We start from the raw sequence: 143,067 nt of genomic DNA, 5'->3' as shown, positions 1-143,067 counted from the left end.
GGGTCAAGCATTCAGGCCTGTACTGGTTTTTCCTTTAATTTGTCACCCGTCTGTATTTTGCTTATTATTCCTGCACTTCACTGTGCAGAATGACGTATGTTCAGAGTCTGACACTAGAAAGCTATTTGCACATTCATCTGTTGAAGGGGGAAAGTTTCTTGCACATTGAGAATGGACTTTTCAGTGAAGCATTTTCACATATCTAAAATCATGTCTAGCTTCACTTCCCTATAAAGAGTGGGAAAATGAGAGTATAAGCAAAACTTTCATAATAAAATTTGTTTGGGAAATTATTACATCTTTTTACTAGAAATGCCTGAGTGATTCATTTTCACATTAATTTTTTTAACTTAAAAGTGATAGACCTTAAACTCCCACCCTCGTTGTAAAGAGTTGGCTGTGGCCACCCGTGAAGAGGAATTACCATCAGTCACCAACATTTTCAGATGAGCCACTGAAAGATGTGTCATCACCCACCTGAATGCACCAACATCAGACTGTGAAATTGCAGCATTCGACATTCAGAGGTATCTGCCCTGCAATGCTGCCCTGTTAATTTAATAATTCATTTTATTTAGTTGGAGTATGCAGCAAAGGTAAAATGCACAAAGCACTGACACCTCCCACTCATTGGTTTTGGTTAAGAGAAAAAATGTCAGAATGCACTTTGACACATAGATGGTCTACCTCTGCGTCAGCAAAGCTATTTCTATCTGTAAGATGGGAACACTGATGATGTTTGAAATTATGTCATAGAGTGTATGTGTGTATAAGGTTTGTGTGTGTGGGTAATACTTTAACATTTTGTGTTACCGTGGGGTTGAAACATGGCGGTCTAAATGAGGCTGTAGTGGTTAACAGCTGCAGAACAAATAGTTCACCTGCAGAGAACATGTGTAACATTTTTCATCGGGTCCACTTGCAAATCAGTTGATATGTTGCAAACAATCATTTAGATGAAGAACAGTTTTTTTCCCCCAGTAACCTGTCAGGAAATGTATAATAACAATGCTGTATTTTTCAGTCCACTCCTTTAGTGTACATTTAGGATTTGTAGACATTGCATGTATGTTTAATCTGTTGCCTAGGAGACATTTTAAAGTTGTGTGTTACATCACCTGAAACTACATGACATTGCGAGCCCCACGTTTACTTCACTCTCATTATGAGTGTGTCAGGATCAAAATGACTTGCATGACATGTCATTCATCACAACGTAGGGCCATAAATTAAGGATTAGTTTTGGTTTCTGAACTTTGTGAGTGATTAATTTCAACCAAGAGGGTCCAGTGTCGAGTATAGTGAGTACAGAGTGAGTACAGGTACAGTGTCAGCTGCCACATTGGGGAGGTTGCAAAAGAGTCGAAGAGAAGTTGCCCAAGTATAAAGTGTAAGTGTTGTATCTGTGTTTGGATATGGAAATAAAGACAGTATCCCATCATGATTAGATTCATTATCTTCTTTCAAGGTCAAAAATGCTGGACCTTTATATTGGCTCTTCGAAAAAACTTGTTATTATTGAAAAAATGTTTTATTATAGCATTTTTATTTCTCATTTGCATTAGTCTCATTGCCAGCTTGTCAGTCATCGTGTAAAGCACTTTGAATTGCACTTATCTGTGCAAAAGGTGCTATACAAATTAAGTTTGATTGATTGATTCAACTCTGCATGCATGCTCTATAATGCAAAGTGTAGGGTGTGATAATTAGTATTAGTGCTGGTCATTGATTTTACATTTTTATTCAATTTCATTTTAGAAGCCAGCATTTTCACTGAAAAGTTACCTAATACCTACAGTAAGAGGACAATTCAAGGAAGCGGTGGAAGGTGGCAGCCCAGAGATGAGTCTGACTTACTGACATGCATCTGTGCTCACCTATTTCAGTTTTTTTTCAACGGGGACGACACTGGATCAGTGCCATGGCTTCACACTGTAAATCTGCTAAATAAGGAACACGATGCCAAGTGGTTATTGCTCAGGGCAATGTAGCCCTCAGGGAGTCTGTCTGAATGGACCTTTTTCACAGCAGACATGTTGACCTGTCAAAGCAGGAAAAGCACAGGTGTAAATAATAACACTAACAATGGCTCCATTCCATTAATTGTCCCAGTGAGTCATGTCAGTGAGCAAGTCCAAAACCAGAGCGCTGGAACTGGCTTCACCTAAATGCAATGCAGCCATCATTGATGTTATTAATTCCGCCTGTGCTTGTCCTGCTCTGACAGGCCAGAAAGTCAAAATGTGATTTTATTATTACATACAGTAGCAAAACAAGACAAGTTGGGGTCAAACTCACATGTTGTCTTGGGTTTAGTGTGTCTATGAAAACAGGTTAGTCTGTGTCTAAGCAAACACTTTAAGATCCCCTCTGGAAATGTTTAAAGATATATATGAAATACTCTATTTTGAATAATAATTTGTGTCTGACATGTTTTTTTCCACAAAAAATAGTTCAGTTATCTTGTTAAAATCCTTTAAATTAAATCTACACCTTTTTCCTTCATTAATTCCCAGAATCTATAAATATGAAAATATATTTAATTTCAGAAGTTTAACTGTTGAACACAAGACGTCTCCTACTTACTGAAAAGTCAATTCTCACTGTTTGTGTACCGGAGGCTTCAAGTTTCAACATCACACTTGCGTAAGTTGAATATTGGACCAGCATTGGCTTCCAAACTATTTATGATGTCACAAATCATGCTCGTAGGCCCGCCCCTTAAAACTGGATTTTCAGTGATCACAGAGAAACTTTCCACTTTCAGCAGATGAATGTGAAAACAACTTTCTGGTGTCAAACAACTCTGTATATATCATCCTGCACAGTGAAGCTCAAATATTCAATTGTCAGAACAAGAAGAAAATCAAATATTTGAGTGGAGGGGGACTTTAAGTACTGGATATGGGATTGGCATGTTATTTTATGGTTTCATATTGTATTTATTATAGGACAATATGTAGCAGGGTGATTCTCTGAGACGGGGCCTTTTGGGTCATACCATTTTTGAAAAAAATTGGATTAGGTAAACCTTTGAGAAAATACATTTTCCCACCTCAGGCATGAAATCTCAATCTTTATAGGTATTTCTTTCCCACTAAAAGCTTGGACCCTGTGTGAATGTTATTTGAAAAGATATTCTTGTAGAAACTTAATAATCAGATGTCCCTTGTTTAAGATGACTTATTCTAAGTACAATTTTAATTTTACTGGTAATCTTAATTTTTAATGGTAATCTTACCATTTGACCGCCAAAGCGGGTCATGAGAACTTCATCTAACATTGGCCTTCATATTTTATCAAAAATATCTATTAACATTAGGATTAAATTAGACTTTCATATGTTTTTGATTATCCTGTAAATTGTATGCACAGTTCAGCGAACATTAACCTCATATTTCTTATCATCAAAACATTAATAAAGTCAGCATGACAGGGTTGAAAATGATAACAGGGTTGAAGGGACGATCAATACTTCAATATGGTATGGATTTATTTACCTGAAAATTAAAAATTAATTCTGTGACATTCAGTAAAATAGAAATTGAGTTTAATTAAAGTTGACAGAGGGCAACAATCAGATTTTTCAACTGCCATATGAAAAACACATGAAACAAAAAAACATTTTATGTATTTTAATTAAAATTCAACATTAAATCAAAAACATCAAGCATAAATTCATCACAGACATCAATGGAATAGATCTGTCCATATGGTCAGCAGTAAAAAAAAATCCCTATAAAATGTACAACATAGGCTACTGTGAAGAAAGCTACATACTATTGTTTAGTACATAACATGGAACTCTAAAAACGTGACTGTAAAGTGTTGATTTACACATCCTTTATTCAGAAAGCCTGGCCCACACTTCTTTTTGAATTTCCATATGTCAAGATGTCACAGGCTTAGAGGCAAGATGAGCTCAAGCACATCATCAGACAGATACCATAACGCATCCTCACAAATAGGCCAAAGTAACCTATTTGGTCCGACTCGGTGCATGCATTTAACTTGAACATGGGTTTCATCCATGGCAAGGATTATTCCTGGATACAAATCTTTATCATATATGAGCACAAACCACTGTCCTAGCAGCTCTGGGTCTTCTTAATGGATTTATGTCTGCCTGTGTGACACAGCAGCTGGCTTCTCATGGTTGCTGGAACTGCTGGTAGGTTTGATGGCATCCTCTCAAGTGCCCGCTCAACAGCTTCACCTTCAACAAAGAGCAACTTGATAGATGTATTGGTCTCAAAAAGGGCCTTGAAGAGACCCTTCAAGACTGCTCCAACACCATCTGGTGCTCTCTTACGATGGCTGACCTCAAAAAAATTTAAATTCCCTGCCTTGATGCCTCTTTTCTCCAGCTCAGTGCTAAAAAGTATCACAGAAACCTCTGTGTATGTTGCCTGCACATAATCCAATACAGGGTTCAGATGCTCCCATATAGCTGCTGGGCTTTTGTGCTTTGATAGGGATATCGTGCCGAAGCAGGTCGGTTCCTGGTTACCACCCACATAAACAACCCCTGTGTGTAGTGTTGCCTGCTGGTGAGGTGATCCAAAGTGCACTGCTTGGATTTCAGAACTCTATTTGCAGGTAAAGTTCTCAGAAAAATCTATGTGAATCAAGCATTCATCAGTGGCTATGCTCTTCCTCAGCTCATGGTAGCAGCCTAATATTGAAGAAATGCATCTTGAACTTGCTCAGGAGTGTGTGGAACTGCTCAGCAAGTTGCTCCTGGGTGCCCTCAACTATTTGTTTAACAAATATCTTTACTCTTGGCCCCTCCTGATCATTCATTTTTTTCCTTTCTCTCTTTTCTTCTTTGCAGTTTTTACACGGTATCACAGCCCACAATTTTAGTAAGTCTCTCAAGATTTGACGTCTCAATAAGTTTCAGCTGACTCAGCTCAGATGTCTCACCATCAGACAGGGAGGGGTTCGCAACCCAAAAGGGACGTAGGCGGCAAAATGCAGGGTATGAGATCATCAGATTGTTCTCTGCTAGAAATTCGGTGTGAAAGTTTCTCAATATGTCTACAAGGAACTATTTATGCATCTCTACTTCGTTTCCTGTAATGATTGTTATGACATAATCTCTTGTAAAGAGGGTATTTACGTTGTTTTTAAATAGATGTATCTGCACACTTGTTGACAGTCTGTTAAAGTTGCTCAGGGTTTTGCTCTTCAAAAAGTTCCTGCGTTTCTTTGAATACCCCAATGCACTTTCTGATCATCTCTGCAGCTTATACTTTTTGACAGTCTTTAACTCTTTCATTTCTGATATTCTGGTATTTTCTCTTGATGTAATAAGGGCTTCATGGAGTAGTAAAGTTTTTTTCTTTCACAGTACCATTCTTGATTCAGTTCACAGGCCTTGGATCTTGGAGATTCATTATGTTTTGCTGATTGTTGGAGCCTCTTTTTTGTACTTTTCTTTAAATCTCTCCTTTCTGTGTGCATGTTGAGTTGTGCTATTTCTTTGTACAGTTTATATCCTGCTCTTTGGGATTCTTTCTTTCCCTACAAATGTTGCCTAAAACAAAACCAGGCAATAAATAATTACAAAAACTGCAGCCAAGCATAAGCATATTGATTATCAGGACTTTGTGGAGGGGTGTTGATAGTGCTCAATGCTTACTTTTTCTTCTGTCGTTTTAAGCATTCTTCCACATCTTGCGCTTATGTTGTTTAGCTCTGTCATTCAGATCCCTGATGTTCTTTTCCCCTGCAACATTTAAGGTTTTTAAATGATTTATGAACACATAGTTATATCACAGTTTTTGTGTGCAACATGCCTATACAGGCAATACTGTATAAGAAGATATAATAATCTAGCTTGATGAAACATTTGAGATAAATTGGTATTGGTAGAGGGGTACAGTAGGCAGTATTTTTTTCCCTAGGATGGCGAAGTCAGGTCATGCCTCTGATTGGCTCTGACCCTAACAAACGACGACAACGAGTAGGCTACCAGCCAATCGGAGGCAGAGTGAGGGAGAGTAGGGCGGGTCATTCTGTCGCCATCCTCACAAAAAAAAAAATACAATAAAATCTACCACCTGTAGACAGGCGCGACAGTTCCCGTACCTGCCGCCCCCCGCCCTCGAGAACCCTACCGGCAGGTTGGGGCACCTTAGTAACCTACAAGTGCAGCTCTTTGTTGAGAAGAGAAAAGAAGACATTAAAACGTTTCTCTTCATCAAAGATGTTAACGAAGGTAAGTCAGCAGCACCTCAGCTACCGGGGTTTCCAGGAAAAAAAAACACAAAACAGTAGAAAACATCTTTTCAAACGTTCATGCTCCAACATGACAACACTAGTTTGGAAACTTTGTCCCCTTCACACTTTGAAGTTCAGTATATCTTACTGTGACATAATTACAACAACACTATGTTTTTACACCAGCAACCTAATGGAGTTAGTACTGTGAAGTACTTGATGTTAAGCAGTTAAACTTTCAAAACTATGAAGATTTATTGTCATTACACTGAAAACTGGGTAAAAAAAAAAAAGAGTGTCAAGGGGGAAAAGACAAATGTACTGAATGTATCATCTTAGCAGAAATTATTTGAGGGAATTAAACCAGTAATTTATAGGCACCTGTAGACTACAACACAGGTGACAGCTGGATGTCTGAACTGTGGTAATGTAGCTAGATGTTAACAGACAAGAGCAACATCAGCAACCTGTAAACTTAAGTCTCACTGCTGCAATAATTAAACTCCTTTGGCCTAATTCTAGAAAATTAATTAAAGAATTTTAGGGCACAGTTTTCTATTTCAAGGGCACAAATGCATTGCAAATACATTCATAGACTCACATAACTCATTCTTGTGAACAAATAATAGCACCTGTCAGACTCTGTGCACTCCCATTGATGAAATGAAAATGAAGGAATGGGAATTTATTGGAATATTTATGTGCAAATGTGTCCGTCATGGAAAAAAATGTAATTTTTTCTCATATTAGCCCTGTGTCTTAATTATAAAGGATCAGCTAATGTGCACTTTTTATTACCTGTGTTTAATATTCATAATCACAGCAACTGGTAAATTATGGCATTCCTGGCCATAAACAAAAACAGTGTTATATCAGAAAAACACCTACTCAGAAGTCAACTCCTGTCTTGTTCCTGTTGGCACCAGTTATTTCTTTGAGTTTGTCTTTGAGCCAGCAGCAGTGCCACCATCAGCAGTGCCAGGCTTCAAGCCAGCAACCTGCTGAGCCTGAGGTGCTGCTGACTAAAAAATACACTGAAGGAAAGAACAGATGTCAACTGGTAGAAGAGCATTAGCTACTGTTTCTGTAACCTCATCCAATAGTTTTACTTTTGGTATCTTTGAGGTTATACTGTCACATCCTTTGAATTGCTCAAGCGTACAAGCCTTTAGGCTGTCAGAGGCTACACAGCTGTAGGTATTGGCCTGTTCTTCTTCTGTTTTCTTGGTTTTATGGCGGGTGGCAACCAGCGTTAAGGTGCATTACTGCCACCCACTATGTTGGAGTGTGAACTGAAGTTATCTGCCCCCTTAAACCATCAAACACAAGGAACTTTATACAAAAAAAACTAAATTTGACTGAATGCTAAATTATTTTGATCCGCCCAGTTTCTCTCAGATATTGGAATAGACTCTCTAACCTGGTGGTAAATACATTTTTCAGATTCAGTTCTCCCACTCCAGGCCTCCTGATTTCCTTCTTTAATGTTTCTCATTCTCAAGAGTATTTTTGGCAGTGAAAACTGACATGCTCCACTGATTCCTCTGTTTGACAGTGCTCACATGATCCTGAGGGGGAATGTTTGCCTATTAAGTGCAGTGTTTTATTTAGTCTGGTGTGTCTTACCCTCAGCCTTGTTAAGATGTTCTCCTCCTTGGTGCTCCTTTTAGCTGACCTCACTCGCTGTTCTGCATAAAACTGTTGTCCTGTGTTTGCTTTGCTGTATCACAACTGTGCTGCCACTCTTTAGTGATCCTTCTTTTAATTATTTGCTTCATTTTTACTGAGTGAAATGTCCATGACCTCCTTGTGTTTCAGTGCCTGTTTTGCTAATGCGTCCACAATTAAATTCCCCTCTGTGAATTGTTATCCACATAAATATGATCACAATATTCATATTTTTAAATCTGCACAGAGTTTCATATATCTCATTAACTATATCCTGCCTGCTGTGAGATGTAAATGACTGCAGTGACATTAATGCAGAACACCAATCTGTACACAGAATAACCTCTTTAACTTGTAACTCTTCTGTCCACTATAATGCTGTTGCAATTGCAACTGTGTAATCTGAAAAATGATCTTATTTTCTTCTTTTAACAGAAGCTTGTGAGGCTGGTAAACTAAATGCAAATCATGTGTTCCCTGTATTAGGATCCTTGGATCCATCTGCATATACTAGTACTGGCCTTTGAATTGGGGCACAGCTTTTATCTTTTCTGTTTGGAGAGCAAACAACATGATTTTATCATCAGTTCTCTGTTATGTAGAAAGAGAGGAGTGATTATTAGATCTTTGTGAGTCATGCAGGTTTTCAGGTCTATAAGAAAAAAAACCCATAAAATCTTGTTCATAATGCTTTGATTACATTTTTTATTTTTCATTTTTCTTGATATTAAATATATTCAACACAATATCACCCCCAAGCTGATTGCTAATAGTGATAGATTCAAACACTGTGGCCACAGCATGGGGGACGATGACTGCTTCCGCCCACACAGGAAAACCAAAGAAATGCATCATCCAACTTCATTGTTTCCATTTGGACGGAGGCCGTAACCTACAGCTTGTTTAAGCAAATTAAACTCAGTCATAGGTGGTCACATAATATCTTTCTTTTCATCCACAAGCTTCTTTTTTAATCTTTTATCCTGAGCAACCTATTTTTCAACTGAATTTTACTCAAGACTACAACTGCTGGTTTACAGATGTACGACAGCACCGAATAACGTTTATTCATCAACAACATACAAACTGACATTTGACACTTATAATTCATACAGCACAGTCATACAGTATATGTTAAATGACATGTTTTTGCTGCTTGGAGTGATTAGATGATTAGTATATCTCGAAAGAAGCCACAGTTGCAACTTTGACATGCTCAAGAAAGTACACACCGAAGAGCTGACGCAGCGTCAGGGTTCAGTCTTTGTGGCATGCTGTGAACTTCTCTCTACGTGGTCACTCATGATCAAGCAGTGCTGTGTAAGTTTGGTGTCAAGGGTTAGAGGGCTCTACACCCGTGTTGCCTGCTTGTTCAGACCACATCCTTAGCTCATGCTGCATTCACGTTCTGTATTTTTCTTTTTTCAAAATTACATGCATATATGGATTCTACTCTATTATTAATTCAACTTTTTATGGACGATATGTTTACCAATTTTACTTCGACAGGTGATGTGGCTGTAGTGTGAATGATCCTCCAACAAAGAGCTGTCAATGTGTGTTGTGACACAAAAAGTGGAAATTGTGGAGGTAACCACGCACTTGAATGGTGCTTTTCTAACTGCAATATGCACCATGTGCCATTGATTCACAAAAGTAGAGCTCTTAAAGTTACATGATCATCAGGAATATTTCAGCAGTAAAGAGCAATGAAGAATTTGTTTCTCTGTCTACCTATTTGTCAACCAAACAACTGTGCAGTGGACACACGTTTCTATATAAGACAGTCAGTCAGACATGTATTGTCTTGGTGGGGTATAGGTTTTGTCTCCTCTTGAGGTGATTTTGTGAGGCGGAGCGGAGCAAGACAGGGACAATATCCCTGGGACCTGCTGCTCCTCTTCCTCATCTGATACAGCTCTCGTAGCAATGGGCTTCAGAAGCGGAGCTCCAGGATGGGATGAATGCATTGGCAGGAAATTTTGGGGAAGGACAAGGGGAGTGAGGAGACCAGAACTTGTGCTACTGGATGAGTTTGGAAATGAATAGCCTCTCATGGTATGGAGAGCATATGCAGGTATGAAAACAGGGTGATGCAGGTGGTGGCCAGATGCAACAGATGGGTCTCTACCCCTCCAGTAGTAGTCCCTTTGCAGGGACGGGTGGTGGGCGCTAATGCCTGTGATGGGCTGTGTGCTGCTGGGGACATGGGGTTGCAGTTGGTTGCTCTGGTGAGCAGTGTAGGCTGCAGGGTTGAGCAGGCCAAAGTGAACCTTGATGGCCATTAATTCAGCATTAAGCCTGGTATTTTCTTCTTTCAGGGTCATGAGATGGGTCTCCAACATGTAGTCATTCATCCTCCTCTTTTCCCGTGACCGCTTGGCTGCCTCATTGTTCTTACGACGTTTCTCCCAGTAGAGGCCATCCTTCTTCTCTTCAGGTATGAACTCCCTTTTACGTCGGGGTCCCTTCTGTATCAGTACATTTTCCACATGTAAAACATGGCTGTCTTGGCCTCCGTGACAAGGCAAGGACTGGGACTCCATGGTAGATTAAAAACCTGGTAAAAAACCAACAGAGACCTGAAATCAAGACAAAAAAAGAGTTTAGTCATGTGCGGGAGGTTGAGTGATACTGGTACTTCCTTGTATGGAAGGAATTTTTTTCACTGAAAGAACTGTAGTATTTCTGAAGTGTCTTTTACATGTATCAGTGTGCTCCAAAGTCCACAGCTGTGGACCTATTGGGGAAATATGAAAAGTTAACAATAGGTGATTTTCATAACAAGAGGTTGTTTCATTATAAGAACCGCAAAGAACTGAGTGGGTGTTGAATGTCAATTTTAAATGTAATTGTGTTTGCTCAGATTATTAAAAACTCTATTAAACTGCACATTATGGAAGTATATTAAACAGTATTTACCTTGACTTGTGCCATGTTCTCTAGTAAATATACTTTGATCCACTTATAGGTTAGTTGTAGCCCTGTAAAGTCTGTCCATCTCTTGTCATTCTAGCACATAAGCAGCGGCAAGTAAGGCTACTCATATATTGTTTTTTTTTCCTATGAGAAGCTGCAGAGACTAATACAGCACACTCAGTTGCTCCTAACTCTGTCTAGCACCTACAGTACCCAAACCCCCTCTTCATGACCTAATCTCACCACCTACCTGTTGGTTCGACCACATGAGAAAATGTGATGGGAAAGATTAAATAGACAATAAAGAACGTGGACTTGTGTGTTTGCTGATAAATATGTGGCCATATGCATTTACATAAAACAAAAGCTGCAATAGCTACTTCACTGATCTGCACCATGGCTTGGTTAATCTAAGGTTAGTCAGGCTGTAGGTTTACTGTTGACATTTGAAATATAAAGTTAACTCCAAATGATAGAGATACCTCTCTGTTACTGTTTTTACAAAGTAAACAAAAAGTAAAAATGAAAGACATCTCTTGGTATTGCAGAATTGCATTTGGCACATGTTTTTCTGTGGCCAGAAAGTTTCTCTTTTAAACAGCATTTAGTTCAGTTGGGTGGGGGAGGTGATTAACTGAGCTTTTCATGTTGAAATCACCATCTTTTCAACATCAGCGCGGATTTAAAGAAAGCATTCATTCTTTAGTTCAGTTTGATTTGTGTTTCTCACTTTATCTCCCCCATCTGCATCTTTGATTGACTTGTCCACCTAGTCACCACTTCCCCTTCTCCATCTCTTTCATCTGCTTGCCTCACTTCATTCTTGCTCACTGTGGGGAAGGAGAGGCAAGCCAGCGAGAGTTTGTCCGTTTCTTTGTATAAGGCAGAGGTCAAAGAACAAACAGGAAGATATGTTGAATAAACAATTGTGACGGGAATGCTGGCAGCTTTTATTAAATTATCTTTCACTCGCGTGGGTTTGTGGGTGGTTTCAATGAAAGCTGTGCAAGTAGGATGAACATTGTGTTGAAACCACAGCCAGCCCCCTCTACGTGCAATCATACGCAGGAACACACACAGGTTTACACACACACTGAGCTTACACACGCGCCTTTTAACTCAATGATGTTTCCCTCACACCTTATTCTTGCAAACAAGATAGTAACGGATAAGTTCATTTCTAATTAGATGTCACAAGTGTTTTATTCTAGCAGTTGCATTTGACACTTTGAGCTTTGAGCTGCAAAATAAGCTCAGAATTTCACACATGACACTTAGGGAACTTGACTCTCAGCACAAACCATAACTTCACAGTTGATTACCTCAAAGATTATCATGCAGTGTCCTGTTTAGTTGTGAGTTCTCATTTTTATTTCTGTCATTCACACTAAGAGCAACTTCTCTGTATATTCACTGACCTTACAGTCATATTTTGATGTGCCAGTCACAGTGAGCCAGGAGCATCAAAAGTAAAGTTTCAAAGAGGCCATGCATCCTCTGTGTGGTGGTGAGAACACACACCAGGTTAAAAATATTCAAGCCTGTGCCCAGCAAGAATGTAAACCCTAAAGCCCATATTGTGTTGGTAAATGTGTGTGAGAACATGCACACCTGCATACTTGTGTGTAACACAAAGACAGGGCGTTGTGTACTCTGTGCAAACAAACCCCAAAAAAGCAACAGCAGGAAGAGAGAACACAATAATCATACAGGGAGACACTGAGAAAGAGAAAATAAAAAAAGAGATGGTTCCTGAGTGAAATCTCTCATGAGGCCAAGCTTGCTCACTACTCTGCTGCACATTTGCACCTGTTTCTTATTGACTAATTATAGCCAGCCTGCTTTTTAGTAAGGAACTATCAAACTTCTTCTTTTGGTGTCTATCCGTTTTCTCATACTCCAACATCTGTTGTTGTGTCGCTGGGCGTCATGCCAGTCATTTTCAAAATATCTACCCATAGGAGGAAAAAAATTGGCTAGTCTTTATTCTGTGGTTTTCCACCTCGGTGTTCATGTCTCTTGTAAACTGCCATCAGGGAAATTAGAGTGAATGAATGCTCTCTTAAGGGAATAAAGTATTTGCCACAGTTCTTAGCTTGAATTGCCCGTTAACGCATAAATTCCTTGAAGGGCAGTGCTAAAAACTCATAGGATCAGGCCCTCACTTACTCCTTGTATATTGTAAACGGAAAGCAACATAAGAAACATAACATTCACCTTTTTTAAATTACTGACTCTACACGGAAATGTAAGTATTTCAAATATTCTCAAACTCTATACAGAGTATAAGCAATCAGTGTTATGGTGTAATAAGGGATAAATAGTCAATATCTTTGTTTACACACAGAATAGATATGAGGCTTTACTTGAATTCCAAGTAGGTCTAATTCTCAGGTCAAATGAGGTTTATTTACACTAGTGTAGAACAAGAGCTTAAGTTTCTTTCAGTTTGACACATATGAGTGACTGTTGCACCCAACACAATGATAGTTATTTCTCATGTGGTGTTTGTAGCTCATCACAGTCTCAGACTTCCTACATGTTTGTTGTGCAATCTGGACCAAATAAATGATGCAAAAATATTTCCCTTTGACAATTCACACTGGGTGACCAAAAGAATAGAAACACCAGTACGATGCAGGGTAATATGAAAGCCTGGAAATAAAATACCACCTTATTTAAAATGTTCTTATATCTCTTAATATGTTGATTCAACTCTACTTTTGTGTGGGACGCTGATATATCGAAAGGTGTTTCTGTTCACCTCACAGACGTATATGCAGGACAGAAAGAAACAGCTCACAATACACCACAATCCAAAACAACACCACAATCAAAAGCTCTGACAGTGACAGAAGCTCAACGTATAAACTTTACAAAGGATTTATTGCAGCACAGTTACATTACAGTGATCAAGTGTACTTTTATTATCACACACTAAAAATGTATACTAATCAATTTTAATTCTACAATTTAAATGACAAACTTTTGTCTCTAGGCCATAAAAAATATCCAATTACTATCTTATTTTTGGATAATCAAGATATACATTAATTTCCATATGATTTAGATAATCTGAGCTCATGTGCCATATGTAATTCAGAACAATCAATGATTTAAAGGCCATTAGAATCACACTTTCTCATCTTAATTCCTCTCACATCACAAATATTTACAACTTTAGTAAAATGACCAGATAACAAAATAACCTTTCAGGCTTCCATACTGCAAATAAATATGAGATAAATTTGATTATATGTATATAAAACACAAACCACTGAAGATTGTAGTAAATTTAGTTACCTCTTTGGCAAATTTATAAAAATAATTATGATTATTTTACTGCAAGAAGACTTAAACTCTATTGTTTAAGTCAACTGTTTTGACTTAAAAAATAGAAACACATCGTGTGCAAAACTGTCTACGTTATCTTGCAGATAAGATACAATGCAGTAACACTTCCTCTTCCTCAAACAATCCTTACAAGATAATTTACATTTTTAGGTATGTCTGACTAGAATGATATTTTTAATCACATATATAAAATACGAACATTTAAAAAGCACGGTTACTTATTCCTGTATTTTGGCAAAATAAGTTAATTAGAATTCCAAAGTTTACTGAGTTTACGATCTATATCAAAGCATGCAGCACTATGTTATGACTTGATGAGCACGAGTTAATAGTAGCGTATGTGTAAAACCATCTCTTCTTTGGTCACTAACACTTTAACCATTTCCTCCCCTGTGTCCATTTTCTGTTAGCATGCATAGTCCAAACCACTTTAGATGTGAAAATTAGCTCATGGCCTTACCTTCGACTGTTGTGTGTGCAAAAGTCCACTGCTGCTGAGGTGCCAACGATCTAATTCACAGATATCTCATCCTCATCCGGTACTTAAACAACTTGGTGGCAATGTACTGAACCCTCCTTTGAGTCTGAGTCATGTGATTGACTGCTTACTACATAAGCAGAGGGGGGTCCATAATGTCTTGCTGCTTTGAGCCCTACCCTCTCACCTTTGTGTATCTTTGCTTTCGTCTAACTCTTTGTGTTGCTTTCCTGTCTTTAATTCTGACTGTCCACCTCTACTGTCATATGAAAACTGTTTGACTGCTCCCCCTTGATCTTGATGGTGTTGTGGTGTTGGTGGCTTGCCCAGACAGTGGTCTCCCCTGTATGAAGCTGCTAGCAAGATATATCTGGTGTATTGTATACTGAAATTACACTGGAATTTGCATTTAAGTCCTTACACAGCATTATTTAATTCTTCAAGCAAATCCCTGCAATGTGTTATTGTCTTTGCATCGTTTTTCTGTGTTGTTTGCTGCACTTTAGCTGCATTATTGAACTACATGTTTCATCCAAAGAGATATTTTACATTTTAGGCACTTGAAGTTTTTTTCTGTATGAGTGTTAAATAAATCTTTGGCACCTCAGATTCTCAGAAAAAAGAGAAGTGTCTGGTTTTTGAAGTTGAGACTATGTGTCTGCCCATTTAATATCCTCACACTGATCTGCTTTTTGCAGGTAAATATTGGACCACTTGTGATATTGTACATTATATTAGGACACATTTGTAATTGCAATTATAACACCTGCTTTTGTCATGACTGGAAATTCTTTGTCAACCCACATTTCTATGTATAGACTTTGTCACATGTAGACAAGTTTTTTGTTTCCTGTTGTGATGTGCTTAAAGACGTTATTGTTAAAAAAAAAAAAAATCCACCAGAGGACCACAAAAATGCTCTACTGTTTGTCATATGAGAGAGGACACAGTCGAACTTGTAGATGTCTTCCAAAGTTGAATTTGAGGGTATTCAGACGAGACATCTATATGTGTTCAGACATCGTCTCAATCTAAATGTCAGTTGTTTCCATCAGATGGATAAAACTGTGACAAAGTCCTCATATAAAAAACAGCAGAGTGCACAAACATTTAAATTGAACATCATATTACATGAACCTGTTTTAAACAAAGTGTGGAAAAAATTTGACTGTATGACTCAGAGTTGACAAATTAGTGGACTGACATTTTGCAACCATGACACAATTATTTTTGTTTTGATGTTGGTTTTTAAAAGTGAGCCATGAAATCAGACAAAATCTTCCAGACATTTTTTATGCTTTATTGCAAAACTCCCAGAGTAGCAGAAAACATGAAGTAAATATTTCTGTTTTAATCAGTGAAAACACACTGACAACATGTTCTTTTACGAATGTTTGTGCGTATAATATAAAATGTTTAGCTCCTTATTCATACACATTACATTACATGACGTCATATTAATGCACCAGATGATGTTAAAAACAAATTTATATTCCAGCACATATATTTCCTTTACTTTGACATCAGTGTAAATCTTATATGAATGTAATTAATGGTGTTTAGTTGATTGAATGTACAGTAGTTGTTTTACCCTACAAGAAAAAATACATAGAGGCAACATGCTAAAGAGGCTGAATTGATTTTATTATTTTTATTTAGGAAACATAAGCCTGCTGGTTTGAGTTGAACATCACCATTTACAGCATCCTGACACCAATGTTGGGTTGTAGCTCCCTCTGCTGGTCGCTTGGGGAACATGTGCTGAAAGACTGTGTGGGACCACCTGTCACTGCACATTAAGTCAAAGATGAAATGATGACCAGCAGCAATAAATCAGTTTTTTAAACAATTCTTTGTATCAACAGCAATAATTGGAAAAAAATTAAACGTGACCAACTCAGGAAACTGAACTTGGAAATTGTTTTGCAAAAACTCTAATAAGGCCTGCAGAGCGGATAAATGTAGTTGGCTTGCAATAATTCATTAGCCTGGACTTTTTTTTTTATTTTAATAACAATGCAAGGGAATAGAGAAGGGATATTTAAGATGGATATTTCCTCCGGTGCATGCAGAAAACTGAAAGCTTTTAGATGGTTAAACCACGATGGTGTTGCTGCTGCAGCTTCATGTCTCATGAACCGGCTTTAATTAAAATACAAGCATGAACAAACTTGTTTTGGATCATCATGGCGCTTCTTAAGGAAGAAAAAAAAGTTGTATTTTTTGTATGTGAACCACCATGTCATTTGGGTTACTGTGGTTGTAAACGATTTTCTATGAGTCAGCCTCAGATTTCCCAACTTTTGCAGGAATTTCTTTGCAGACAGTTGAGACGTAAGCTGTTGACATTTTCTTTGAGGGAGGGACATCCCACAGGTTTTCCTTAAACGCATTCAAACATTGAGTTTTTGGTTCTGATGTTAAACAAAACAAAATGAGTACAGAAGTTGCAGATCTGTGTACGCAGACGCAGTTGGAAGATGACAGAGCTGCAAGCCGACAAATAAATGGTTCAACGTTTGGTTTTCCATTGAATCAAAGTGTGCAGGGAAATCACGCAGTGGGGATAGAGGGGGAATACCAGGTCGAAATGCACCCAGTTTCGTTGCCTCAGTCGCCGCTGCTTCACACCGCAGATAAACGGTCACAATCCACAATTTCAATTCAACACAATTCATCTTCAACCTGCTATACGTTCAAACTGAACCCCTCGTTTGATTACAGTCCCAAATCATGGCAAACAAAGACCTGAAATGACTTTTTGCATATTCAGCTGCTATTTTAATGTCATAATATAATTTAACAAACATATAAAAACAGGCTATATTGTTATTGTTATAACGTTTTAGTGGATCCCAGACAGCAACGTAACTGCTGTTTTCTTTCATTTGAAGCCACAGAAAATCAGACAGTAATACCACAGTAAAGGCTGCATTCAGATACCTCCTCTACATCATCTATACATACTATCTTTCATTTAATTTCAAATATACAAATATAGTCTGCTGTTAAAATACTGTTCTGAAAATAATATTGGCATTATGATCAAATAGCACTTTAGGCTTGTTTACGTGTTATCAAATTAATAAGTCTTGTTTGTAGGCAATAGGCAAAAAGCAAACATTTAAAATAATCAGCAGCAGTAATTTTTTCCCATAACATCAGTGCAGCATCAACAGTGGGCTCTGCTTTGTTTTTTCGGTTTATAATAAACGTGACAGTCAAACTGTCCTGTTAGCGTCCATCAGGACTGAGGTGCATCCTGAGTGGAGACAGCCCTGCTGGTGCGCTGCCAAATGGGCTCTTAAATGCCCTTTGAATGTCTGCCTCCATACCAAGACCCTGACCCTGTCTCTCCTGTACGTAGAGAGGCAGGCCGGGGTAGACGGCCGGAGGGGCCAGGTAGGAGGACCGCCAGGGCAGCAGAAGATTGTTACACAGTGCCGTGTGATTCAGATGTGGCACCAGCCAATTCTGAGGTGGGTATGAGAGGGCGGAGGCCTGGTGGAGTGAGCCAGGTGAGGGCAGAAATGCTTGGATGTAAGGGGTGGGATGGGAAGGTGAATCGATGGAGTTGGGAATGTCATCGCTGGAGGAGACCTGCCTCTGGGTATCCATCTCTGCCTCCGCTGACCTCCCGCCCTCCAAACCTGCCCGGGGAGAGAGGACGCGGCCTGGCACAGACAGGGGAAAGACACCTTGCTGTGTGGCACACTTACCAGGAAGAAGACCACCGTGAGGACTTTGTGGATCAAAACCATTACCAACACCTCTAAAACAAGAGACCTTGCTCTCAAAAGGGTGGCTACCTGTTTCTTGTTGCCTCACATGGGCTGGGTTGCTCCTGCTGTTGCCCCAGAGCCCTGCCTGGAGGGAGGCAGCCGGTCTAGGTGACAAGGACAAAGTAGAGGCTGCAGGTTTGCTCTTTTCTGCACTCAGGCTGCTGTGATACTGAAGGCTGAGCACCTGAGCCCGCAGCTGTGTGTTCTCCTCACTCAGAGCCAGCAGCTGACTCTCCAGCATCAGGTCGTTCAGTCTCCTCTTCTCCCTGGACCTTTTAGCTGCCTCGTTGTTCTTGCGTCGCTTGTCCCAATAGATGTTATCTTTCTTGTCGGCTGGGACCATCTCCCTCCTGCGGCGCGTTACGGTGCTTACGTGGCTGCTGCACGTCCGTAGACGCAGGAGACGTCGACTCAACAGGGGGGACCGTGACACGGGTAAGAGGAGTCCAGGGTCTGGATCAAGCTCCACGTAGGCACTGCTCTCCACTGAGGAGGAGGGCTGGCAGGGAGTGGTAGCCCCAGGACCGTCAGGGCTTCTCGGGGTTGACATGGCACTAGACTGGGGGGGATTACAATTAAAATATATCACTTTTTTCTGTGATGTTTAATACTATATATAATACTAAAGCCCTAATGTTCAATATAAGTAAACTGTTGCGTGTATAGGTTACTTTTAAATAAAGGTGCTTGATGGAAACATTGAACTTTCAATTCCGCATTATTTGACAGCAGTAGTTACTTATTCAGATGTTACACGTAATTGTCTACATCACAACATCAATCATTCTTTTATGCAACAGTGAATACATCATTAATAATAATTCAACATTGCTACATGAAAGATGTTTGTTACCGCACAACAAGCTTGTTTTGTTTTTACTTCCTCACATTGTGCTTATAATACTTTTATATTTTTACTGGAATAAAAATCTCGATGCAGGATTTACTTGTAATGGAATTGTTTGCATTGTGGTTTGGTATTGGATCTGAAAACGCCTTCCACCAATTAAAATCATGCTTTTGGTTTACAGCAAAAAAAACCAGCGAAGTGTTCGCTTTGGTCTTTCCTGTAGCCGGCGTTTTTGTAGGCTGTATGGTCTTAAGATGTACTTAAACAAATTATTAAAAATCAAACTTAGTAGCCTTTAAGTACTGGATAACACTGATGCTTCGTCTCCCATTAACAAAGGTCAACATAGCGTTTAGACAATGTTATAATGTAAAACTCGCCGCACTGACCTTACTGAAATGATGACACCTGTGTGATGACCTGGAAGACGCGATCAGCTGAGAGAGAGTTTGTTGTAATTCTGCAACACGCACAGAAACGTACAGCGTTAGACACTCAGACACACTCTTTAATGGTATTTATCAGTGTGTGAATGCTAAACGTTTTCCCGGAGACGTCTGCGCTTACCTGTCATTCACAATCAGCGGTGCTGAAGAGAGCCGAGCTGCTGAGTGGCGCAAACATATACTGTACGCACGCAGCCAATAGCGTTGTGTCATCGCACTGTCTGTTGAAAGCTGTGGAAACAGATCAGGCACCTTCACTTGGAGAGAAATGTGGTCGCGTTCAAACCAACAGGTGCTACTGCAATGAGTCACATTGGATCAGCTGCCCTACTTAATGTGCTTGTTAAGTTACTGCACATCGATTATCAGCACATTGCGTGCAGAACACTGAACCTATACATAGTCATGTTCAATAAGAATAATTTTTATATAGATATAGCTGACTTTACACAGGTGTGTGTATTAAAACGTCAAGATGAAAATGTATCGATCGGTAATTATTAAAAATATCAAATTTAATAGCTTGTAAACAAAATTAGAATAAAATCATAAAAATAAAGTAGAAAATACAAAAATACAAACTCAGAACATAAATAGAAAAATCACGTAAAAGCTGCATTAACCCATGACATCCTCCACAGTTAGTTTCAGTAAATCTACTATGTTTATTGCTCAGCATGGAAACTCAATATATATTTCCTCTCTTCAGATGGAATAAGTGGAAACAAAAAATATTGTGCCACCTTTCTTTTCCATGCACTTTTTCCAACTGGCTGGGGAACATGTTGCTGGATATGAAGGCCCTCTGCCCATCTGGTAGTTTTGTTTCTCTAACTCATTCCTCCCTGAAGCATACAGCACTTATTACTGTATATGTCCCCTGTAAATAATAAACTTTATGGAGGGATTATGAATTGGTCCGCCCATCTGTTTGTCCATCCCCATGTCAAGGTTTATAAGATGCTACCAATGCTTGACGGTTATGTGTTGCATTATTGCTTTTTTTACACATTTTCTAAATTAGACATAGAAGTAGTCACTGTTGGTCAAACATAATGCACACATCTTTGACTAATTTGATTAAATTTGTATTTAATTATCTTTATTGTTTCAAAGCTTTTAGAATTTTAAACAATAACAAGGATTTTTTTTTTTATTTCATCGGTTCATTGCCTATTTTGTGAGGGGACTTAATAGGGCTCACTGGGAAAAACTCCTGGTTTGCTACTTCCATGTCGGCTGTTATCTATACACCACATGGTCTGTCCCACAACGCTCTGGTTGGTCGAATCAAAACTTCAGAGAGACTATATGTTGGCAATAATAATACTGTCAGCCTCACCTATATATGGACATTAATGCTAACATGTTATGCTAAATGTTATCATGTTAACATGTGCTCGTGTTAACAAGCTGCTAAAGCCATGCACTCAGAAACAAACATCACATTTTCTCCACTTAATGCTAAAAATCTCTAAATTTTTTATAAATTCAGCAATTTTTGCTGAGTAATACAGTGTAATGAGCAATACAGTGTCACAAGGGTGCTAGTTTGGTCATATTTATTTACTCTTGTTAAAATATTGACAGGTCTAATGGCTCTGTATGCCGATTGTGTTCACATCTTAAAAAAATGGCAATAAGGGTGCCAATTTCAAATTGAAACCAGGCTAGTTGTGTGGTTCACTTTACACATAGTCATATCTGAGACTGGCAGTTAATTTCTTGCAATAAACCTTAAAAAATTGCATTCATACCCACCAAACCAATTACCATTGAGTGCACCCTTGGATGGCAAATAAGCTTCTGGGATCTTTATGTGTCGTCCATCATTTAATTCTTTAATTTGAGTTCATGCAGTAATTCCACTGATGCACTATGACGATGAATTATCATAGCAGCAATGATTCTGGCCTTAAGGCATGGCCCTCCAAACGCCTCTCTACTTCGTCTGAAGTTGTTCTCAAAGACACAATGGAGTCACCAACAATACTTCCTGCTATAGCTGAAGAAATTCAACTAGTGTCTGGGCTGTGTCACAATCCTTACATGTCTAAGATGCAACACGTTATCTGGTAATTGGAGAATATCAATAGCTGCATCCTGCCCATCCTTCAAGAGCTTAGCAAGACCAGATAAAATTCATTAAGCACAATAGGAAGATCTCCCATTGTTGTCCCTTCATATTCTAAGCTCTATCATTTAGAACAGCTTCTCACCCCAAGAGGTGAAGACATGTGATCTGAGTAGCACGACCGCACTAAACGACACCACCAAAATGGAAAACCACACTACAGTGTACAAGATCACTCTTCTGCTGTTTGTGCTGAAGATTTTATTATGGTCTGCCAAGTGTGGGGGCTGTCCAGATGAGGAGGGGGGGATGCCCTCTCAGCTATCAGCTTTGTGTTTGTCGAAAAATCCAGCAGACTTTTCTGTCTGACTCACTGTAACCACAGAGGCCACAACCTGCCATGTTGCAACAGTCAGGTTAGTCTCAGTATGTAGTTAATCTACAGATTTTTAAAGAGGTGGTAATTTATCTGATTTTACTGTTGGTTGATGATCAAACTGTTGGCTTTGATGAGAATTTAACATATAAACATGGACACACACACATACACACAAGCACACACACACACATACAGGAAGAGTACTGACTTACACTACCTTATAGCTGTAACAGGAAGGTGTTTATACATGAATGCAATGGCAGCCAGTATAAATCTGAAATCATACAGCTTTGGGTAAAATAATAAATTCAGGACTGATGACTTTGTGGGAACAAGTTCTTCAGCTTTGATTGACTGTATTGCACACACCTCTGACTGAATACTTTTAGGATGACTCAGTGTCACCATTCAAATGAATTTGCTCAGAAAGCAGTGTGGTATATCATGATGGGCCTGCATAATTTTTACCACTTGCACTTTCTCATTGTGTGGCAACACCCACATCCTGACTGCATGTTGCAGATGATTTCACTTTATTTTGTTTAAGCTGAACAATATATGTCCAGCTGTTTTTATTATTACTGTTACTATTATTATCATTATTATTATTATTTGGTCTTTTAATGGTCCACTTTAGTAAACACATCTGTCTGAGAAGGAATTACATAGCTCATTTAAAAACGTGACCAGTTGTTTTAATGTTTCTCTTAAAATAACAATTGTCTGACAATCAGCTTGCTGGTTGTAACTTTGTTACCCGCAAATATGGGCGCAGTCAGCATTTCCTTGCACTCCCTTGTTAACGGGTAAGGCAAGTTCTTGTTATCGGCAACAAATATGGTGAAAAGACAATAACAATGTGTTAGTTCCTCTTAATACTTTCCGACTATATGCTTGTTTGTGGCTTCATCCTCCAGCCCATTAATTCCTACTGGAGACGTAAATCTTTAAAAACAGCTCACAAATATTTAGTTTTATTTTTAAAAAAGGCAAACTAAGTTCCTGTCAGTTAGTAAATAAAACTCCTATACAAACATGTTTTAAGACGCATAAAAATACTCTGCTTCGAATAATAATTTGTTTTACCTCTCTGAATTTAAAAAACATACATCTACTCCTTCTCCCTTATTGACAAATATAGAATCTATTAATATGCAAATATTTTTCAATTTAAAATTTACTTACGAGACACAAGATGACTCCTGCTTCTCCGGAAAGTCTATTCGCAGTGTATGCTTCACACCCCACCTTAGTAAGTTGCATGCTGGACCACAATTGGCCTCCAAACAAGTTGTGATTTCACAAAAACTTGGTGGTACGTGCGTGTCTTAAACTCATGTAATGTAAGCGCAGAGTGCTGTTTGTGTGACTGACTCAAAACAAGCTAAAGTACCCATGTTTATTGTAATGAAGGAATATGTTACGCATATAGTTTTAGTCGATTTTTGTGAAAAAAAATTGAGACACATAAAAATAGACAAGTGGTACAGGCTTTGGTACACTTGTCAGCAGAATAAATTAATTGTTTGTTTTCATGAGATTTGTAGGCATCGACATCCTGGCAGCAGTTCACAGTTCTTAGAAATGTATTACTTTAATATTTAAATATAAATCAGATTCAGTTTTGGCACCATACAAGCTACATCCTCCATTTTATGACTGAGAACATGGTGTCAACAGTGAATGAAAATTTCAAAGTTATACAGAAGCTGACTAAAGTAGAACACTATTCACTTTGATTCTCCAAAAAACAGTCGAGTCTCAAGAGTGATTTATGCTCTCGAAGCAAAGTCAATAACAAGCCGACAGTGAAAGTTATAAAAAAAAAAACTGTCATGACATTATTTGATTGTCTTCCAGATATGTTCTCCACGGGACCACACTGTCTTACCAATACCGTCTAAACCGCAGTTTTGTCATTACTGACATGTTTTAGTGCACCCACACAATTCACTGAACAAAGTACTACCACCAGGTGACTCATGGTTGGGGGTTACTCTAATCAGTTTGTTCCTGTAAACTTTGATGTTGTTATGTCACACCCTCTCCTCACACACATACATCTCCCACCATGTTCTACTTTCAACAAGCCACTGTCCCCCTGTGCACTAGGAGTCCACTTCAGTGGAAATACCGTTGCTTTGTTTTGGCATTTTCTTAACCTATTTAACATCTTTTTGTATGTCACGTTAAAACCAGTATCTTTTACAACCCTGTTAAGGAGGCCATTTGTGTGATTGTTCGGGTTGTCGTCTGCTGGCCTGATTCCTGCTCTTTAACTCACGGCTGAGCTGTTAACCACTTTTTACAGGAAGTAGAGCCTCAGCAAGCACGGAGGGTATCAACTCTTCATAGTCAACTGCAGTGTTACTTTCTACAGTGCCACATAAAAACCTGTAATGTAGGCCGCTGAGAAATAAGAACATTGAGTAGCTTCCCGCAGCCCAGGACTTTCTCATACTCACTGTACTGAGAAGAGGAGTGGTCTGAGGGTCACGCATTAATGAGATCCTGTGAGATACAGAAGTACAATATGTAGTGGAAACTTGGCCTGTATGTTTTAACAGGGTGACAATTTGCAGAGTGATAAAGAGCATGTCTATTTTGGAATGATTTTGTGAATTGTGGTTTTCGTTGTCAGTGTAAGGCTTGTATAAAGTGATTATGTTATTGTTCAAGTAGTTAGACACTAACTGAAAATGACATTTAACTGTACTCAATAATCATTGAAATGAGTTACTAAATACATCAAAGCACCTTAGTATAACCCTCAAAATGTCAGCACATTTCTGACATGTAGTATCTAATAGTATTTAAGTTACTGCAGAGGGTATTGTGGGTTTTTCAGCTCATCAGTTTGTTCATAGCGGATTTCCATTTTTGTAGTGAACAAAAGATGAGGAAGTTAAACTTTGTTATCTCTCTTTATCTCTTGTGTTTCTTCTCACTGGCTGCTGATGCTGTGATAAGAAATGTGAATCTTAGCTATTTATGACTTTTATGTTAATTGTAAATGACATCTTTGTCAACAGGTCAGTTCCAAGAATTTAAAAGGTGCAGAAGTAAATTGAGAAGTTTCACTCACGTTCTCAGTGCTTGGTTTCAATTGGCAGTCATAAACCCGTAAACTGCAATGAGTAATGTAAAATCATTTGAAGCCTCTCACATTTTGACTTTAACAGTGTTGTTTGCTTATTTTACCCCTCTTGAAGTGACAAATGGTTTATATATTTGCATAATCTCTCCATTGTAGTGCCTAAGACCTAATCTATATGTAACTGATTTCATTTATATTGTGTGATGACACCTTTCACTGTTTTACTTATCTTCCAGCTAGTATGTTTCTGTTTTCAACATCCAGATGTAATACCCCATTTAATTTCTCTACTGGATTTATTATCACTTAATTTAGGTTCATTGGAAATACTGGCTATAATTTGTGATATGCCAACATATTAATACAGCTTGATCCTCTCTTTTTTCAAATTTGCAAAGTAGAAATTTGACAAAAAAAAAACCCCACAGGCACAGAGAGACAATTCGCTTGAGTGTTTATGGTTGTGAGATCTGGCAGCCATGATGGGCAACAGTTAAATTGTGGTGGGAAAGCCTGGCCTATTGACTGTCATCGTTTGTGGAGGCCTAAGAGGACGCATGCAACACCACCGGCACATCACCCTAACCACTCTGCTGCACAGCCCAGCTGTTAAAATAGATAGGAAAGATCCTCCTAGATATACACACACACTCACTTACACGCACATAGACGCAAGATATGCACACCTGAATGGTGTTGATATGTGGCCTTTGTGGGGACGGCCTCGCTAACATAGGGGGGAGAAATGAGACAGAGATATGAAACCACAAATAGTACATTTAACTGACATAAATTCAGTGAACTGCCTTTTGTTCTGTGGTGCCATTGTTTACATATTCACCCCCCTTGACCCACATCTGATGGTTATACTGTAATGGGTGCTTACCTCCACCAGGTGGCATTAGATTCATAAAGAAGGCAGAATATTTGAGTTTTATCTAAAGGTGAGTAATGGTTTGAATGAAATCACCTATATGAAAAACACTTATTTAAAGTCTACTATCATACACACTTTCTGAACTAAGTCACTGAATAAGTACTTAGAAAATTTAAATACCTGTTACTTAAGTAACAACTGCTGAAATTAAAAAGAATTTGGTTTAATCTTTCACTTTAATTTGAACCATAGAACTGATTGAGTGAACAATTTATTCTTATTCTTGTTTTTTGGAAGCACATTAGGGCAGAAACACTTTGCTTATTCAAACAACAACTTCTAATTCAGGCACTGTAGACACTTAGCAAACTTTAACAAGATTGTAGGCAAGGCTTACATTTTCTTTCTATATCAAATAATCATAATCCATTAAATATAGAGATTGATTCTGTGAGAAACAAACACAAAAAGGTAGTAAATGAGAACTGGTTTTACTGCTTTCACATGCTTGTAAACCAATACTCCCACTGATGCATGTTGCTATGGTGCAAAACAACATTACCATACTGTAACATAGACTTGCTGGGACACTGGAGTAATTTAGGTTAGTTAAAGTACTGATATGTTGATATGTTTGGAATCTTTCAGGCCATAGTTTCTGGTACTTCAACTCCAGAAAAGGTTTCTGCTGCAAAAAATGAGATAAACAGAAACTGTGATTTGATGTTTATTCTCTGCTGGCCCCTTGTTGCCCCTCCTCCATTCCTCTTCCTCTCCTCAGGTAAGGGGCATGGGGAGTGCAGTCTGTGTTCCTGGAGCTGCCACCTGAGAGCAAGGCAAAGGCGGGGCTGGGACATGTTGCACCATAATAGGGAGAGAGAAAGGAGGGGGGAGGATGAAACAGGTGCACATTATGAAAAGCAGCTAAAGAATGGTTAAGAAAACAACCATGTTCATCTCTCGCTGTGGTCAGTGGAGCTTTGTGATTGATGGCGCTGCTGTGTCACCTGGTTGCGAGTGTTATACAATGCTTAAGTACATCACTGGCAATCACTGCAGGTAAATGGATGACTACTTTTTTGGATTGTAAGCATTTTTTATGTGTTGCTGCTTTTGTTTCTTAACAACAAAGATAATATGTACGATTTCACAAACAACATTCATGAATGGTCAAGAGTAGTTTCCTGCACCCAGGCTTTAAAGTGGTTCATCTACTTATTAGATAGCAACCTATAAGATATTGCGTAAAAGTCCATTTTTGTGCTGATTAATCTCTTTTGATTTTGCTCATGCAGCTTCAAGCAGAGATTTAACCAGAAGAGTTGGTACATTTCTCAGTATTTCATCATATGAAAATAATGGGTTGCCTTCATTTTACCATAGTAACAGTTTGTTTATGTAATCAAAAGGTTAATTTAGACCAGGTAAGGTTTGTACAGGACTATAGAGGCTTACTGAGGACTTGAAAGTCTGTTTAGATCAGCATCAGTGATTTATAAACTTTTGTCTGTTATGCTGTATAGGTAGGCATGGTAATGCAGTGTAATGAGTTACAAGCCTGATGAGCATATCTTAGAGGGGGACATAAGCAGCAGCTATGTCACTGTTGTCTTCTTCATTTAGCACAATCTGAGTCTTCGCCAAACGTCTGAGACTCTTCTGCATCATGGCCAAGGAAAGTGTTGAATCTGGTACGTCTCTTTGAAACCTCTGTCCTGTCTTTCCTTTTTCTTCACCTGCTGCCCACTGTCTGTTTATCTTCCTGTGTTTACTGAGATGCAACAGTGTTTTTGAAATGAAACACTATTCATATCCATTAACACAAACTCACGGTCATATTTAGCAGCCTGCATGTGATCGCTGAACTAGATTGAAACGTTCTCTTTAAAGGGATCATGTTTCTTCAGCAGATGCTGTTTTAGTCATTTTTTGCTTCCTGACTGGGAGGTTAAAGAATCCCTGTGAGATATGGTTAACAGCAGTTGCTATATATGCTGGCATATTAACACACATTCACCAAAACACACACACACGCATACATCCATCTGTTGTCTGCTGATGAAAATGATACATTAAATCACTTTGTGCAAATGGTCTCTGAGCGCAGGACTGAGAGTCTGACTAACGTGTGTCTGACAGGCCTCACATGGGAGGTGAGGGCAAACAGCCGACTCTACCACAAACACCATCAGAAGAAATCCTTTCTGTGCTTCCGCTGGGGCCGATACGCGGTGAGTGAGTCACGCGTGTGCTTCCTTCCCTCCACATGGTAACCTCACTCCAGTGGGCATGCAGATACATTTAGAAACGGATTAATCTGTTGATATGTTCAGCATGTCTCCCTTGTGCGTCTGTCTCACTCTCTGTTGCTCTTCATGTTGGTTGCCAGGACAATGTGGTACGCAGCTATAAGTACTCCCCCCTGACTTTCCTGCCCCTGACACTGTTTGAACAGTTCCAGCGAGCAGCCAATCTCTTCTTCCTCCTCATGATGGTGTTGCAGGTCAGATGAAGGCTCTGTTGGTCTCTCCCCTATCGTCTCTCATGTTTTCACTTTTAAAAATATCTAAATCTAGAAAAGATGTCTGGAAGTGCAAACAAATATAATACATAATACAGGATGGAGATGCCTCTTTTTACACTCTGACATCATTAATTCCTCTGCTGAGGTATCACATCAGCCTATCCAATCCCTTGGTTTAGTTTGTTTAGCAGTTTTTCTTATATAGGCCTACTTGTGGAAGCATTTTGTGTGTGGTTTATAAAGTAGGTGTGACTGTTTCCTTTCCTTCTGTGCGTATCCTACGCTTGCATCTTCATTCCAGTGCGTCCCTGCCATCTCGTCCATTCCCTGGTACATAACCATCATCCCGCTGCTCCTTGTGCTCTCTGTGAGAGGGCTGAAAGACCTCATGAACGACATGGTGAGACCACCAGTCACTCTCTCACGCTCCTTCACTCAGCCTGGGGGTGGGGTGGGGGGGCGGGAGTCCGGGAAAGGCAATCTCAATCCCTGACATGGCTGGTAGCTGAATGCACATGCACAAATGTATGCACTTTAAACACAAATATACGACCGACCTTACGCATGCATTTATACACCTGGCACTTAAGCATGTATGCACTCTTTTCTCTCCTTCATTGTCCTCATTGACTCCTTGTCCTCTCCTCATTGACAAAACCAGTCATCCCAGTAGCATTAATTTTCTCTCCTATCATTAAAGCTTTTCCTTTTTAAATGCAGGTGTGATGTTTTGCATGGAGAATTCACTGGTTAAGTGCATCACTGAGTTACGGTCGTTAACAGCTCTGGGTGAAACGCTTGCTTGACCCCTCTCTATTGACTAATCATTTAGTGGAGGGTGTAAATCTCCCAGCTGGTGTCACTGTAGAGCCCCGTAATGGCGTTTCTCCTTTCTCCTCTCTCCCGTTCCACCTTTCATGGCCACCCTCACTCCCTCTCACACGCTCCCTGTCCATCACTCTTTTTCTCCATCCTTGTCACGCTTCTCAATCTCTTTCTCTCCCTCTTTTTCTTTTCTTCATTGGTCTGTCTTTCTCTCTCCATTTCTGTTCAAGGCAAGGAGACGCAGTGACTCCGCGATCAACTCCCGACCCTGTGACGTACTCATCTCCCGGAGGTGAGGACAAAGACAGTGGGTTATTCTCTCAAGACTCAGAGCAGCCCCAGTTTGAAACAGCCCTCTAATGAAGCTCTAATGAAGTGTGAATGAGTGAATCCTTAGACGTCCCTTTGTGCATTAGAGCAGGGTAAAAACACAGAGCCTTTTACAGAAGACATGAACTATGACCGACCTCTTGATGACTTCTTCTGACTTCTGCCTCCGTCTGTTTCTGAGAATGTTACATTCCAGGTGTTATGCTTTCCCTTGTGGACTAATAGACAACTTCAGAGAATTATTTGCATACAATATTTGTCATCACAAAGAGTGATGACTGCATGAGAAACATGACAATGAAAATAGTGCATTGTTTTTAGCATTACAGATATAAGTTTAGTTAAAGGCCCCATCAGAGATTTTTATTGTATGTTATCACAGGGTTTACTTGTGGATAAAAAGTAAGTATTTCTGTGTTTCCAAATTGAAAATACCTTATAGCCCTCATAGGCTCATATGTTTACATTCCTGGGGAACCCAATTTTTGTCTTTCGAGTCCTATGTTTAAAATTATGGTCATGGAGCTATTTTGATTACTGATTTGTGTCTCTAATATTAAATCTAGTAAAACATTACTGTTGATCTATGAAAAGCACCATAAATGCTTGTCCTCATGTTGCAAATTTAAGAGATTTGTGAAATAATATGAAAGTCAGTGACTATTTTTCCATATGTTCACTCCTCATCTGTCTTCTGTCTCAGTTTCAGCACAGCACAGTGGAAGGATCTGTGTGTGGGAGATGTTCTGCGGATCCACAAAGACCAAGTCATCCCTGTGAGCCTCTCAATGAATAAAAATTGGAAATTAACAGCAATCTGAAAAACAAAGTTTCTGATTAATCCTTGTTACTGTGGTAGAAGCATAAATCACTCGTCATTAAACCTCCATAGCTCTATTTCTAATTTTATAGTTCTGTAACCTGTGTAATTAGTTCTTTACCTGCTGTCTGTTTTATTTTTCTATTTTCTCTCTTCTCAGGCGGATCTTCTCCTCCTGTGCAGTTCAGAGCCTCACAGTCTGTGTTATTTGGAGACAGCAGACATCGATGGGTATGAAACACCATCAACCTAATACATCTGTGCATTAATTCTTTGAGTTCAGTCTTTGAAAATGATAATATAATTAAAGCTGCAAGCAGCGATGAACAGGCCCTTGCGCCCCATGCACGTTAGGCTGTGACATGGTCGGTCGGTCTGCACGTGGACTTCTTCATACGCAGGCGTTTTTTGGAAAGTGCATGAAGTGGTGAAGCTATTTGGAGCTAGAAAACATCCACAAAGTAACAAACACACCTGCAAAATAAAGGCATGTTGTAGTTTATGTTGTTGAGAACATACTATGTAATATCATGCAAACCTGATGGTGTGTGTTGTAAGGTAGACTTCCTGTACACAGTAGGTAACACTATGAGAAACAGACAATATGGAAGCATAGTAAGATTGTGTCTAAAACAAATTAATTTCCTAATTTTCATCAAGTCTATTTGTAGAAAAGGAAAGACTTTTAACCCACATGACCTGGTCAAAGTTTGATTTAAACGTGTACTGTCAGGTTTGTAGAGACAATAAGTAACTGCTGCTGGACACAGAAAAATACTCATATATTTGAATGGAGAGTTTGAGCAACCCACACTTTGTTGAACATTAACTGCTTCCACATAGTTTTAGATACAGACTTCATTTGAACTTTAAATGAATCAAATCTTGAATTTACATGTCGGACATGTAGATGTCTTCAGACCCAGGCTGTGTTCAGACAGTGCAAGAAGGAGATAAACGTCACTTCTTTTGTCCACTATTTTGCCTGCTGCTGGGGCTGCTTCACTGAAATTTCGTTGGGGGCGCTAATCAGCCAGTTTGCATCATTGATGGTATATTGTCATGTAGACGTGTTCAGGCCAGGAGTCTTATCAAACATGTAAAGTTTGGTGCAGACTGGAGCATTTACAATAAAGTTATAGCAACTTCCTCTGTCATGGCGAAACATCAAATCTCAACGGTGTGAGGATGAGAATTTTCTGCAGGGTGAGACATGTCTGTCTTGCTCACACCTGTGGCATCAACATTAAGCAAGTTTTTGGCCCTTTCACTTGATGAGTTTGGTTGTAAAAGAAATTAATTTCCTAATTTTCATCAAGTCTATTTTTGGAAAAGTACAGACTTTTAACCCACATCAGGTGTGGAGAGACAATAAGTAACTGCAGCAAAAAAACACAGAAAAATACTCATACATTTGAATGGAGAGTGTGAGCAAACCCACACTGTTTTGAACATTTACTGCTTCCACATAGTTTTAGATACAAACTTCATTTGAACTTTAAATGAGTCACAAGACGTTGACCTACAAATTTTGAATTTACATGTGTTTTCTATCTTTAACTGTTTTGGAGATATAAACTGAGTGAGTTTTAAAGTCTTTTCTTGTTCCTCCTGTGATTTTATTAGGGCCTGAGCCCCAAAGGGACGAAGACCCTATTGTATTTCTTGTGTTTTCTTCTTCTTCTTCTTCTTCTTCTTCTTCTTCTTCTTCTTCTTCTTCTTCTTCTTCTTCTTCTTCCCTTATTATTACGCCACTTCAACCCTTAATTTGTCCCCCTAAACATGCTCAAAATCTCACCAAATTTGGCACGCACATCAGGTTTGGTGAAAAATTTGATAAAATGTAAAAATCATCCCCCAAAGTGCCAAAATGTGTTCTATAGCGCCACCTATGTCACTAAAATGGCCGCCATGGCCCGTAGGAATGTCGTAGAGAGAACCAACCAAAACTTCCGCAATATGCCCATCAAAGTACGACTTTGCGCCAATTTTCGACCCCCAAGAAACGCTATCTCCTCCTAGGGCGTTAATGGTATCGGCTTCAAACTTGAATACATGACTTATGACACTGTGCTGAACAAAAGCTGTTAAAAAGTTTGTAATAACTCGAACAGTTTAGATATTGTAAGCCCTGAAAGTTGTAGTGCCACATCACACCTTACAATGTAAACCCTTGGGGAGGCAATCTCTAGGCATGGACTTTGTGTCAAACAAATGGTTCTGATGTCTTAACTATAAGTCTGACCACTTTGAAACCTGAAAAAAATGTGATTTATAATGTAGGATTTGGCCAAAGTCATGGGATTTATGAGGAGATTTCACAAGCAGATTGACATTCTCTCCAACTGAGAGGGAGAGAGAGAGAATAGGAGGGGGGGGGGGTTGAATGGAGCTCATTGAGTGAGAGTGACAGTTTAGTGATAAAGTGCTTCAGAAAAATAAAATCAAAATTAAAATTTGTAGCTCTGTACTGCAGTTTTTCCTTTATTAGGGCCCAAGCACCTAGCAGTTCGCTCACACTCTCCATTCAAATATATGAGTATTTTTCTGTGTCCAGCTGCAGTTACTTATTGTCTCTACACACCTGACAGTACACATGTCAATCAAACTTTGACCAGGTCATGTGGGTTTAAAGTCTTTATTTTTCTAAAAATAAACTTGATGAAAATTAGGAAATTAATTTGTTTTACACACAAACTCATCAAGAGTTTTCAATTTAATAATTGAAATTCAAGTGAATGGGCCCAAAACTTGCATAATTTTGATGCCACAGGTGTGAGCAAGGCAGCCATGTCTCACCCTGCAGAAGATTCTCATCCTCACACCGTTGAGATTTGATGCTTCGCCATGACAGAGGAAGTTGCTATAACTTTATTGTAAATGCTCCAGTCTGCACCAAACTTTACATGTTTGATAAGAGTCCTGGCCTGAACACATACATGACAATATTTTATCAGTGATGCAAACTGGCTGAATAGCGCCCCCTACGAAAAGCAGCCCCAGCAGCAGTGAAGTGGTGGAATAATAAAGAAAGAAAGAAAGAAAGAAAGAAACAGAACAGATACAAGAGGGTCTTCGCCCCTTTGGGGCTCAGGCCCTAAAAATTACTTAAACTGACTTTTTCCAGAAATCTAGAACTGATTGTGCATGTTTAGGGGGTCAAATTTAGGGTTGAAGTGGCGTAACAATAAAGAAAGAATAAGAAAGAAACAAACACACGAAATACAATAGGGTCTTCGCCCCTTTGGGGCTCAGGCCCTAAAAAATAGTTACTACCGCATTAGTGTGTCATCAGAAATAAGTAGGTTGACAAAAAGTTTTAATATGTTCATTCTAAAGGTGATGTTGATCTTAGAGGCTCAAGCTTTTCAGGCAGTTTTGAGGTCTTGAGGCCTTTAAAGGTCTAAAATCAAATTTAGACTCTGGAACAACCAGATGGGCCTCATACCGTACAGATACAGTACAGGTGTAGTATGGCTGGAATATAGCACCGTGGAGATTTGATGTTTCACCATGACAGAGGAAATTGCTATAACTTTATTGTACATGCTCCAGTCGCACCAAACTTTACATGTTTGTAAAGTCAGACCTGTCAGCCCAGGTCTGGAGACATCTACATGCCCGTGACAGAAGCGTTTGGACTGCACCGCACCCCGACGTGCACAAGGGTGCGAGGGCCTGTTCAACACTGCTTGCAGCTTTAATTTCTTTTTGTTACTGGTTTAATCTTGCTCTCAATTGAGAACAAGTTAGAATTGTGAAAGAGCCTTTTTGTTAATTGCAGAGTAAAGACAGTTAGTTATACGAGTCGACATTTTAGGAAATAAAAGCTATGATTAAATTCTTCAGATTACTGTGAACAATGTGGAAATCTGAAATTTCATTTTGATTCTCAACCAAGTAAATTAAGACTCTATATGATTATGTACCTGCTTTGACTTTGTAACTACTGTTTCTGGATCAGCTGTTTGACTCTAAAGTCTTTTTTTCATACAGAGAGACTAACCTCAAGTACCGACAGGCGCTCGCTGCTACACACAATGAACTGACCTCTCACCCCTCAGAGGAGACGCTTGCTACCTTTGATGGTGAATAAAGGTTTTTTATGGGAAATACAAACTCCAAATAAGCTAATTTTAAAGTAGAGATAAATCAGAGCAAATGTAACTGTTCATTTTACAGGTGTTGTGCTCTGTGAGGAACCCAACAATCGCCTGTACACCTTCAGAGGCCAGCTCCACTGGCGAGGAGAGTGTTTTCTGCTGGACAACGAGCACATCCTCCTGAGGGGAACAGTCCTACGCAACACAGAGTTTGCCTACGGCTTGGCCATATACACCGGTACAGCTAGAAGACTTTATTCAGTTTAAAAAAGGGGACATACAGTTGTTTTTTTTTCATAAAATAGGTGCTACCACACCCAAACTGTCCACTTAGGTCAGACACTGAGGCAGGCAGGATAAATAGAAGACCTGCTACTGTAAGTGGCAAAATTGGTAACAGTGATATTAGACCAGATGTTTTTGTTTCCAGACCACCTATCCTCATTTCACCTTCTACTGTGGCCTCCACTCGCTTCAATGACAAATTTTATTATGCTGAATGCATTATACTGCTAATTATGGTCAGTGCTTAACTCTTGCAGCTGTGTCTTAAATGTGGGTCTCTTAACGTCTCACAGATTACAGGCTCCTCCTGTCTTTTAAGTGATCATTGATCGGATATTACTGGACCAGGCGGAGGTGTCATGGATCTCACCGCTATGACCCTTTCAGTTCTGGTAAAGCAGATCAATAGATCAAATTCTGCCAGAGATGGGTTTTATACCATTCATCAGACTGTCCTTGTGACCCCAGTTTAGCCTGATTATAACTCTAATCCTCCTCGTGCAAAATTGATGTAGTCTACTTTGAATTAAGCGCGATCAAGGTTGAAATACACTTGTCACAATACTACTAAGTTGGAATCAGTTTTCTGTCCCTGAACAGTTTAAAGATATGGCACACATTCTCAGTGTTGTCATTTTTGCACATTCAGCTGAGTGTCTTCCAGCAGTCTGTGTGAAACTGAGACAACATCACTGGAAAACATAATGTGTTACTTTATTGATCCCCACAAGGGAAATTCTCTCTTACCCCTGACCTCTCCGCAGAGGGGTCAGACACTCCCGGAGCTGGTAGGGATTCAGCATCTTGCTCAAGGGCACATCAGCAGATGCTTACTGACACAAGGGCTTAAACTCTCACCCCCCGGCTGCAGGATGGTCTCCCATCTCGCTCGGCCAGCCCGCTGTAACAATAGCATCTAATAGCGGTCTGTTCTGTATCAGGCACTGACACTAAGATCCTGAGGAACTGTGGGAAACTCAGAGTGAAGACGACCCAAACGGAGAAAGTTCTCAACAAAGTGGTGATCGGGGTGAGTGGGTTAAAGGGCAGGGGGATGACAAGCATGAGACATTTTGTTGAGTTATTAAGAAGTGTTTTTGTCTACTTTTTGGATCCTCAGATAGTCCTGTCTGTGCTGCAGGCAGCACTGCTCCTCGCCATCGGCAGCGGCGTGTTTGCGCATCAGGTCATGAGCCAGACGGAGGCTCTGTCTGCTCTGGTGGTTAACGGCAATTCAGTCTACACTGGGTTCCTTGTTTACTGGAGCTACGTCATCCTGCTCAGCCCGGCCATGCCCATAGCTCTCTACATCTCGTTAGTTCCATCTACGATACAATATTCTGGAAATACACCTGTGTTTGTGTGCATGTTGTGTTACTGTCTATGTGTGCTCCATGCATGTGTGTGTGTCTGCAGGTTTGAGGTGATCCACACGGTCCACAGCCTGTTTATTGGCTGGGATATGGAGATGTATTGGCAGCAGGCAGACAAACCTGCCCAGGCCAGGAATACCTCCCTGAGTGAGGAGCTTGGTCAAGTGAGATACCTGCTGAGTGACAAAACTGGGACATTAACCCAGAACTGTCTACTCTTCAGACAGTGCTGCATAGCCGGGGAGATCTATGGTAACAATTTAAAAACCACTTTAGTTGTCATAACTTAACAGTCTTATGACTTTCAATTTGGTAAAATGATTTTCTATATAAAAATTGCATTTAATGTGTTTACATTTTCCTCCTTAAGAAAAACTAAAGCACAATAGTTGGTGGGAATAAAATGTCTCTAAATGCCACTTTTGAACAACCTCACGCTTTGCCCTACACAAATAAAATCACATTTTTCCCTGCTTCTTCATACTTCATCATCTAGTTTCAAGTGGATGTACTTCAAATTGTGGACATAATATACTCATAAAAAGCCTCTTTAACGGACTTTTATAGGATGTTTAAAGTTTAATTGCCATCTGTGTGTACATGTCAGGAAAATACTACCATAAAGTAGTTACCTGTAAAGAGAAGACAAATATATTTTCCTATTTTGAGAAAAAAATCAAATTATAAACTCATTAACAGGCCAATATCAGTCAGTTCAGGAGAAAGAAGTATGTCAAGATATAAGCAGTAACTGTGCAATTCTGTACATATGTGTCTAAACCTATTCATAATAACAAAGTTGTGTCCTTTCTAAACAACACAGTGATTTGCTTCCTTAATTATTCATTTAACAACAGAGGTTGATTTAAAAAAAAGTTTCCTCCTCGGTTTACAGTGGAACAAAGATCCCTTTTGGGAGGCGACTTCACATAAACCATGGATGAAACTCATTCCTCGAGAGAGATGGTTGATGAGACAACAGGAGACACTTAACATGCTCATATCCAACAGCCACGAGTCTGTCTACTAAATATTTAACACAGGCTCTGCCCACAGAAGTCAAACTGTAATTGAAACCTTGTTGGACTCCCATCAACCATATGTCACATGTCTGAGCCACTTCCTGGTTCAGGCCATATGTTGTAACATGCACAGTAACAAAAAATAAAATTTCTTTATTTCTTTCTTGTACTTGTGCCTTTCAAATAATCTATTTCAACTATTTGTCGAATGCTTTCTGCAGCTCATTGAATTAAGTGATTTTTCTATTTTTTTACAGGTGATGCATCAGTCAGGGCAGAAGACGTGGAGGTACCATATGAATGCACTCTGCTGGGTTTTTCCATGACCTCTTCCTGATTCATTTCCTTAAGGAATTCTTCGCTCTTTTGTCTACAGCTCTACACTCTAGTCATTATTTCTGCTGCCATCAACATCCAACTCTGTTCGCATTAGAGTAGTAGTATACAGTACTGTGTAATTTCAGTGTACAGTAGTGATACTTTCCCTTTGTGTGTGCAGCCCATGGACCTAAGCTGGAATCCTTTCTCCTGCGGTGGTCTGTTCATGTCGGCTCCGAGCCTGGTGGAGAGACTCAGAGGACAGCAGTGTCCACTCAGTAGACAGTTCCTTACTGCACTGACTTTATGTCACACTGTCATGGCAGATTGGAAGGAAGGTGAGGTGTTGGAAGGTGAGGTGTTGTGTATGTGTGTGTGTGAGAGAGAGAGATGATATTGATAGAGGACCCTGTGTACATTTCCTGTTTCCTCTGTATTTTTGTATTACACCTATTAACCTGATGGGGGTGCTACAATGAAAGGTCAAGATTATTTTGATCCAAGCAGGTAGCTCCTGGTCTGAAAAGTGAGGCCAATGCGGAAGTGCTTTAAATCTGCATTCTTTCTAATGGCCAGCAGGGGGCGACTCCACTGGTTGCAAAAAGAGGTCCGATTATATGGAAGTCTATGAGAAAATGACTCTACTTCTCACTTGATTTATTACCTCAGTAAACTGTTTCCTAATGAGTTAATGGTCTCAATCGCTAGTTTAAAGTCCTGTTCAGTACTATATCACGTTCAATTTGTAAATTATGTTCCCATTTAGAATAAAATAGACGATAAAGCAGGATATGCTTTAGGGCGTGGCTACCTTGATATTCACTACCACGACGTCAACGTTGGTAACCTAACGTAAACATGGCGTAATCCCAAATCATGGATGTATAATAAGATTCACAGCCGTAGCTGCTGCTATGTAACAGTTTGTTTTCAGTTTCTCAAAGTTAAATGTAACATTTTGGTAATCTAAAAATGGCTTTAAGGGCTTGGTTGTCCTGAAAAACCTTCTCAGGAGTCAGCCGTTCCGTTTTTCTGGTAAGTTCATTTAGTTTTAATGGTTTTAGGCCTGTTTCTTGCTAACGGTAAATAGCATTAGCATTAGCACGGTTAACCAAAGACTGTAAATGACCGTGCTAATCAAGCTAAAGTTAGCAGCTAGCGCTAGAGTCAGCCTCTCGTCCAAATATGGTCACTTCTTATCACTTCTGGCTCCAAAAATCAAAGATGGCGACGGTCAAATCGCTAAACTTGAGGCTTCAAAACGGCAGTCTACAAACCAATGAGTGATCTCACGATGAGCACGTCATACATTTTTACAGTCTACGGTCTGAATCAGATATAATAACATGTATGGATAAAGTTACTGACCGGCACAATGGATCATTCCTGTAAGACAACAAGCTTACTTGTGTGTTGACCGCATTCCTCCAGAGGCTCCAGTTTACCAGGCTGCGTCCCCAGATGAGAGGGCTCTTGTTGGTGCTGCCAGGGAGCTGGGCTGGGTCTTCCTCTCCAGGACAAGGGACTTCATCGTTGTCTCTGAGCTGGGTGTCACTCGGCAGTATCAGCTGCTGACACTGATAGACTTTACCAGCAAGAGAAGACGCATGTCTGTACTGGGTGAGAGTAGCCCTCTTAACACACACTAAAAGCATGTCTCCTATTTTCTGTTCTAATCACAGGTTTATTTTAACAACACATTGTCTCAACTGATATAAAATCTTTTATAATTCCACTTATGCTAAGTCCTCCCTTGTCAACTTCTCCACTGGTTTTATGTTCTTTTCTTCTAGTACGGGAGCCTGAGGGTGGGTTGAAGCTATACTGTAAGGGAGCTGACTTAGTGATCCTGGAGAGACTGCAAAAAGACTGTCCACATCAGGAAAGGACTGAAACAGCCCTGGAGGTGAACTAGATTTTCTTCTGAACTAGCAGTGCCTAGCCTAGCCTACAATTTATATGACATTTATGACTTTGTCAGTATCTTCTTGTTTCCATATCAGAATTGAGTAGTTCAAAATCACACACAACCACAGTCTTGGTGATTTTTCGCGCTTTAACTTCATAAATTCCTTTGCTGTCCTTCGGGCTGTGAAACAAACCTGGTCATATATACTTTAAGTGCAGAAAAACACAGAGGAGCATTAAAGGGTTTTTTGCCCCGTTAATAGGGTAAATATTGTACATTGAGTCCTGTTGCAGTGGATTAATTGTACAATATTTTCCACTGTTATCAATTGTTTGATAATCAAAGCTCATACATACTCTATGATCAATAATCAAGAGGATCAAGGACTGAAGCAGTGATCTCCTGCTTACGTTTTACTGAGATAGTTGAGGTGTGTCTGTCGGGACTGAACTGTTTATCTCATGTGGTCTTTGTCAATTCTTCAGTTCTGCCTGAAAGAATCACTCGGTAAATAATGTGTAGCCTGTCAAATAATGTGTTAACTTATGTTCTGCTAGCTGTTTGCCCAGGCCTGTCTGAGGACTTTGTGTATTGCGGTTCGATCTGTTCCTGAGGCATCGTGGGAGCAGTGGAGTAAGACTCTGGCCCAGTCTGCTGCCATGGCGACCTGTGACCGTGAGGCACTACTGGAAAAGCTTTATGATCAGATGGAGAGAGAGCTGCAGGTGGGCTCTTCCTCCATTTGATTTTATGTTTGTTTTGTTACAGCTGAGCAATGACATTGGATGAGAAATACAGTTTACTCTTTTAAATCAGGCTTTGGTCTCTTCCCATTAAGTTTCTCTTCATTTGCTTCCCCAAATTAAGTTTCACATGTGTAGAGCAAGAAGTAGTTCTTTAAGACAATATAACTTTACAAGAAGGAAATCTAGTTTCTCAGTGACTTTGGCAGGACCTATGTGTTTTATCATGTTATGTGGTTTAATGTCACTCATATCTTTCACTTGTCTCCTTGTTGCAGTCATCCCTTATAAGATAAAGCAGAATTTCTGTATAAATACTAAAAAACAAATTCAAACTTCTATGTTTTGTAGCTTCTAGGGGTGACAGCAATAGAAGACCGGCTTCAGGAGGGCGTTCCTGAAACTATTGCTCTGCTTCAAAAGGCTGGGATTAAAGTATGGGTACTAACGGGGGACAAAAAAGGTATTGTGACACCGAATAGTTGGAGGGGGGCAATACCACCCTTTTGTATTCTGTGCTGGAGATATTTGAAAACAGGGTCTTACTGTGATTTCTCTTTCTTTTCTGCTCCCTCCTTCTTTGTCCTCGTAGAGACTGCAGTTAATATTGGATATTCATGCAAACTACTGGATCCTGGTACCAGATTACTGGAATGGCAGGAGCTGAGGTTAGCAATGATAAAAATACACAAATGGACACAGGCACACGCACACACCCATATATCATCTCATTGATCTTTGTGTGTTCTGGCCCTGCAGACAGATACTCCAGTCCCCAGACCCAGGGGTTAGTTTCTTCAAGGCCAGACAGACGGAGCTGTGGGCTGTAGACAAGGAGACAGCTGGAGCAAAGACTGCTGTGGTCCTCACTGGACCTGAGCTGGTAAACACTGCACTATGCAGTAATTGGGTTACTCATATAATATTCAAACATCAGAATATCTGTTGTCATGCAGTTTGCAAATGACTCTATCATGAAAAGCCACGTTGTTTACGTCAGAGAGTGGAAGAAGACAGTGGAAAACAGAAATACAAGCCTTTCCTACTGTTTACATTGTAATATGGTATAGAGCAGTAAGCATAATTGTTTTAGCATGTATCAGTTTTTCCCTAAAAATATGTATTGGCAGAAGATGCCTGTCAATCATTTCCTGACTATGAGTAATAGGGTCCTGCATGAACACAAAACTTTCTGCCAGAGTTGAAACAAGTTTGGTTATTTCACAAGTGAGATTTCTGTCTACGCTGTTTACTCTCTACTTTTCTCACTGGTTTGAAGTCGGCGAGGCTCTGCTGAAAAAGGTGATGTCACATATTTCTGTGCACTAACTGGGTTTTAGCAATGTTTGAATCAAAATGTGATGACAGTTGTGGGGTTGTTTGCCAGGCCAATGTCAATCAAATCTGATCAAACCGCATAAACCCTATTAATTAATAATACCTAAGGACGTTTTTTTTCCAACCTTTAACGTCTTTTCTTGCATTTTAGTCTTGGATATTTAAGGTTGTAGAGAAATACAACAGAGATGTCAACAGAGACCTTGTCAAACAAATACAACCTAAAGTGAGCTGTTTGATGCTGTTGTGCCCCAGGCAGAGTTTGACCAGAGACCAGAATGGGGGGCCACATTCATGAGCCTGGCAGAACAGTGTCAGTCGGTGTTATGCTGCCGTGTAACGCCTGGACAGAAGGCTGACATTGTGACATTGGTCAGGAAACACACCAGCTCGGTCACCATGTCCATCGGGGACGGTGCCAATGATGTGAACATGATCAAAAGTAAGTCAGGTGACATGAAAATATGAGGAAAAATGTGGACTTTTAGCTCTGAAGTGTAGACAAAACCTGAAATTAACCAGCATTTTCTGCTTTCTCTTTATGTTTTTACATTTCCCCTGTTTTGCTGGTGTTTTTCCTTAATGTTGTCCTTCCCCTGTTGACCATTAGCGGCTCACGTTGGTGTGGGACTGACAGGAGTGGAGGGAGGACAGGCAGTGCAGAATGCAGACTTTTCATTGTCCCAGTTCAGATTTCTGCAGAGGCTGCTGCTGGTCCACGGTCGCTGGTCCTACCGGCGTATTTCCCTCTTCATGCGCTACTTCCTGTTTAAGACCTGTAGCTTTGCTCTTGTGCACATATGGTTTGGTTTCTTCAATGGCTTCAGTGCTCAGGTTAGACACATGAAATTAAATAATGTAGAGCCTTAAAGTGAAGTGAATTTAAACAGTTTATCCACCATCTGCACCTCTCTTGCAGTCTCTCTATGAGACATGGTTCATCGCTCTCTACACCGTCTTGTACACAGCGTCCCCAATTATGTGCGTGGCCTTCTTTCAACAGGTGAGAGCGTTTAAGCGATGGGTGTTTTTATTAACTAATCAATCAGATAAAGATTTCTGCCATAATACTGCAGTTTGCCTCTTTGTGTTGTAGGATGTGAGTGCAGAAGGCAGTCTGAAATGGCCGGAACTATACAAGTCTGGACAGAAACAGGAGCTCACCAGTCCTCTGGTCCTGACAGCGTCACTGCTGTATTCTGTCTACTCATCGCTCGTTTTCTTCTTCATCCCGTGTGGTGTCTTCTACAACTCAGCCTTCGACTACCAGACCATGGCAGTCACTGTCGCCATGGCAGCCACATTTACTGCCACCATTGAGGTTAGGTTAACTGACACCTTAATAATAATAATTCTGACTTGTGATGTGAAAACAGAGGGAATGTTAACAATTACTATTATTGCATAATTAAAAAGTATTGCACACTGTATGAAATGAGAACTATTAACACAACTTCACATCCTCACAAGATATTACACCAATGAAAAACACTGAATTATTATGTGTAATTATATGCATGCTGCACAATATTATCTGTTAAAAACATGTTCTTGGAACAATAAACTTTATCATATTTAGAATAAAGAGCTTCAGTCCAGAATTTGATCATTTTTAAATCAAGGAATATACTTGTACAAACTGCAGATGGAGTTGACAAAGTATGACTATTAAAATGAGTCCGTTATTCAGAATGATAATAATTTGTTCAGCTCTATGGTTGAACAAATCATCTGTATTAAAAAGATATTGGGTGGTGAGCAACCAAAACAGATCTAGAACATTTTAAAACAAAAACATTTACATGAATTATTCAATGTCCAGTAAAAAACAAATATCTCCAAATTTGGTTATTTTGAATTTTTTTGATAAACTAAAAAAAAATCAAGTGTTAATTTATGGCTTAAGAAAATTCACCTACTCCTGAAGCTAAATAAACAATTGTCGGAAAATGCACTGTCCAATGACGTCTTATTTATAAATCAAATGTATTCATTGCCATTGCCTCATTGATAGCTACCAATATATCTATATCTCTATATCTAGATGTACTATTGTCCTCTGATGACAGTGTTTCTGTTTGTCTGTCAGATTACGCTGCTGACCAGGAACTGGACGAAGTTCAATATAGCAGCTGTGTGTGTTTCTGTGGTGTTGTTCTTCATCTGTACCAGGATCACCCACAACCCCCGCCTGTTTCAGAGATCACCCAGCGACTATCTCTTCCTCGGTACACTGATGCTCAACTCAGTACATGTCTATTCTCCTGGCTATGGCGATTTAACGTTTCTATTATCACAGTAACTGCTGGATTTAATTGAGATTAAGACAAAACTATATCAACATAAATATAGACAAACATGCAGCAAGCGATGTCCATGTTAATTATTGTTTAATGTTATTTTCTGTTGATCCGATAAAGTGAAGGATCTGTCAACATCCCCATTGGTTGCTCTGTGTGTTATTTCATCAGGTGTGTCTGATCAGGCCTTCATCAATCCAGTTGTGTGGCTCACAGCTCTGCTCACTGCCTGGACGGCTGTTTTGCCCTCAGTGACCGCCCAGGCCATCAATGTCATCCTCACCAGCCATGACAAACACAAGGTGAGACGTGTGTGTTTGCGTTTGAGAGAGAGAAAAAGATGCACCCTGTAAATAGAGACTGTAAGAAAAAGAGTTGGGGGATCAATTTGCAAAGGAATAGTTCACAAACTGAAAACACAGATGCTTTCTACTGACCCAGGCTTTACCAAAGAAAATATCCATTGAAACATCCATCTCAGCTTCTTCCAAACAACTGAATACAACAGAACTGACTTTTACGGTTTCATAAAATGTCTCTGAAGAAACTGCAGCAGCCTCATTCAGGTGTTTTGGGCCCAATCAAAAGCAATATGGATTATAAAGTCCACCAGTTACATAAAAGTTTTTTGTATTGTTCTCAGTGACAATACTCCAGCTACTAGGTGTGCTCTAACAGGAGAATGTACTTGCTGCTGTCAACATGTTCAAAAACTTAAGTGTTGGAGATTTTAATAAAACAGTGAGTTGTAGTTAATTGTAGTAATGGTAAATGGTCACTGATGTCAGTCTTATCTGGATGTGATGCAGGTCCACAGCACCTCCTATAAGTCAGTGGAACTAAAGTCAAATTTCAGGAGAGGGTCGTCTCGCCGCCGTTCCTCATACGCTGTCTCTCAGGGGGCGGGGCCCGGACATCTCATCACGTCAGGGACCGGCATCCACAGCACAGTGCCGACGGTGGATGAGAAGGTGACTGCAAGTTATAACCCTCAGGTAGTGATGGACCATGTTGTGAGAAACCAAATGGCATATCAAATTGATGCATAATGACTGACTGACTAAGCCTCTGATATGGCAAAATATGTGATCCTAAATTGCTTCTGCAACATAGAATTGAATCAATGATTTTTTTATATTTCTGTACTTCAAACATGTATTTGTGGGCACTTCTTAATCTTTTCTAGGGCTACTATTTTCCAATAAAGTAAATTGTATAATATACAAAATACATTATGTACCGTTAATCTTGTTTATTGTCTTTACGTAGACAGTTTACCACCGTATGAATATCTCTGATCTTTCTTGTGTGAGGCTGTTGTGGTAAAAATCTAATTTCCATCTGCTGGGGTCACAAGGGATTTCCTTTGAAGATCAAACCAAACACAATAAACCGACAGCACCGCTTTGTTTTACAATTGTTTTATTTGTTAATTTATTTCAAAACACGCAATTTACCCATATTATCCTTTTAAGTTTTTATTTTTCTGTAACAGTTATTACTCAGATTTTTTTCCTTCTCAAAAGTCTCAACTAGAGTGAAACTAAAAGTCCTCCACAGGCTCTCCGGCTTCTGCAGTGGGAGGAGGGAAAAGAGGCTTTCTGACCAGACGTCGTGAGTGGGTTTATCCCTTGTTTCTGTGTCTGTGTGGGTTGAGGTGTGTGTGTGTGTGTGTGTGTGTGTGTGTAAGTATACACCAGGACATGTACCTTTTATATGTGTGTGTTACATGTGTTAAGTGCAATAGGTGGAATGTCCACATGGCCGGTAAATCACAGGACCCGTAGAGCAGCCCAGAGAGCTGAACATTGTCTTCTAGGTTTGGTAGCCAGATTGTCATACCTCTGATTTCATCTTTGGTTTCAGCAAACACTCTCAAAAGGCAGACTCACCCTCTCCAGCATGTGCCTGTGTCTGTTTGTGTGTCTGTCTGTCTGTCCGAGTGCAAAATAAGCCACCATCTCCAGACGACTTTGTAAACTTAAGGGTACAATGTAAGTGTCTTTGCATTGATTGTGGCCCTTCCTTGGCGCTGGGGACAAAGACAGTCGAACATTGTAGAAGAATGGAGCCATGAGCGGGGAGGATCAGCTTGCAAACATCAACATGGACTCCATTTTGATGTCAATGGCAGTTTGGGGCATTCATGTAAAGCTGTACGACATCAGCGGTCTAGTCTGGTGCATCATGAAGCGCTGTAGTGCTCTTCTCTTCCCAGCCACTCTCTACTGTACCCTGAGTGACTGGGGTTGCTCAGCCCACCCTGGGCCCATGGGAGGTGGGGGGTAGGGGGGAAGGGGTCATGGAGGTCAAAGTATGAGCAGGAGTGTCTAGATGTCAAGGGGAGGGGAGGTGAGGTGAGGGGAGGGGAGGGGAGGGGGTTGAGGGTTGTACACTCTGACCCAGCAGCAACGATTAAGATTGGGGGGGTCAGGTGTTTGCATAGTTCTCTGTGCAAAAGCCACCAACCGGAGCCATTTTTATTCCTCGCGGCTGGTTACATCATCATTAGATTAGCAGGAAATCGTGGTGGGTGATGGGCAATATGGTCTTTGCACCACAGCTCTTTTTTTTTTGTACTCCTGCGGTGCGCCACACTGTGGCAGTGGGAGTGTAGGAGAGTGAAAAGTGACAGGGGGGATGAGGTGGGAATATCGGGTGGGAATTTAAAATGTCTATGATGAGTTTTAGGTCGAGTGTTGTGTATCCAGGTCATGTGGAGCGAACACTGCAGTCAGATTTGGCTGCGATGGGATGGAATATGGATCTATTGGAGAGTGAGGGGTGGTCGTTTGGCAGTCGAGCACTACAGCTCTTCACGATTCAGAGAGCCTTTTTTCCCTTGATTTTATTCTTCCATCCTCCCCTTCCTCCTCCCCACTGGCCTGCCCTCTCTCTACCTTTTTTCTTGTTTTGAAACTGATTGTCTTCTACCATCACAAAGACACTTGGTTCTGATTGATTAACAGGTAACAGAAGAGGGAGAGCACAGTGTGACTGGGGGTGTCTACATCAGTCCCATTGGCAACCTTCTATCCCACAGGGAAATGACACACACATATGCTGTTTGACAGTAAATGCTGACGACATCTCGGGTTGGACGATGAGTTGCCACATGGTACTGCGGTTGGTTGGTCGGTCAGTCAGTAAGAAGTGGTTTCAAATTTTCGCATGACAAATATTGCAACCCATAGTAAAGGAACATAAGAAAGAAACACTTTGTCTTCCACAAAGGTACAAATGAACACACATACACAGATTGAAGAAAAGCATGTAGACAGACATACAGGTATATTCAAGGCCGCTCGCGCCTGTGTGTGTCCCTCTGATTAACTCCAAGTAAACAGCCCGTCTTTGGAAAAGCAAGACACACATTTCAGGACCCGAGTGAGGACCACAAGCTGAGGAATGAAGATTGAATGCTATTGATTGGGAGGAGAGGAGTTTGACCTCCCCCAGCACACACTGCCCCCTACTGTCTGGATTTATATACATCAAAGAAACATGGGGAAAGGGGAAGGGTTGCAACAACACATGCACACAACCAGTGAATCCAACAGTGACGGAAATTCTAAAAACAAGGACCCCTCCAACGCCTAAAACCCAAATCCTCCCACCCTTTCTTTTTTTGGTAACCAAAAATATCCCCCACCCCTCCTCCACCCACTCCCAAGTCTTTCCTTCCTCCTCCTCTCCCCACAAAATCACAGGTCATTCCTGTTGGTTTCTATACAGTTATACAATATCCATGCACAAAAGAAAAAAGCGCACCTTCCTTTCAATAAAAGGTGCTGGTCTTTAATATTCTAAGAACATCAGGAGCACTTGAACACACCCAGGAACCTTCAAAAGTAACTGTGAAATTTTTTTTTCAGAGAAAAGACAACTTAAAGGCAGAAGAACGCTAACAATGAGTAAAAGGTTATTCCTCCTTTGGTTTATCATCAAATATTTGGTGTAAAATTCAGCCCAAATCATATTTTTGTCATTTCTTCCTTTCTTTTTTTGTTTTTTGTTTTTTTTTTCTTTTGAACGTACCCGCCTTGGAGAGAGCTTTTGAACTAAACATCTGAAGTGAGTAGCTCTTGCCCCTCTCTTTCTATTCTAGCCTTCTCTTCTGTCTCTTCTTTTCTCGTGTAACCCTCCACAGAAACATTCACAATGTCTTTTCCTTTATGAAAACAGTAAGTACATGCCGTAGCAAAACAAAGAGAACGTACGAGAAAAATGAGCAAACAAAAGGAATTTAACAGTATAAAGCTTCAAGTCACAAGTTCCAAAACTAACTATCATAGTATCATAGTTTCATAATCATTGTTATCATTAGCAGTATTATTTTCAGTTTAAATTACATAAAGTTTACATGAAAGGTTTTGAGGTATTTCAGAATTAATTGTCAACACACGCCTACCGAGTCTTAGCACTAGCCAGGGGGAGAGGTCGACTGGACAGATGAGGTGGAGGGAGGAGAGATTTTGTGTCTATAAACTGTCAGTGAGTCTTCCACACTGTGCTTGCACGCAGTGGAGAGAGAGAGAGAGACATTTAGTGGTAAGATATTACAACTACAGCCCTCTGAGTGCTTACAGCCTCTGCCTTTTTACCCCCCTCTTTCTCTGTTACACAAAAATATCTCTGATGCGAGAGAGGTAAAGCGGCTGAAGAGTATAAGCACACCGGGCAGGCAGAAAAGAAAAAAACACAAAGGCTGTGAGCTACTAGAAGATACAGTAACAAAGACTCTGACAGATTAAGGAGTAACATATAATTTTGTTTCAAATAAATAGTGTATAGAAAATGTTTTATAGACTTTCTACATGATAAAGTGCTTGTATTCTAGTGTATCAAGATGGAAAGTCAATATGGGAGAAAATGCTGACACAGCCCCCACTCTGTGTCCCTCTCTTTGGCCCCCCTTTCTGTCCATCCAATTATGGGTGCATTGTCTGTATGTGAGTGCATGTTTGTAAATGGGTGTGCAGCTATATGCTGTGTGCGTATGTGTGTGTGTGTGTGTGTGTGTTTCCAGTGCAGTCCCACCCGTGGTTGAAGGGAAAAGGCACTCAACTCTGTCTGCAAGGCAGCCACCTCCTCCTATGTGGCACGATGCAGTCTGACTGCGCTGTTAGTACAAACGTGTGTGTGTGTGTGTTGTTGTCAGTGTGTCTGTCTGTAACAGTATTGGGCAAAGAGGGGGGGCTCTTTTTTTTTGGTTTTTGTCCCCCTAGGCAGTTTCAGACTGGTAGGCTGCAGTATCTTTGGTATTAGTGGCGGTTTCACAAACCACTCAGCTTAGTGAGGTAGCCACATTGGTTCTCACTACAAACAAATGTCATTTTGTCAGCCTAATACCTAGAGCTGAATCTAGCCATTTACCTATGCTCACTGAACTGTATACCACAAATCAATTTTTAGCTCATCTTCCTTTGGCGACTTTAACTCACTGCTTACAGCAACGTGAAGTTAGTCAGTACCTCCCGATCAACTCCTCGACAATGACCATCTCTTATCTAATCTGCACCGCTAATCTGACTACATTGTTGGAAATGCTACAGTTGCATCTTAAGACCATACAGATAACTATTGAGTCCCGAGCTTTACCCCCCGACACTCCTCCCTCCCCCCCACCCCCACACACCCTCCAATAAAACACACTGAATCAGCTAGGACATTTGGAGGTCATGTTTTGTCCCCCTCCATTTTACCCCATTCTTGGGGCTCAGCTTAAAGGGGGCTGAGAGTACCACAGTTCTGACATGAAATGCCAAAAGAGAGAAAGCATCCGCTGTTTATTCTTCTCTTGAGCAGCTCCCTGTTTTTCTTTTTTTTTTCTCCTTTCTCACGGTAAATGTCTCATCCGAGTTTATATTCACATAGAATGCAAAAAAAAAAAAAAAAAAAAAGTCCTTCATTGGCCTCGGTCCTTGCATCCCACTTGTTTTTCCTTTTAAAAAGTCCTTCCTTTTTTGTTTTTGATTTATCAACAAGGTGCCTTACTTATGCACAACAGAGCACAATAGTAACAAGAAATAGAAACTTTGTGTCTATGGTACTAATTAAATACCCGCATCAATATAGAGAGGAAGAGAGAAAGAGAGGGGGGCAATGGGGTTAGAGGGACAGAGGAGGTAGAGAACCAAAGATAGAATGAGAGATTTTCTTCTGCTTCAGAATGTGTCCAGTTATGTGTTGGAGACTTGTTTTTGTATTTGTAACACATACTGTATATGTGGTATCTTTGTCATTTGAGGTTTGGTTATTGTATGCCTTAAAATCTGATTCTTTTTTTTATTTTTTTACTAAAAAAGTATATTTTAATTCAGTTAAAAGCTGATTGTTGGTTGCTATGGCACACACTTGCCCGTCATCAGTGGGGCGCACTGTATCTGTGTGTGAACCTATACCATATTCTCTGATTAGCATTAAGGCAGTAAGCATTGGCACTAATTATTGTAGCATTTTGACAGCTGAGTGTGGTGGTTAGCTTTGGGTTAGCTACTGATAACCCTTGTGTGGGAATAACCAGGAGATTTGGTTTGAATCACATCTGCTGGGAGATGAGATGAGTGAATGGAAAAATGGCGGCTCTACGTTATGAGACTGTTGATTTGACAAAATATGAAGCCTCCCAAAATAAGGGAAATGAAACCTCCGCTGCACCTCAGATGTGTCTGTCTCTGTATGCCTTTCTGTTACATTTGACTCTGTTGTACTTCTCTGTCCCCTCTGTGTAATTTCTCTGTTTTGTGGATTCTTTAAGATTTTAAGTTGGCTAAACAAATCCCTGTCTTTGCTAAATCCCTGCGTTTTCAGCGTTCGGTTTAACCATCCCCCTCCTCGGGCTTCACCAGTGCTGGTTGGATGAGGAACAACAATAGGATAATGGTTAGCTATTGATCTGCCTTCAAAGAGCTGTGAGGGCCTGAATGTGTTGTGCCATGACTTCTCCTCAGCATCTAGTGGCTCTTCCCTCCCTCTCCTCCCGCTCTGAACCCCCTTGCTCTGCTGGATGCAGGTCTCTGCTGTCGACAGCAGGGGGCACTGTTGCTCTGCCAGCACAGACAGAACCTGGGAGGGAGAGGTGTGCTGCTGCTGCTGCTGCTGCTGCTGTTATGAGGCCTTTGTGTCCCCATCTCCACTGGGTTCCATGTGCTCCTCTTACATTCTGCTTTTCTTATGCAGCTGTAATGTAGTTGGCTGGTTGCCCGTGCGTGTTGTTGTCGCTTGGTTCTCAGTTATTGATCAGAGGAAAAGCTCCCAGCAGAACAAAGAGCATGTCCAGACATCTCACCCACCTCTCCTGTTGGTCAGAGAAACACAGACTTGAGGCTCAGACTAAGAGTAACAATGACATGTCTCCCTACAGGCCTCCAACATCTGTGCAAAAAATATAGACCTGGGCCTGGAAGACCTGAGAATCTACTGCTGAGCGTCTTGAGTTTCACCTTCAGGAGGGGTCAAGGCCCTGCTCTCTCTGTCTGCATCGATTCATTTTTCAATTCATTAGTTTTCCGTATGATCAGGCTGAGCTGCTCTCTGAAATGGCCGGCCATCAGGGAATACCTTTGGCCGAGGAATGAAGGAGACTACAGGAGGAGGGGGGAGGTAGAGGCGGAGAATTGGAAAGCCTTGTTGTTTTTTTCATAGGCTGCGTTGTTTTCTTTATGACGGCCTTGTGTGTGCAGAATGGGGCTCGGATAATAAGGCTATGTGCTGTTCTGTCAGATTTATTGCCGTTCTTTTTCCCCTTGTTGCTTCCGTGTGCCGGCGTAGAGGGGATGTGAAAGAGAGTAAAGAGGCAGACACAAAGAGGTGAGTTGGGAGAAAAAGCAGAGTCAGTGGCTACTTGGGTGGTGAAGGAGGCCAGTGTTATGTCTGATACCGTCCAACAAAAACGTCAAATCTTTGGTGTCTCTTTACTTTGTCTGGAACAAAGATGCCATAAAAATGATTTTCTTTCAAAAAAGACAGAATCAATGATTGTCCTTATGTTGAGTAATGCAGAGTGGACCTGACTTCACTATTCACCTTTAGATTATGCTTGTTTCAGGTGAGAGCTTGAAATATTTTGACTGACAAAAAAGATGATTGCATGGCACAAAGGATTTTCGGGCAGAGGACACATTCAGACGGTCCAGGCCAGGGTTGTTGTAGACAGGTTTCACCACCAATTACCCATGCCTGTTGTTCCAACCTGGGTCCCCAGCCCTCTGAAGGCCCTCTCCTCCTCTCAGGCCTTAGAGAAGGTGGTGGCGGATGTGCCCGGTTGCCCGGGGCTGGTACCATGGTCATCATGCCAGCGGTCCACACAGCGGCGGCGCGCGTTCATGAAGAAGTTGCTGACGGTGCTGAGCTCCAGGCCGAGCTGCTGGGAGATGGTGATCTGCATTTCCTTTGATGGACGCTTGTTCTCCTTGAAGATGGCGATGAGTGTGCGGCGCTGCAGGTCAGTGAAGACCAGACGCTGTTTCTTGGGTGCCGTGTTGCGGTCCTTGTGTTGTTCCTGTTCTTTGCGCTTGCAGGCTTGGTGTGGATGGCAGCGGTTGGAGGGATAGGGATGAGAGTGGGAGGCAAAGAGGGGAAAGAGAACACAAAGCAAGGTAAATATACAAAAGTGATTATTTTTATTACTAAATAACAAGACAGGAGGTGGAGGGAAGTAAAGTAACTAAATGTATCATTAGCCAATACTTAAACACATAAAAACTAGTTTATACACCAGGAGAGATTCTACAGCTCCATCTCTATTGCCATATTAAAGTTGATTTAAAGCTAATCCATGCCTCCTGCCCAGTGGGAATATTCCTTCCATCCTGCAGAGTGCAGACAGGGAGCCAGCCTGCGGTGAGAGAAAGATGGGGTGAGCGAGGAGGGGGGGTGTGGGACTGGCTGTTGCCTGCTAGCTGGAGACACTGCTGTTTGATTCAATATTAATGCAGTTTGAGTCGCAATGGGGGACTGAGTGACTGTTGCACAAAAGTAAGCATTGTGTGTTTGTGTGTGTGTGTGTGTGTAAATGATAGAGGCGGGGCAGACACGGGGAAAGAAAAAGTTGGAGAGAAAGCGGGAAGGAAAAAAAAACAGAAAAAAGGTGGAGGAGTAAGACAAAGTGTGTGCATTTGTGTGTGTATAAGAACCAAAGAGAGGAGCTGAGAGGAGAAGGGAGGGGTGGCGAGTGAAGGAGAAAGAGAAATATTGACCGACTTTGCTGTAGGAATTGGGGGGTTCTCTGTAGGGACTGAGGTCAGAATCCCCCCCAGCAGGTCTACAGTCTGCTACTTCAAACAGAGCCCACTGGAGCCCACTCTATTGAGCTCTGAGAGGGTATTTATAACCCACTCCCCCCCCACCACCACCAAACACTCGAGAGGTGCTTGCACCGGCTGCTATGAGCCCCTTCCCATACACAGAGCAATTTTCAAAAGAAAACACACCGAGTGTACTCTTTTACGTTTGGGAGGGGGGGGCAGAGAGGGTGGTGGTGGGGTTGTAGGTAGCGAACATAGAAATTAATAGTTAATAGAGTGTTGTATTGTGGGTAAGTGTGCTGTAACTCAAAGTATTTGTAGGAGACGGGTGGAGAGAAGCAGACGGGTGTGAGAGTAAAAGGCAGAAACGGCGCCCAGAGATGGTGTGGGAGTTGCGTGGAAGTTGTGTGGAAGGTTAAGGCACCACCTCTGCAGCCACACGCTCCCCTGCTGGCTGAGGATCGAATCCTGCCAGAACGGACTGTGTGTCCCTCTCAGCCTCCCTACTGTCTCAATAAAACGAGAGCAAATTGGAGAGAGAAAGAGAGAGAAAGATGCCATCCCTGTGGGGTCTCCACCTGCTGCCATTTGGTATTGTCTGATACTTTCATACCCGCCTTCAATAATGTCTCACTCTCATGCTGTGTGTGTGTGTGTGTGTGTGTGTGTGTGTGTGTGTGTCTTGATGCATTTAAGGACAGATTTTTTTATGTTCCTGCATGAGCTTGTGTTCTACTTGTGTGTGTGTGTGTGTGTGTGTGTGTGTGTGTGTTCGGGGGGAGGTTGTGATTATGCTGAAGTGGCTGGAGCCAAGCAGTGGCGCTGTGTGTCTAATTACAGTGGAACAGAGCCCATTGATCAGCCATTGCAGTCCAATCTGTTTACTACAGATGTCTAACCTGCACACAAGCCCATCCATCATATTCATATTTCACATCAACACTGCAGCTATATATTTATTTATATCACGCAAATGCACACATGCTAATATGCCACATACAAATTTGTCCGAATGCATGCTTGTATGTACAGTATGTATATCATTATCATCGCCGTATATAATAATTTGATTTATTGATGGTAGTAAGGGTAGTCATGGTGATGGGAGGGAGGAGGAGGAAGATGATGGTGATGTCATTTTATGGTTTTGGATTTTAGCAGAAATGATTCACAGCGTCCCGGTGAGTTAAGTCGCAGCAGGTCAGATTTTTCAGGACAAGAAGAACAGATTATGAAAGCCGGTGAGACGTCACAATAACATCCTGCATCTGTTCTCGTCCTTTTTATTGAATTAAATTCCTCCAAATATAATGACAGCAAAACCCCGAACATTCGTGTCTTCTGGTGACACCAACCTACAACCACATACAAAACCAGATAATTGCAGGGACAAAACACTGGCAGAACGGCTCATTATGGTGGATTTATTGGCAAATTGATTTATTTATTGTCATTCATCAATATGACAACATCTTTAAAAAAAACCCATTGTAGTCCACTACCAAGAAATGTTTATAATTAGTTTTTTAAAATGCACTCAGTTTGCTCATTTCATGCTTCTTATTCAAGCATACATCAGTTGTAACTGATAGACATTAAACCTTTAAGTTGTTTTTATACAACATGAATATATGCATTATCCTCGGATATATTGTGTGAATTATTTAAGCAGATTCTGACTAAATGAATACAGTTGTTGATGCTTTAGTGTCACCTGTTCTGTGATTAATGAATCCTTTGGGGGTCAAATTATTCCCTTGAGAGGTGAAAAGCTACACCAGCACCAATTCTGTACTTGGTTTTAAGACATGAGGCATAACATACAATAAAGAAACCATACTAAGATATCAAGCTAGTATCTATATGAAAAGAGGAAAATGTATGCATCTGAGACAAAAAAAACAGCTGAGGAAATAAGACCATACTCAAGCTGCAAGTACAGTCAAAAGATGTTAGGAAATGTGCAGCCTTGATGGGGAGGAAGCAGCTTCTAAACCATGTCTCAAGAATTTTTCATCTACAAAACAATACCAAAATTTCACTGTTAAAGGCCGAAGAACAGAGAGCTTATGTGAGGATTCATGATTTTAGAAATGTCCAGGCTTATTCCACATTTGCACTGGGTCAGCTCCACTGACTCCACTCTCCTCAGCAAAGGCCTGCCATCCCCTCTGGCTTGTACATGTGTGGAGAAGGATTCGTTTCCCAGCAGGACAGTGAGCCTAAACATGCAGCGAAGCTCTATACCAGGCCTGTTTGATGTCCAAGGAGGACCAGAAAGGAGTGCTGACATGCACAGCTTTCCCTCCACAATTGCCAGACCTCGACATCACTGAGCATCTTTCTGAACATAGGAAAAAGGCGATTGATGCCGTCTCTAAGACATTGCTGGAATAATGTAAAAAATCTAATTTTACAAACATGTGAGGCATCAATGCCAAGAAGAGAGAGGTGAAATATTTTACATATTACTTTTTGACACATTTTGACTTACATTATGTACCTGATGTGTGATATCTGAATCGTATTTTAAAAATGTGAATTATTTCATGGGAACTGATTATATAATATTTTTGTATTAGACCCTGCATTCTTTAAGATCAATTTTTCTGTTTTTCTTGGCAGAGCAATACTATCAATATTATTATCATATAGATTTATAACTATCTCAATATTTAAGTCCAGACTCATTTTCCATTTATTTTATGTAGCTTCAAGTTGACCTGAAGACCTCACCTACCTCTGGTTTTTCCTGACGTGTGGCTGCACACAGGTACAATCACACACACACACACACACACACTGTCCCTTTTCATGAAATGTAATTTTTAAAATACTGCGTAAACAATAAACTTTTTTCTTTTTCTCTGGAAAGCAAAATGCATCGAATTAGCTTTATAAACACATTTGGACTTATTTTGCCTTTTGTGTCTAATTTCTTATAAGTAAAAAATACTTTTCCTTTTCATAAATAGTCTTTAAAAAGCGTAAAATCAACATGGATTTATCTAGCTACTAAAAGATGATTCCACGAAAAATGTACAGATGGGTTTGTTTTTCATGTAGGTACAAATCTTAGCTGAGGAAACACACAGCATGTCACTATTATTAATTACAGTTTTTAGGACTTTGCTCTCTTTAAACTCCTAAAAATGTGACTGAAAAAACAGCATAAATGTATTTTAGGCGATAAGCACATAAAGTGTTGATGTGTCTCAGACAATCTCAGCCTCTCTCTCTACATCTTTCCAGTCACGTCCTTCCTCACCGTCGACAATGTGCTTTGTGCCGTTTCGGTCGGCAGGTGTCGCTCTCGCCGTGGCCCGGCTGCACGGGGCGCCATAGTGCGCTGCCTTTGCTACAGGCGCTGGATTTAGTAATCAATATCGATCGATCGGTGAGGAAGGGGGCCCTGATTACTGAACCAAGCTCGGCGTAGAAAAGAGAAAAAAAAATCGATCATTGCAGCTTTTAGAGCTACAGTAGGCAACGAGCAGAGAGACGGACATAAACTCATGCACAAAGAGCGACCGGACAGGAGCAGAGATGTTTGGTGCTGAGTGTTTCCTGAGGTGTACACCCCGCTGCTGCACGGCCAGACAGAAATGTAATTTCTATAACTCGCAATGTGGAGCTGCTGAACAGGAGCTGACCTACTTTAAATGGATCCCTCAGGCTCCTCACAAACACAGAGAGACTGATTAACAAAGCCATGTTTACCTCATGTTCACTGTTCAACCACTCTTATACATTATTATTCAGTAGCCTGTATTATTAGTGTAATATTATTGTTTTTTTTTGTTGTTTCCATGAATACAAAGTAGAAGATCAGTTAATCCTCGTGAATGTCAGTTCAAGGGCCTTTATGGTCAAGCAACCTATCTGATAAACTATCAATTTCTTTAAGGAGTGATTCTTCAACTTATCCTTTATGCCCTTTATGCCCCCCCCAACCTAACGTCCCCCCACCCCAACTGATGACATTAATATTCTTTGCTTCACGACAAACCAAGCGAGGTTAAGAGAAAGGCCCTGGGTGTTCAATATCGATCGATAGATTCGTGAATAATTCGTGTGTGAAATTCAGTTCGTCCAATTAATTATGCCTCGGAGGGGGAGTGGGCCTAGAGAGAGGAGATTCATGAAGGGAAGGAGACGCAGAGAACACGGCAGGAAGGAAGCACGATGATCCAAATCAGAGAGAGAGAGGGAAATAACTAAATTACGGCGTCAAACATGACGCTGAGACTCACCTGTCCCACCTGTGTTTACTGTGCGTACTAGCAGCTGTCTTCAGTTATCTGTCCCTGAAGATGTGAGTCCACCATGAGCATTAATCACTTATTGATCATCGCTGCCCTTCCTGCTCATAATGAGAAAGTCAAACCGCCTAATATTGTGCCTTTAGTGTTTTATGAAACCATGATTACGCATCAGAAATGACTCCCGCTCTTCCAAACTCTCCTCACGGTTTGCAAATTCAATCCTTAAGCCCCCTTTTCTGTTCGTGATCCCTGTAAAACAGACAGGGTCAACGTCTGCTGATTTAATTAATTTACCAATAAACATGTTTACCGGTTACGGTTCGGTGCCTTTATACACACACACAAACACACACACACACACACTGCAGCCCGTTTATTGTTGGGAGGCAGCCCCTGTCCTCACTGCAGGGCCAGTTTGCTTGTAGTTGCACTCTTCTCCGTGTATTGTAAGAAGCATGATTGGGCAATTTGATGTTTAGCCTTCAATCCATTTATTAAGTAACGTCGCTGCTGTTTCGCATGGGCTGTTGCCCAAGATTGATGGCAGCGCGCATGTCTGTGCTGTGGCATTTATTCCATTCAAGGCTGTAGGGCAGTGCCAAGCTCTCTCACTCTCGCCAGACCAGAACACTTCCAGCTCAATACTCCTTAATGTAATGAGTGAGAATTGGTGTTAATATACTTATAAAGCGACACAATTTGCTTGTTTGCTTTCTCCCGCGACTCAGCTGCGAGGCATTTCTCCACCACTTCAATAAAACTCAACCTGAACTCAGTTACACCTTCGCCCACATCCCACCTTATAGTCAGATTCAGCTGCAACATTTGCTGTATCATCTATCAGGTTTTGTTTTTTTTTACATTTAGACATAATATTAATATACTGTATCAGCCAATTTTATGTTTTCTGTGTCAGTTTGGTTTCCTGTGCGCACCTGAGGAATATAATTTTATTCACTAGTCTGTTTTCTAAACCTCAATGTGTTATTAGCAGCACAGTGGTAAACCCTCAGAAATTATATAGTGCCAAAAAAACTCAATAATCAGTAACGACTGCTGCTGCGATGATCACGCTCCTTATGAGGTTTTAGATAATTAAACGCACTCAGCCATTTAAGCGCATGATTGAGAGAAGCGTACGACTGGATTTGAACCCGCATTATTATTAATATTTTATTTTTTTTCTGCTAGTTTAATAGCAGCCTTGTCTGCATGTGCCAGTTATTTGTATGAATGGGTCCGTGGTTGGAGTGATACTCTTAACTGCGATTATCATTGATTCCGTTCATAATTGCTTTGACCAGTTATGCGTGATAGCGGTAATGATTTCGAAGAGACACTCAGGCCTGCACGCTTTCATTTCCCACCCGGTGAAGCCACAGACAACAGGTGTGTGTGTGTGCCCGCTGTGACGTTTTTCTGTAATTCATTCAGCTTCTTTACTTTGAGATATTTGGACAGAAAATGATGAATCCGGATTGTAATGGACAAATTAGGCGAGTGTGACTGAAATCTTATTGGCTTATCAATATTAAAAATAAATATTTGCTCACAAAACATGATAAAATATTAATTAATATACTATTTAATTCTTTTTTTTTTTTTTTTAAATCGTCTCATGAACAGGGGATATAATTAATTAACATTTAAACACATAGCATGTTAAAGCTGCCTCTGTGGGACTCAGTAGACCTACATGCAGGGCTGTGTGTCTCGGGTCCATGCGGATCTGAAAACCCAAATTTCCTTTAACCGCCTTTTCATTTGCTGTAAAGAGTTTACATACTTTTTAAAGCTGCGTAAATCTATCAGAAGCTCTTTCATGGTCTAAACTCAATGACTTTTTTTCACATATGATCACCAAAGTCTCGCGGGACCAGTCGGATATTCAGAGGTCAAAGTTGAACTCTTCTATATTCTATATTTACATTCTATTTTTATTTAATGAGGAGGTGTACACGTTGAGGAAAAAGTTGCACCACAATTCAGAAATGTGTTCATTTCCTTTAAATGTCAGCTGTCACTTCTCTGCTCATTTCTGATTTGTCGCAGGAGAAGCAGCAGACATGATGACACTGTTTTCTCTCCACAGAGGAACACAGACAGATTTTCAATATGCGACGAGAGGCAACAGAAATATTATAACTCAATCCTTTAACTCAGTGACCTAAATGCATTTATGTGATCTATTTTCCCCCAATGCAAAAAAACAAAAACCGAAAAACACACATATTAGATTGCAGTAAATAAAAATGTTATGTCTTTCTGTAGCAAATTGCAAGAATTTGTCAATTTTATGGTTGATTTTTTTTTTTATTTTGGTTTATTCAGATTTATTTTCTCGAAGCTTGATTTATTACATTTTGTAAAGCAAATAGGTTAAAAAAAATGCTGATGCTAAAATGATTAGCCTATTTATTTATTACAAGACAGTCCCAAATCATCTTAATAATTAATTATATGAGCATAATCACCAGTAGCAACAGCAACAACAACAACAATAATAATAATAATAACATAATAATAATCATAATAATAATAAACTGAATTGTATTTGTTTATGGGTGCAAAACACATGACTACAATTTGTTATCCTGTAATAAATGTTTTGCTTTACACACACACACACACACACACACACACACACACACACACACACACTTTGCAATAAATTAAAGACTGAAGAAACAATAAGTCAGTTTGTTTGTTTTTTTCACATCGGCTCAGTAAAGCAACAAATTAAACAAATGAATAATTTCAGAATAAGCCCGCAGCCTGTTCGTTATATTTAATAACATGTAATACAAAGGCTATATGGGCTGACATCGATTCATTCATCAATTGATTTCACAGTCGTTTTGTTCCTTTGTTGATCTGTGTGGGGTTGCCCAACCGGAGTTTCGGGTTGCAACTGTGGGTACGATAAGCGTGTGTGTGTGTGTGTGTGTGTGTGTGTGTGTGTGTGTGTGTGTGTGTGTGTGTGTGTGTGTGTGTGTGTGTGTGTGTTTGCGGTTTTGTTGTGATCGACCCTGCAGAAAGACTTACAGAGCTTCCTTACAAACCATCTGTAGACTCTCCTTTGAAAAAAGGCCCGGCGAGGTCCAGACAGGATTTGTGAGGAGGAGAATTTAAATATTCCTGTTTTAACTTACTGATTTATTTCTAGAGGTCTCATGCAGAGATAAACGACTCTGCAAAACGAGGCTAATGTACAGACTTCACTGCAAAAATGTCAATTTTAACAGATGTATCTAAAAAAAAAATCTTTTAACGAGCGAAGTAATTTGACAGATCATTTCATTTTATTTCTGGAAGATATATTTTTAATTTTCATTTGTAATACCTTCTTTTCTTATTATTTTTCCTCCAAAATATTACCACTTCTTCTATGAAAATTAAAGAGGATCCACGTGCGAAATAAGTGGAATAAACTGTCTCTACATGCATGAATCTTTCTCTCGATTTAAGGATAAGATTTCAACCTCTGCGTGATTAAACGGCTCCTTGCTTTTATAGAAACAGTCTTCAATTGGATTCTCTTCTCTTTAATTGCGTGGACAGTGTCCTTGCCTTGTGTTCTTAGCCTGCGTATTAAACAAGCCATTATCGGGCCTTTAATAACCGATGGCCTGTCAGTGCGTCAGATAAGCAGCCAGTGTGCTCACACACACTCACCGCTGCTACTGCTTCTGCACACAGATTTCCACCCAGCGGAGGCTTTCCTCACCCACCCCAAAAAAGTAATCCGTTACTTATCTCCTCACTGTGTGGGAACAGGAACATCTGCTTCATTTTAATGTGCGAAGGTCAAACAGTCACAGTTATCTGAGTGTTGACATCCAGCGTGAATAAAATAATGAATCAGTGGGAAGTAGGTGAGGTAGGGGTTTAAGGCAAAATTCACCGCTTCAGTCTATGTTTTGGTGTTTTTTGTAACTGTCAAATAATAACTAAAAAAGGGTCATTATAATGCATTACAGGAGAAGGACTCGTGTATATGAGTGCAGACCTAGTTTTTTGGGGGCATCCCGGCGTTACATAACAGCGGGGCTGAGCTCCGTAGACACAATGAGCCTGCTGATGTGCTCTGGTCAACATGTTTAATTGCACAACAGCCTGCTCTTTGGAACCGTCACCTGCTTTGAATCTTATGTAAACCAATGCAGATTGTGGCAGGTCAAAAGCCACACACGCACGCACACGCGCGCGCGCACACACGCACACATACACACACATACAGTAGGCTATGATTTGTTTTCTTCACACACACACACACACACACACACTGTTCATCCTACATTTTAAAATCCTTCTGTGAAGCCATTTGACTCCACAGCACAAGGACGCACAATAAGATTTAATTATGATTATCTTAAGTTTTGGGGCCCTTTGTACTTTTCAGGGGGGGGGGGTTGTGGGTAGGAGGGGGGTGGGTGGGCATGCATTAACCCTTTGATGCTAGCCGCGTGCATTCAGTCGACTCTGCCAGCAATTTGATTTAAAGGTCATTCTCTCCTATCGATCCGGTTTGGCGAGGGGGCGACGGAGTAGCGTAGAAATTGATCATCTAAAATAGAAGAGACGGTATTCGAGACTGTACTGAGTCCAGACCTCTACTGCATGTATAATTGCAAAGCAGCCCTCCCTCCCCCCACCCCCCACCCCGTGTGAATTGGACCGAGGTGTGTGTATGTGTGTGTTTGGTGTGTTTGTGCAGAGAGGAATGGGTGAAAATGTGGTAGACAGCGCAGGCTCTTGCTTCAGCCGCCGCTGTGTAGACAAATCTGACTTCTATTAAAATTACATTATTCTTGAATAATAAGGTCGACGCGGTCAGAGCTGTGTGTGCAGGACGGAACAGTGTGGGTGGGATGTATAATGAGCGAGAAAGAGGTTAAACGATTGTGAACTTTAAGTTGTCTCACGCTGCTAATCCTTCTGTATGGCAGAATTAAAAGAGGACCACTAAAAACCTCTCCGTTTTTTAAAAAGTCAGCATCTCTTTAGGCAGCGAGGTGCGCAACAAGGCAGCGTGAGAGCACGCGTTTATTAGTCATTCTGTTGTGTGTTATGAAGGGTGAGCTGTTAATGGGAGAAATGGGGTTGCACGCTGGAGATGGAGGGGGTTGCATGGCTGCATGGCGCAGCTCCAGAGATGGAAAAGGAGAGGTCGGGGAATGGAAATCGATACAGATTCAGGGCTCGCCAGATCGGCCTTAACAATGTGGCGCAGACGCACTCTACATCCCGATCACATACACACAGGAGAGAAGAAACGGGGAGGCGACACGTACGCAGGCTGTAGCTGCTGCTATGATATTATCCCATCTTATGCAGCCATGCAGCGTTAAATAAGAATAAGAAAAAAAAAAAAAGAAAATAGAAATGGAGAGCTGTGGCTTCTCAAACAGCCAAGATAAACAAAATCAATCATTTTTAGGGCGCATGTGATGTTTCTCTCAAAAGTCCTCATTCCCCTATATCCTCCATGATGCATCCAATAATGAATATTCATATCAGGCTACAAAATGAAGATTTATGCTAATTTAAAGTTGGATTAATTGCACACACAGCCAGTCTCTTCGTGGCGGGTTACAGATAATGATGCAAGGAGTGAGATGTCATTTCATCTGGTATGTGCTGCACTGAACCCGGGATTTAAGCAAAATAGCCTCGAGGTATAACCTCGAGAAAATGACTGTTGCTCTCCCACCAGAGGATTTCAAAGGCGATGGTTGTACATGCGTGTCTCAGTACTTAGCTACAGCACACGCTGCTGTGCTTAACGAGGAACGAGGCTCTGAAACCGCAGCTGCACTGTTTACTCCCCTATCTTCCCCTCACACATCAATTATTAAAGTACCAATCGATCATTTCGCAAGGTAACATCAAGCCATCTCTTCATGAGAAAAAAAAAAATCCTGTTTTAAATTATCCCGCATCAATCACATCTTAATGCCCTATCCAATTAAACCCATTATCCTGCCTTACATGACCAAAAAAAGAACACCACTCCTGACTATTTTTGTTGCTCTTGGATATTTTTGTTGAACATCCTAAAATACATCCCAGATTGTGTTCCTCAGCTTCCCCCTTAAAAAAAAAAAAAAGGAAAAAGCTTGGGATGTGATTTAAATGGAAACCCCGGTTTGCTTCGTGTTGGACTGGAAAGTAGGAGAGTGTGATTGACGCGATTGTAGATTGTAATATTGATCGATGGTTGGAAGCTGTTGGATGAAATAATGGTGTTTAGGGCCTACAAGAATGCTATTAACTATGTACTGGTAAAAGTCCAGTTCACCACCTTGAACTGTCCTCAAAACAGAGAGAAGACCCCGCAGTTCAGTGTGGATGGACGGATAGTTCAGCACTCTGGACAGCGCCTGAAACAAGAACACTGACCTGCAGGAGGAGAGGAAGTATGTGCTGCCTCATTCTGAATGCTTTGTAATGGGCCATAAAAGGCTATAACCAGCCTGTAACCTTCTTAATATAACGCACAAACACTAAGATGAATCTGTATTTGTACAAAAGCAATAATTTACACCTACTTTCCTCTGGAGTATTCACATTTTTATCAGTTTGTTGCAACCAAAGAGGATAAAAGTGGCTTTAACTCAAAAATTTTAACAGTCTAAAAAGTGGTTACAATTAAGAGCACAGCCTGTAAGAAAGGCCCAATAAAAATATATTTACCAAGGAAAATGAAGATGGGCCTGGCAGTGGTGCGGGCGCAGAGGGGAAAGGGGACGGGGGATGTGGGGGATGGGGGATGATATTGCTCCAGGATTAGGCCTGTGTAAACTGCGTGTAGTCCATTGAAACATGAAAGGAGGCCTCCCACCCTCATTCCCAACAATGTTTTTCCTCTGTGTCCTGTGGGTCTTGACCTGCACACCCTGGCACGTGCCCCGGCCATTCAAATGGAAATGAACCAACTGCGCTTTTTTTTTTGTGCGTGTGGAAAGGGGACCTCGGCATGCCATGGCACCTCATCACTGTCACAGGAAAGAATTAGGATGTAGGATGGGAGCCTGTGTCACAGTAACTGAATATTTTCAGTGTTTTCCAGCATATTTCTGGAAAAACTCGGATGATTGTATGACTCAAACCCCAAAAGCCACATTGAGAGTTCACTATACACACAAGAAATGGAGCATCACAGCAGAGAGAGAGAGAAAAGGTGAGGTGTGCAACAGCGTTTTTTTTTTTTTTTTTTTAACAGCTGTCCTCTTTCTCCCCTTTTCCGGCTCCCGCCTCCCCCCTCATGCTCCGGGGGAGAGACCAATGGGAGAGAGTGCTGAGGCGGGATAATTGATAGATGCACTGGCTATCCTTATCGATCAGGGCTGTATTGACCCGACCAAATACATTGAGATGGAGTGTGGAATTCAACACAGATGCAAAGACGAATTGTTTTCATCGTTAATGCGATCTTTAAATGCTTTCCAAACCTCACTTCGCCCGCGTCTTTCTTACTCGTGTAGCTTTACAATGAAGCTGCCTATTTATTTCTACAAAAAGTCGACTGATACATGTACTTTAAGGTGCCTGGAAAATGTATGTCTGTGTTGTGGGTTTGCATATGAGGAGCACAATAGGTAGGAGAGCCTGTGGGTCTTTGCCCTCGTTGCATTAGGAGATGTTAAGCGTGAAGGACACATTCCCCCCTAAACTGGCCTATCTCTGCTATGTTTTTCGTTTCAGGAGTGGATTGTCCTGTGTGTGTGTGTGTATGTGTGTTTATGTGTGTGTGTGTGTGTGTGTGTGTGTGTGTGTGTGTGTGTGTGTGTGTGTGTGTGTGTGTGTGTGTGTGTGTGTGTGCAGACAGTGGCATTTTCACATTAGCTAAGCAGGGCAGCTGCATTGATTTGTGTGACTGTGATGAATTTGGAATAGTAATTTGAATTTATTGATTGATGTGGCCGAGCGAGTATGGCCCAGCCTCACTTTCAGCATCACAACCCCCCCAGCCCAACCACCCCCCACCCCCAACTCCCACTCCCAACCCACATGCGCACTGAGGATAATGGTGATTTTAAATGCAATAAGTAAAATGTTGCTCCGCGCATTTACATACAAGTCATTTGTCATTTAGCCCAACTGGATTTTTACCCCCAAGAACTATTGTGACACCAGGATGCTCACAAAGCACAATGTGCGCTTTAAATCTGCCTTTTCAGGAAAGAAAAATATTTATTTAAAAAAATAGGAGAGTTGATAACATCTATCGCCACAGAATGAAATTAAGATCAGATTTAATTCAATTCCACATCTCTATAGAGAATAAATATCCACATACGCACACACCTTGCCTGCTTGGCGCTGTCCTGGGCCTGACCACGTTAAAATATGCAGGAGGTGTGCATTGCACAGGACTGTGCCACTCCAACATGTCAATTGAATCGGGGGGGTTTTATCCTGATGCGGGGTGTGGAAGATATAAAACCCCACAGCCCAATTAGCTTTAACAGCAGTGGCACTTAAAGAGACAATTGTGGAGTGTTTAAATCTTTATTTACCAGAACCCCACTAAATGCGCAAAGGAACAATTTACATGCCATTAAGTGCTTTTCAATAGGGCATTGACCGGAACTAAAATATGCCACTATATCTGCTTAATTGAACTGTTCGCTGAAATACGACACAGAAGAGCTGATTGACGTTTGGGAGCGCACGTCTAAACAGTGCCTTTACACAAACATCAATGAGAAGGGACCATTCACTCACATCTCTGTTTTAACCTCACTGCGACGTTCCTCTTTTTCCATTTACGTCCTGTTAATCAGGTTGTAAGTGTTAAAGGGTTTAAAGGGGGCGGGTATGTTGGATCAAATCACAATCTGTGCGTAATAAAAATCAAAACCATGGATGAAAGAGATGAACCATGCAGAAAGACAAAATGGAGAGAAGGGAGGTTTGTGTCAAACAATTTGTCTCCTCCTGAACAGAAAGGATGTCCAGTCCTTTCTGTCTTCACATCCCAACGAGCCCATAATCTCACAAGCCACAATAAACACCATTTCTCAGTCTCAGAGAGAAGAAACAGGCCCTAAACCAAGTTTGGAGAGACCCAGAGTGCAGGAGACAACACAGACCAGAGAAAGACGCATCTGCTTGTGTCTCTGTCTTTCAGATCCAAATCGATAATTTATCAGTGCGATCCTCTGAAAGGGGACGCCTGGACCTGAAATATTGATCCATAAGAGGTCATGCTCCCCCGACTCTTTGGCCAGGCCTCAGACGATCCTTGTTTGCAACGACGCGCTTATTTGACAGCGGAAGTGCCAAAGTACTGCATAAAGTTTGTTTGATTCATGAGTCCAAAGTAAAAAAGCTGAGCGTTTGAGTTGAAGTCATTTCAAAGTGTAGATTTGGTTTTCCTTTAAAGTAATAGCTGTGAGATGTAATCAGTTTTGCTCACATCCTGCTTTGATTTCCTTTGTTTGGTCTGTTTCTCTTGTGTGTGTGTGTGTGTGTGTGTGTGTGTGTGTGTGTGTGTGTGTGTGTGTGTGTGTGTGTGTGTGTGTGTGTGTGTGTGTGTGTGTGTGAAAGAGAGAGAGAGAGAGAGTGAAAAATAGGGAGACAGAAGGAGAGGGATGTGTGTATCCGTGCTTTATGTCCGTGCGTAAAACTGCTATATGTCTGCGTAAAAACACACACACATGTCAGGCCCAGTTTGCACCAGGTCTACTTTTAAGAGGTGCCTCCTGTCTTTTGTTTATAACACTTCCAGTGTTGCACAGCGTCTGTTTATACTATCATGGATTGTAGCATCAATCAAAATATAGATTTCCCTCAACATTTAACACCCCAACTGTCATGATGAAGTTTTACTCGATACAATCGACTAATAACTTCTAGTAATGTCGGTTTGAGCAGCTATTGACAGTCTCGCCACATTGACTTCTAATTGATCCCTCCACATCACTCAGGTTGGGAGCTGTCTCCTCACTCACCTGCAAGCCTGAGCGCCGACATCCGCTGGAACTCGGGCTCCTGGAGCCACTTCCACATCCTCCTGAACGTCTCCCGGCCAGACTTGAGTTTACTCCACGGTTTAGGATTCCTCAGCAGGTCAGACAGAGTTCCCTGGGACCGGCACAAGATCCTCTGAGCAAAGATGGCCTGGGGGATGCTGTAGCGCTTGAGCTCTGCTGTTATTCGCTGTGCCACCTCCTTGGTGTTTATCTCCTCCACCTGCCCTGACCCAGCTCCCTGCCCGCCTCCCACCACCGTCTGCCTGTCCCGGTCTGATAGCATGGACCCGTTTGCCTGAGAGTGCGGATGGCTGTGATGGTGTATGCCGTTCAAGGATGTCATGAGCCCGGCCCCGTGGCCCCCTAGACCCCGGGCCAGGTGCTCCTCGCCCCGGGACAGCATGGCTGCGTGGGACTCGAAGCCCCCCGAGGAGAGCATCTTGTCGTTGGAGAGGTGAGCTCCAGGACCGTAGGCGCTGAGAGTCTGCTGGGAGCTGTGCAAAGACCCCAGACCGTTGGACAGAGGGGACAGAGGCTGCCCCATGCCGGACATGTCTTTGGGGTAGTGGCCATAGAGGTTACTCATGGATGCGAGGCTTCGGTCGTCCCTCATCAGGGTGAAGCTGCCGCTGACGTTCCCGGCCGCAAGTCGCTGGTGCGCCGGATGATGGTGAGCATGCGGGTGTGGATGGTGAAATTTCTCCGAAACGGTGGATATGGGGGGCAGGTGCTGCAGCGGCGTCAGCGTGGTGTAGGTGCTGCTCAGGCTCATCCCGGAGTCGCACGACATGGTCATTGCCGGATGCAAGGGGCCAGACAAAGCGTGGTCTGTGCGGTAGTCCCCTGCTCCCTCCAGTATCGAGGCCATGCTGGACACCATGGCTGACCGTCCGTGCGACACCAAGTTCCGATGCGACGCCGACGACTGGCGCGCGTGTGGGGAGTTCATTAAGTCGCTCGTTTGATGGGAGTGAGATACACCGTGCAGATTTCCAATGTTTTCCATTGTAAGCTCCATCGTTGCAAAAGGATCTTTATTTCCACCCCTCTCGCCACTCTCTCGCTCTCTCCCTCGCTTCTCTCCCCCTCTCTCTCCCTCTCTCACTGTCGCTCTGTCTCACACTCCTTTCCAATAAATTTTGAACGATTTCAAAGCCAAGCCATTGATTGTAGTTGCCTCTCTGCAGTCAATCCAGCATGGTTTTAAAAGATCGGGTCCCGGCCGCCACACAACTGTGCCGCAAACCTCTGCTCAGTGTGTGAAGGTGTCTGCGCCTGCCTGGATTTCTTCCGCTGTAGAGCACCTTCTACTATACCCAAAGCGCTGCTCTGCTCTCTGTGTGTATATTGACGTGCCCGCGCTCATGTCAAGATGAGACCGAGCCTGTGCGCACGTGCGCGCCCCCGTTGCGTATCCTCGCACTCGCGTATACTCTTGTCTGGGGCCAATCTGACGTCACTGGCCCCCCATGTCATGGGTTGCGCTTTATGTTGCAAACTGTGAACCTCAAATTCCTGAAAAAGATTGCATTAGACACTTATGAAGATAAAACAACAGGCGGCCTATCATGAGCGCCGCTGCAATCCTGAGCAGTGTGTGCAACGTTTACACTGAGGCGGATAAGCAGGACCCGCTCCTTGTTTTCTCTGATAAAAAGCGTTTGACACGGCGCCAACACATGTGATGCCTCTCTTGAAGGTTAAATATTAATGTGTCACATCAGGCCACGAGTGTGCTGAGAAAACCACAACTTATCTTGCAGATGAAGCTTACAACATCCGGCATTTTTTTTGATAGGTTTTCAGTCTTTTTTCATAAATTGAAATATGCATCATTTATTGATGCTGATAGACTCATTGCATTTGTAGTTCCATGAGAATACGTGTAATCGCACAATCAGTTTATTTAAGCTTCTCTTTTTGAAATCTGGAAAATAAACTGTAAGCTTTCATTCACAACTTTTCCTTACAAATGATATTTTTGTTTTCCTTCAGCAAAATGTTACTGAATAAATCTGTCCAGTGTAATTTCATCATAGCCTCCAGGCTTTGACCCCCTTTCGCATCTTTGCTCCTCCGGATTCAGGCCATGAAAATCAAACTCTCTCCCATACGACTCTCACATAATGTTTCACGCCTTACAAACTTGTGTATGAAACTTACTGCTGCTCGCTGACGTCAATCCAGGTCAGCAATCCATCAGTGTCAAAGTGTGTATGGATCAGGAGATGCATCGATAGGCTGGTGCCTATTGCAGGAGCCCCGCAATATGGATGCGATATAGCAACACATTGAAGAATTGGATTCTGTAAAGGGCGTTTTGGGTGTAAACCGAGCAGAGCAGCCTATAAAGTTGTCAAAATAGTTTTCCCTCTATAAACACCATATATTTTTATTCATGTCAGGCATTTCCCAGCTCCCAACAATATCATGAACACCTGTACAATCTGGTGCAATAATCCAATATTCAGTTGTTTGAGTGAAGTGGCTGCAGTAAGAGACTGAAAATGTGTGCTGATATTGAATTTAATTTGTGTTACATTGCGAGGTGTAACATGTCACAAACATATAGTGTTGCAGGGCTGTAGTGTTGTATTGTATGTAATTGTTGTGTCCAGCCTGATGGGTGAGATGTGCCGAGACATCTCTGTGATATGTTTTAGACATGTTTGGACACATCGTGGGGTGTGTGTGTGTGAGTGTGTGTGTGTGTGTGTGTGTGTGTGTGTGTGTGTGTGTGTGTGTGTGTTAAGCCCTCTTCAGGCCTTTATGTGAACACTGTTATACCAAGTGGAAAGTCTTTGCATTTACACCGATGTTATGTAAAATGAGGCCAAAAAATTTTTTGTCCAACAATCTAAGTGCATCACTAATCATTTGCAAATTGCGTAAAATAATTCCTCTGACCAGTGTTTACCAACAGTGAGGCCAAGTCCATCCATAACTTCGCTGATGAATTGTGATATCAGTGGCCTTGGCACGCAGCTCCTCTCCCCAAATAATGACCCTAAAAACTGTGTCTTTGCTGATTGCCAACGGGGGATGGTGGCTTTTGGCTTGTGCCATCAGGAGAACAGCAGTGTCCGCTTGGGTTAATGTCCCTGTATTGATCCCAGCAACCACTGCTATCGAAAATGAATTACCGAAGCCCGCACAGCAGCGAATCCGTCATCTGTGCTCAGCCAGCCGGCCAGAGCAGCTTATTGGTCGCGGTGGTGATGGATGTTAACTTTCATTGCTGGCTCCTTGCTCCTAATTCACCAGGGTTTACAACCCAAAACAACGCGCTGGAAAGTTTTATACTTTCACCAAGAGCTTGTAAACTTCACACCAAGCCTCTCAGTGTTCCTCTCTCTCTCTCTCTCTTTCTCTCTCTCTCTCCCTGCGTGTCTTTAATTTGGTTTTTATATTTGCACCATAAGAAGTCATGTTAACTTTACGCAGATAATAAACAGCAGGGTCAACAAGCAGGGGTTGTTACCTGATCAGTGTACTTTCCCCGTTTTCAATCAATGTTGTTTTCTTCTGTTTTATGCAGCTTGGACAAATCGTTCATATAACAAAGCCAAAAATAAAATTTGAATGCGAAGTAAACCCAGCTATTTTCCCCCACTGAAAAAAATCCATGTATCCGCCTAGAGCTCCGTTTTAATTTGTATTTTAATGTACTGTTTTCGAATACTTAGCCTAAATAAGCATATCCTATGGCAAATACAATATGAAATATTAACTGTGTCGATATCTGCGGTGTGACTGGGGCGATGCCGCAGAGACCCGGTGATTTATTTCTTATTAATAACAGCGGGCGAGGTGGTGGCCTCAGCACCACGTTGGCATCGACTTTACGCACACACACACACACACACACTGCAGTGATTGTGCAGCAGTCGTCTCAGCGTGTGTGTGTGTGTGTGTGTTCATTTATTTGTTAATAATATGAAAATCCTTCACCCCAAAAAAGTTAGAATATTCTCCTTTTTTTTCTAGGACTTTTGTAATTTAGTACAGTTTGTCCTAAAAGTCTCTGTCAAGTCTTTCATGAGGCCTAAAAGCATTTTGTTTTTGTTTTTTTTATCAGCACTGCTGTCGTTTGCTGATCACCTAATCAATGCTGAACCCGGAGCCCCGCTCAATGCATTTCTGAAGGATCGATAGTGACCAAAAAATGCATTCTGCTAAAATGGTTTAAGTTTGGTCTATCCTGTTATGTGTTTGACCTGTTTCATTACAGGAAGTGACCGTAAAGCACTCAGCTGAAAAGTTTGAGCCGAGCTTTTCATTTGGCTGAGTGCTGAAGACTCTTAAAAAAAACACATTACATTTAATATATATTTTCCTAAAATTGTACCGTATTATAACACTAAAAATACTATTTTTATTATTGATAATACTGTCCACAGAATTATGGAGCAATAACTAATTTTAACCTTCCATATTTTACACAGGGACATATTTTTATGCAACAGGCGCCCAAAATGATCTTTTTTGCTTCCCTCAAAGCTTTCTTTTTATACTTTATTTAATTTCATCCATGTGTGCTTAATGAGTGGTGTTTCTAGTGGGCCAACTCTTCCCGTAAGCTCGTCTATTTTCCCAGGAATCACTCGATAGAGACAGACTAATCTTTTCATGACTTCTTGAATGACTCCGCGGCTGATGCATCACGCTTAATGTATTCTAAAGTATATTTACTTGAATCTTGGCTATTGGCAAAAGTTAAGTAGCAGTGTTTAGTAATGTCGCATTGATCAGGCCTCTCTGAGCAAGTCAGCGGGACTCATCCCAATCCACACACACACACACACACACACACACACACACACACACACACACACACAAAACTCCACATGTGCTTTGTTTGCCTATGGCTCTACTTTAAGTAACCGCGCGCACGTGTGTGGATAAATAGTTGAAATATATTAGTATAAATTTCACACAGCAAACTACACTTAATTTGTTCAGCAAGAATCATGTGAAACACTCTGTTTTTTTATGTTTTTGGGAGGGTTTTAATATTATTTTTACCTTTAACTTATCGCTTCGCCTTCAAACATTTTCTGCAAACTTCCAGCAGGCTACAGGCCAAATCGATGCCACCCTGCATTTTGAATGTTACATGTTTGTCCTGTTTAATCTTTAAACGGCACTGTTAAAACAGTTTGTTTCACAGTCAGGGCTCTGCAGCCAAATTCTAAGGCCTAAATGTTGAAAGAAAAACCAAAAAAAAAAAAGAGAGAGAGAATCACTTTCACGATTGAATCGCTGTGTTTGTAAAGCGTTTGCCTGCAGTTTGTTAAGGAATTAGTGTGTTGCCATAGATTATTATTTAGGTACATTTGCATTTGAAAGCGCCCAGCAATAGAGGACCGTGGTGATCAATAGCCCTGGTGCCATATCGATCTATCCGCAGTCTGATCGATTGGCAGAAAGAATTGGGCTCAACATCTTTTCTCTCTGCTCCGTGGTTTCTCTCAAAATGAATGTATGTAAAAAATAAATAAATAAATAAATAAAAAACACGCTTTAATACACAGCAGGCCTCCAAAAATATTTAAGACAACAGGTGCCAAAGGAGGCCTGAGCTGCCCTCCCCAAGACTGTGATCATGAATCAATACGGTAAGATGTTAAGGTATATATATTTTTATATGAATCATTGTTATATATTAAATTTAAAAATTTAAAATAAGTAGGAACGCAGCCAAAAAATGACTGTGCGTGTTTGTTTGTTTGTTTTTTTAAAGAATAAGATAGGACCGAACAAATGAAAATAAATACGTTTTATTAGTTTATTGTAGTCTGAACATCTGTGAATCTGCGTCATCTATGAAGTGATTTTGGTTCAGTTATCCGTCACGTGGCCAATTTATCAAAGGACAAATGTGCTCAAAGGTTCCCGTCAAATATTCAGCGCTGTCTAATTTATTGAAAAGGAATAATAACAATTTCAAAAATATAGCCTGTATTTTTTTTGTCATAAAGGTCACTGAAGCCCCTACAGATTTCTGACAAGCTGTTAGCGAAATAACCATCACTCAGGTGTGTTCACATGATGTCACTGCAATCAATACAGCTACTAATCACAAACACATTCAATAGGATATCGATCCGATTGGGCTGGATTACGAAATGTTAGAGGATTAACTTGCTTTTTCAGTTTCTTTCGGGCATAACTTCGAGCTGGGGAGGCCTGAAAGTGTTTATGAGACTGTCGGATGTTTGTTGTGTTGACAGCAAAAATTGTAAACAACACAAATAAGATTTGAGGATCAGGCCTTCACTGCACTGTTTAATAAAGTAATAAAATCCACCTTTATTTGTTTTAAATTTAGTCTTAGATCCCCATAGTGAAAATAAAATTGATAAGTTGATATAACATAATCACTAGTTATTTTATTTTTATATTTTATTTAATTATGAAGTAATTAAAACAGCCTAAATATGGTTTACTGCTGGTAATAAATTATATATAAACTGTACTATTAACAATCAGAACAAAAAAAAAAATGTCTTTTTAAAGTTCAAATGAAAAATGAATTTTCCAAGTTAGAAGAGGAATGAAACTAAAATTGTCAACACTTCTCTTCCTTATTCAAATTTTCATTAATTTTCCACTACAGAAGTTTTTATTTATCTTAAATCATACTACTCTGTGTGTGTGTGTGTGTGTGTGTGTGTGTGTGTGTGTGTGTGTGTGTGTGTGTGTGTGTGTGTGTGAGATTCACATCGTAAACTAGTTTTTCACAGAATTATATTTTGCCTCCATTAGTTCTGTGTTCTATTTGCTTTAGTTGTTAAAAACAGCAATATAGAGTTTTATTTATTGTACATAGATGTGTATGTTTTAGAAAAATATACAAACTGTGTGTACAGTAAAAGTCAAACGTTCAGACACACTTTCTCATTTCACTTGAATGAGAAAGTGTGTCCAAACTTGTGACTGATTCTGTGTGTCAATACGAACAACAGATGCACACACACACACACACACACACACACACATATTCGACAGTCCCCCTTACTGACCCCTTGAACTAAAGAGATGCAAATGAACTAAAACTGATTTTGACTCATTTTATCTATTTTATCTGTTTACAATCCATCGACTGTCTACGCTCGACTGACAATATGAAGCTATAGGCGTTTAGGTAACTGCTGGTGTGTATATGTAAGAGAGTGTGTGTGTGTGTGTGTGTGTGTGTGTGTGTGTGTACAGAGCTGTGTGTATGATGGCATTTATTAACTGAAAGCTATCACACATAAAAATAACTTATATGTCCAATTATTTATATAAATATATTATACATTTTAAATTCTACACACACACACACGGATGTTTGTTGTTCAGTGCTTTTAGGTTCTGGATTAGAGGGATCACGGATTGTAATGTGGATTTATATATGTAGCCTGGGTCTGCGCCGTATAAATATCTATACATTTATAATGCTTCATAGATTAGAATGATTATAGATTGTAATGTGTATGTATTATCTCACAAGCTAGTTAAGAGCATTATTCATTGTTCTTCTCCCCCTGCCCTCCTGGTTTTAAACCACACAGCTTTTTCCCCTCTTAAGTACTGCTAACGCTGGATTTATTAGGCTTAAAGAATAGCCTACACATCTTCCTCAAAGGGGATCAGACATTAAGTGTAGATCAAAAGGATAAGGTCTTAAAAACAGAACATTGCTTCTCGCACAACACTTACTTCTTATTCCCTGATGTATGTTAATTCAGGGATTTTACATAGACCGTTTTAAATAGCCTTTTGTTTCAAATGATGTGTTTGCTTTCGTGCACAGCAATGATTCTCATGGCCAGAGGGGTTTATCACACTCACCACGTTTTTATTGTTTTAATTCTGCACTAAAATAATGTAGTTGTTTTCATTTTGTATCACAAAAAAAACAAAGTGTTTGTTATATTCTGAACCTTTTCAAAGTTGTCAGCAGAATTTAATCAGCAAAGATGGATTATCTAAAAAAGCAGCGGCATGAACACAGCGTCTGTGAGCCAAAATACCCTGGAAGTTTGTTCTCCGTGTTGTGGAGACAGAAAGGAGGAGGCGTTAGATATATTTAAAGTTCAGGCTCACACATACAGCGTGCTTTTGTACTTTTACAGAAACAGTGACACAGCTTCAGGGAAAAGTGATGGACGGCTCAGTTGGATTTGTAACATTCAGATGCACAAAACAGAATCAGTGACCTACTAGTCGTCCTGGCACTGATATCAAACATTTTTCGGTGAGCTACAACTGCAGCATATGTTTTTTTTTTCTTTGAGACAAAATAAATGGTGAAAAATCTTTCTGCCGTTATCGTTTTGTTTTCCTCTAAATCTTTTTTTATATATATATATTCATCGGCCAAGTAGTGAAACCTCACTCACAGGCTATGAAAGGGAAACATGTATCAGTCAGAATAAATGTGGAATCAAGTACAATTGGCTTTTGCTTAATACCCCCCCACCCCCACCACCCCCCACCCACCCACCCACCCCATCCCTCCCCTAGTGAAACTCCCACCCTCCACACCCGATAGAGCACCCGTTGCTAAGCGACAGAGGGAGAGATGGATTGAGGAGACATAGTCGATCAATTCTACAGAGAGAGGGAGAGAGGAAGGGAGGAAGGGGAGGGAGGAGAGAGAGAGAGGAGGTGAAAGAAAGAGGGAGAAGAGAAGAAGAAGAAGAAGAAGAAGCAGAGAAAGAGAGAGGAGAGGAGGGGAGGACAGAATGCAGAGTGATTGCAGTCGTATCGAGGCCCCAGTTCAGGTTGGAGACGGTCTTTTGAAACATCTATCTTTGTTAACTGTATCATGCCTTCTGAAAATAAATCCATCCCTGCAGCTGTCCACCCTTCCATCTTTGTCCAAGTGCTTTACTTTAATACTTTTATCACTGCAAATTACAGTCCGCACAACCAGCCTGTGTTTAATATTCCTTCACTCAAAAGAGAGTTAATTGCATATTGCATGCGCTCTTTCTCTCTGGCTCTCTCTCTTCCTCCATTAGTCACTGGTGCACACACACACACGCACACACAAACATGCAGATGCCCGGCAATACCACATGCCCCTCTCTGTGTGTGTGTGTGTGTGTGTGTGTGTATGTGTGTGTGTGTGCGCGCAGAGCTGGGTGTTGAGCGCATCGACTGAGTATCGATCCCACCACTCACCTCCCTGCAGTCAGCTCTTGTCCTACATAGCATGCCCTGTCTGATTTCTCCCTTAATGGCTTTTATCCAGCTCCAATCTTTATTTAAACTGAAAAGTAGGAATTAGCACCCACTTCTGTCCTAGTCTCTCTTACCTTTTCTTTCCCCTGTCATCTCAGAGTAAATATCGGCAAGTATCGGTCCATTGACCCTTCTCCCTTCCTCTCACGGCTATGATTGCTTTCTTACTGTATAGTACGATGTTTGTTGCTTACTGTTCCTTTATTTGCATCATATACGGATAAGACGTTGTATGTAGGGCTGCAACAAATGAGTATTTCCATGACAGATTTATCTGCCGAAAATACTTTGTTGATGCATCAATTAATCATTTAGCCATAAAATGTTAGGAAATAGTGAAAAATGCACATCACAAGCTCAAGATGATGTCTTCAAATGTCTTGTTTTGTCCGGAACAACAATTCAAAACCCAATGATGTTCAATTTACAATCAAGTAAAAGCAGGAAATCTTATTTGTGTGGTTAATCCATGATCAAAATTAAATTTGTCAGTTTTTTTTTTTTTTGCCGATGAGGTCATGAGCCAACTATTACTCAAGTTATTTAATGATGTTTATACCCCCACCTCCGATTGTCATGGCAACAGGGCAGACATCTCAGCCCCTCAAATGAGAGACATTTATTCTGCACAGACTACTTTTCATATTGATGGCCTTCCCTCATTGTGATCAGCCAGCCACAGCCTGGGGAGGAACCCTCCGCATGCCATCATCCCTTTCGATTTGATTTGATTTGTTGTTCATAGAGGGAAGTGATGGGAGAGACTCTTATCTCAGCCGAGCAGAAACAAGCCATAGCAAATAAGACACATCGGACTATCTGTGCTGGCACACACAATGGGGATTAATTGATCCCCTAATACCACAGATAAATCAATTCCTCCCCCCTCCCCCCCTCCTGAGCTCTCCAGCCAATTGGACGGCCTGCCATTTGATCAACAGAGCATTTCTAACCAATAGGAGGAGAGCTGGAGGTCGACCGTCAGTGGCACAGAGGTGAGGCCGAAAAGAGGTTAGGGAGAGGGAGTCCATCAGAAAGCTCAGAGGCAACAGGAATGAAAGTGAGGGCTGCGGCGTAGTCAGCGCTGAGTATACAGCGATCCGCAGAGAGCACAAACAGAGGTGAAGCTGTGGCTGCAAAGCTGCATAAGAAGGTATTAATAGCATCGCTTTGTTGCTGTGCAATAACTGTGATTTAGGTTTTATGTCTCCATGTAAAGGCTGAGAGAGGATAGTGCTCATTTGCAGATGTGACAAGCAGACAAAGAGCAAAACGCCACATAAGTGTAAATGAAACGACAGACGACAAAATATTAAAATGAAAATTGTTCTCGACTTCAAACATCCTTCAAATCCTCGTTATCAGCTAAACAAACAATCTTTTCGTGGCCGTTTTTCCCACTGGCTGCACAGAGCAATGTCGCTGGTCAAGACATCAGCCATTTTCTCACAGTTACCCCATCTTATCTCCACCTTCGTTTGATCCATCTCCATTAGACTCTCCCTCACAGCCCACCATCATTCTCACTCTTTCACTTCTGTTGTATCTCTCCCGCCCAATCTCTCCCTTATCAGCACCTTGGCATTTCTGTCTTTCCCACAAACACTGTTTTCCTCATACAGCTCATATAATAACAGGCTAAAAATATGCCTTCTTTTTTTTTTCTTTCGAGTATTGATTTTGCCCGTAGCATTGTCTATGGAGAGGGAGAGAGAGGAGAAAGACAGAGGGCGGGGGAGAGAAATGAAGTAGAAACAACTGGAAAAAGAATTACTTTCTACGTATGTGGTAATGCTCTCACCTCTCCTATTTTACTTAAGTGGAGAACCATACTCTACTTCGATGCAATACCTTTCAATTAGAAGGTAACTGCATTTGCTGAGGGCCTTTCTCAGCCGTTCTCGACATCACAGAGCACCACGGCACTCACACACTGTATGCATTTAATAGTAACCCGCTGAAATTAGAGAAACCTTACCATTGCAAATATGTTCAAGATCAGCTTTTCAGGGAAAATGGTTGGCTCTTTTGGCACTGGTGTGTAATGGGAATGGAGAGAGTTGATCAATAGGCTATTGATCGTAGCCGGCCAGAGTCTGGGGAATTGAGAGTGAGAATAGAGGGGAGTTAGGGTGGGGGTTGGCTCCAGGTTGAATTTTTAAAATGCCCTATTTCAGAGATGACAAATAGTCTATTTGAAAAGAGAGAGACAAAGACAGAGGGGGAGAACATCATAAAGAGATTGAGAAAGAGTCTCAGCTTGTTGTTGTGCACTCTGAACAGAGAACTGAGACCTCCTTGTTTCCCAGAAGTTACAGTATTTCGGACGGGAGCTGCTGAACTACAAAGACAAAGGGAGCAGGGACTTCTCAGGCTACAGTAGCTTGTGTGTATTCTCAAAGGGGGGTGGGGGGGTCTAGAAGACAGTGCTTTAAAAGCTGTACACAGATAAATATTTTAGCCTAGAATCCTTCATCTGACATTACATTTAACCTCATCAATTCTAAGTTCAAGTTTCATTTGTGGAAATATGTGTTCTGGATTTTACAACTCTGAATTTTTGCCAATATCTGATTTTTTTTTTTTGGCCTTGTGTTTGCATCTACTTTTTAAAGTGAGCCCTGTTCAATTCCTGAGTTTACATTCAAAGTCTCCTACATAGACCTTGGATATAAACCCAAGCTACAAGTGCAGCCAGATCACCATCTGCACTTGGCCCAAATGAGACATAATAAACCTGAAACATGAATAAACACTCAAGCTGGAGGGTGAATTGAGCAGTAACGGAGCCCTGCAATCCACAGCGGAGCATTTTGTCCCTTTCTGTTAGTTCAGAGATGCTAGAGTGGGTGAAAAGTGTATGTAGTCTTCAGTATGTGAGTCTTGAAACCCTGAAAATTCTAATTTGTGCATTTAGATAAACATTGCAATGGAAATATCTGAATCATATCAGATTTTGTCCCACAAAATATAAAGGTTCATGTACCTTTTCCTTTTTATATATTCATAATACACATGTGGTGTATGTACATATCAATAAAACATCAGAATAAGGTCACTTTAAGCAGAGAATGTGAACTATAAATGCATTAATCCTATAAATTCTATTTCCACATGTGTTAAACACTTTAAGAAGCAGCAGCCTGAAGAATACAAGCTGGGAGGCGAGTATGTTGGGATGGCATAAGATCTTCACGCAACCATGACAAAGTTTAAATCATTTGAAAGCACGAAGTCTCACAATTATATCTGTTTAGTATCCCGATACAACTGTGGCAACATCTGCTTGTTTTATAAGAAGAGTGCAAACAAAACAGAACAGTAAAAGGGGAAAAAATACTATAAGAAACTTACATTTTTACCACGTTTGTGCCTCTTTAAATGTGTTTCAGTATCACTATAGTAAAGATATAAGAGAGTTACCTTTCAGAAGAGACCAGAATCATTCTGTAATCAATAGTGTTCAAGAACAGGAACCAGGTTATTTTGGGTGTGTTATTCTTTAGGCTTTTTCACAAAAACAAACGCGTATCTGTATCTTCCAAATATTTCTTTCACTCAAAAAACCACTGTTTATAGGACTCCAAGCGTCATGTTGCACATATGTACATATGCAGGCCTGTAAACATGGGGGAAACAAGCTGGAAGCATTACTTCTCAATGTTACTCCACTCAACTGCAGGCAATGGAAAGCAGTTAGAGCACTACTCTGTAAACACCCCTGAGAGGAACCTATACCTCAGTAAAAATTCAGCTGTAAATAATGTATTGAATGCGAACTTAAGGTCCACAGGGAGATATGGATAGGCTCATTACTCTTTTACTTTGCTGGCCTTTTTACGTAGTCCGCACAGCTCTCAACAATCGACTCCAGATGCTCCCCTCTCTGTTTTGATTTAAAGATGCTTTTACCTGCGGATATTGTTATGGATATAGGTATTGTTTTTTATTTTCTACACATCGCCCTGAGGTTTGAAGGCTGTTAACTCATGCACCCACCCACATGCTCTGTGCCCTGTTTAGGTTGGTGTGTATGTGTGTGTTTGTGAGTGTGTTATCTGTGCCGGTAGTTGAGGTGAATATGCCAGCTACGACTGTGTGTCCTGTCCGGGATGCATTGATCTCGAAGCAGGATGTCAAACATTTTAACGCCGATCTTGTCCTTGTTATTGCCTCGCACAGCCGGGCTGTTAATGCATTAAAAATCATTTGTCCCTATCTTTCCAAACTTATCTCACCCTACTGCCCTGAGCAACACAAGAATACCCCTCCGCTGTAACATACACACCACTCCTGCCCCCCCTCCCTCCACCCCTCTGTTTCTAACCACGTCCTTCCATCCTCTGTCTCAATCAATCTTTACGACACCCGGTTGCATCTCTCTAATGTTTCCGGACTTGACCGTATCCCCGTTCAAAAATTCTTAATTAAGCCCGTTCTGTGTGTTTACCGTTGGGCAAATTACAATCTGACAGGGCTAATAAAACAACATTGGCGAGAGAAGGCCAAGAGGAGCATGTGCTATGACCCTTACCTCTTTCACCTGTCTCTATCTCCACCTCAGCTTATCTCCCTCCATCCCCACCTCCTCATATCTCCCTATTTTCTACCTCACAGGTTTTGAGGAGGAAAGGGAGGGGATGGGAGAGAGAAGCTGTGGTTTGGCACCAGTTGGTTTAGAGTCTTATATTCATCGCTGTCGACGTGACTATTTGTTTTAAATACTCACATGTCATTACGCTGACCTATCTTGGTAATACCAGTCAACCTACTTGCTTCTCATCTCTGATTATTAAGATTCATGAACCTGCCTGCCTGCATGTCAACTCTTACAGATATGAGTCATATATCTATGTTCACATCAGCATCTTTCTTAATTTAGGTATTGACTCATGCAGTGTTCTCACATTCTGCAATCTATAGCCCACGCCGTGTGTGTATTATATCTCTATTTCTGTACAGTTTTGTCTGGTCACTTGAGAAATGTCATTTGCTTTATGCTAAAGCATGATGGAGAGGGAGGGTGTGTCAGAAGGATCTCTTAAGCTGCTTGGCTTAATGTTGAACACTAAACAGCACAAAAAAGCAGGACTGAGCCCAGCAGCACCAAATAAAATGACCATAGTCTCTGTAAGATACACATATACCGTATGTAAAACCACAGGAGTGATGTATGAAAATCAAATAGAGGATTATTTAAAGCTAGAGCAAATTAAATCCAACCATAAAACCAAACCAAGTCAAACCAAAGCCAACAGAGCTCAACAATAGTTCACCTGAATCAAATCTGTATAGGTGACATACACTGTACTGCAAGTTTGTAGGTAGTATATTCTTTTACAAGGTATTAAAGTGTTTGTTCATCTAAATTACAATAATTAAATAAATACCTCCAGTAGTACTGTGTGGTACTTCAGCCATGCAGATAGTTTTGGTTTTATTTGCCCAGATTTTGAGATATGAGCTTACTTTGGGAAAAGGAGTAGTTTCTCCTAATACTGTGTGTGCATGTTCTGTGTATTATACAGAATAATATGGACATTGCCTTTAAAAAGTTCCCATATGGTCTAACAATTAGGATCCCCGGTTTACATCCAGGCGGCCCAGGTTCATCTCCCAGTATGGGAGGGTTGAGAATGCTGCCTTTAGTCTCCTCTGTGTCTTTGAGGAAGGACACTGCATCCGAAATTGGTCCCCATTGCATGCATCGTCCCTGCTTTGGATAAAAGTGTTAAAAAGTGACAAATAAATGTAATGAAAGAAATGATGCTGTTGAATTTTCTAAATGTAATTTTTCAAAGTGCAGAAAAAGAAATTCATTCACCTCTGTTGTATTGGCGGTGAGAGCAGAAATCTCAGAACTGCATATCTCAAAGCCTAAGCAAAGAAATTCAAGATCATCACACATGGCTGGATACCAGTAGGGATCAGGTGGAAAATCTGTTTGTTTTTTTTAATTCGGGTGAATTCAATCCTTAAACCTGCCCCTAATTAATTAACCCAAATAAATCCACCTTACTAAATCAAAGAAAAGTAAACTCAAGCAAACCAAACAGGTGTAATGGAGTCACCACACAGTTTGTCGGAAGGAAATTATTTTACAAGGAATTAACTGATATGACACAGAGCTACTGTAGAGTGAACATCCGACAAAATGAGGATTACATATTGTGTGCTAAGTGCCAATCAGAAAGATGGTGGAGCTCTAAAGAAGGAAACTGTTCACAACACGCACTCAAGCGCTGTGTCCAAGCTGATGGTCACAGAGAAAGCCTGACAATGTATATGTCAGTGTTTGTTCCGCCGTTCGTATGTTGCACTGCACAACCTGACATGTGCAAAGCCCTGTGGGATGGCACTGTTGTATCTTACACTTGGCTGAACATATACCGCACATCAGAGGTGTAACAAATCCATTCCTGACTGCCAGAACCTTTCAGAGAGTTTCTGTGCCTGTGAACAACACATCTTCAGGTTTCCACACCTCAGAGCTGATGTGCGTCTGACACACAGACACACACGGATGAGATGTAGCCTCCGAGGGAAGAGACGGAGAACGCGTCGTCGAAACGCTGTGTTGTGTGTGTGTGTGTGTGTCTGCATGCATGTGCACGTATGTTTCCGTGTGAAGCACCCGTGTCTCAATGGCGTCTTTAGAGTGGTTAATCAGAGGAGAGGTTGAGGAGAGTGTCAGAGTGTCAGGCAGGATCCGGTGAAGAGTCCTCGAGCCCTCTCTTTCTCTGTGTTGACACCTCTTAACCTCAGTCTATCATCTCTCACACTCACACACTCCACCTCTATTGACACTTGCTACCCCGCAGCCCTCCAAAGACCCGAGGAGAATCCACTATAGTGATTGTCCGTGTGAGGGGAGCCTCAAAGCCTGCAGAGAAGAAAAGATTATATAATGTACTGACATACAGAACAAGATGTGATTGGATTTAGTGTTTGTTTCTGTTCTTGACATTTTTGGATGGCTGGATGGATGGATTTTTAAAAAGGAGAAACTGAGAGAATGATAGATCAACAAATTGAGTAAATCTGTCAGCCCTTGACAAAAACTGCTGAATCCTCACATACATCAATTTGTAAATTAATCTCTCCCTCTTTGTCTCCGCACAACGGGAAGTGTATGGGATCTGTGTCCAGCACTGTCGCCGGCTAGTGTAAGTGGGGTCAGGAGCGCGGGGTCAACTGAGAAGGGGTCAAAGGTCATCAAGCAGTGGGTCTTGTTAAAATACCTTTTAGCCTCCTTCAGGGATATTATGTAATGGCTCTGGGAATAGGTTAGGTTCCGGGTTGACTGTTTTGTGGTGGAAACTGGATGATATATGTGTTCTGCTTTATGCCAGATGTATATTCATTACCCTTTTTAAAAAATCAGGATGCAAAGGAAGTGCTGGCAGGTCAAGAGGGGTCACGCTTCTTTGTTTTCATCTTGGAGGAGGCATCTTTCAGGAAACGATCATCTTATATGCAACTCAGGTTGTGTACTGACACAATAGGGTTTTCTTTGTGTGACTAATTAAAATCTTCAAAAGCGTTTCTTTGCAAAACACACTTTCTTTCCTCTCGGAATGTAGCACAGGCTTACCCGAAGAGGTTAGGGAGAAACTGGGTTGCGTTGATCAATATATTGGAGACATTTGAATATCAATACAATGAGTGTGCTGTCCTCAATCTTAATTTTTAATATGGTGATAATAAGTGTATTAATTTTCATAACTTTCATTCAATAGCCTTGGAATATGAGCAATGGTGGCCCATTTTTGCACGGCGAATATGCATCTCTCTCCTCCGTCTCGCCATTGATCACTTCTGTGCCGTTTCTCTCCCTCGCTTTGTCCTCCGGTCTCTCCCTCTTTGCTTCCTCTCACACCGTTGCACTGTAAAATTCATCCGTATTCCCCACTTCAGCAAGCTAACAGTGTGCACTACCTTTTATCAGTCCAGAACTGTTAAATTAATAAATTGATATTGACGAGCTATCAGCTGGGGGGATAAATTATTTGGGAGCAGGAGGCTAGGGTCACATGACTTTTAGTACCCACGATTCTGTAATTATTCCCCACGAGAAGAACAACGGTGTGGTGTGGTGCATTGCCCCCCCCCCCCCCCCCCCCCCCATCTAGAAATGAACAAACATGCATGCACACACACAAGCACACTCACATGAAGACCTATAAATATCCCCACATACAGTGGATTGCTGGGGCCATGGGAATACTGACGATCATTACTGCTATCATAACCATCATGATACAGGATGTTAGCCGGCTGCAGATTGCATTTTATCATCACAATTTACACAAAACTGAAGTCGAAACCTATGTGGAATGTGTAGCCCCATAGACTAAGCAGCATTGAATGCAAATTAGACAATATTGAGCCTTGCATTGCCGTGAGCATAAACCAGGCTACCTGCTAAAGCGCAATGTTAAACCTCCTGCAGCTGATGGTCTTCGTTCCGTAACAAATGCAAATGAGAGGTGCAAACTGGGAGGGAGGTGAGCGCTGCGGATGAAGGGGGCAGCAAGCGTGTCAGAGTGCCAATCACGGAAGTGCTCTTGTTGCCCTCCGGCCATCGCTGACCTTTTGACCCTGGCCATGGCCTAAATGTCAAAGGTCACCAACCAGGGTCAGTGGGGATCACTGCAGACCCTGGCCAGGGATGCATCACCATGGTAACACTCCACTCACTATAGGAGGAGAGATGGGGGGTGTTTTGCATTCTGTATGCCTACACTGAAATCATGCACACAGGAACGCGCACACACAAACACAAACACACCAGGTTGAGCATCACATCTGTTTGTTTTGGGGCTTTTTTTTCACTGGGAGTCAAGCTGCCCCCAATTGGTTTCCAGTGAAGTAGCACACAGTTGGGCAAAATCCAAAGAAGCCTGGCGTGAACACTGAGCAAACACTCTGGTTTGCCACATCCACATTAATTTTTGGCAGAGACCATATTTGATCTGCTAAGATGGCTGCACATGGCCGCCATTCTGACCGTTACGGGGGTCAAAGTGTCACTGTGGGGCTTCAGGGGAGGAAAAATCTTGGAAATTCTTTATGAATGATAAAACAGTGTGGAAAAGGGTGATATTTCAAATCCATGAATAAATTGTGTTAAATGCTTAATTAGCACAATGCAATACGCAACAGGAGAAACTGAAAATGACGACAAGGTTAATTTTTTTTTTTTTAAAAAGCAAAACTTTGCCACATCCACTTAGACTTAATGGTTGAAACAATGCTGGAAATATTCGCTTGCACCTTGCGTCATCTAGTGGTCGGATCAGATGCCTTCCTCGGTGCTGCAGCTCGGCTCCTCGGCTTGGTGAAGAAGGGGGAAAAAAACCCCACTAGTCTGCTTTTGTCTCCGGGGAGCTCCGGTCGATGCCTCGTCCCACCATATGTCTGATCGCAGCTGCCAATCAACAGGTCAACGCGACCCCGGGGAGGCAGACACTGGTGGGGAGAGATCAAACAGTGGACCTCGGGGATGACAGATGCAGATGAAAAAAAAACGCAATAAAACATTGCTTCAAAGATGGCAACGGTGCACTGGGAGGCAAATTATTGTTAACAGTAATCTGCAGAATAGCGCCTCGCATTCTGATCGATTGACTATTATGACGCCTTTGAAGCAGAGGTAACGCAGGGCTATTGTTCATGGTGGGACACAACCAGAAAATAGCAGCTGGTTTTGGTTCAACTAGAGCGCTTCTAAGCCTTAAATACTACTTACTTCTATGCAATCATGCTTTCTAATAGACTTGCAATTTGGACTCCACAAGCCTTTATGCCTGTTGAGACTTATTCATACAGTCAGCTGCAGCCAGTACGATGAAACATGCATTTCTGAGGAGAGAAAGACAAATAATGAAATACATTATACAAGTCAAAAAAACAGTGTTTTTTATTTTCAGAATTTACAATGATGTCCATTAATCACTTATTTGGACTGAGCACTCTATATATTCCATTTAATGCTGTCATAAAAGAAACACACACTTGTTAAAATCATGCTTTACTCTTTTTTTTTTTTTTTTTTTTTTTACACTTTATACCACCTCAAATCCAATGCAACAATCTTAATCAAACTAAAATGAAAGAATGACAGAGAAACAAATCAAATAATGATTTGTGCTTGACACCTGATTTGGTTGTGTTACTGAGTTAAAAAAAACTCAGCAAGAAATAGCAAGAAATCCCTTAAAACTGAAAATATTCAGTGATGATTTTATTATAATCACATATTTTACAGCTGAGCTCTCCAGCGCCAACTAATCATCTGTCTACAGTATCAGCCAACTACTTCAGTCATCACTTAATTAAAATTATGTGGTTTCTAGACTTTGTAGTGTACTATGTGACACAATTATTTTTAAAAAGCTTCTATATTTATACCAGCTAGACATTCTCAGATGACAAATATTCCTGTCATGATAATTAAGAAGTATTCAGGTATCTTCAGGGAATTTAGGCTTGAAATGAAGCTGAATTTAAAGTTTATTTGATGACCGATTCCAGTCATTAACGTGACTGTACTGTGTGTAAAGACTCATGTGAGTGAATGTTGAACAAAAGAGTCATAAGAACAAAAGCAGATTCTACTTTCACAGTAATGTTATTTGTTAATTTAGCTTAAAAAGGTAGTGATAAAATAATTCCTACAAACTGAAAACAAAGAACAACCTGCACTGAATTAATGGTAAAACCTCACTTTTCTTGTGTATCTTTTTGATCTACTTGCACCTGTAACCTCAGGTTTCATGTGTTGTAAACTGTTATATGTCGAGTCTATAGTCAAATCAATGAGATACATGTAAGCTAAAGGGAATCAGCTTTGGAATGCTGCTGTAAATGTGTTGTATTAAAACACGGCCATAATGTTTCATCGCCATCTCAGCAGGACTGATCTTCTTATCTCACTCTCTGCTAATCAGGAACAAATCTTTGTGCCTTAATCTATGGCCCCCTGCACCCTTCCGCCCATCTCATTAGATTAACAAAATGACATGCACATATGAACATACACACACAAACACACACACATATACACACACATTCATAGACCTCATGACCTCATTTTCATTCTTCTTGAAAGGTAGTTAGATGTAATTGTAATTTTGGGAGCTTTAGTTCAAAGTAAGTGATGTTATTTCCAGTATTTTTATAGTATCTGTGAATGTTTAACAGGTAAAACATGATAAAAAATTTGGCAAATATATTTAATATTATTTAAAATGTATACAAAGTAGCACAAAAAAGCAAACATAATTAATTTGAACAACTTTACAGTGTGTGTGCAAAAATATGCATTTGTGTTTCTGCAAGATTGTTAGGAGTGTTTGTACATGTGTGCATTGTGCATTCTTGCTTCTATGTGTGTGTGTGTGTGTGTGTGTGTGTGTGTGTGTGTGTGTGTGTGTGTGTGTGTGTGTACAGCAAACATATGCAACCAAATTAAAGCCTTAAAGCTGGTGAATTGAAGAGGATTTGATGCAGAGAGCAATTCATGGGAATTAAGCAAATTAGGTCTCCAATTAGCTGCCGACATTGAATAGGAAGATTTGGTGAACAAAAATTAATTAGATGGATTTGTCATTGTTCTAATGAACATCACCAGAAAATAACTGTTGTGAATAACACCCACAAGTGTGCTCTCTCTCTCTATCTCTCTCTCTCTCGCTCTCAAGCTTTATCCCTCTGACATATTGTTTGTCTATTTAGAATCTAATTTCATGTCAAATATTGCCTTATTCAAATATTCGATAATTTGCAAATAAGAAGCCTGCATGAGCTGAGACAAACAAACTTCAGAAAAGTCAATGTATGACCTAATCCTCTTAGGCTGGAGCACTGTGAATGTAAATGCCAACCTTTGCAAGTCAGAGAGGAATTTCACTATTGATGTGAGAGCCGGACAGGTAAAAATCGACTTGATCCTTTTTATGGCAATATTTTGGAGTCATCTTATAATTGAGCTGCTGTTTGGTGACAGTTTTATTGGTTATTTTTGGGGAGTGTCTTTGTCATATGTACTCCTTTTTAAAGAGTCACACACACAGATCATAACATTATGTACTGTAACTTATGTACTACAGTCACATGAACTTAACATAAACCATTATTTCAGTTGCTGTGTGTTTCTGCCCTGACTGGTCCATGTAAACACATACAGTAAAAAACCTCCCAAAAAGCCCTCCCACTTCTCCAATAAATCAGTGTCCCCTCACCTCTCTGCCTTCTTCCCTTTCCTCTGCTTCCTTCATCCCTGACCTCCTGTGGTTCCCCTCTTTCTGTAGCAGCGGTTACGGATTACACCCACCGTGTGATAAGCTTCCTATTTCTTGAAACTATTTGGGATTGCTCAGATTATCTGGCCTCATATCCTTGGGAGTAGGCTTTGCGAAGCCTGATTTTAGTCTCTTAGGGCAGAAGATTTTGCATCCCGACAGCTTTGACTAATTAGCATCTAACACCAGGTGGTATTTTAGCAGTGGGCTCACTTTTAGTACTATCTGCACGCACAGGCAAGCGCGCGCACACACACACACACACACACACACACACACACACACACACACACAAATGAGGCAGCTGATAAAAAAGAAAGATCATAAGATGTTCAGTTCAATATGATTTAATAAGAATAACAAAACATTGTGTTTTTGTCATTCTAAAAACAGTCAGAATACAAATGAAACAAGTGCAGTCGCTTCATAAGATTCATACATTTTATTTAGTCATTGAATGTCCTAAAATCATTTTGCCCTTACTTACAAAGCAGAGTATGACATATAATTGTCAAAGTCCATTTTGATTTTAACGTCATCTAATGACATAATCATTAGCAAATAATATTCTAAAATTTCTCTTTTACCCGACAGTGAATCAAGGCCAAACTGTGAGTACAGAATACCTAAAAAAACCCCAAACTATTCTCCCTCAGGGTACAGAGGCGTGAATTCTTGGGTGGAGCCCCACTTGTGCCTGCACACTGGACCAAGGCCAGTAGAGTCTGGGTGCCAAACAGGATAGAGGGAATGTTTGGGCTTGTGGACAGCACCAACAGGTCGTTCTGTGGGGGCGAGCGAGGGCGTGATGGAAGGCAGAGCTCAGGGGTGAAAGGGGGAGCTGTCCTGCCACCCTGCGTACCCTCCGCCGCGTCCTCCGGCAGTGGTAGTCCCCGTTAGAAAAGTCCTGGTAGTTCGATGGGTGAATCGCCCAGAAGTGGCCTTTACCATTTTCGCTGCGGCCTGCTTTGATGAAGCAATCGTTCAGGGACAAGTTGTGACGCACGCTGTTCCTCCAGTTTTTATCCTGTTGGAGCAAGTAAAGATAAGAAACATGGTTAGACATAAAGTACAACCTGAAAACTAAGTAAGGGTAATGGGTGTCCCCAACTCAAAATTAACATAGGTGGCTGTTAAGTATCTTGATCCTCCTTCAGGATGTCACCTTGTCCTGTTGTTGGCAGGATGTGCGATAGCGTGTCAAGACAGTATATGATCTTGGTAAGACACAACACCCTGAGTTACCTTTTTAGCACGTCAAACCAGTGATCAACTTTAATCCACTAGGCAACGTCCAATCTGTTGTTGCACCTGGTAAAGGCAGAGGCAGTTTGCAACCTAGCAACAGGATTACTTTATTTGTGAATTCGCCAACAAGAAGATCATCTAGTGTCCCTGCAAGCACCTAATTGCCTAACCACTCAGACAGATTACCTGTGCCAAGTAGGTCGCCTCACTTGTGAATATGGCTGCCACAATATTTTTCAGCAACTGACTTGAGAAGACTCCCGGCGAACACGCTTTCCCGTCATCTTCCTTATTGTAGCTGCGGCAAGTTAAGTACTACAGCCTAATTTATTTCAAAATACTACCCTGCATTGTAGTTTTTACCAAACATTACTACCCAATTACACAATTCAACCTGTTTTCTTGCAGTGCTATACATGTTCTGCTTGTCAACTAAATGGAAAAGCACAAGAGCACAGACGTGAACATACCTTACTCTTGAAGTAAGGGTAGTGGTCCATGATCCACTGGTAGATGTCACATAGCAGCAGTTTCTTCTGCTCTGACGCCAGGATGGCCTTGGAGATGAGTGCGATGTAGGACTGGTTGGGTTTGTCCGTAGACTTGGATGGACTGCCGCTGGTAGACGTGGTGGTGGTGGTGGCGGCGGTGGTCATTTTCTCCTCCCCCTCCTCTTGTTGCTCTTCATCCCCCTCCTCTTCTTTGACTTTCCTTTCTCCGGTCTCTGCCTCTGACCTCTGTAGCCGCTTCTCCTGTACCTCACAGAGAATCCCCTCCTCTTTGGGTTCAGGATTCTGATGATTTAGCATGTTGTTCGCTGTCCGCTCCTCCATACGACTTCCTGTCGGTTCTTCTTTGGAACCTTTGACTCCTTTATTGAACAGAAGGTAGTCAATAGTGAAGCTCAGTCCCAGCCTTTCTCTGCTGCCGTTGCAGCTGCTTCTGTTCTCCATTGTCATCTCTGAACTGAAATATCTCAGACTCATTACAGAGATTTTATTGGTTCCAAGGTGATGGACTGTTGAATCAGGTGATAAATGAAAGGTGTTTTTTTTCCCAGAAGTCTTCCCAGAATTTTGAGTATCACAGCATGGCTATTTTCTTATGAAGTGCAGGACCATTCATAAACTGAACGCCTAAATGCCCCTTGCTTCTTTCGCCGAAGTCTTACTGTTGACAAGATCACAGATAAAGATGAGCCTCTCAACTGTTGTTAACCTTGACGCGCTCACCGATGACACAATCTCAACCCGTGGAAATGACGTCAGCCTATAAGACTAAACACAGCTTCTTTGTTTACCAACAAATTTCAATTAAGGTTTTTCGCCTTTCTGACAAAACCTGACGATCAAAAAGTCTATCTCAATATCCAACAGCCTACTGCTCCTGAATCAAAGAGTTGTGCTTCACGGTTGTGAAGGTGACTCTATTTATGTGACTGTGAATTTATCCCTCACAGAAAGGGGCAAAGAAGGCCCAGGGGTGGTCCGGGTAGGGGGTCTCAATTGAGGCGGATTATTTTTATTAACCTAAGCAAATCTTTGTAATTACGGGAGATTAAACACTCAAGATTTAGTAAGACATGGTGTGCAGAGGATGGATGCTGTAGAATCAAAGGCCTTTTAGATACCAGTGTTATCCAGTTAAAGTGGTTTTGTCCGAGGGGATGCTGTCCAAAGAATTACCGCAATTACAATAAAGCAGTAATTAATTGGTCGAGTTCAATATTTGGTCAAGTCTCCTTTTTTAGAAAGAGCATGAATGTTTTGTGCAGACATTGATTGTCACAAGGTAACAGAACACTAAAGAGTATGACTAAAAATCTAATTGATTTATTTCCTGTTGTTGAAACTTCTATGACTTTTATTGCATTTTTCCTCACAGTTCTATAAAAAGTCATGTTTTTTTTGTTTGTTTGCGAGGGAGTTCAGCAAAGAGGGCCTTAGATATCTTTTAAGATCTATCTCAGAGGTCAAAACTGAAATGCTTCTGCACTTTTTCATCGTATTGTATTGAACTGTGTTCTATGATTGTGTATGAATATTGTACTGCTATAATTAAGATTTATTTTAAAAAATAATGATCATCTCCCTCACCTTGAGGAACAGTTATTTCATGTGCTATCTAATGATGTGCTGTACTCTATTACTGACTTTATTACTATGTTTAATTATACTTTATGTTTTAATTTACTGCCATTTCTAGGTTTTGGCCCAAGAACTGAATGTATGTGACCCCTCAACATGAGTTAGTAATTACTTTTGAGGTATTTTTAAACTTCTGAGACTCCATTGTTCTTTTTTGTGATGATGTTTTAATGACACATACATTGACAACACTGTTTTTCTATGGTTTTATCTGTAGACTTATTTATGTTGTTTATGTTATGATACAGGTAAAACATCTACACGTCAGACTCGTGTGAATGACACTTTTGAATTCTGACATAAATTGTGAGATTTATCTTTACAGTCCATTGATATCATATGCATTTGAATAAATAAAATTTGTATGGTGAATTGAGTTTTTACAATAAAGGAAAGCCAAGAGTCTTTGTGCCTTTTTTTCAAAAGGTTCAAGAAAGCACCAAAACATAGTGTTGTTTAACCACTGGGTTTCTAAATTTCCCTTTAAATTTTCCCTTAAGTAAGTGCAAAGTCAGGTAAAACAATTTTATATGAATATACAATACAATATCACATACATGTTTCTTCTAGTTCTTGAAGCACTGAAGCATATTTAGCACCATTGAAAACTCTGTGATCTGAAACAGAATTTAAAATGTCTTAATCTGTTAATTTGTTAAATTTAACCTGTTTACTGAAATTGTAGAGATTGACAACTCCCAACAATAAATATAAATATATGACTACACCATTTCACCACCTCAGTCTTCACATTAGCCCAGATAACAGTATCTGGATAGATCTACTTTGATCTTTCAGTTTTAGGAGGAAATTAATTAAATGACACTCAGGTCAAATCATGGACCATATTGCCCTCTTCTGTTTAAATCGTGGAACATGAAATATACTGTGTAACCAACAGAGAGCACTGTGTTGCCTATTAGTCATGCTATTGTATTGCAAATTGCTACATTCATATATACAGTAGGCTTATGGTCTATAAATTGAGACAATATGAACCAATTTTAGAGTTATAAAAATAGTAGACTGCATTGTAGGAAACATCATTTGGCACTGGATTTGTGAACTATTATTTTGTACAGGTGCAGCCTATAAATGAACATATCTCATTAAATTGCAGTATGTAGTCGTAGATAACCTTGTCATCAAGCAGCTATAGTGACAAAGCCAGCTGTCCCTTTGACTAGATAGTGTTGTTTTATTGACCTTTCACATTCCCAAGTAAAACTAAAACAAAACACACCATGTTATTACATGATACTGCAGTTCCCTCACTTGATTTCTGTGTTTCCATGAGGCTATTGTTTATGGAGCACAAAAAATGATATAAGCATACATAAATAAATAATTAAATGCAGAAATAAATGATTAAATACATAAATAAGTAAATAAAAAATACAAATATTTTAATAATAAAAAAGCAATGTCTTGGACTTCTTTTCTACATTTCCATAAATAATCTTTTATTCAGGCTATTTCTGTATTTCTACATTTATTTAATTATTTCTACATTTATTCATTTATTTATGTATTTCTACATTTATTTATTCATGTATTTCTACATTTATTTAATTATTTATGCTTATGTCATTTTTTGTGCTCCATAATTCTTTGCCACATATTAGGAGCCTTTGGAAAAGCAGGGCTGGATCATCAGAGGGACTGTAAATGTGTCCTTTGTATACTTCATTTGATTTTGCTAAAAGCGAGTCACAGCGTGTTACTTGTGTTTTAGACACGGTATGGCTGGTCTGTACTTTCACGTGTGTGTGTATATCGTTAATTGCTCGTATTTTCATTCAGTTATGAACATACCTCAGACAAAGCATTAACTCCACATCTCACGGCTGCTCGCGTAACCTGAAGTGGAATAATTTGCTCGGACGGGATTTGATTAGACCATGCGACCCAGATCCACTTGACACCCCATGCTTTTACATCCATGTTGAATTTAAACTGTTTCTAAGACACACGTTCACAAAACCTCGATACTATAAAACGGAAACATCATGTATATCGAAATACTTGGCCACGTGGTTTCATTAGTGGACACTGAGGCCTATTTTGGAGAGGAGACCTGTCTCTTAGTGTTTTTAAAAAAGTTGCACTGTAACTTTAAAAAAACAGCGGGCCCGCCCATTGTTATGTGTAGCGCTACGAGCGCTGGAGAACAGCACCCTGTGATTGGCTAAGAATGCCCGTCAATCAAAGCAGGCTCCGTGTTTCATTGGTGAAGGACTTAGCCATCGTCCCCGACTCTCGCGGTACTGGTGCACGAAGATGGCGGCCGAACTGGTGGAAGCGATGGCAAGTAGAGCTGGGCTAGCTTTGGTTTTGAGGGGAGACGGGCGCGGGAATGTGGGTTGAAACTCAATGTGGACATGGTGAAAGCGGGGGTGGTTTTGTATGAATATGGCTAACAGTTCGTTCTCTTCTAAAATGTGGCGCATTCATGTACAGGCGAAACGAACTAGCCTGCGTTGCTAACGTAGTTAACGTTAACTAGACAAGTGCGTTGGTTGAGCTCGCATCACGCTGGCTCCGAAGCAACTGACGCCGAAAAAATGAATGATGAGACCATAAAAACACGCAGGGGTTTGCTGCTAGCATGCTCCTCGGCGTGTTTGACCCTATTTCTCTTATAATAACGTCTGCTTGTTGTAAAGCCGGTTAGTTTATGGAGCTGTGCACCTGTCAAAAATGTCCAATTGCCATGATTGAGTACCGACAGAGAAGCTAGCCAGTCGATTAGCGCAGGCAATATTTGGTTCAAGCGAGGCTGGAAAGAAAAGCCATCGCATTTTTTCCTCCATACAGGTCCATCAGAAGCACTTTGTTGTGCAAGTTTAACATAGACACAATGCAGTAGTGCCACTGATGTCCAACTCAACAATGTCAGACAAAGCTAAAGCATGTCAGACGGCTCAGGTTTGACCAGTAACAACAACATAATGTGTTTTTCTCCCCACACAGCCAAGTCCGCATACTCTATACGATGCTGCTGCATTTATAAGTAAACATCCTCTTGCAGGCTGTGTGCTGTGTCATATATGCCCTGTTCTGCGATAACCGCATCCATTCATTATGTAACATTAACATAAATATAGTATTAAATAAGCATACGTATATTACTAATTTGTAGTGTAGCTAACCCATTATGTCGTGACTGTGAGACCTTTGTGACATTAAGCGAGTCATAGGCAGCATCAGAGCACGCCAACCACACTTTCATCCCGTGTATTCACAGGGTAAACAAGCACGTTGTTATGGTTTGTCTGCCACACAAAGTCTTGTTTTCACTGCCGTAGAGCTGCAAAAACGAGCTGACCCATCGACAGAAAATGAATCTGCAGCTGTTTTGATTAATTATTAATGATTTGAGTCACTTTTTAAAAAAAAAAAAAAAAAAACATCTATCATTATCTAGTTACAGCTTCTCAGATGTGCTGCTTTATGTCATAGTAAACTGAAAATCTTCTGGTTTTGGACTGTTGGTTGACAAATTAAGACATTGATCCGTTTGGACTCTGATGGACACTTTTCACTGTTTTCTGACATTGTATAGAAGTTTAATTCATAAAAAAAGGACGGTAGATAATAGAAATAATTGTTAGTTGCGTTAGTCTACACTGCTAGACAAAGTTAATTCATAACCCTTCAACGGTTGATCAAAACATGCTGCCCATCAGTAATGGCACATAAGTAACATATGTTTTTGTAGGAGTTAGTTTAACCTTTTCTGCTGTATTATTCGTTTTGTGGCTCAAAACAAATTGTGGTTTACTTTTCAAACATGGAACATGTCAAATTATACCTGTCTGCTGTCAAAACATATTGTACGTATTGATTGTTCTACATATTTTATGTTTAGTGGCTGATCCTTTCTATGATTCCACATCAAAATATCTCCAACAATCCAAGGTGTTCATGCCCTGACATTCTTGGTTTATACTTTAGCTCAGCCTTCTTATCAGTGTGTTGTTTCTGTGTTTGTTTTACATGCCTGTGTAGTAGGATGTAATACAGTGAAATGCTTGGATGCACCTGGACCTTTTAATCAGTTAATGGTAAAAAGTTTGTTGAAACCACAATTTGTTTAGGAACAGAGTGAGGAAGATGAGTGAGGAAGGACAAGTGCCAATTTTAATTGGAATCAAACGTTTGAAGGCAGTGTAATGTCTTGTCAAACACTGCATGTAATTTAACTGTAAATAATTGTATAGAGCCTGTCAGGGGCAAATTTAGCAGATGTGTTTAAGCAAGAATTCCCACAAGGCATTGAATATTTGGAGTCATTTTGAGGGATTTTCCAGACAGAGCAATCTTGGGAACTTGATAAGTTCGCTGGGAAAACACAGAGAATATAAACATGAATATATTTTCCAACCTGAGTCACACAGGTGTGATAGTAAAATTTTTTTCAGAGTAACTGATACTTCAGAAAACACCTTGAACACCTTCAGAAAAACTTCAACTTTTTAGGAAAGAATACAATATTTTAGGTTGTGAAGTGTTTAGAAAGGTCACAGAGAAGCCAAAGCCAATAGCAATAGTAGTTAACGGCTTTGCATTTCAGTCTGGTATCAATACTCCTTGGACTGAGACTTTGCTCTCAAAATGAATCTGGACATGTAAATTCATTGCACTGTAACAGTTAGAGGTGTGTCTGTCCCTCAAACTTTCCCTTTCTACAAATTTCATCAATCCTGTATTTCGTTTCTCACTTTTTGGACTTGTCCTTCCTGCAGAACATGGTCAAAAGTTTCCGGGTCTCAGACCTGCAGACGCTACTGGCCTCAATGGGTCGCAGCAAAAGTGGGTTGAAGCAGGACCTGGTGGGACGTGCGCTGAGGCTGGTGCAGACCGAATACAGCCCGGAGCTGCTGAAGAACGTCAGGCAGCTCTATGAGTCGCGCTTCCCTAAAACATCTGGCTGGCTGGCGGCGCGGCGTCCAGAGGGCATCCCAGTTGCCTACTCATCCCTCAGCTCCTCCCCTACTGCCACCTCTCAGGGCGCAGACTACCTCAACGGCATCTCCAAACCGATCCCCACACCTGCAGCAGAGGTCAAGCTGGTTCCACTGCCCTTCTACCAAACTTTGGAGACACTGTTGCCACCGACACAGCTAGGTGAGTGTAGACTGTCTGAAGTTACTTTATCCTCGTGTTTAAATAATTTGTTCTGGAGAAATGTTAGGCTCTAAATTACACTCTACAACCTTGTACTGTAGCATGTTGTGATGTGTTTTTGTCGACACATGTTTGCAGTTGCCCAGAATAATGAGAAACTGCAGGACAGTCAATGCATATTTGAGTTAACACCGAACCAAGCAGACCAGATCAGAAATGCAAGGTAAGAAAATAAAACATTTCCACCCAGATCTGCACTATTTAGTTAATGTTAACTTCATTGACAAACTATAACTGATGCTCATGATAATTTGTGACCTTTACTTTCTTAGTGAGCTTCGTCCAGGAATCAGATCGATCCAAGTGGTTCTTAGGTAAGTTCCAAGTTATTCCCATTGATGTGTGTTGATTATTTTTCACAATCTTGTTGCCTGGAATATGCTGGTACTACCAGTGACTCTGCTGTTAATCAGAATTTCTTTTACAGATGCACAAGAAAGAAAGTAAAAGTAGTACTACAAAGCATGAGAAAACAGAATGTGAAATTTAATTATAGTCCTTTTTTGATCTAGAAGATCTGCATCATTTATCTGGATGGACTGGAAGTCCCAGAAGACTTGACAGATGCAGAGTTAGGCATCCTGAATGGCTGAACAATCAGACATTCTTATGATCGTAACCTTCCTCTCTCTCGTCTCTCTGTGTTGCAGAATCTGTTACACAGACTCCATTGGTGTTCAAGAAGACCAGTATCCTCCCAATATTGCTGTCAAAGTGAACCAGTCCTACTGTCACGTGCCAGTGAGTTGACTCTCTCGTCTGAACTTTCCTCCTTACTGTAAACCATCGGTAAATCTTAGGTTGGGCGTTAATTAGGGCTGCAATTAATGATTATTTTCATTATCATTAACGAATAATCTGGCAATTAATCTATTTAGTTGTTTGGTCTATAAAATGTCGTGTTGATCATCAAACATGTTAATCACTGTTTCCCAAAGCCCAAGATGACATCCTTAACTGTCTTTTGTCTCCACCAACAGTCCACAGCCCAAAAATATTCAGTTTACTGTCACAGAAGACTAATGAAACCAGAAAATATTCACATTTGAGAAACTGGTGGTAACTGGTAACGATGAATCAGTTATTAAAATAGTTACCGATTAATTTAATAGTTGCCAAGTAATCAACGAATAGTTGAAGCTCTAGTGCCAATGGCAGACTTGCTGCCTGGTCAGTGCCAAACTAGCGTCATAATGTATGGTAGTTACGGATTATCCAACCTAATGCAGTTGGATGTTGAATAAGGCAAAAAACGATGAATATCCTGGTACAAATGTTTACATGTAAATGCTGGTCAGCCTGCCTGAGGGCATCAGCACGCTGGCAAGCCTGCAGTTAGTAACTCCAGTATGTGGCCATAAAAAAATCTGGTAAAACAACAACAGAGACTATTATGGAAACAATAATTGGAATTTGGTAGCTTCTTGCATTTAAAAACTAAGTAAAACCAAAGACAACCCTAAACCTTTGACATGGGCTGAGGCAAAAAGGGCTCTTCTGAATCAGTGCGGTTATCTCTGTAACCACCTGCTCTGCTCAGTTTAATTATGTAATGCTATGTCTATATCCATGTTGAACATGGAACAGTAAAATATTAGAGGCTCAGAATTTGCAAAATTTAAAAATGGTTTCAGATACACATGAATGAATTATAAATGAACAGAAGCACATACAGAGCAAAATACAAAAACATTGTGTGGCTGTAATCTAACATTTATGTGCGGCTTGCCTGGAGCTCAGTACTTTCCCGTCAGTATTGCCTGAAAAGGGGAACTGAGCTCTTCCATTTCATTTTTTTGCAAGCAGACAGCTTCCAGCTATTTCAGTTGCCTCACTGTTAAAATAGTGACTGTACAATTACAGAGCCCAATGAGTGATTTAGTTTTATAAACTGTATTTAAGCCCTTCAGAAGGAATTCAGACGCCTGTCATGTCAGCAAATTACTGAAACTATTTGATTTAGATAACTATTTTGTGTTTGTGTTTGTATGTCTGCAGGGCTATTACCCCTCTAATAAGCCTGGTGTTGAACCTCGTCGTCCTTGTCGTCCCGTAAACATCACTCCATGGTTGCATCTTTCCAATGTCACCAACAGAGTCACTGTCACCTGGGGAAACTTTGGCAAGGTGAGAGTCTAATGCTGAATCTCATATTTTGCAGTAGCTCAGAGTCATGGTGGTAACAGGGCAAGTAGAGCAGCCTTGATGTTTTTTCAAGAGGTGTCCTGAGCTAATCCTGAAGGTTGGTGATCAGGGAAGGAAATTAGCACCGGCCACTGGCCAAATGCTGGTGAATTTGTGAAGTGGCTGTTGAATTTGCTCAACCTACCAGTCACGGTGGCCAATGTGCTGTAACATTACTAGTTGATGGCAAGTCTCTGCTGCAGTTCATATCATTTAGTTTTAACTTGTGTGACTGTGATGTTACTGTCTGTGCCACTGTGTGCGTGACATGATCCATCATACGGCTATATGCCACACGTGTGTAAATTTTGCAAAAAATTGGACATACAAAACAATCAGATATACAAGACTGATTGGGGCCGGTCACTGGTCATCAGCTGAAAACCAGCCATTTTCAATCAGTGCTTTTCTACAAACCGCAGCTTTATTGTGGTCACCAAAAATTTAAAATTGGTGGCTATCAAGGACTACAAAACCTGTATGTATGTATGAGGGAGAGAGAATTAAAAATGGATAACCATAAGTGAATAAATATAAAATTAATGGTTTTTATGGGGAAAATGTATGGGTCTTTTTGTTTTTCCAAAGCAAGACAAACTTTACACAAAAGTTAGTTACACACAAAAGTGTGATTACAAAATGATGGCTGGTAAAATTTAGAAGCAACCAGCCTTTTTGGCTGGTGGAAGAAAAGGTTAATTTCCAACACTGGGGCAGATCCGGGCATATTTTAATGAATCGTATCAGCTAAAATAAACCTGATCAAATCCCCATCATTTAATGTATCAAAGCACTAGTGCTGACAGCCAGATTGGCAAAATACAATGATTATCTGAGCTCAGACGCTAATAAATCTATTAGCGAATCTTTTATCTCTCCTGTCTCTTTCTCATTACCAAAGTCCAGTGTACAAAACATTCAGGTAGCAGCTTCACATATCTCTCCGGCCCTGACCACCACTTTCGCCATTTAAAATGACAAACGTTGCAGGCAGTAGGTCATATCAGCTGTCCAATTACCATTATTTCCATGACATCTTGATAACAAACCAAAACTAGACTGTTTCCAGGTTTGTGTGCTATCTGCAAGCTGCTGTCTGTGCTCAGCCAAAGATCATTTTTGAAGGAAGAAACTTAATTCTGTAACACCACTGAGTGTTTGTTGTTCCAAGACCAACAGAGTCGCCTCAAGTAAAAAGATCAAACTGGTGGTGTCACATCAATTTCAGGAGTCTCTTTCTCCCAGATAAGCTTTCATTCATATCACATCAATAATTTTAAAAATACTAATTTAATAGTTTTGAACCAAGACCTTTATTACTGAAATAATTTAGGTTAATATCTGTATCAAAAGCATTGGACTGGATTCCATATCAGCATACCAAATATTCAAGGACTCGGATCAAGGTTGGGACCTTAAAAACTTGACGTCCTGAGTCTTTTCCTCAGTAAATCTCTCAAGCTCCTCCTGCCAGATTCCAAGGTTCACCAAGACAAACTGGCAATTGTAGTCGTCAGTGTTTCATGGGTCCCACTCAGTTGTGACGGGTATAACTGAAAAAGATGGTTCCCAAGTGCTGAACTACTTGAACTAGCTTCTTGACTGTTGCCTCCACTACCCTGATCCAGAGCAGCTGGAACACTGATGAACTTTGCACTCGCTCCGTTTGGCACCCTCTTTTATAGAGCTCTTCTGTAAACCTGTTAGGCAGAAGCAACGTGAAAGTAAACGCACTGACAACAGGTTTTTTATGCAGTTTTCCTTTTGTGTTAATCGTGTTTTTGTTTTGTTTTTTTATCCCAGAGCGTTAGGGATGTCCCAATCATGATGGCTCACAGTAAGCCTACATTAAAATTAGTAAAGCAGTTTAAATATGAAAATATAGCCTGCATCACAACTTTTCTGAAATGATTTTGTGTAATATTTTGTATTCTTTGTAGTGTTTAGTTAAATGTTCATGTAGAGAACAGTTCAAATGCAGTTTTAAACTAACAGGAGCACTTTAGTAGTGTTGTACACCTGAGTGAGAAATGTTGCTGAACTGGCAAACCAACTGTTTTTGATTGTTTGTTTTGAAGTGGAATATAGCTTAAAAAACTGATTGCATAGCATATTCATCAATGCAAGTCCATAACCTTGTGGTTGGCACATAAGAGGGGTTTGTGGTGATTTCAGTCAAAAATCCAGGGTTTTATTGAGGATGGAGGTAAATTTACACTCAAGCTTAATGCGTTGTTTTCACAGTATTAAGGGACTTATGACCCAATAGATGGACATTCTCTAATAGAAGAAATTTGGTGTGTTATGTTTTCCTAAGATGTGGGTTTTAAGGCCCAGATAATGTAAGAGGATATCTTAAATTAAATGAGTTAGAGAGTCAGAAAGTTCCAGAGAGTAGATTTGACTGTAATCCTTCTTCTAACAAAATCTGAGACTGGTGAATCCAAGTAGACTTTTCTTACAATAAAAAAATCTTGTGTGTTATAGCTTAAATATTTTAAGAGGTCTGGAGCATAGCAACCTGCTGTTCCTATGCTTCATTGCAGGTTGTAAAATAAGTACTCACAACCTCTGAATGTGTTTGTTCTCAGCGGTACTCGGTGGCAGTGTATTTAGTGAGGGTCTTCACTGCAGCAGACCTCTTCAGCCAGCTCAAACTCTGCTCTGTTGAGAGTGCAGAACGCTGTCGCGAACGCAGTAAGTGTCACTCTAAAAAAATATATATATATATATATATATATATATGAACTGTCACTGTAATTTTGCTTTCATAAATCATTGACTTTGCTTGACACTGTTCTGGTAGGACTGGCTTTGGTATTTAATTTCACACATTACAACATGTTGTCTGATAGAAAATGAAGAGTTAATGCTTTTTTTTTTTTTTTACCATTTATCTGTAGTTCAAGACAAACTACGTTTCGACCCAGAGAGTGAGATCGCCACCACAGGACTCCGGGTTTCTCTCATCTGTCCAGTGAGTATTTCTCAATGATTTCACCTGAGATGCTTATATGTCAGCAAGCCTCGTAAATATGAAGTTTGATAATTTTAACACACTTCGTCCTCTCTTTTTCTCAGCTGGTGAAGATGCGGCTCGGTGTTCCATGTCGAGTTTTAACTTGTGCCCATCTTCAGTGTTTCGACGCAGTCTTCTTCCTGCAGATGAACGAGAAGAAGCCCACATGGACTTGCCCTGTATGCGACAAGCCTGCTCCCTTTGAGCTGCTCACTATTGATGGGTAAGGAGACAGAAACATGCACTGACTTGACGCACCCTTGCTGCACCTTTTTTTTTTAAACAAATAAATTCTTAAAAATCTAATTTTAATAGTGTTTATCTGCATGTTCAAACTAGGTTAGGGACGACTATTAAAACTGCAAAGATTTTGGGGCATTTTAAGGGACTCTGGGTACAATTTGAGCCATACACCGACCTTTTGTGTATTAATCTCAAAAGCTTTTAATGTTTTCATGGGATGAGGGGGTAGTTGTCTGTTCTGTTTTGAATTTCTGTTCCTGCTGTCATGTTACATTCAAACATCTTTGAGCCTGTAAATTGGCCTGTTTGTTGACTCAACAAGGCTAGAATTTAGAGAGCCATGTGATTGTGGGACATGAGTACCTACAGTAGTGTGTTGAACATTGTAAAGTACTCTTTTATGCCAAAGGTGTGACTGTATACCTTTAGTCGCTTTGCACTTCTTCTTCTTCTCGTGATGAGGACTGCATTTTAACAGTTTGTCTTTTTTTCCTCATATTTCATCACCAACAAAAAAGCAAATTCTTTATGCATTAAGAAAAACATAGACGAGCAGTCCATGTGATCAAAAAACATCACAGTCAAATCCACAAAAATTTGGGTGTGTGATTTCTTGCAAATTCTAAGCAACTTTCATAGACACACCTTACTTTCACAAAGACTGAAAGCATTGTGTTACAGTTTGGCTTTGAGGTATATTTGCATTCCTTAAATTAATCGTGTGTGAATGTCCCTCCTTTAACTGCTCTCTCTTGGTTTCTGTTCCAACAGTCTAATTTCCTAATGTTTTCAAGAGTGAAATCAAGTTTGGAGCGGTGTCGTTGGGGATGTGAAACTTAAACAAAACAAATACAGTTTTCAGTCCTTAATAAGGAACAGCCAAAGATCAAACCTTTTTTCATGAAGGATTCTGGCTTATATGATGAATTTCGAGCTTGAATAAACTCTTGCTGTTTTATGTAGATGGTCAAAATGATAGATATGTCAACATTTCTTACAAATATCTACCTTAATTTCTTTCCCTATGAACAACAGATGTGTTGTATTTCTCTGTTTTCCTGGTGGTCTAGTAATTAGTGGAGGCAGTATGATATTATATGCAAACTGCAGGAGGAAAACTGACAAGAAAATACAAAAACTAAGAAATTCAACCCATGCAGAGCTCTGCTGGGCTTTTATCTTGTGTTTTCAAGTATTGTCTTCATTTTCTGGTGTGAAATCTGTTTTGTGAAGCAACTCTGACCAGCGGTTTGTATTTCAGGCTGCTATCTGAGATTCTGAAAGAGACTAGTGAGGACATCGAGGAGATTGAATACTTAACTGACGGCTCCTGGCGACCTATCAGAGATGAGAAGGAGAGGGACAGGGAAAGAGAGCGCAGCAACACACCAGAGTACCCTGTTGTTGATATATGTAAGTATGAAACCCTGTCACTCTAAGCTCTTGTTCTGAGTGTGTGGATGTTTTTTTTTTTTTTCTTTTCTATGCATCAGTTAGAGCTAGAGTAAATAATTTTGTAATTTTTGAACGGCATTTCTTTCTGCAGGCATTCCTGAGGCAAACGGTCATTCACCGGCCTACAGCAGCACCAGTCTGTCGGGCAAATCCGGAGGTGGTTCGGTGGGGATGGCAGGAGTCACAGGAGGAGCTGCTGTGGCACCGGGAGGAGGCGCAGTGGTAGATCTGACTCTTGACTCCTCCTCTGAGGAGGAAGGGGGTGGGGCTGGTGGAGACAGTGACACTGAGGACAGCGCCGACAGTCCTGCCCCAAAGAGGGGCCGATACAACTACGACAAGGACCTGGTCACTGCCTACTGACCCCGCAGCTCTGTCCCCTCATAGACTGACACACACACAGACAGAGAGGCAGGGGGCTAAAAACACGAGGACAGGAACACAGTAATCCACTAGATGCAACGACCCTCCCTTATGCCCAGACATCAGAGCCTTTTAGCAGCTCGGGTTTGTATCCAGACAAAACAAACACACTCTCTAACATGCACTGTCAATGAATCTTCAATCTAGAGCGATTAGGATTCCTGTTTGTACTGTACACCACTGGAAGCAACTCTAACTCTTTTTGGCCAACCATCATCTTGCAGTGAATATCTGTACCGTCCTGCCTCTACTAAAGGGACTAAATGGATCGAGCACCCCCCCTCACCACCACCACCACCTCCCCCCCCCTTCCTCCTCTCTCCAGACTATTCCCTCTCTACCACCCCATCTCTCTTTGTATTTGACTTGGAATTACAGGCTCTTTTAGCCGCGGGCGTTCAATGTTTGCGTCTCTGATTTTTGTCACATTTGTGATGAACAGGCAAGTTGAAAATGGAGGCACCTCAGTAGTTTTTGGTAAAAGGTCAAAAACAACTTATGGAAAAAGAGCATGAATCATGTGGGGAGGACAAGGCGGAGATTTCTGGAGTGTGATGCAAATTTAAACCTCTCCCACTGTGTTATTATTTCTTTGTTCGGAGAATGAATTCAAAGCTTGAAAGGGGTTTTTTCAGGAATTTATCCTTTTAATTATGAAAAGGCAGAACACAATACTGGCCTCAATGTGTGAAGCTTTCCATTTTTATTTTGTCCTTTAGATAAAAGAGAACCTACCTCAGTCATAAAAAACTTAGCAGACTGACCAGAAAATAGCTTAGAAAGAAGCGGAGGACCGAAGAATTGATTGAGTCTTTCTGAAGCCAATTTTACACTGGAGATTTTGTTTTCCTACATTTTTCTGCTTATTTTTTTAATTCCATCGTTCCATGCAGCTGTTTCCTCTGGAGCAACCAAATCGTTTAAAGGCGAGTTAGTTTGTGGATAACCCGGCTAAATGTAGGTGTCAACGATGCAAAAACTTGCAGTTATCTCGCTGTAAAAGGATTTATTAGGTTTGATATATCAGCATTACGTAACTCATCAAAATTACTGTACGGCAGCTGTGCCAAAGTAAATGTATTTTAAAAATTCACTTGACAGGAAATGGTTACGAGATTTTGGTGCCTTTTTGGTAAGTGGTGAAGATTGGAGCCCATCGTTCTGAAGCTAGCTGAGCTGGCCAGCAGATGAGATCCCAGTCTGAGAGAGAGTGTTTTATTTTGTTTATGATTTTCCTTTTTTTCCACAGGTTTTTTTTTCCCAGTGAGAGAAATGGACAGAGAAGCAAAAAGAATCTGTGGTAAAGGACAGAAAAGATTCAGAAGTGCTGTCATCCTTTTTTGCCCACATTTTAGTTTGTTTCTCTTGAAAGTATCGTATTTATTTAATTTCCTTCACATTCTCTTAACAGTTGTTTGTAATAAATCTACACAATATTTGGCAACAGTTCTGTACAGACAGGAGCTATTAGTCGCAGAAAGCGGGACACTTCTGCTGCTGTGGTTTGAATGTTGAGTTATAATTGGTCTGGGCTCATGGCGCTGCTGTTAACGACGTCTCTTTTCTTTTCCGCTGAATTAATCCGACCTGGGTCAAAGCACCATTCAGAGTACTTTGCTGCGGTGGGTTCAACATGTCTGACACAACAAAACTTAATGAAGTGTCAATAAGTGCAACCCCACCAAGCTTTAAGTCATTGATTGGATTACAAATTGTCCTGTCTGGAACAAGTGGAGCTGCTTCAACCAACAATCCCCCTCGGCCTCCTTCCAATGTAGATAAGGTCATGCCTATTTGCTGGAATAGAATTGGACTTTAATTGCTACATGCTGTAGACTTACGACTAATATTCCTCTGCACCTGCACTAGTGTTGTCAGTATATTGATGGCTGCTCCTCAGTAGGCTTTAGTTTTGTCTGCAGGAAGGTCATTGGCGTTTGCGCGATGAGAAAAGGTGTTGCTGTGTTGCTAGAGCTGTTTGCACTTTCATCTAACACTTCATCCCAAGATTATGGCTTTTTTTTTTTTTTAAAGCCATAATGTAGTGAGTATTAATCAAGGATCCCTGACTGTTGTGACCAGTTCTCCTCAACCATCTCACACAAGAGGATCAGAAAATGTGAAACTAGAAAAGCGGCGGTCCGACTCCACTGTGAGGCACTTGGTTAAAAGTAGTGACTCAGATGTGTTCTGCATGGTATGTTTCCCTCTCGTATCATATCGTATCATACCTTCTTTTTTTTTCTTTTTTCTTTTGATCAGCACAGAATCTGGTTCTTTTGCCTTGCTCAAATGCACAGATAGACATTGACACATTGATCCGAGGCCTCACTGTTGCAAGTTTATCCTCTGATAGGGTTGATGACTGAAAAAGTAGGTCGCGTCAAATCTGGTCTTCCATTTTTCTCATTCTTTTGACAGTTTGAGATAGCTTACAAAATCAATATACTGTTGAAAAAAATGTTTGGTAATCCTCACAAAACAGATTGATGGCACTTTGCCTGTAATACATCATGGTCTGTCCCTTAAAAGGAGGCGCTTTGAAGCAAAATAATGTAAAGAACTAATACCTGTCTTTAACTGGGCAATTTGTATTTGTAAGTAAACTGCTATACATATAAAAATGACATTGTTCATTTATTGCTAGGTATAGAAGATCATTATTTGAGCGGATCCCTTAAACTTTTTCTTGGCCTTATGGTTAAAGACGAGAGGTGGTGCAGGTTGCTTCTGTGGAACTGAGCCAGATAAGTTTGCAGGTTGTTTGGGAGGCGGAGAGAGCTGAGCATCTGGTCGTTTTTGTAGTGGCATCTCTTATTATAATAATGCATAAGGTAGCATGGGCAGAGGCTTACAATCCATGATGTAAATGTTTGTTTGTTGTGTTTTTTTTATATGTTCATATTAAAATACAATAAAATTTAAATAATATTTTATTAAGCCTTGAATCGCCTCCAGTTGTTCCTATAGGAAAACAAGACAATAAGAAGCTGTTGTGGACACCAGCACCTGAAGCTGATGCCACTGAGGACTGGGAGGACTGGTTGAGGTGTAGATTATGTCCTGTACCAAATGCTCAGATCTGGGGACACATTTGATGCCTGTTGAGGATAAAAACTGTAAAATTTAAAATGATCGTATTCTAACAGCTGTTATTGACGTGTGGAATTAATTAAAGTCAGTTCTTAAAAACCTGTCTGCCAGTGTTTCATTTTGAGAATAGCAAATGTTAGCTAGTCCAGTTTTGTGTATTCAGTCAGAGAGCCACTATTCATGATCACATCCACTGGGACACACAAATGTCTGTCTTATAAATTGTTGTCTTCTGTGAAATTGAGTCACTAAAACTCTGAAAGCATGTTTTGTGTTGCAGCAACACAGCAGACATTTTGACACATCAGAGTAGGTAAAGCACAGCTGTAAAGAATAAAGTTTAAGATAGCTGGTTCCAGTTCGTTTCAGCATCCTGGTATTTGTGCATTCTGGTTCATTGTCACACTGTCAGTTACTGGAACACTTGAATAGAACAGATCCATCGTTAATGTTATTAGTAACAACTGTGCTTTTCTTACTAAGACAAGTCATGTCTGCTGTGAAAAAGGTCTCCTGTAGACTTAATCAGGGTCATAACCACTTTGATTTTTATTTTATTATTTTGTCAGGAGAAAAGTCGAAAATGTTTTGATTGTACAAAATCTTGTATCAAAGTTGGTCCATTTTTGTTTTATTGGATTGTATTAAATATGAAGCTAGTCACACTGTCGGTCTAGATTGATAACAGCACAAACCTGCGAGTGATTCGTCCTCAGTGTTCACTTAAATATCTCATGAGTGAAGGTTATTTGATGATAAAAGAGTACTGAACATCAAAAATACTGAAAGGTTGTGTATATATTGAATGCAGCCAGTAAATTGAAATTCAACCGGGGGTTAAGGGAGGTCTGAGAGAGTACATATCTCCCCCCACTCTTGGAAGAGTGGGGGGAGATATGTACTCTCCCTTATTTGACATGTTGCAACATATCTGCTTATGCGTATCACTCGTGAAATGTGCATTTTTCATTGCAGACACAGGAAAAGCGCACAGGTGTCGACTTACCAATAACATTAACGATGACTTTGTTGTATTCACATGTCCCAGTAAGTCATGACAGTGTGACAGTGAGCCAACGTGAACAATACCAGGACCATGAAACTGAAGCAGCTAAATGGAATTCAGCCTTCATTCATTTTATTATTTACACCTGCGCTTTTCCTACTGTGACATGTTAAAATGTCTTCTGTGAAAAGGCCCTTAACCTACAATATACAGTGCTGCTTGAAAGTTTGTGAACCCTTAAGAATTTTCTGTATTTCTGCATAAATATGACCTAAAACGTGAACAGTTATTTACACAAGTCCTAAAACAAGACAAAGTGAACCTAATTAAACAAATGAGACAAAAAATAATTTTTTTCATCTTTTTCATTTATTTATTGAGGAAAATTATCCAATCTTACACATTTGTGGGAGGCAAAAGTATGTGAACCCTTGCTTTCAGTAACTGGTGTGACCCCCTTTTGCAGCAATAACTTCAACCAAATATTTCCGGTAACTGCTTATCAGCTATGCATATTAGGAGGAGTTTTCGCTCACTCGTCCTTACAGAACAGTCTCAACTCAGGGATGTTGTGGGCTCCTTTGCATGAACTACATGCTTCAGGTCCTTCCACAGCATTTCTTTTGGATTAAGGTCAGGACTTTGACTCAGCCATTCCAAAACATTATCTTTCTTCTGCTTTAACCTTTCTTTGGTAGAACGACTTGTCGTTTAGTGTCGTTGTCTTACTGCATCACCCACTTTCTGTTGAGCTTCAGGTCACGGAGGGATACCTTGACATTTTCCTGTAGAATTTGCTGGTACAACTCAGAACTCATAGCTCCATCAATGATTACAAGCTGTCCTGGTTCAGAGGCAGCAAAGCAGCCCAAACCATGATACTACCACCACCATGTTTCACAGAAGAGTTAAGGTTCTTATGCTGGAATGCAGTGTTTGCTCATCATCAAACATAATGCTTCTCATTCAAGCCAAAAAGTTTGATTTTGGTCTCATCCATTCATAGAACATTGTTCCAATCACCCTCTGGCTTATCCACGTGGTCTTGAGCGAACTGTAGACGGCAGAAGTGTTCTGTTTGGAGAGAAGTGGCTTTTTTCCTTGCAACTCTGCCATGCACACCATTGATGTTCAATGTTCTCCTGATGATGGACTCATTAACATCGACTGTAGCCACTGCATGAGAGACCTTTAGTTTCCTAGACGTTACCCTGGGGTCCATTGTGGCCTCCTGGACTATTACACGCCTGCCCTTGGTATGATTTTTGTTGTTCGACCACCCCTGGGGAGGGCAACAATGGCTTTGGATGTCTTCAATTTGTATATGATCTGCCTGACAGTCGACTGGTGGAGTCCAAACTCTTCAGAAATGGTCTTGTAACCCTTTCCAGCTTGGTGAGCATCAACAACCCTTCTTCTAAGGTCCTCAGAAATCTCCTTTGTTTGAGCCATGATGCACTTCCACAAACCTGTGTTGTGAAGCTTGACAGTGAAGACCCAGATTTCTCTTCTTTAAATAAGGCAGGGCCTCCCAGACTCACACTTGATTGTCATCCCATTGATTGAAACACCCAACTCTAATTTCTCATTCAAATGAATTGATAATCTTAAGGGTTCACATACTTTTGCCACGCACAAATATGTGACATTGGATCATTTTCCTCAATAAATAAATGAACAAGTGTAAAGTTTTTGTCTCATTTGTTTAACTGATGTCTCTACCTAGTTTTAGGTCTTGAGTGGAAATCTGATCATGTTTTAGGTTATATTTATGCAGAAATAGAGCAAATTCTAAAGGGTTCACAAACTTTCAAACAGCACTGTATATGCACTCTTGTCCTATCAGGGCTCAACTGTCCCATAATGCTTGTAAACAGTTACTTGTAGGCTGTAACATATTTCAAAAGTCTGACAAATGTAACGTTTCTCTTAATAACAAAGATATTATAGAAGTCAAGGGTTGTATACATACTGTATATTATTTATCCAGTATGCTCACATACATCTTGGTACATGTTGGTTGAATTTCAGGCTACCGAGGAATCACTGCGCCATATAACATTGAAACAGCGTTGTATTCGTCCCCTATAATTTTCTCTTGATCATATCAAGGTCGAGTTCCATCAGGATGTAATGAAGAATAACAAGAGAGCAAGGAGATAGACTGCCATGATTTACAAGCAACTGAAGATGATAAATGAGATGAATTATGAAAGCAGCAGAGCAAATATGCCAAAAAAATAAATTAACAATTAAAATATTGGCTCTGATAAGCAAGTCTTATTCAACTAATCAGCCCAACACAAAGATTATTGGATATGTTTTGTTCTCAGTAGCACAGGAGCTTGGTGCTGAAGATTTTGAGTTCAGCTCTGTGTGCTGAAGCAGTTCTCTCTCTATTCACTGCTGAGTGTTTCAAAAATGTTGCATCAACAAGTGAAGCAACAAGAGCAAACTGCATTGTGAGATGTAGCAGACAGTGTTAACTTTAATTATGTTTGCTGCTGAGTAAGGAGCATGTGAGGATGTTCTGGGGCATCAAGTGCTGTAGATCACAGATTTATGGATAATCTAATAAGGTGTGTGGGTTTGTAGCAGTGGCCAGATGTCTATGATGGTACAAGACACTGTGTATCTGCATTATTTGCACTGTTATTGGCACATTGGTAAGTTGATTGAAGTACAGTAAGATGTTTGATATCAAAAAGAAAGCCAAGCAGTTACTGTACATGACAGATGGGCAGAGTAGTGGTGTGAATAAAGAAAAAAAATACCTTGCATTTATTACTTTGCTTAACTGTGCATGGACATATTAGATAGTACTAATGAATAAAGATGATATATGTTATGATAACAATGACATTGCAGAAGAGTTACAGGCAACACCACCATGGGAATTTCTATCGCAATTAATTGTCTGATGATAGATTTAATACCTAGATGATAAGTACTTGCACAAAATGTATTTGGGTTTATGAGTTATTTTGACACCAAACAGCTTCAACTAAATATTTTGCAGAAAACCACTGATGTAGAGAACAATTTGGAATGTGGAAAGACAGAGAAGCTTTGATTAATTGAATTGATGTTTTGTATAAACTCGCAACAGATAGAGAAGTATACATTATACAATCCAAATCAATTAACATTTGAGGCTGAAAAGCATCACTACACACCTTGGTTTTAATAAAAAAATATTGCCAAGCTACAGTACAGTATACTGTACAAACAGGACTACTATACAGATCAATCTAGATTTACAGTTACTTTAAAAACTACAATTATAGTTTTTATCCTGAACTAGTGTGTTTTTATTTTAGAGCAGAAAATGAAGTGAATTTTTGTTTGTTTTTTGTGTTTGATTATAATATAATATAATATAATATAATATAATATAATATAATATAATATAATATAATATAATCTGTTGATTGTTTACTCGATTCATCGATTGGTTGTTTGGTCTATAAAATGTCAGAAAATGGTGAAAATGTGTTTTTCTGTTTCCCAAAGCCCAAGACGACGTCCTCAATTGTCTTATTTTGTACCGACCAACAGTCTACAACCCCAAAATATTCAGAAGACTAAAGAAACCAGAAAACATTTAAAATTGAAGAAGCTAAAATCTGATCATTTGGACATTTTCTTTCTTAATAAATGACTCAAAACAATTAATCGATTATCAAAATAGTTGGCAATTAACTTAATAGTTGGCAGCTAATTTATTAATCAATTAATCATTGCAGCTCTAATAATATAATATAATATAATATAATATAATATAATATAATATAATATAATATAATATAATATAATATAATATAATATAATATAATAGTATTTTGTCAGTTCCCTCTTGTCACCACTGGGTGGCAGTAATGTTCTTTGTAGCCTGTTTACTAACTGCCATTAAACACATCAGAAAGCAGCAGAGGGTGGCTAAGATATGGTTAAACTTGTGGTTTAAACAGCATACCGGAGATGTTATCACAAACTGCAGATGTCGTACATCTCTCATGAGATTTCTGCATCTCTCGTATCAACAGTCTCGCGCTGTTTTATGAAGGGTTCTCCCTGTGGGTGTCACACAGGTCTGATGCTGCTGCTGCAGCTGCTGCTTCCTGTATTGAAGCACCACCAGTCAGAGCCAAAGCCCTCTTTCGCTTCACAGCCCTGCACACCCCGCACCGAAACACGGGAGGAATTTTGTAGCTTGGACGCTGCTGTCCTGTCCTGCGGTGGGAAGCCAGCCGAGTCGGTCTCCCGGTGTTGCTGCCGGTAAAACCGCGGCGGCCCGTCTGTCTGCTGAAAGCCGAGAAAGCTGCACATTAGGACGGAGACGCGGGGCACGATTTTTCCAGGAGCTGGGTGCTAGATAGTAGCAGCTAGCTGGCTAGTAGCAGCAGGTAGATAACCTAGAAGAAACAGAAAAATCAGCAATGTGTTGACTCCAAACGCTGTACATGCACCTGAAAACGACCCGACTTTTAAAGAGCACCTCGGCATGATACGTTTTTTATCAAAATAGCTGAGTGACATGCTCCCGAAAGTATACTAACTTTGCTAACGTTAGCTAGCTACACAGAGCTGATCCTGTTGCTCTTTCATACTCAGTGTTGAACAAGGAAAAAGGCGAGATTAAGCAGCTGCTGAGCTCACTGCAGGTTAGTGCATAATTTGAGAAAGTCATTTATAGGGTAGTTATTGAAATGGCTCCCAAAAGAAGACCCGTTCCCCTGAACATAACGCCCATCGGAGAAGGACAGGCCACCTCAAACACCATCGATGCTGCATCTGAGTGAGTAGCCCTACTGTGAGATGAAATGATTGTGCTTCCACTTGCATTTTTTCTAATTGTACTGCATGCATAGCTCATTTTATGTTTATTTTGCAGCTCTGCATGATGTTAGTCATGTGCACCATCATACACATGTCTCAGTCTAATCATTTCTCTGTCTGTCTGTATGTCTCTGTGTATTAATCCCTGCTGAACCAACTGTCTCCTCCTCACAGAGCTAACCTCGAGGCCTTACAAAAGAAACTGGGTGAGCTCGACCTGGACGAACAACAGAGGAAACGACTGGAAGCCTTCCTCACCCAGAAAGCCCAGGTTGGAGAGCTGAAGGATGAAGATTTTGACCCCATTTGTGAGTTGGGTGCTGGAAACGGAGGAGTGGTCAACAAGGTCCGCCACAAACCCTCGGGTTTGGTCATGGCTCGGAAGGTGAACATTTACTTCTGGTCAAGTCAGTTTTATTTGTACAGCCCAATGTCACAAATCACACATTTGCCTCTGGGGGCTTTACAATCTGTACAGCAATACAAACATCCTCAGTCCTTAGCCCCTCGATTCAAATAAGGAAAAACCCCTAAAAGCCCTTTAAACAGAGAGAAAAATGGAGGAAACCTCAAGAATTGCAACAGAGGAGGGATTCCTCTCCCAGGACAGACATGCAATAGATGTTGCGTGTACAGAATAGAACAAGAAACAAATTAACAGGATAATTGGAAAATTATAATGGATTTATAATACACATGAAGAATGTCATCACTGCTGTTGAATTTATTGTTGCAGGTGAAGCGTGACAGTTGGAGGAAACTGAATCAAAACACATTCCAGAGGTGTTTTCAGGAATTCAAGTTAGGTTTAGATTTTATCATTGCACCGTAAGCGCTGGCTCAGTTTGCTGCACCAGCGTCTGCGTGGAGCCACACTGACTTACTGTCTGGAGGAAAGCATAGCCTGTATTGTGATCTAAACGCAACAGTGACAACACACACCAATACCCATATACCCATATATATATATATGTATATATACTTATTTATACTTCACATAAATAAGAATTTTGAAGGGCTATAAGTGGTGCTGTTTCTCATCACCACTCTTAATATTATGGACTGGTGGCAGCGATGTGCAGTTTGGAGGGTTTAGACCTTAAAATATGAGCTACAAATAGTTTTGTGAGTCCCAAACCAAATGGAAAAGAATAACACTTGTTAACTATACAAAGTGAAAGCCAATTAGCAGACACATAACGACATGTACTGTATGTTGGCCAGTAAGTAACAAGAAATAGCGTTGCGGAAATGACCTATTTAAGGGATCCTTATCAAAAATGTCAGTCAGTGTTTTTAAAACGAATATCTGACAATATATAATCAGATTTTTTTTCCTCTTAAATAGCAATATGTATATCCACTTCAAACATTCAGTATCGGACAGACTCTCAAAATTATCAGTGTGTAATGTTGTATACTTAAGAGGAGTTTGTTAGTTTATTTAACCCTCTATTTTGATAATACATGTGGTACAGTTTTCCAGACAGTAAGTAATTAGGGCTCCACTCAGAGACTGTAGCAGCAACTCAAGCGAGCAAAAACACCTTAAGGGCTTCTGTCCTACAGGCGTGCTTTTAAGTCTGTGGTGTTCCACTAATTGAATTTCCTGTACAAGTTTTATAGATGACGAGAAACAGTTGAGTAACATTGTCTCCCTAATTGTAATTATTGCAGTTTTAGCTTTATCTGTTCTAGTTAAGCCAACCACCTCTGAAATGTGTTACCCTGAGATGTCAAGAGGTCACTGAATGATGTAACTGCATGTGTTGCGTGTGTTGTCAGAACAGCAGTTTACGATTTTGTCCTTTTTACCCCCCTCAGTTGATCCATCTGGAAATCAAGCCTGCCATCAGGAACCAGATTATCAGAGAGCTGCAGGTGCTGCATGAATGCAACTCCCCCTACATCGTGGGCTTCTATGGGGCCTTTTACAGCGACGGGGAGATCAGCATCTGTATGGAGCACATGGTGAGAGACAATGACCATTAACGGCCTCAGAATTGATGTGCTCAGAAACTGGTGTCTTATCTTTTCTATGTAACAAAAACCAGGTTTATGAGTATTATATCCTTGTACAAAATAATTGTTTTGCAAAATCTTTATTTGTGTGATTTTGTCTCTACAGGATGGTGGATCCTTGGACCAGGTCCTGAAGGAAGCCAGAAGAATCCCAGAAGAAATTCTGGGAAAAGTTAGCATAGCTGTATGTAGTTCACTATTTCTATTACATTTTTTAAAATATATTTTCAGTCTTTTTTTCATGATATTAAGATAATAATTTGACTGGAGAGCTTGGGATCAAAAATGACATGTTTTGCATTTTTTAAATGGTGGGGCAGGGATTTGAAGATTCTCAACGCTTGTTCATATACATGTTTTTTCGCAATGCACTGCTCGTCGGTTGTGGGTGTGTTTTTTGTGGTGTTGCTTAACATTCTGTGTGTTATCCAGTCATGAATGAGTCACAAACAACAGGGCATACTGTGCTTCACTTGATTTTTCACTGCATCTCAAGTCCAAATAACCACATGCAATAAGGAATTAACCAAAAGTCTACACAAGGGAGAAAGATTATGTTTTACATACAGTGTGTGTATGTGTGCCGTGTTAATGTTTTTCTTTTCTTGTTTACAGGTTTTGAGAGGATTAGCTTACCTGCGAGAGAAGCACCAGATCATGCACAGAGGTAAAGATGTTTTCTAGTCTCAATACATGAAATTTCTCAGAATCTATTATGCAACATTGTCAAAACTCTGCAAAAATAGAGGTAAAGAGTTTGTAGTTTACAAAATCATGTAGGTGATTGACACACAGTTTTGTGGGGGCATAATAAAGATGATCAGGATGTATGTGAGCATTAACGTGTACAGTACAATTATTTAATAGTAGCACTAATTCATTTACAGGCACACTGTTTTGGTTTATTTAGTGGCCTAACTCCTGTGAGTTGCTTTCGTACTAAAAGTACTAAAACCAAGGTGCAGTTTTCACCCTGGAGAGCCTTTGACTGCTGGATTGTCCCATGACCTAGATGACTAAATCGTCATAGATATGCTCCAAATTATATTTTATGACACACTGAAAATTATATTCTTTTTTTTTTTTACCTACTATTTAATGATATTTTTAGGTTGCTTTTGCCTGGTAATGGCCATAAAATGTATAGACATGCCTTAAGTAACCCATTAGGACGACTTGTTTCCAGATTACAGGACAGTCATTCTCATTCAGCAATAATACAATGTAGATGGTTTTTTATGGATGTTTGTTGTGGGTAACATAATGGTTCCCATTCCTGCCGTATTAGTGGTGGCTAAATTTTGCCAATGTTTGTGTGGCAACCAACAGAGAATCAGACAGTGCTAATATTACAGTCTGAAGATCATATTAAAAAAAAAAGGGGGGGGGGGATTATGCTTTAATTTTTTGCTGGCATTATTCTTGCTGTTGAAAGCTCAAACACACAAAACAAAAAAGGTGTGTTTGCTATGCCAAACTTTTTTGTTAGTGAAGCCACTTTAAATGCGCTACATTGACTAGGCCGGCTCCAGTTGCCCCTGGACTTTATCATTCAAATTTTTATTAATTGTCTTCATGCTTTTTTTCCTCCATATACACTGCATCAACATCTTAAGAGCTTCAGCACGCTTACCACAAGGCAGGCTATTATTTGGGGATATCACGAGTTCATGTATTTGTAGCATGAAGCAAAAAAAAAAAAGGCTTGGTGAACGTTATAATGGTCATTATCTTTGCATTTGAACAAAATCGCAAGTCACACCATAGCAAAGTCTTAAGTTTTCCACAGTACACCCGTTAGGAACCATGGGTGTGTTGTTATGAAAAGTACTGGTGAAGGCAGCGGTCAGACCTGCATAGTGCAGTGCAGTGAAGTTTCACTGTGCTGCAGGGTCGGTGGTACTCTAGGACAGAGTTGTCTGTGAGCTCAGGCGGTAATTACAGCTTCTCAGATGTGATTATACAGCAGCCGCGCCCTGCTGACCCCTCCCTCCGCGTCTCCCTCCATCGTTCTCCCGCTTCTTCATGCCACTTCTTTCTCAGTCTCTCCTCACATGTCCTTGGTTGGTGGGAGGGGGTCACGCACACCACAGAGGACAGATTGCAGGGCTCGGCCTTACCCCATTATTTTGCAGGATGTTTTTCAGTGATGAGCGGGAAAATGCAGAGGACCGGGCTTGTTTATAACAGAGGCTGAGCATGAGCTATTTTCTCCTCTGCTTGACAAACGCAGCACCACAGACAAATCTGGAGGGTGCCGAGCATGCCACCCGTGGCCCTTAAGGCAGACGGTAGACCTGGTCTGAATATTTGCCTCTAAAATCATTTTGTTAAAAAAAACTTAGTCCCTATCCATCAGAAAAATCCTGTTATTGAATAGATTGCTCTGATTGTCACAGCAAATTAGTTCAAAGCCTGAACATATGTGTCTTATTTGCTATTTGTTTAGTCATGATTTGTTGTTGTAATCAGCCTCTTCTCATCCTGATGACTACATTTATTGTGTGTCCCAAACTCTCTATATTACTATGTTGCAAAAGAAATACAGCACGAAAAAGAGTCTTGATGTAAACTTAGTATACATTTGTTTGTTTGTTTCTCTACGTCCCCTCTGCCACATAGATGTCAAGCCCTCCAACATCCTGGTCAACTCTCGCGGGGAGATCAAGCTGTGCGACTTTGGTGTGAGCGGCCAGCTCATAGATTCCATGGCCAACTCCTTTGTTGGAACGCGCTCCTACATGTCGGTGAGTCAGCTCTGCACGCCTGCGCCCCCACCTCTTTTCCTCTGGCCCTATCCCCACTTTCCTTCTCCTCTTTTCTCACATTGCTCTTGTTCACTGGCCCCGCCTTCTGCCTTCCCTTCCTCTGGCCCTCCCTCACTCCCCTGCCAAGAAGCGAGGGCTGTGCCCAGGAAAGGGCTCTTTGGCAAAGACGTAGACAACTGTGCTCTCTCTTTCTCGTCCTTATTTCCCCTTATTTGTAGACACCTGGTTGATGCAGCACCAAAAAACTGCTTTGTCTGTCTCATCCTATTCTCACCCCCTACCCACAAAGCACCAGTGGTGTAGAGACAACTTGCCCCTTTTATCATAATTCCCAACACGCACACACCTGTCCTTGCTCACCCTTCTAACTAAAACAGTCTGAAGCTACTCTTCACTTCCTGCCAAACCCTCCCATCCTCTGTCCTCTTGCCCTCACCACACCCCACCTCTCCTTGCCATAACACCACCCCCTCCTCCTCTTCCTCTACCATTATCCTCTTCTCCACTTCCTCTGCCTTCCCCTCCCAGAACTTTGCCCATCCCTCTCTCCTGCCTGGCGTCTTGGCCCTACCTGCTACCCTCTGACGTAGATCGTGTGTTTCTCAACAGCCGGAGAGACTGCAGGGCACCCACTACTCTGTTCAGTCTGACGTGTGGAGCATGGGTCTGTCCCTGGTGGAGCTGGCGATTGGCCGCTACCCCATCCCCCCACCAGACGCCAAAGAGCTGGAAGCCATCTTCGGACGGGCCGTTCTGGACGGGGCTGAGGGAGAGCCTCACACTAACATGCAGAGGCCCAGACCACCAGGAAGGCCTGTGAGCGGTAGGAAATGCAAAACTGTACACAAACGGCGTTTTTACATTCATGTTCTCACGATGATAACTTATAAATATACCGGATTAGAGAGCTTGATTAATAGATGATACAAATAAATTCTAATTGTGTCAATGATGTGTGACTCCTCCATAGGACACGGGATGGACAGTAGACCTGCCATGGCCATCTTTGAACTTCTGGACTACATTGTGAATGAGGTCTGTGAAAACACAAACATACCCATCACTCTACACACAAGCACAAATTACATGTCTGCATTAATTGGTCTGTTTTTTGATCTTTGATGCTTGTTTCCTCCTCAGCCGCCTCCTAAGCTGCCACATGGTGTCTTCACTAATGACTTCCAGGACTTTGTGACAAAATGGTGAGCAATGGCAATTCTATATTCCTAATAATAGGGCAGTGCTCTTATCTGCTCTTCCACAAAAGAGAATTATGAGAGTAGATCATGAGATCATCACATCATGTGTTTTCCAGTGTAATTTATGTTGTTTTGTCACAGTTGGTGTTCAGAAACTGGTCTAGTGAGGTCTGCAGAGGCCTCCAACTTAAAAACTCAGGAGCAGTTTTTTATGTCCTCATGTCAATAACGTCTTTAATCTTGTTTGTGTCTGCAGTCTGATCAAAAACCCAGCTGAGAGAGCAGATCTGAAGATGCTGATGGTGGGTACCTCAACTTCATTCTTCATTTGATAGTTTGATTACTTGGTTATGTTTTAGCATCAATGATGTTAGCACTACAAACAATGGTTTCCCATTGGTTTTCTTCAGAGTCACACGTTCATCAAGCGATCAGAAGTGGAAGAAGTGGACTTTGCCGGCTGGTTGTGCAAAACCATGAACCTCAACCAGCCCAGTACTCCGACCCGCGGCACAGAGTGAACAGCCCCCTACCCCCTCCCCCCCCACTGCCCTGCCACACCTCTGGGTCTTGCTTGCATACACATACATACATAATACTGTACATATACAAGCCATCACACATATTGGCACTTTTCTCATATTGCTCTTGGGTAAAAACGGTTTTGGCTTCCCCTCATTTATTTCCTTACCAGCAGCAGGGCCCGTTGAGTCATTGTACTGTAAGACCACAGCTTCACCATGCCAGTGTCAAGAGTAGCCCCCAGCTCACTTTTCCACACTGCTACAGAGGATGTAAAGCACCGAAGGGCTGCCAGTGTGTCAGCTGAATTTGCATTGATTGACAAACTTCTTTTGTATTGTTGAATATTCTGTATTAATCTTTTCTATGGCAACAGTTGATGGCTTGTGGAACTGTATTTTAATAAATTACTTGCTGTAGAGATTTGTTGGGCTGAGAGAAATCTAAACATGTTATCTACTTGCAAATTCTAAATTGGTTTTATTGAAGGTGAATGCAGCAATTTTCATTTAAAAACCCTTTGTCAAACTTATTCACGTTTAAAACTTTCCCAATAGAGACCTTGCAACTACCTGCAATATTGTAATCAAACTTGTGAGTGGAGAGTGCAGGACAAACAGGCGCACAAGGAGCCCTTTACACTTTTTAGTAAATGAGCGATCACTCTAAAGATTTTTTTTATTTTTTTATTTTATTACTTTATTTGACAGGGACAGTGCATATTAATAACACTTCTGAAAATATGCCAGAGTTAGCCAGAAAGGCTAATTTCCATCTGTAGTCCCTGGATCACTTTGTGAACAATGTCACAAACCAAAGAGGGTACTCATGATTACTAAAGTTTTTCAATGCCTGATCAGTTTTTTTTTCTGTATGCACATTCATGAGCAGTATATCAATGTACTTTGAATGTTTTGATTTTTCATTAAGTGAGCTACACTCTGATTGTGTTGACATTGTTTCCTCGTACATTTCAATTCACATCCCGCACTATGTGTCTCACATGGGAGGAGGCATATGTTGTGGAGGCCTGATATATGCCAGAATGTCTTTATTGACATTGAGAAAACAATGATCAAAATGTATTCATGGGATGATATAGCATGGTTTATCTTTCTTATACTGTATGTGTATTTTGTTTCCCGAGATCATGGTGGGGATGATTAGCTGGTGTTTTTATGAAAAGCCTCTGCGATATCAATATGAAAATTCAATCATGTTGACTAATTAACCTTGTTTTTTTCTTTGTTGTTGGTCTGTATTTCCCCCTCAAGTGTATTTGGTTATGTTTTCACTGTAATGCTATGTTTGGCGCTCCAAGCTTTCTCTTGGGGCAAAACCAGCCTAGAGGCGTGCTTTTGGAAAAAAGACTTGGGTTGAAATACAATTGAAAATCTTTTCCCTGTGATTTAACCAAATTGATTGTGTTAAAAGTACAAACCTACTTCAAGTGGAGCTTCACATGAGCTGAAGCAAACTTTTCAAGTAGTACAAAGGGTTTGACTTCACATTTTAACCCAGGTCAGTGTTGGTCACATGGTGGTGGTGTTACTTGCTAGCCTGCCGTCTTGCTAGAGCTCTTATATTCTCTCCGCTTATGGCTGCCCTTTCTTATTCCCCCCAAAAATGTGCATTCGTTCAGAGCAAAATGGGTGCGTTGTCACTTGTATGTGTACAAAGCTATATACAAAAATTACAGGAGTACTATTTTGCAGTCTTAATATACAAATTTTTGATTTATGTAAATGACAAGGGAGAAGAGTCATTTATTATAATATAAAATGTGTTGGATATGGTTATAATGTATAAAAAGATTAAAATAAAACTTATTTGTGAATGTACTGTAAGTTGTTATTAATTAATGACACCCATTAATATCAACTATGTCTTAACTGTGCATCTCTGTAAGATACTAAATCTGGAGATGCACATTTACAATAAACTAAACCACTAGCAGTGCAAAAAAGCAGACATTTGAAAATTCAACTTAAATCCTGATTATGATACATGTAAGGTTGTTCTCAGAACTGGTGAGTATTTCAGTATGATTACAGTATTTTTGGACCTTTTTAATTGAATTACTTTGGGCCAATGCAATCAAATAAAAATAAAAAGTGTCAGTATTTTCCCACCACAGCTTTATTTTTGAGAGTACAAGGAAAAAATTGACAGCATAAAATATAAGACAGTTAATATTCTGTTTCATTGATTCTTGATGCTTTGACAATATTGTTGTTGTGAGACTCATGTCAATAAAGCAATTGAATTTAAAAGAATAAATCAAAAATGAAAAATCCAAATAATTAGACATTTTTGAAACTTGAAAGTTTGTGTGGTGGATGTTCAGCCTGTAGGTGTTTTTCTCATTTTCATACCTAAACTGAATAATCATTTCTGATTGGCTGACGGGTGCCCTTATAAACGTGATGATCAACTTAAGGGAACAGTACATATTAGACTGCAGGTAACCATAGCAACGATACCTATTGCAGGTTAATGTTAGCCAACTTGAATTGACTATACACAAAGTTTAAGACAAGGTTTACAAGCTGAAAACAGACTATTTCTAACTTCAAAGTGGTAAGTGGTTTTAGATCATATATATATGTACACTTATATATATATGTACAAAATACCTGGTTTATCAGTCCAGCATTTAGCGGTAAAATGGTTAGCTTATTAACGGTTAAAAGTTAGAGATCTGTAGGAGCTTGACCGACAGTTTGTGCGTCACCAATGAAAAGTACGATTTGCGGTTAACTTTGGACGTTAAATAGTTATTACCATACTTTAAGGTCCATAGTTTTAAGGTATGATACTTATTAAGAGAGTAATAGCTAAACTCTTCCCTACTGACCCCAAAATGAGGCCTACCCGCGGACACATTTTTACTATCTACTACTTGTATCAGCCTTTTTATTAAGTCATGCGCCGATCTGTAACGTTATTCGAGGATTCTTGTCAACTGCCTCCTTTTCTGGGGCTAGATTTAATTAAAGCCATCATTCAGACAGTAATGACAAACGCAGATCTGATGTGGGGTGTCTGGAGTTGGGTAGGAGTAGTTTATATTGGACTGAAAGGCGACATTGCCATAAAAATGTCTGACATCATCTCAGACTGCCATGGGCTGAGAACAACTAATTTTGACTGTGGGTAATTATTCCAAAACTGAATAGATGGCAACTTGTGTAGGCTAAATATTATGTAGCCTATTTTATGTGTAAGTGTATATCCTGCTGTTTCATTTAACTTGGGCTACAACTTATCCACCTGCATCCTCTTCATTTAAAATTTCAAATTATAGCAAGTAAGGAAACCAAACGTCCAAATACTGCAATTCATTTGTGTTTCTGAAGTTTGAAAGCTGCAACTTCCCTGTGTTTATTGCAGAGACAGTGCTGAACAGTGCCATCTAGGAAAAGGGTGTGCCACTGCCTCCTCCTGCCATACCTTGATTCCCATGCATGGTGATCCATGCAGAGCCAAGCCCTGCTGCACTGTGGGACACGGCTCCTGTGAGACTGGAGCCAAAAGGCAACCATGTATGTGTAAAGTATGTCCTCTCACATGTGTGCATGAAATATTTGACTCGAAAGTGCATTCAGAGGTATGTTGGGATGGTCTACGGTGCAACAGAATCCGCAAATACATCTTGTGCTCCATCCCACTCTGTGGCACAATGGCTGGCTTGCACTCACTGAGGGGGCGTGTGGGTGGGTGGTTGGAAGTGGCGCAACATCAAGTGCATGAGCTGTAAATTTACACATGGGAACTTGCCATTCCCCACAGTGGATAAGACACTCTCTGACTTAGTAATGTCTTTGCTGATATCTCACCTGTTGGAGCTTGGCAGGTATTATGTACAGAAACCAGGACCGAGCCAGAGAGTGTACCAAGGGGGTTGCTGGCAGCCCCTACTGTGTGTGCTGGAATCTGCCACGGCTTGTTTTTGGGGTGGGACACCATGACCTAAGGCAATAGGATGGGTGGGTGCGACTCTATTCACATAGAAAAGGAAAGGAGTAGTGAGAGATGAGGCGGGTTAGAAAAGACAAGAGTTACAACTGCGTCTAACCTTAAACCACTAATTTGACTGTCCAAAAAGGAAGACAACGGCTGACGTTCAATGTGCAACACAGAGCGGAAAGGCATGGGTTAATGATTTGTGTCATCTCTGATTGAGTTTATGACTTTGACAACTGTCCACTTTTAAGCACAAAAAAATTTCCACTTTACTTTTGCTTCATAGAGGGAGGAGGGAGAGGAGACGGAGGGGGAATGCTGTTTCTTTAAGAGAGAGGGAGAGAGAGTGAGTGAGAAAGAGAGAGAGAAAGGGAGGGACCTCTTTGCCCTCCAGAAACCAGGAAGGGAATTGAGTTGATCTGCTGCTGCTTGGTTAGCGCATACGGGGCTTTAAGCTGCACAACAGTGAGAGGGAGTGAGAGAGAGCTCCGGAGAGGAGGAGAGGAGAGGGCTGAGCTAACCCACAACAAGCACCACCACGGCCATCGCAGGTGAGCTAAAGGCACCCTGCCATCTCCCCGCTGTCTGCCCTGGGCCTGTCGACCAGAGGGGAGCAGGGCAGAGGAGGAGAGGAGAGAGGGAGGAATGAGGGAGGGGGACAGAAAGGAGAGCAGGGTGGGGGGGTTGGCCGGAGAGGAGAGGTGGGTCGCAGCAGTAGTCCCTAGTCAAGGTTCCTCTTTTTTTAATCCTCCTAAAGTACTTCCTCTGTACTGCTTTTTACCTCTGGGGAATCTTGAGATAAAGTTTATAGGATGTGTTCAAGGCATTAACTTTTCAGGCAGGTGGAAGCACTTAGAGGAGGAGGAGGAGATGGGGGGGGGGGGGGCTCTTGTGGGAGGGGGGGTACTGAACGAGGGGAAGGAGGAACCAAAAATAATTCTATTGGACAAGGTACAAGCAATATCAACAACTTTTCGGGACAGTGTCAATTGAAATGCTGTGTGCGGGGCAAGTTGTGTGCGCTGTGCGCAAGGCATGTTGTAGTGGCATTAGACTGTGTGGAATAGGAGTAAGTCATAATTTAGGTCAGGAGTTTTAAGTGTGCTTGAAATGTCACTCGAGTGTGAGCTGATGAGAGAATCCACCTCTGATGTTTGGTTATTACTCTGACAGTTGAGGCTGAAATGTTTTCCATTTTTTTCATGCGAAGCTCGGCCCCGTTTGATGGCTGGTCTGTACTTTAATACCTGGCAGCCTGCTAGCAACATACTGTAGTGTATAATTCAGCCCTGAGTGCTTACGTTAGAACAGGCTTGGAGATAGTGGGGGTGGTATGGGCAGAGAGAGCTGGGACACGTAGTCCACAGCGAGGGCTGTAAAACAGGTCAAATGGGGTTTCAGAACTCTATATCCCAGAGTGCCTTGCCCTTGGCCATCCAGGAAAGGGAACAGCCGCCAGCCTATCCCAACAAGGAGGTGTGGTGAGTGAGCAGCTGTCAAGCCAATGAGCGCAGGGGATGCGGAGCCGAGTTGTGGGCTGAAAATAGAGGGGGGTGGGGTGGTAGTGGTGGTTGGGGGGGGTAGGTGTCTGTTTGTGTGGGATCAGGCAAGGGCTTGCCTGTATGACTAGGGCCACTCGCAAGTTTCCTGTCTGGTAAAGCTCTAGCCCTGCCCAGAGACGGAGGCAGCAGAGCTGGCCGGCAGGCAGGGGAGGCAGATAGGGCCCGGGAAACATTTTCTGCCTATTTGGTAAGCACTCCAAAGACAGCCACACACACACACACACACACACACACACACACAGTGTCTTTAGACTGTGACTGAGAGGAGAAGAGAAGCGAGCAGGGGAAATAAATACCATAGCGTGTTGTGTGTGAAGAAGAGTGAAAGAGATGGGGCTTGATAGAGTTCAGAGTTCCTGACCCACTTGCAGTTAGAGGGAATGGCAAATAGGTCAGTGCTGAGTGTAAGGTGCTGCACAGAACACTGCTCAGAGAATAATTTTTTGTCTCAAAGTTTTTGTTCACTAAGTTTTCAACTAAGCTCATTGTGCATCAGTGTTGTTTTCATCTCATGAAGGAAAAGTATTCTTTTAATGATATCGTCTACTGCTGTGATTAAATGGCACTGCTGCTATTATTAGTAGAGTGAAAAGATGAAGACAGTTGCACATGCAGTACTGCTGCTTCTTTAGGGGTGTTAAAGTAATGCTACAAGAACCATAGCATCAAATGTTTGCCAGACTGTGGCAGAGCAACCATGCTGATAGCTGTCAGAGTACAGGTGGGTTGTTGAGTAATAGTTTGTTTGAGAAAACCTCAGTAACTTCTCTTGCTGAAGGGGAGAATATGTGACACATCTTATGACAACTGGATTTCCTTGGTAGGGTAGAGCGCCTCAGCTAAGTCCATGCAATATTAAAATAAAACTTTGTGCACGATACTTTAGAACTTCTGCATTTGCTGATTGATTTCTGTTTTCAGCTACTCACATCATGGTCAATCTCATGACATCTTTTTCTCCCAGTCCACTCATCCGCCCTTCCTCACCAGCATCTTGTTAAACGCAGATTCTAATCTCGCCTGTCATGTCCTGCTTGCTTGTGGCTCGTGGTTGAAAGACTTCACAGGAACCCTGACTGCATTGCTCGATAACCAGATGCATATTTTTTGGCTTTGCATACTTGTTGAACCCGTTTTTTAAACATGTGGGCACGGAGAGGGTACAAGCAGACATAGTACATGAAGACGCCCAAATGCTGGGAAAGTGTTTGGAATGCTTCTCGAAGGCAGCGGCAGACAAGGTTGATACCTTCTTCTTTTTTTTTATTCAGCTCAATGTCACAGAAAATATCTGTTGCAGTAAATAATGTTCTGATGTTACCCTGTATGCCACTTCCTAGGTAGAAGAAAAGTATAGTTAGCTCAAGTAAATTCCAGCAAGAGGTTAAACTAGGACGCCATGTGTGTTTGTGTGCGTGAGTGTGTGCTTGTGTGCACGCATGCATGTGCGTCTGTGTTACCAACAATAGATTCCAGGGGAATTGCAGGGGACTTCAGTGGCTGTGGGCAGGTCCAAGACACCACCCATCAATTTGGCGGTGAGGCTGAATACAGTTTGATATTCCTGTATGTTTGTGCCTACACCACTATGGCCTGAAACTAGCAGGTTCAGACAGACTGAGAAGACAGGTTGCGTGATGTCGCCGTGGCAGTTTGAGGCTTTATTTTAGAGTGAAATGTTGGCTGTGTACAATACACTACTTGTAACGGTCATTCTGTTTGTTCAAAGTTTTGTTTATGTGGTCAAATGATGCACTGTGGCCCATATGGCAGAATCCAAACTGTGTTTCTTTTTTGTACTTCTTACCAAACAGCATCATTTCTGTGCTGCTATTCTCTCTCTGTACGATACTCCGTATAAGTTACAACATGTTTCTACAGTTTGAATACCTTCATCAGTCTTTGGTGAATGCAGCTTCACTTCCCCCCTTATGTCTGGTTCCCCTGGTCAGCTGCTCAGTATACCACAGCTTCCAGCCTGGCTAGGCAGACAGACAGACCCCTCTCTGTTGTTTTTCTGTTGTTTGTGCTGAAGTCTAGGGGGAGTAAAGGGGCTTCTTCTGTTCTCTTCTGGGACATTTATTATGGAGAGGCCAACACAACCTGATCAAATTAGAGTGAGAGAGTGAGAAGAGGCTGGGATGTTTTTCAGGGTGGGGGTAAAGCCGGACTTTTCACACTTATACATTTGGAGTTAGATGATATGTTTTGGTGACATGTTTATTTGTTCATTTTCATTATAATCTATTAAATATGAATTGGTTGAAGGCCGTATGCTTTTCTCAAATGTAACATTTGTTGTTATATTGATAAGAAACAGCGTAGTACAGAGACCACAACCTCCTTTTAATTAAGCAGAAAGGCCGACTGATCAGGAAGAGGATATGTGATCAATCTAACACTGTCTGCTGATTATTTAGTGGATTGGTTTGGGATGAAACTAGAGAGAAGCTAGGTGGGTTGCATTAAGGGATGGCAAGACACAGGAGGGTGGGTGGATGTGTGCTGCTTTGCCTCCTCAGCAGTGTAAAAGGGAAGTGGGTGATGTGGTGGGTACTGTGCAGTGTAGAGTCTGAGACAGAGATGGAGCAATGATGAGATGAGAGCGACAGATGAGAGGAAGAGAAAGAGAGAGAGGGAGGGTCAGACAGTTGGGACAGAGAGATCGAGCAAGCAGAGAGCCGGTCATCTGATAACAGAGCGGGTTCTGTTACACGCCTGCCACAGACTCACAGGAAGTCCTCTTTCCCTGTTGGGCTGCGCATGCACAGAGTGGCGCAGCCTGGGCACGTTGGGCCTGCGGACTGACCAACTGGCCAGCTTGGGTTCTGCTGGACAACGCTGTGCTAGGGTGTAATACTGTTTCTAAAGCCATGTGTTAGATTTTGTTACACTTCCTGGTTGGCAGCATGGCAGTGTCAGAGCATGTTACTCAAGCTAAAAGGAACTCAGAGCATGGATGTGGTTTTATTACACTGCAGCTTGAGAAAGGCCACTGTCCTGAAACATGTGTAATAAGACTCATGACTAAGAAAATGAAATATCCACTAACAGACAAAATTATAGCTGTCATGACAGTAAAGGGTGTTGTAGTTTATAAAGTTTTAATGTAGCATTAATTTAACAATCTTTACCTACCAAACATTAACATTATTGAATGAATGAATTCATTTGATAATGTGGCCACATTGTTTTTTTTCTCTTCATGATGTGACCAGAAAAATAGAAACACCAGTGCAACGCAATACAAAAGCCTTGCATGAAATATTATCAGAATTAAAATGATCAGGTTTTGCTGATTACTCAAGTTGTTTTTCTATGTTGTGTAACTCTATCGTAACTTTTGAAGCTGTACTTTTTTGTGGAGTTGAACTGAACTGGGTTTATTATTATTATTATCATTATTATTATTATTATTATTATCATCATTATTATATTCCAATAGTCTAATATTTTTGTAGGTCTCATTTAGATATATAGAGGAAATACCAGAAATGCATTGCATTATAATGCAGTGCCATACATCATAAACTACAGACTCAAAAATAACCATAAAAGTTGTAATTCACACCTGTCATATTGCACTGCATTACAGTGTTACTTTCTATTTTTCTGGGGACTATATATATATATATATATATATACATATATATGTCTATATGTGTGTGTAAATTTAGGCAAATTTAGAATTTAGTTTGAGAGCTTATATGCTAGAGATACAGATTTCACTTCTCTGCTATCTTTGCTATCTGGCAGCGCAAACTTAGACCTTTATAAGGACATCATAAAACCCCTTGCTAGTTTCCTCAAATTAAACTTTGCCCAACTTGTGGGTGGTTACATTTCCTCTTATTGAAGCAGGTTACACCAGGTAACTGAATGAGTTTATCATTGACATCTGAGCTGGATTCCTAGGCCACCATATACTCAGGAGTTTTGAGTGAGCTTGTGAGTTTAACACCCTGCCTCACCCACTACCTTTTCACTTGCTTTGTGTCTGTGTTTTGGCAGCGCTTCCTGGTTAGTTTCTAGTGAAAGCTGCCAGGCCCAGACCAGCCCTTGCAACTTCAGTTTTATCAGTCACTTGCCCTCTTCCTGCTTCGTTCCCAACCAATCAGGTTTCCTTCCACTACTGGCAGCAGTGAGTCACTTGGCTGTGGCACTTGCTGAAAATCCACTTTTCCTAGGAACTGCCACCCCCTCCCCATTCCGATTATCTTGCAATATCCTCTTGGTCCAACCTTGAACCTTCTTGACCTGAGTGAAGTGATTCCCGTGCAGCAGGGCGGGATAGGCAGGGCTGTTGGCATAGAGGCCAGCTGAGATAGTCAGTGAAATGAGGACAGGAGAGAGAAGAGAATTTAAAAAGAAAGGTTGACAGGAGTAGAGACGAGTGCCAAGGGCCAACCGAATTCTTTGACTTGCTGACTGATAGCCAGATTTTTTATTTCCAAGTACTGGCTTTGATGTTTTGTTTCTGTTGCACTTTAATCTTAATACAAACACCTGTTGTAGTGGAAATATATTAATTATTCTGTTATGAAGTACTGTAGCTACTGACTGCATACTCTTCACCCGAGTAAAAGTGGAAGTAACATGATAGAATTGTTCTCTTGTAAAAGCAATAAGCTAATAACACTTCACAATCAAAGTAACAATTGCTCTCTATTTCAGTAATAAAAGAGTGGCCCATCTGCGCCTCATTAACATTTACGGGTTTAGGGATCAATGATTCAGTTATGTTTCCTCTGATTGCTACCTCTTAAAGTTGGGTGGCTCAGTAGTTTTAAATTGTGCATTATTTTTATGAGGCAAACACATTTTGCATGCCAGAGTTTATGTAGAAAACTACTGCTTTTGAATAAATAAAAAGGACCAAAAGGGCACATATTTGCTTTAAAATTCAGTCCAACCAAAAGGTTCTTGAAAGGGAAATATTAAGTGCAGTATTCACTATAACTATTGATACTACTTTTCTTTGATAGTGTGATAGTAATTCTCTTAATCTTTTTCTCCTGTTCATCTAAACCTCAAAAGCATGGTTGTGTACTGGCATTAAAAAGTGCCAGTAAGCATTTATTTCCTTATCTATGAAACATTTGAGGTTGCACAGGGTTAACAGTTTGTTCCTTTTTATTTAGGAATGACTGGTATGTGTCAGCCAAAGACAGAGATACTTTGAGAGTGGAAATTCTGCAGACCTTTCATAGATGATACATATCAGGAAAAATAAAACCACTTTTACTAACTGCAACCACAGCCTGATGTCAACGTGTTTGTCAGTCAAGCAACTTGGGCGTGACTGCCTTGACATAGATATTCAGAACACACACACACACACACAGCACAGTCAGCTGAAGTAACTGCCTCGTAGGAGACCGTTGTTAGCAGTTTTGTCCCTGAAGTGTAATTTTGATATCTGTCCTTGCTGTGTGTAGATATATAGGAAGGGGTAAAAGAACGTTAAGGATGAGATGGAGGTGATGAGGGCGGGGATGAGATGGGTGGCTCCTGCGTTTTAAGCGGATGTTTGACTTGCAAAGCAGGCCTGGGTGCTCACCAACCGGGCATTGAGAGAAGGCCCTTCCCTGGAAGTGGAACACCAGGGACACGGACAGCTACTGCGCTGCTTTGTGCTAGGCTGCGGGCCTTGTCACCCACAGGCATGAATTAGTGATAAGGAATGTTTCAAGCCATGAGGAGGTGTCAGGATCAGGTTTGTTGCACTGTGTTTCCTCTTTCTTAGTGCTCTTTGCGGGTTATTCGGGGACAGGTGGCTCCTGCATGCAGAGTAGTCCCTCAATGCTTTGTTGGCACTGAATTGACTTTGTGTGCGTGTGTGTGTGTGTGTGTGTGTGTGTATGTGTGTGTGTGTGTGTGCGTTTTATCTCCTCTCAGCTCAGCGTCTTTACCCTACAAAGCCGTGACCCAGGGTCAGCTGTGTATGTACGGGGGATAACGTGTACGCAAGCTTGCAGGAAAGCCTGGTCTAGTGCAGGTGCTGTGTGTGTCTGTGTTGGAGAAAAGCAGGTTGGCTCAGGTCTGGATGGGCTCACAGAGATCTATTTCCACCTGTGAAGGACGTGACCGGTAGCCATGTGGTCGCCCTTTTCTCTTGCATTTCCTCCATCACCGTCTCACTTCTCTCTCTCCATCTCTCTTTGTCTTTCCCTTCACCTCCTTCCTCTCCCTCAGCATATTCAGATGAGGGTTAGGATAATAACATTTGCTCCTGCCATGTCTGACAGTCCGTTTTCATCAGAGCTTTGTGAAAGACCTTGGCAGTGTTTGCAGAGGCTTTGTGGTCAGCTGCCTATCAAAACTGAATTGAGTTAAGGGAGATGCACAGTAAGGGGCAAGAAATGCTGGAGCATTTTGCTATTAATCAAACAAAACAGTTCTCTGATCTGTTATTTGAATGTACAAACTATTATTTGAATGTTCTCTTTATCATAATGCTTTGCCTAAATGTAAACAATCATTGACCCATTTAAAGGATCATGATAAGTTGGAATCTTCTCTCCTGCCTACCTCTCTAGAGAGTTATTTTTTTAAAGGCTTACCTAACTCTAACCAGTGGGCAGAGCTGACATGCAGCCAGATCTCAAGGTGTGGAGCTAGATAGGCGGAACAGGTATGAAGGAGGAGAGGCAGCCAGGTTAGGCAGGTTTGGTAGTGAGGTGTAGCGTACAAACATACCGAGGACCGATCTGAAGGAATGTCATTTGAATGCCTCGCTCTCACTCGATGCCCCCCCCGCTGCCCTCCCCGTCCTCCCCCGGCCTCACCCCCCGCTGGGTCTCCCTGGCAGATGGAGAGGGGGGATTGGAGGGGGCGGATGTACGTTTCGTGCGTTATTGATGTCTCTGTGATGTTACTGTATTTGCGTGTGTGTGTGTGTGCGAGTGTGTTGATAGAGAAATCGAGGATGGCTTGTACTGCCGAAACCCCCCTCCCACTGCGCAGGCTTCAGTCGATCATTTTAATCTCCCCCCACACGTGAGCGAGGGGACAGCCTTTCCTGAAACTTGGCACACAGTAGAGGGTGGGGTAACCAGTTCAGACCGGATTGACAACCTCCCTTTTTAATACTGTTCCCTTGCAGCTTGTTGCGTGTCCTCTTCCTCCTCTTGTGGAGTTTTTCCACAGGGTCTGCTCTGGAAGCCCCCCTCGCTCCCTCCCCCCTTTTCCTCCACCTCCCTCGCTCCCCTCCCCGGCTCTCAACTGACACAGAGTGCACAAGCTGCACAGCCCAGCTCCCAGCATGCATTCTGATCCCCACTGCCCTCTGCCTATCTGTCCTCCACGACCTCTTACTTGGTTTCTTTGCACGAGTGCATGCACACATGCCCGTAGATGTAGGCGTTTACAAGGAAACAGTTACCCAGGCACCTGCACACGCACACATATACAGTATGCGCATACATACACATCTTTACTTAGTCATGCGCCTACTCATTGTGTTTCAGTGGGCAGAATGCTTTGCCAAATGCAAAATTGTTGTGAGCCGCTGTTTATTCAGTAGCATCAGAAACTAATTTAATCGCACATTGTCACACTCACTGTATGGTAGTAATTCTGTACATACACCTGTTGTGCCAGTAGATGTGCTTTAAAGTCAATTCCAAGCAGTTGTGATGTGCAGCACTGTGGTGTTACCTAATGGCTTATTTCTACTTTCACTCTGTCAAGGTTGCAGTAAAAAGGAGTATAACGTTTGACTGTTTTTTGTTGGGTTTTTTTTTTCAGTTATAATTTGTCGGAGCTCCTTACGTGAGCTACTCCTTACAAAAAAAAAAAAAGATCATTTACGGCGTTCAACATGTGTGGCAATGTTCATTGTGAAGTTCAGTTTCAGTTCAGGCACACATACTGCACATAAAAGTTTAATTGGGCCTTTTTGGTTGTAAGAAACACATCATAGTGAAGGATTTTGATGTGGATGTGTATAATAATATTTTAATTTGAGACTATGTTGGTGTGAAAAATCAGAAGAGAAGTTTTTGCATTGCCAAGATATTAATGAATAAACATGGCTTGTTAGAGTGAATCATTTTAGATTTTATTTAGAGACACAGTCACTACACAGTTTACTTGGTCAAAGGTCATTAGCATACAGAAAAATAATGTACACACTTTGTCAATTTTTAATCAAATAAGTCACTATTGCAATCACTACAAAGGTGGCTGGCTATATCAGGTTACAATCCAATCATCAGTATTCATCAACCCCTTATATACTGTAGACTGTAGACAACTTTTTATAACTGTTTCTTATTGTTGTTGCAGTTTGTCTCAGTGTGTCAGATGTTGCCATGATTTTTAAGACTTATTTTTGACATATTAATAATTTTGCAGTCTATTTTCACTCAGTTGTCACACCTTGCTTTCGCTGATTGCCAAACACATTTTATAGCTGATAATAATGCTAATTGGTATTCAACCTAACATGACCCAACTTTGTGTAAGTGTAATTTTTGCTAAGATAATTCAGAGTACATTGTGAAGTGTCTATTTTGTCATAATCCCTTGTACATAAAATTTTAGTTATATTTTTATCTTTGTCCTCCATGAACCTTTGGTTTGTGTGCACAAGTTTGTGTTCTGAAGTGCTCTGGTGTGTATTTCTGACTGCGGTGAATCATTTAATCAATATTCCTCTTTCTTTCTTGATCCACATAAAGAATGTCATAAACTGATATATTATTCTCTTGCTTGTCTTTCCCCTCCATGTCATCCCTCTATCCAACTCTTCCACCCTCAGACAGGCAGACGGACAGACGGCAGGACGGATACACGGGTGGGGGCTGTGCTAGGCGGCTCGGCGGCAGGCTGGTGGAAGATGTCGTCAGGAGCCGGTGGGAGGGGAGGAAGGCGGCTCAGGGGGACTGCAAGCAGTGGGGGTGGAGGAGGGAGAGGAGGGGCAGGAGAGGCAGAGGAAGGCCCCGTGGGGATCCCTTTCCCCGAGCACAGCGCAGACATCTTGGGCAGCCTGAACAAGCAGCGGCTCAGCGGCCTGCTGTGTGACGTGCTCCTGGTTACACAGGACCGGGAGTTCCCAGCTCACCGCTCTGTCCTGGCGTCCTGCAGCTCCTACTTCCACAAGCTCTTCACTTCAGGGGCCGCTGCTGACCAACATAACATCTATAACATCGACTTTGTGGCAGCGGAGGCTCTGGGAGCGTTGCTGGACTTTGCCTACACAGCCACGTTGACAGTCAGTCACAGCAGCGTGGCTGACATCCTTGCCGCTGCACGCCTCCTGGAAATCCCACCTGTCCAGGACGTCTGTACACACCTGCTGGACACCAAAGTGCTCTCCCCGCCGGTACAAGACCATTATATCTAGAAGTGACATACAGTACCAGTAAAAGGTTTGAACACACTCCCCCATTCAAGGGAATGGGAAGGTGTGTCCAAACTTTTGACTCATCCTGTTTGTTGAAGTCAAATTTAAGCTTTGAGATGAAATTCGTTCTGCTCTGCCTTTGTGAGTTAGTGACACAATAAGAAACCCATAGTAAGTGCTGAATGAATTCATGGGAAAGCACAGACATCTAAAATGCAAAACACTTAATGTGTGAACTGTTTTGCATTTTAGATGTCTGTGAATTTGCATTTAGATGTCTGTGAATTGATGAATTAGATGTGTTGTGAAACTGGAATAACTCACTCCAAATCTAGTTCTCCTGGTTCTGGTGTCTGGTCATCATACCATCCCCTTCATTAAATAGTCAGCATAGTCAAGCTTACATCATGACCTTTATCAATCTCTCTCACTATGCCAGACACACGCCCACATCCTCTGGGTTAGTTCAGCACTTACTCATGCTGAGCCAAAAGCGTGTATGGAAGGACAGCATGCTCTTTCACAGACTACAGACACAGCATATCGCAGCTACACTTCAACACGGTCAAGTGTAGCTGTGATATGCTGTGTCGTGCTCTACATCATGTGATAATCACAACAACGCTTCACTGTAATGATCACATCATGTAGGGCATGTCAAAGACCCTGGGTGTCATGGCCCCTGGGTGTTAACCTGTTACATCCCAGTCTGTGGCGTCACTCGATTGACATTTACACATATCTGTTGTTACATTTCACACGAGTTAACTTCTCTTCACAGCCTATAATATCTTCAAATCAAGTCAAGTCACTTGATTTGGCATAAAACCTTCAACACTGACACTTTTTATTTGACAAATGAAAACGTACATGGGGATCTGTGCCCCTTTATTGTCGTTTATACACTCACCAGTTAGCCATGTCATTTTGCAAAGTAGTTATTATTTGTCATTGCACATGCACATACCCACAGACATACTGAGCCACTGGGTGCACATCTAGGATACCAAGATCTCCTCAGGTCTGTAGGTCTTACAGTTGCTGATTTAGGTCTTCCTTGTTGGCCGCCATCTTAGCTAATATGCTTTTAGAATTTGATTTTTTTTTTTATGTACTTTTCTTACTACTTCTTTCTCTTTCCCTTTGTTTTTTTTGTGCAAACTTTCACTTACTTTTCATTTCTCCTTCACTCACTCTGTTTCCCTGTCATGTTTCACTAGGCGGGCAGTGAGCGAAGAGATGAAGATGAAGATGAGGAGGGGAAGGGCAGAGGAGGCAAGGAGCAGGGGAACCGGGTTCGGGCCCGGGAGTACCTGGAGTACTTCCAGAGAGGGGCTCACTGGAGCAGCAGCTGCAGCACGCCAGAGCTCAGGGACCTGCCCACACACCTGCACTTTAACCACGGCAATGGGGGGACCCCCAGCAATGGGGCTCCTGGTGGCCCCGGTGAGTACTACTCCCCCCTGGCCCTTGCCTTGGCCCAAGCCCCTACACAAGAGCCAGAGGAAGAGGACGAGGATGAAGAGGAAGAAGACGACGGGGAGGCAGTGCAGGGGAATGGAGCAAGCCTCGGGTCATCTTACTACCCTCCATCTCAAAATGGGCACTTCTACCTCCCCCCGGAGTCTAGGCTGGGGCAGGACACAGAAGTGGAGGACGGCAGAGAGGTGATGGCCAGGGAGAGGGGTTCAGCCAGTGCCCTCCTGCAGCAGATGATGGACTCCATCGAGAGGCAGAAAGAGCGTGCAACGACCGGGGAGGAACAGATGGATGGGGACGACCCTGATATGGAATTTTACTTGAATTATTTTAACAGCACGCAGCATGAGGATACAGCTTCTGCTGCTGTGACACAGGGAGTGCCGCCGCTCTGGTTATCACGGGGCAGTACAGGCCAAGACAGAGTAGGTGGAGGAGGGGAGAGAGGGGTTGGAGAGAGAGGCAGTGGGGGTGGAGGAGGAGGAGGCGGAGGAGAGAGGAAGATGCGCTCTAAGGCCTTCCAGAAGTGCCCCATATGCTCCAAGGTCATCCAAGGAGCAGGCAAGCTACCCCGCCACATCCGAACACACACGGGAGAGAAACCCTATGAATGCGCCATCTGCAAAGTGCGCTTTACCAGGTAAGCCCAATTAATGAAGTGACTACCCCATGTCACATGTACTAATAGTCTTGGACTTGGCACTGTAAACAAACCACTCTGCAGTAGGATACACCACAAAGCCAAGAGCAGGAGCATTAGCACTAACCAACTTAGCTTTGCATTAAGGAGGCAGTGCAGTTTGTAAATCTCAGTGTTTATGTCGATCATGGTCTGACTGAGTCGCCCTAATTATTATTTTTTTCTTTTAATGTCACATTGTAGCTGAATGCTTATCAAAATGGCATGCTGAATAATCCAGCTCAGAGGGGTTCAGGTGGTTATAAAGGTCTGTTTTATTGTGACAGCCTCCATAGCAAAGTCCTGGAATTTTAACATAGGGGTCCAATAAAAGAAGGCTGTGCCTTGGTAGTGTTATCTAGAGGAGGGCTGCTATAAAGTGCAGTGTTCTGATACAGAGGGGGATTACAGGCCCTGGATGGTGCTCTATGCGCTCCAATGCAGTAATTTGAACTTTTGATCTCTGGTTATGTTGATTATTGCCCACGGCAGAGTAGTTACACCACCCCTCTCCTCTCTCTCTCTCTCTGTCACTCCTTTACCTCTCTAATGAAATCTGCCATGTGCAGCTCAGATAAATGTGGCTAGTCTTCAGCAAGGGACCTCAGTGCACATGGTTTCCCTGTATTTGGGAGTGCTGTCTTTTCCTTGAAATCATTCCTTTAATTAATTAATCAGTGGACTTGTGCTGGAAATAGATGCAGTAGGCTAGAAATACCCAGAACCTCTGCTAGCATGGCAGGTAGGGAAGACCAATCTGAATCTACCTTCTGGCTAAATTCGACCGGCAGTGGGAAGGGGGGTATTGTAATCTTAATCCTGTTTGATCAGGGTTAAGAGTGTGCCTCGCACGGTAATAAATCACTCCTGTCCTTTAAATAATTCACCTCTGTCGGTGTGCCACTTTGTTCCAAGTCTTCAGCTTGTGTGTATACATGTGTGTACAAGCATGTACATGTTTCTCCTCACCTATGTTTCTTTGTTAATTTTTATAGTTGTAGCATGGCTTGTACAGACTCGTGAGGGTTGCATTAGGTTCATTTGTTTGCTTGTATGAAAGCTAATCCACTTACATGGCGTGTGTGTGTGTGTGTGTGTGTGTATGTGTTGTGTGTGCGTGTGTGTATGTGTGTTCAGATGTTCAGAATGGAGTTGTCTTAACTACGCTTGTTTGTTTAGGAGCCCTCTGCCCTGGGTGCAGAAGGGTTATACGATTTAAGAGATCGGGAACTGGTGAGATAGTAAGGGCTAAAGGGGGGGAGGGGAGGACAAGTGTCAGATGAAGGCCAAGGCAGCTTAATAAAGTTTAGTGGACAGAGTAAAAAGTTCCTGGATGTCGTGAGATGACATAAGAATTAGATTGTTGTAGAACTCGTAAATTATAGGAAAGTAATTCTGTCACGTCAACTATTTGATTTGCTTAGAAGTGACACTAAGTCTTATACGTTCAATCAAAATGCAGCTTGTGGGGAGAGGCCGGAACTAGGCTGTAAAACTGATGACGTTTTGCAGACTCATCACTATTTCAAAACTAGTTTTCAAGTTTTAAAAATGACTTTGGAATTTTTCAGTTGCAGAGAACATTGAAGTATATGTTTTCTGTTCACAAAACACAAGTATTTTGGGAATCTGTCAACCGGTGGTGGTGTTGTCCTCAAAGAAAAGTTAACAGAAATCATAAAAATGCCAACTGACACAGTGAACGTTGAGCTTTCTTGTCAGTCCACAGTTGCACTCTTGTGTGCAATTACACAGATAAAGATGTAAAGTTTATGGCTTCTCCTACGTTGGCGTGGCTGCCGTCACAGAATAATCCCATTGGACGAGTTCCAAAATGATGGCTGTTTAATAGGAAATAAAACCAGCATATTTAGCTGATGATTGTACATGTGAGAATTAATAATATATTTTGAGTTTATTATATATTTTGTATATGATGTATGTGAGCTGATCCTCTAGTGCATTTTAATTTTTTTGTGTGTGTGCCTGTGTGGATTCTGATGTGATCTTGTTTATTTTTCTCCCTCTCAGGCAGGACAAGCTCAAGGTTCATATGCGGAAGCATACAGGAGAGAAGCCTTACCTTTGTACGCAATGTGGAGCTGCCTTTGCTCACAACTACGACCTGAAGAACCACATGCGTGTTCACACAGGCCTGCGCCCCTACCAGTGCTCCAGCTGCTTTAAGACTTTCGTGCGCTCGGATCACCTGCACCGCCACCTCAAGAAGGACGGCTGCAACGGCATCCCCTCTCGTCGGGGCAGAAAGCCTCGAGTGCGAGAGCCCGGGCTCCTTGAGGCTGCCCCTCTGGGCCTGCTGAGCCCCGGCTCCGACACTGGCCCTGGGCCTCGTACCATCAGGGGACGGCGGCGTTCAGAGGCAACCTCAGCGGCAGAGGTGGAGGTGGATGCTGGAGCCCATGCACACAGTCCTCAGCTGCAGGAGTTGGCAGGAGAGGCAGGGCCCTGAGACTGCAGGGGTGACAAGGACACTGTTGGACACCGTAGTCACTCTGCACCGCCTGTGAGACAGGCCAGTGAACAGAGAGGAGAAAAGGCAAACTTTAAAAAAAACAAAAAAACAAACAAAACAACTAACTATTCCTCTATAAACCAAATCAGGGTGTCACAAAAATCTAATCTTTATATTTCTTTCTCCTTTTACTTTAGGAAATGGAGTAGACTTGCAAGCACTTGAGTCGGTTTATCTGTCAAAGAGCAAAGAACGCTTCAAATCATGCACCCATGACGTCCACTTTCTGGGCCATTTCTTTCTTTATAATGTTAGGGGTTTTATACATTGGCATACGTGCTTAGGCAAATGTATAATAGATACAAAGAAACTCTGAGCAACTATGCAGTTGATTTAGATTTTTATTGGTTTTTGTCCTCACAGCCTTCAAGCTCTAAGCAAGGTGTCTGTCAAGCACCTTCTGGCTGCTGTACGGGTGAAGCGAGGACAAATCCTCCCAGTGAAAAACAACTCTTTTTCTATTCTTTTGCAGGTCTGAAATGTACAGTTACCATAGAAACAACATTGCCACAATATGGCATATGCAAGGAAAACTCACCACAATTTTGATGCAACAGTTTTTTCTCTCTAAATGTTCCAGAAAGAATCAGACAAGGGTTTGATTGAAGTGTTACTTACTCTATAAGATGCATTCTAAGAATCTATGGTTTGTCTTATTGAAAAACAAATTTATGTTGAGTCGAATCCACATTAATGGGGGCTCGTCAATTGCAGGACTAGGGAAAATGAGGGGTGGAGGGTTTGTGTTTTTTAAAGCACTACCATTGTCAATTTATCTGTTGGCTTGACTACGTTGCCTCTTATCCCTCACAACCCTGCAATTTCAGCGTTTCTGTTTTCCCTTTTGATTTTGTCTTAATTATTTTTTTGTCGTTGTTCCTTTTTGAGTCGACTGCTTCGGGTACTTGACACTTTATAATTGTATACATGTATATACAGCAGGTGGTGATATGACATTGGTCCCCTCTTAATGCTGAGGTGTACTTACCCATTGGGATTTTCCTCTTAGGCTTGATGTCATATTTCTCACAGAGTGAAGCTTGTGGGTGAACGAAAACAATTTGTATGAATGTTCGATGAAAGAAAGCATTGAGTCACCCATTTGTCCTAAACTTAACACTTGACATGTATAGTTCCTGCCCAAAGGATAAGGAGGTCGGATGAATGAATGTGCTTAACTTTGTGCAGTTTTTTTCGGAATCTGTCCTTGTGTGACAAGGCGCGGGTAGCATTTAACCAACCGCAGGTTAAAGGAATGGCAGGGAGCCCAAATGAGAGAGTGACAAAGAGTACGAAGAAGAGATGGATGAGCACCTTTTTTTTCTATGTTTGCACAGCTTTACTAAAGATATCCAACAGAGCGAGAGAGAGGTATATTTAAAGGAAGTGGGCTGGTGTTGGGAAAGGAGTGAGAGGAGGTTTATGTATCATGCTTATTCCAATCTTTTTCGCCCTAGGGACCACACAACCGTGAGGCAACCTGTATGATGAAGAGAGCAATAAATACCTGTCCAAGTTGGGAGGCCAAATAGGAGCGCAGCTGCAGCTGGTTGATGGGGGAGGGGAACAAGGGAAGGGGAGGGGGATCTCACAATGTCTGTTGCATTCCAAAAAATAATCTCCCCCAGCTCAGCCACGTTTCCAGGCAGGAGGGGATCAAATCAGGCCTTTTCTCTCTCTCCCTCTCTCTCCCTCTGTAGTCCTCTAATGCCCCCGAACCAGCCTGGAGGGGATATTATTATATTAGAGCCTGGTGTTACTGTGGGTAGGACGCCTGGTGCTGGCAGTTCAGTGTGCAAGTGTGTTTACATGTACGTGTGTTGTTGTGCATGTGTGTGTGCGTGGCAGCCCAGGGTCCCTCTGGCCACATCATCACTGTGTGAGTCAGCCACAGCCTGTTCAAACATGCACCCTGAGCTGCCAGCCCCAATGCACTTTCTCTGTCTCTCATACACAGTCGTGCACACGCTCACACTCACTGGGTCCAGGTATCCTGTGGAGAAGGGGAAAACTCCAGAGCTGACATATCTGTTTGAATATTGTCGGAGACTCCATACATCTGGATTTGTTAGTCTTAAAATATCCAAGTTTTGTGTTATTGTACTCCACATCCAATGTAATTTTCCAAACTAGCACGTTGAGCCTTTGACTCAAGAAGAGAACATGCATGTGATTTCGAGTCCCCCCCCCCCTTAAACCCTATAATTTCTGCAGTAGTGCTGTAGTTCAACTATCAGTCCTTTTGCACCTTAATTGGAAAGAGACAGGTTATAAATGCACTTTGTTACTGAGGAGGGCACTTTTGTCAACGAAACGGGTACTTTAAAACAAACCAGTTGCAAATGAGATCAGTCCTTTCTTCTGTCCGTGGTAGTGAAGTTGTGCTCCTTCATTGGTTTTGTTCAGGTTTTGACGACAAGCTGCCAAAAAAAAAAAAAAAAAATCAAACCAGAAATATATGAGGTCAGATCTCTAAAAGAGAAGCCAGGTTCCGATACAAATATGTTTTGTGACCTTAAAAAAACTAAATTAATTAATGTAACTGATTGCACTTGAAGTTAGTTGTTAAAAGAAATCTAGTATATATGTCTTAATGTAAAGCAAGAGGATGGAAGGAGGAGGCAGACGAAGAAGAAAGGGCACTGTGTGTGTGTATGTAGGCACGCTACTTTTTTTTTTTTTTTTTTTTTTTTTTTTTAGCGTGCATGTGCACAAGCATGCGTTGCTGGCTGGCAGACTGGAGGGTCTCAGGACAAGCTTGGATAAACAAACTTCGTGTCTACCCCATCTGTTCACCAGCTACTCTCATAACTACACATGTTCTCCGAGGAAACCACGGTGATAATAGGTCCACGGTACCACAGAAGCAAAAATACCATATTGTAAAACAACTCACTGGACAGTTGCTTGTTTACTTCACAGCTCTCTTGGTGCAGATTTGCATAACTCTTTGTTTACCCTTGTCGGTCATTGTCAGGGGTTGGCTTGGTCTTGAGAGTTTTAGCTTCTATTTTTGCTTCTCCGTTATGGTAAAGATGGGTTTATTATTGCACACTTTGACTCCCAC

At 41.2% G+C, this 143,067-nt stretch overlaps 8 protein-coding genes and 1 long non-coding RNA gene across 12 annotated transcripts; 5 read left to right on the top strand and 4 right to left on the bottom strand.

The window, feature by feature from the left end:
* Nucleotides 1-6,067: 6,067 nt before the first annotated feature.
* Nucleotides 6,068-45,453, top strand: atp8b3 (ATPase phospholipid transporting 8B3). Its single transcript, XM_042417028.1, has 30 exons — nucleotides 6,068-6,223; nucleotides 10,215-10,333; nucleotides 26,931-27,208; nucleotides 27,773-27,840; nucleotides 28,289-28,380; nucleotides 28,539-28,652; nucleotides 28,975-29,073; nucleotides 29,729-29,790; nucleotides 30,532-30,604; nucleotides 30,809-30,879; nucleotides 34,645-34,736; nucleotides 34,831-34,989; nucleotides 35,978-36,066; nucleotides 36,157-36,350; nucleotides 36,453-36,661; nucleotides 37,689-37,720; nucleotides 37,931-38,087; nucleotides 39,181-39,369; nucleotides 39,543-39,655; nucleotides 40,216-40,383; nucleotides 40,753-40,864; nucleotides 40,994-41,069; nucleotides 41,161-41,284; nucleotides 41,995-42,181; nucleotides 42,350-42,573; nucleotides 42,659-42,742; nucleotides 42,836-43,060; nucleotides 43,829-43,967; nucleotides 44,211-44,341; nucleotides 44,849-45,453. The coding sequence occupies exons 4-30, from the start codon at nucleotides 27,816-27,818 to the stop codon at nucleotides 45,086-45,088; spliced, it is 3,480 nt and encodes a 1,159-aa protein (XP_042272962.1). The 5' UTR covers nucleotides 6,068-6,223; nucleotides 10,215-10,333; nucleotides 26,931-27,208; nucleotides 27,773-27,815; the 3' UTR covers nucleotides 45,089-45,453.
* nfil3-4 (nuclear factor, interleukin 3 regulated, member 4) lies at nucleotides 8,706-14,956 on the bottom strand. Its single transcript, XM_042417033.1, has 2 exons — nucleotides 14,627-14,956; nucleotides 8,706-10,475 (listed from the first exon to the last, which is right to left on the bottom strand). Exon 2 carries the CDS (start codon nucleotides 10,437-10,439, stop codon nucleotides 9,681-9,683), a length of 759 nt encoding a protein of 252 aa, XP_042272967.1. The 5' UTR covers nucleotides 10,440-10,475; nucleotides 14,627-14,956; the 3' UTR covers nucleotides 8,706-9,680.
* On the bottom strand, nucleotides 17,879-19,993 carry si:dkey-172o19.2 (nuclear factor interleukin-3-regulated protein). The gene is made up of 3 exons (XM_042416944.1): nucleotides 19,844-19,993; nucleotides 19,666-19,736; nucleotides 17,879-18,985 (listed from the first exon to the last, which is right to left on the bottom strand). The coding sequence occupies exons 1-3, from the start codon at nucleotides 19,848-19,850 to the stop codon at nucleotides 17,879-17,881; spliced, it is 1,185 nt and encodes a 394-aa protein (XP_042272878.1). The 5' UTR covers nucleotides 19,851-19,993.
* Nucleotides 45,454-51,129: 5,676 nt separating the features above from the next.
* onecut3a (one cut homeobox 3a) lies at nucleotides 51,130-70,151 on the bottom strand. Its single transcript, XM_042417030.1, has 2 exons — nucleotides 67,512-70,151; nucleotides 51,130-52,562 (listed from the first exon to the last, which is right to left on the bottom strand). The coding sequence occupies exons 1-2, from the start codon at nucleotides 68,548-68,550 to the stop codon at nucleotides 52,270-52,272; spliced, it is 1,332 nt and encodes a 443-aa protein (XP_042272964.1). The 5' UTR covers nucleotides 68,551-70,151; the 3' UTR covers nucleotides 51,130-52,269.
* LOC121900602 lies at nucleotides 52,470-67,545 on the top strand. Of its 2 annotated transcripts, XR_006096991.1 has the most exons (4): nucleotides 54,789-55,738; nucleotides 55,999-56,060; nucleotides 63,878-63,971; nucleotides 67,488-67,545. It is a non-coding gene; the product is annotated as an uncharacterized LOC121900602 (long non-coding RNA). The 2 variants fall into 2 exon arrangements; XR_006096992.1 differs by lacking the exons at nucleotides 54,789-55,738; nucleotides 67,488-67,545 and adding an exon at nucleotides 52,470-52,639 and having other exon boundaries at nucleotides 63,878-63,963.
* A 17,875-nt stretch (nucleotides 70,152-88,026) lies between the features above and the next one.
* On the bottom strand, nucleotides 88,027-94,608 carry foxq2 (forkhead box Q2). 2 transcript variants are annotated; one of them, XM_042417032.1, is made up of 3 exons: nucleotides 94,285-94,608; nucleotides 90,793-91,492; nucleotides 88,027-90,101 (listed from the first exon to the last, which is right to left on the bottom strand). In XM_042417032.1, the coding sequence occupies exons 2-3, from the start codon at nucleotides 91,306-91,308 to the stop codon at nucleotides 89,727-89,729; spliced, it is 891 nt and encodes a 296-aa protein (XP_042272966.1). In that variant the 5' UTR covers nucleotides 91,309-91,492; nucleotides 94,285-94,608; the 3' UTR covers nucleotides 88,027-89,726. The 2 variants fall into 2 exon arrangements, with proteins under 2 accessions (XP_042272966.1, XP_042272965.1); XM_042417031.1 differs by lacking the exon at nucleotides 94,285-94,608 and having other exon boundaries at nucleotides 90,793-92,864.
* Nucleotides 94,609-94,678: 70 nt separating this feature from the next.
* On the top strand, nucleotides 94,679-108,179 carry pias4a (protein inhibitor of activated STAT, 4a). The gene is made up of 11 exons (XM_042417029.1): nucleotides 94,679-94,776; nucleotides 97,218-97,599; nucleotides 97,738-97,822; nucleotides 97,932-97,973; nucleotides 98,310-98,400; nucleotides 99,658-99,786; nucleotides 102,435-102,540; nucleotides 102,747-102,820; nucleotides 102,925-103,085; nucleotides 104,367-104,518; nucleotides 104,652-108,179. Exons 1-11 carry the CDS (start codon nucleotides 94,750-94,752, stop codon nucleotides 104,921-104,923), a joined length of 1,521 nt encoding a protein of 506 aa, XP_042272963.1. The 5' UTR covers nucleotides 94,679-94,749; the 3' UTR covers nucleotides 104,924-108,179.
* A 4,805-nt stretch (nucleotides 108,180-112,984) lies between these two features.
* Nucleotides 112,985-120,855, top strand: map2k2a (mitogen-activated protein kinase kinase 2a). Its single transcript, XM_042417462.1, has 11 exons — nucleotides 112,985-113,880; nucleotides 114,096-114,306; nucleotides 115,746-115,892; nucleotides 116,050-116,127; nucleotides 116,559-116,610; nucleotides 118,566-118,690; nucleotides 119,321-119,534; nucleotides 119,682-119,746; nucleotides 119,852-119,913; nucleotides 120,167-120,212; nucleotides 120,321-120,855. The coding sequence occupies exons 1-11, from the start codon at nucleotides 113,792-113,794 to the stop codon at nucleotides 120,429-120,431; spliced, it is 1,200 nt and encodes a 399-aa protein (XP_042273396.1). The 5' UTR covers nucleotides 112,985-113,791; the 3' UTR covers nucleotides 120,432-120,855.
* A 2,046-nt stretch (nucleotides 120,856-122,901) lies between these two features.
* Nucleotides 122,902-142,691, top strand: zbtb7a (zinc finger and BTB domain containing 7a). Of its 2 annotated transcripts, none has more exons than XM_042417492.1 (5): nucleotides 122,902-123,012; nucleotides 123,826-123,977; nucleotides 134,725-135,288; nucleotides 136,530-137,428; nucleotides 139,499-142,691. In XM_042417492.1, the coding sequence occupies exons 2-5, from the start codon at nucleotides 123,900-123,902 to the stop codon at nucleotides 139,935-139,937; spliced, it is 1,980 nt and encodes a 659-aa protein (XP_042273426.1). In that variant the 5' UTR covers nucleotides 122,902-123,012; nucleotides 123,826-123,899; the 3' UTR covers nucleotides 139,938-142,691. The 2 variants fall into 2 exon arrangements, with proteins under 2 accessions (XP_042273426.1, XP_042273427.1); XM_042417493.1 differs by lacking the exon at nucleotides 122,902-123,012 and adding an exon at nucleotides 124,685-124,949 and having other exon boundaries at nucleotides 123,891-123,977.
* The last annotated feature ends 376 nt before the right edge of the window (nucleotides 142,692-143,067 follow it).

Source organism: Thunnus maccoyii, chromosome 7, assembly GCF_910596095.1.
Source record: "Thunnus maccoyii chromosome 7, fThuMac1.1, whole genome shotgun sequence".
NCBI lineage: Eukaryota > Metazoa > Chordata > Actinopteri > Scombriformes > Scombridae > Thunnus > Thunnus maccoyii.
This window is presented reverse-complemented; position numbering and strand designations above follow the sequence as displayed.

Excerpts from the sequence above, each read along its gene's own strand:
- nfil3-4 (XM_042417033.1), bottom strand. The coding sequence starts at position 10,439 with ATGGAGTCCCAGTCCTTGCCTTGTCACGGAGGCCAAGACAGCCATGTT.
- foxq2 (XM_042417032.1), bottom strand. The coding sequence starts at position 91,308 with ATGAGTCTGAGATATTTCAGTTCAGAGATGACAATGGAGAACAGAAGC. Across the intron at positions 90,102-90,792 it reads ACCCTTACTTCAAGAGTAAG|GATAAAAACTGGAGGAACAG; the intron begins GTATGTTCACGT and ends TTGCTCCAACAG.
- pias4a (XM_042417029.1), top strand. The coding sequence starts at position 94,750 with ATGGCGGCCGAACTGGTGGAAGCGATG. Across the intron at positions 102,821-102,924 it reads GGGTTTCTCTCATCTGTCCA|CTGGTGAAGATGCGGCTCGG; the intron begins GTGAGTATTTCT and ends TCTTTTTCTCAG. Across the intron at positions 104,519-104,651 it reads GTACCCTGTTGTTGATATAT|GCATTCCTGAGGCAAACGGT; the intron begins GTAAGTATGAAA and ends TTCTTTCTGCAG.
- atp8b3 (XM_042417028.1), top strand. The coding sequence starts at position 27,816 with ATGGCCAAGGAAAGTGTTGAATCTG. Across the intron at positions 36,351-36,452 it reads CCCATAGCTCTCTACATCTC|GTTTGAGGTGATCCACACGG; the intron begins GTTAGTTCCATC and ends GTGTGTCTGCAG. Across the intron at positions 42,182-42,349 it reads TGATGTGAACATGATCAAAA|CGGCTCACGTTGGTGTGGGA; the intron begins GTAAGTCAGGTG and ends GTTGACCATTAG.
- si:dkey-172o19.2 (XM_042416944.1), bottom strand. Across the intron at positions 18,986-19,665 it reads GGTGTCATCATTTCAGTAAG|TCTAGTGCCATGTCAACCCC; the intron begins GTCAGTGCGGCG and ends AATCCCCCCCAG.
- map2k2a (XM_042417462.1), top strand. The coding sequence starts at position 113,792 with ATGGCTCCCAAAAGAAGACCCGTTCCCCTGAACATAACGCCCATCGGA. Across the intron at positions 115,893-116,049 it reads GCATCTGTATGGAGCACATG|GATGGTGGATCCTTGGACCA; the intron begins GTGAGAGACAAT and ends TTGTCTCTACAG. Across the intron at positions 118,691-119,320 it reads GAACGCGCTCCTACATGTCG|CCGGAGAGACTGCAGGGCAC; the intron begins GTGAGTCAGCTC and ends GTTTCTCAACAG.
- onecut3a (XM_042417030.1), bottom strand. The coding sequence starts at position 68,550 with ATGGAGCTTACAATGGAAAACATTGGAAATCTGCACGGTGTATCTCAC. Across the intron at positions 52,563-67,511 it reads GTCGGCGCTCAGGCTTGCAG|CCTGCAAGCGCAAAGAACAG; the intron begins GTGAGTGAGGAG and ends ATCCACACCAAG.
- zbtb7a (XM_042417492.1), top strand. The coding sequence starts at position 123,900 with ATGGTGATCCATGCAGAGCCAAGCCCTGCTGCACTGTGGGACACGGCT. Across the intron at positions 123,978-134,724 it reads TGGAGCCAAAAGGCAACCAT|ACAGGCAGACGGACAGACGG; the intron begins GTATGTGTAAAG and ends TTCCACCCTCAG. Across the intron at positions 135,289-136,529 it reads CCAAAGTGCTCTCCCCGCCG|GCGGGCAGTGAGCGAAGAGA; the intron begins GTACAAGACCAT and ends ATGTTTCACTAG.